This window comes from Leuresthes tenuis, unplaced genomic scaffold, assembly GCF_036924035.1.
Source record: "Leuresthes tenuis unplaced genomic scaffold, fLeuTen1.0.hap1 SCAF_19, whole genome shotgun sequence".
Taxonomy (NCBI): Eukaryota; Metazoa; Chordata; class Actinopteri; order Atheriniformes; family Atherinopsidae; genus Leuresthes; species Leuresthes tenuis.
In genome coordinates this window covers 14,261,749-14,405,927 of record NW_027325373.1, presented here as the reverse complement: position 1 = coordinate 14,405,927, position 144,179 = coordinate 14,261,749, and the positions used below count along the sequence as shown (strand labels likewise).

Genomic DNA, 144,179 nt, shown 5'->3' with positions numbered 1-144,179 from the left:
GAAAAAAGGCAAAACATGAGAGGATGATATCAGGTCAAGAAGATGTCCAGGCATTTCTGAACGTCCCTGTGAGGGCTTAAACGTTTCAGAGGACACAAAGGCTTATAAAAACACACACATTTCAGGAGACAAAACAGCAACCGACCAAATCTACCGGCTGTTTTCTGAAATGATGGATTTAGTTGTGGTCATCTGTGTTTGGTGAAATGTGGCGCATACTGAAACCGAGTTGTTTAAAGTGTTGTTGGCTCGGTTTTCAATTTTCTTCACGTACGTTGTAAAATGGCATGTTTAATAAAATATCGCGCCGTCTGAAATTGAAATTGTGAAATTGAGTTTGTTGATCTGTCTGAAATGTGGTTTCTGTTTTGTGAGTGTATTTTCTGAAATGCCTTTTTCAGTTTTTTTTTTGCTGCCTTTTATTGAAGTTGTGGGGTGTATTTATTTCCATTTTGTTGCGTTTTTCTGCAATTCTTTTGTATTTTTAGTGTTGTGGTTGTGTTTTGCTCAGTTTACTTATCTCAGGACCAGTGCACCAGATCTTGAAAGTGTCACAAATTTGTTCCCTGCAGCACGTGCCTCTAAAGCAACTCGTATCTCAATACCGAAAAAAGGATCACGACTACTTTTGAGTGAAAGGGTTCGCATTCTGACAATTATATTTGTATTCTTTTAGTGGTGCCGAACATCTCATTACATTCAACTCGTGTTCCTGTTCTGCCGACCTTGAACTTTATGGCTTTGCTTCATTTTCATCAGCATTGTTTTGGTCACAGCAGCTGACGGTTTTTGCGAAATTAACTGTAAATGCTTGCAATATACAAGGTATATTGTGGACCATTTATTAGCTAAACAGCCAAATTCTCCACACAAGAGGAGACGAAATAAAACTACAGTAAGGACTGATGTTAAATTTACGTTCATCAACAGACCAGAACAACCAAACATCAAATGAATGCTAATGTTGTGCTGTATTTACTGGGTGTGTACGGTTTATAAATGGAAGTTTTCAAGTGATTTCGCCATTTTAACTGACAAAGGTGAAGCTATTAAGAAGTTACGGCAGGTTTGAATATATATTCTGATGTAGCATCACATGATGAGGTCAAGTCAATGCTACGAATACAATGTGGCACTGGAAAATATGAGCTTATTCTGTAAGCCAAAGCAGTGGTGGCCTTATATGCATATAATATCAGAAATGAATGTGTAACATATCAGCATTTACTTTTCATTAGGGATGGCTGCATATCATCGTCAGGACCACAAAATAATAATAAAGTGCAGGCTTTGACAGAGCTCTTAAATCTGATGAAATGGTTTGCTGGTAATTTGACAGATCAGACAGAAGGAGCTAACGGAGTAAAAGTTGAAAGAAGATGTGGTAGATTTATCTGTGTCTCAGTCAAGGGCTCAACTTTCCCAGAGAAGAGAAGAGTGGATGATGCAAGCTGATGAAAATGATGCAAAAGCTCCAGCCCTGTGGGTAATACCCAGCTAATGTGAGTCACCACCGCTAAAACTTCACAAAAGCACAGGAGAAAGGTCATTTAGAAGACAAGTTGTAACAGATCTGGAGGGAGCAGTGGCACCAAAGCATTTGATAGTTTTTTTATTGTCTAGATAAGCGGATAAATTGACTAAAATATACCTCCCTGTTTTGCCTGTCAACCACTTAAACCTTGCTAATGTATTCTGGTCATGGTGTCATAGTGTGAACTACACCAGGTGCACAAGACTGACCTTATTGACAACAATGAAGATGGTGTACAGGAGCATTAGGTGGTGCTTCTGGAGAGGCAGGTAGTGGCTCTGCTGCAAAGCAAACAGCACTGCCCCTATCAGGGTGATCTTTGTGGGGCTTAACAGAGAAGAAATTAAACAATAAACATCAGGTATGATACCACATTATGATTTAAAAAACAGCATTTAGTTCATGTGGAAACGTTACATAGCCCACATCAAAAAGGAGTTATTCTCTATAAATGAAGACAGTGCTTCTGAACTGCCTGAAACACCTAGTTCACTGGTCAGGCTTTTATCACGCTCAATCATATCCAACCTGTCAGAGAAGAGAGGAGGTTTGGACAGGGGGGACCTTACAGAGGCAGGGAAGTATATCTAATGATAACAAAATCCACTTAACAACTTTAAATTGTACCAAACACAACATGCATATCATATTTGTTTAATCTGTGGATAGGAGCCACTAAAAACACTAACTTATGGCGTTATGTGTGAAGTCCAGGTACAGTGGCAAAGACATCGCTCGAGCAATTTCATCAGAATTCAACAAACTCCTAAATCTCTGATCAAAGTTCTGTTGATGACTTACTAAGACATTTTAAGGAGCTCATTGGTTTCTGGCTTCCACACACCCCGAACAAGCTGCTCAAAATTACTTATGAGACCACCTCCGGCACCTGGGGAGGAATGAAAAGACAGGTCCTTGATGTACACACATAAAAACATAAATGCGCACAGCATGAAAATAACTTAAAACTTCAAATACTTCACGATACTTGACAGCACTCACTAAATGATGTTTACCAAACACAATTCTTGTGACACATGCACATGATCACATACTGACCTCTCGCCCACCCGATGGCAATCATAACCAGCAGACTGTCTTTGTATTTTTTGTGAGCCTGAGTAACCCCTCCGAGGACCTTCCACGTCCTGGTCACTTCCTTCATTCCTGACAGCACCAGCCTGAGGGGCAGCAGGGCTGTGCAACAGTACACCACGTCCATGGGGCAGTAAAACACAAGGTACCTGTAGAGACACATATGGCTCCTATAACTTACGCAAACACACCTCCATATTTCAGCTGCAGAGTGCATGTAAACTGTATCATGTGGCCTGTTAACAAAGCAATAAATGACTGACAGAATTACCACCACAGTGTCTTTCAAGTACCTTCTTCTTCCAGCAGAGGGCAGTGTGCATTTTTGGTGAACGGAGTGTAATTTTATAAGACACCTCTAGAGGGCACTAAAGCCTTCATAGTTGGAGAATGGAGCTCTACAATGACCTCTCTGTTGCATTCAGTGTCACATTTTATGCTTCCCTTACAGTAAAGAAGCCAGGGGGACAAGGATAATGACCTCCTTGTATATTTCACGTCCTCCAAACTCCAGAGCCATTTACCATTTCAGTAATCCCAACACTTGCTGTTTTCCTTTCTTTCCTGTCCTTTTCTCCATCTCTGTATTTGTCAGCAGTGTCATTTACCAGATGATTGAAGCAAGCAGAACACCGGTGCCGTTGGATAAAGGTGCTACTGGTGGCTCCGCCAGCATGATCCCTGACAGCACTGCTCCCCCAAAACAGTAGAGCATGGAGCTGAACCAGCAGGCCAAGGGGCTGACTCTGGACACCTCTAAAGCTCCTGTGCAAGAACAGATATATACGTGTCAGCATGATGGCTGTGGACCTTTGAGAGCCAACCACGATGTAGAATATTATCAGCATTTCCATGAGGTCTTTACATTTTGTGATCCCATGTCTGTAAAAGTCTGGTAACTACAGATAAACACCTTGGCAGATATAACTGTCACTCTGTGGATATCTGTCAAATTAGGCTCGATTTGTTGCAAAACCCAATTCAGCTCGAGCGCAGCTGTTCAGTGAACAGTCAAGTTTAAGACTTTGGCCTCTTCCCTGTCTCATGCAAGCGCCGCCCAGTGTTCTTAGCGGTGTACATATGAACTTGTTTATGGGTCACAAACAGTGCAAACACAGAAAGGGAAGGGTTTGTCGAACAGCTGTAGTATTTACTCTGGGGCTTACAGTTCAAAGTGCAGCACCAAGGAATGACACCGAGTCAGAAACACTGATGTGATAAGTTCACTGGACAGAACAATTCTAACAAGCTCACTGTTATAACTCTGCTTCTGCCCAGTTTAGAAAGAACTCTGCATTCCTGTTTCAGCTTCCATCATTTACACAATAACAACTTTACAAGGATAGTTTGTCTAAAATGGCAATATCTTTTTTTTATTTGTTTGTTTTTTTGATATTCTATATTTAACTAAATGCACATATCTATAAGACTCACTTATTTCACTCTAAGTTAAACCTGCACACACCAAGCTGAGCATAGCTTTAACCTCAAACAGGTAACTCCTAGTTAACCCTGCCCCACCTGCCCCGAGTCACTGCAGCCGCACTCAAGGCCAAAATGGTAATCTGAGGATTACAGACAGATTACAGGCTCCAAGAGGGCAGTCTGTGGAATTTATAGCTCTATCTGCCTCCTCTGCAGACTTGTTTGGACTACAGGTGGAGATTGCTTTTTAACTTTCCTTTGAAAGGCCCCTTCATGAGTAGATAAAATAAAAAAAAGATGTTTTTTGATCAAACCTTTCTTGTAATTGATAATTGTACAATGAAAATAATGAAACGCTGTTTCTTTATCTTTTTATTTAATGCTAATTTTTGAATTCACAAATTGGCAACGAGAGCATGACAGACAGGCTGAGGGTTTTAGAGGGTCGGGGGGGGGCTCACCATTCTGTGAGAGACAGAATCCAATCCAAAAACTGAATACCTGATATGTCCGATACAAATTAACTTAGTCATATTAATGCATCATTAGGCTTGTGCAGAACTTCACAATCTTTTGAAGAGATCCATTTCCTCTGGATCAGGTGTGTTGAAGCAGGGAAGCATCTATAACCTGCAGGTGAGTCTCGCTCGAGGACCGGACGTGGGTATCCCTGACCTACAGCTTCTATTTCTGCGATAACCTCCACTTTAAATGCTAAATGGTGGTGGTTTTGGTCTCACGGCAGTTAAAAGCACAGCAATCACGTGTGCAGCCCACTGCTTACACGGTAAACAGTCATCACCTTCAGCTCCTCAACAAAAACAAACTGCTGTTTGTCAGTCAGTGTCTGAGCCCGACTGCCCAGGCATCAACTGTAGGGGGGGGTCTGGCAACTCAACTGACAGGTTGAGTTGCCAGACCATTTTACCAGATCGTGTCTCCTAGTTTTGCATTGGGCAGAGACACATTAACAAGTCAAATGTGGGTGATCGGGTCAACTGCACTGCAGCAGTATCATGCAGCATTGCCTGTGTTTTCCAATTCCTCTGTTTTGTTTTCTGTATGAAGTGGATAGCAAACACTTCTGGGTCATCTTTGATGAACATTGTGGAAGGCATATGTACCATCCAGGATCTTTACAAAGAAAAGGGGAATTAAGAGAAGTCTTCTGGCTGGGAAACAGATCACCTGATCTAAAATAGGAACGCAGAAAAACGTAAAAAAAAAGTATCTTTTGCTATGTTTTGGTGAAAAGTGATTGAAAATTAACTGCAGCTCATCTTCTAAGCGGTCGTCTTCTCCCTATAAAATCCTCTAGTGTTTGAAACTGTGTTCAAAATCCCTCCACAATGACATAAACACATGAGGAGAACTGGTGAACATTCCCCTGTTTTAAACTTAAAGTAGTTTTCTCCTGCTGAGGTTCATGAAAGTCTCAAGCTGCCTTTCTGGACTCAAATGGGAAGCTCTACAGAGCAGAAGGAGAGAATTTAACACAGGAAAAAGAAGAGACAGTGTGGGTTGAGTAGTTTACAGCATTCTTTTCCTTTTTGGGAAAAGAGGAAGAGAATTTTGGCTCCCTCAGTGCTTCCGTGTCCTTTCTTTTATTCAAGTTTCATTGACATTCAAGTCTTTCTTCTGGGCTCCTCTCAGCAACTTGTTGCCCGTCGAATGTCTTCGAACGCAGCCCTTTCTTTAAGTTAATGAAAACACTCACACATACATTTCCCAGGAGGAGCTCTTGCATAGGAGTCGTATATATTTTTACGCTCCGTATCTTCCTCCAGTCACAGACACATAAATGGACGCCGTAAAGGACAATGGGTTAAAAGGTCACAGCAGCCGGGATGCTTTGCAAGGCAAGTTCAAAAATAGATATACAGCACTGGGACTACAATGAGCTGCATGCGTTTGTGTGTGTGGAAAGTCGACAGCGGGTGCAGTTAAAAGTTCACCTGTCCCCGCAGCTCCAACCCCAGCGATAGACATGGCTCTGTGCCTGCCTCTGGTCTGAGCCGCTACAATGGGCTGTGACTGAGTTTAACACATTTTGCTTTTCCAAGTTATTTCACGTAGCTTGTGTTCCTGTCTGTCAAAGAGAACACACATGACCTCACATCCAGGCGTTTTAAATGGGGGTGCACCTGCTAAAAAGAGTGATTGACTCCCTTCCTATCAGCAGACGCAGGGTGAGCCTCAGTGGATACATTCCAGTCACTGAATCTGGGGACGACTCTGCACACTGCAACAATGGAAAGAGATGACATTTGACTGTCCCGCAGGCTTTAGTCCCCCTTTCTAAGAAAAGAACTCGAGCTTTTACACTGTGGAGGACTAATGGTCTTTCTACTGGCATTATACAAACTTTGATTTTTAATTTAGATCATAAGGATGCTTTTTCTGGGACAAACAAGACGGGATTTTTGGTTAATCAAAAGCCTTATTCGCTCATTTCAGTTGTTTTTTTTTCTTTAAGATAAACTGCTCTTTGTGCAGTAGGGCAGCCAAGAACAAACGGCAACAGTTGGAAAAGCTGCTGGGTGGTCACAGTCTTATCTGAGAGATGTCAGCCGTTGCAACGATTGACACAACCACTAAACTAAAATAAAATAACCGCACAACTCCCTGGAATTAACCTAGAAAACATGCCCCAAACTAGCATTTAGTGCGATGAAATAACATGTTTCTGCATGCACCCCATGTATCATCAACAGTAAATGCAACTCATTGCATCATAACACAGGATATTTAGCTGATAATAGAGTACTTCTGTACTTATCCTTCAGACCATTACTGCAGGACGTTTACTTGTGTCAAAGCTAGTCTATTATCTTTATTACTTTTCCTTCTATAGAGGATCTGACAACTTTATAATGGTTGGATGCATTCATTTATCTTTTCAGATTGGGCTATTGGATACAATCAAATTAAATTAAACAAAATATATAAAAGCAGTAATATATTGTTGTCCAACTCAAAACAATCCATATCAAGTTGTGCACAAGTAGATTCTGAGGTACAATACATTAGTCGGGTGTCTTTACTTTAGTCAACTTTTTAACTGGTTTAGTTGATTATTAAGTCAAGAAGACAGGATTTGACATATGACATAATATCAATCTTTGCTTTTCTTTAATTAATTAATCTAAACACGGGCTGTGACTAAGGATCACTTTTCATCAATCTCAATCAGCAGCAAAATCTTTCAATGTCCAGTTTTGTTCAGCCAAATGTAAAAAAAAATATGCAGTTATTAATAATACACAGTGTAAAAATAAAAAACTGGACAGTTTATCTAGTCTTTGCATAGGCTGGAATATGAGACTGTTTGGCATTTTCTTTTAAAATGTATGTTAAAAAATGCAAACATTTCAAAATTTTTAACAAAACATAACTATCTTAACAAAAGGGGGAAAAGGGAGAATAATAATAATAACGAACTGACAGAGGTTTTAGAGTACGGTGTAGCTTGTTTCAACAAAGTTGTCGTGAAACAGAAGGTTCTAGGTTCCATTTGACATGTAACTTGAGTTTTGTGTGCACTTCCAACTGTGGTTGAGTAACATTTAGGAGGTGAACCTAAGGAGGCATATTTAAGTTTCTATTCAAACTTCACCACCAGAGCAAAGTGAAGCAGTTACTCCCATAAACTAAGAAATCGTGCGTCTGAACTTTCCACTTACCTGGCTGCTCCCTCAGAGCCATGACTGACACGATATAGTGCGCCATGTCAAAGTAAGGAAACATGGACAGGTTTGCTAATCCGTGGGACAGTTCGTCCAAATACAGCAACCCGAATAGATCCATAACCGCGTTCCTGAGACAGTTTGACAACAGTAACTATTCTAGTTCATTCCAGCGAGGACCTGGAGAGACGAAAAGGCACTGGTCCAACTCTGAGCATCAACACAAGCGCTTGGCTTCATACGCTGTCTGTGAAGTCTGACACCAGTCGGTGGCCCGCGGCAGCTGTGTGTTGCTGCTGTCGGGCTGTTTACAGCTGGTTAGCTGACCCCCACGTATCGCCGCACGTCGCTGGGCAACAGATCTGCGATGCTATGGGATGGTCATCATCGGTGTTACTCGCTGTCATCCGCGCATAGCCGGAATTCCTGCTTCTTGTTCCGCCATGCTAGTGATGTGGCAGGAGGAGCTAGAGGAGCTTCGTGATTGGAAGAACAAGATCACTGTGAGCCAATCACGTGTAAGAGGGTGGCTGCACGAGGCCAGGGTTTCTAAATGCAAACAAATCGGTTTATAGAAGCCCTTTTTATAGGGACACTAAAACAAGAACAGTATGTTAAATATCAGTTCAGGTATTTTATTTATCACCTTTATGGGCATATGGACCTGTAAAACACTCTATAGGTAATATCTAAGTCATTCTAAAGTATTCAACAAAAGCAACAAACTATGATCACTTTATCGTGTATCAAAATTGAATTTTTTATGTCAAGTATAGTTTGTAAACTATACTTGACAAACTATAGTTTGTTTTAGTTTTGAGGGACATGTTAGTATCATTTTAAAGCTTTTGTGTCCAATCCTGAATCAAAATGTACAAGCTATGATGAAGCTACACAGAGAAACTATTTGCTTTGTGGTTGAAATGTTTAATCTATTTATTTGCAAAAGAAAAAAAAAAGGTTATGCAATTATTGGCACAACCAATTAGTTCTGTTTTTTGCAAACAAGCTTTCTGGATTTTAGATTGCCCTGCTTTTGTGATGACCTTTAGCTCTGAACTTTCTCTCCAGTCACGGATATTCAGTGAAAACAAAACCCACCCTGCTGTTACGCAGCTGGAGCCCCAGCTCAAAGAGAAGGCACTTTTTATGTGTGTTATGTGCATGGAAAAAGGGTGAGACTCAAGTTTTGTGATTTACTGCAGAGGTTCACACTTTGAAATCATACATTTAAACACACATTAACCCTTTGACATCAAAACACAAAATTCTGAAATTATGATGAGGTGGCCTGTGAGTTACTAAAAACATGGGGCCAGATTGGTGGGTGGAATATAAACCAGAGTCCAGTGTACAATTGGGTTCAAAGTGCATCTAAAATCTTCTTGACTTTGATGTCTTGTAAGTTATGGACTAAATCAGGTTATGTTGCTGTACACTGGACTAACGTCCTGAAGTCTGTGTTGAAATATTAACCATGTGTGAGCATGACACCTGGTGGTGAGTCTTCATACTGGTCTTTTCTTTGTGTCTTGCTTTTTTGAAACATATAATTAAGCAGACGCTAAGAAAATGGATGGATCATTGTCATCATTATAAAGCTGTATGGTGGTGTGGTGATTCGCACCGTCGCAGTAAGAGGATTCCAGGTTTGATTCCCAGCTGGGGCCTTTCTCTGTGGATTATGCATGTTCTCCCCATGTATGCGTGGATTCTCTCCAGGTACTCTGGCTTCCTCCCACTGTCCAAAAACATGCATGTCAGGTTAATTAGTGGTTAAAAATGGTTGTGCGTCTTGATTGTCTCTGTGTGGCCCTGTGATGGACTGGCGACCTGTCCAGAGTGTATTGACAGCTGGGATAGGCTCCAACCCCCTGCAAACCTGAATTGGAATAAGCGAGTGTAGAAAATGGTTAGATGGATAATTAATCACCAGAAACATGAGGATATAAAAATAGGAGGTCTGTTGACTGCAACTTAGTGTTTGCAATATAATCATAAGTTTATGAGTACCACATGAAACCCCACTTTAAAGGCACAAAACTATCCATATAGGACATGTATCTTTTAGAAAACGTCTTTTTAATATATTAGATTTTTTTTGTAATAATGGGACTTAGTTATTAATATAAGATCTATTACAGTATCTCAAAATGTTTTATATCATTTCATGAGTTTATATTTTGTATGATTAACATGACTAATTACAATATCATACAAAGGTATAGGATATCAAGAGCTATTGTGAGCTCCTAACCAGTAGATGGCAGTACTGTACTTTCCATTACAAACCTTTCCATTAATGCCTCTCTGCATAATTTTACAGAAAAATATCCATCCATCACCAGCAACTGTCAAGAGGAAGTAATTTCCTATCTGGGATCTCTTACCAAAAAAGATCAATCTGAATGAACAGACCAGATGCAGGAAACTGTCACCCAGAGAGTCAGTCTGTAGTTGATGTGCTTTATTCACCAAACTTTGGTCTTATCTAAGTGTGGGCCTTGTGAGAAGAGTTGTTAATCACCTTGTTGTCACCTTGGTTTATGAGAGGTATGCAGCCATTTGTTAAAGGTGTTGTGGAAATTCCTGTTCGATGTGATGTTATATCAAGGCTATGATTATCATGGACTCATGAATGTCTTAAGAATACAAAGTTGAAAAAGAAAGTGGCAACATGGCCGGGTGATGATGTAATCACTTATTTAAAACCATCATTCGCAGTGAAACTCCACCCAAGACCACTCCTGTGTTTGTGTTTGGAGCCAGAACGGCCCTGAGATGTGTATCATCTTGTTGAAATGCCAGGATGTCGTCACTGGAAGCTGTAGAATATTTCCAGGGACCACATTTTAAATATGGCTCAGCAATACTGAATGCCACCACCCATAAATATGTTATAGATATGTCAGGTTCAAGACTTCAGTGCTCGTCAATGCTTTCAACAGCCACATGCACACACTCTCCAGCCCTCTGACATCCAAGCGATTCTTATCAGTATTCTCCCAGTGGTGCAGGATTAAACTGTCTCCTCAGCTCCTACAAGACAGGGTCTGCCTCTCATTCCTTGGATTTCTGAGGCCCACCTCAAAGATCCAGAGGCTTAATCTGGTGTTTTCAGAACAACTGGAGTCTTTGTTCAACCAAGCTTGTCACCCATGGGTTACCCCTCAGTTCCCAATCCTAATGCTGCCTTCTCTGAGGAAGTCAGGCATGGGTGAGGCCAGATGAGATTGTGGGGGTGTTTCTAATAGATCTGTACATGTGTTTCCCGGTGCTGGGACAGCTCCTGTCAAACAATTGAAGGTCAAGTAAAACTGGTCACTGGAATTTGAAAAAAAAAAACTTTGTAATTGTGTTGAGATTGTCAGCTAATGTTAGCCATAATGCTTTTGCTTGTGTGTTGGATTTCTGATCAGCATTGTTCCATGTTCCAAAGTCAAAATAATCACTCTGTAAAATGGCAAACTGTCACTGTAATCGTCACTTTTTGGCATGGTTTCTCTTTTACAGTATGCTATCCTTCCCAATTTTAAACCCTTTGCCCATGTCATTCTAGGAAAAGCGTCAGTAACCATTTAATTTCTCCAGTAAAAGTGCAGCAAAAACTGTAAACATGAAACTTCATAACATGGTTTGTGATAATCTCCACAACTCAAAGTGCAAAACATCCTTAGGCAGAGCTGTAACAAAAAGGTATAGATTGACCATCTATCTCTGGGAAAGCTTGACCTGGAGTCAAAATTCACTATAATCTCTGGAGGTTATTCCTATATTATTCTTAAAGTTTTTAAAAGTTTTAAAAATACATGAAGGGTCTCACTTTTTTTTGCCGTACACTTTTTCTGCATCTCTTTAAAAAAGTATTGCTGTGAACTACTGAACAAAAATCTAGACCTGATTCTGTTGATGTCTTCTGATGTTCGTGACAAAACAGATTAAACAGATTAAGCTGTAACATGCACAAGAGATCTGCCTCTACCAAACAAATCTGAATATGTCCTCTGAAAGTCTGTGTCCACTAAACAACACATTGGTATTTATGCAAAACAGCCACGTTACTTTTACAACATTTGTTACAGATATACGCCATAAGGCAATGAAACAAAAAGTGTTTTGGTTTAAAGTTTCACTTTGAAGAGAAAAAAATTAGAGACAGGAGAGCAGAGGCAGAAAGGTATGTCTTGTTATACTGATGTTCTCAAAGTTCAATGGGATGGGATGAGATGGAAAGTGCTAAAATATAAAGATGGAAAACACTAAAATATAAAGATGCAGGGATTCTTAAAATGTGCTGAACAGTCATCTCATAGCAAAAGAGTTTCTGGTCCGAATCCTGGCTCTGCCCTCTTTGTATTATAGAGCTTTGCCCTATAATACAAATGTCTTTGTATTATATGGATGATGTGATTAGAGTCTTTCTCTGGAATAGATGACATCTCCAAGTAAACATATACTGTTTTAAAATGATCAGTGAGCTTCTCTGCATTAAAGCTGCCACCACAGAAGTAAGCTTTGCCAAGGGTCCTGATACAACCCCATATAGTCACAGAGCTGTTCTTAAACAATGAATTCTAGATTTCTTGAATCTTTACACATGATACATTATAGATGGAAAAGCATGCAAATTCCTTCCAAAGTCTCTTTGAGGAATATTTTTTCATTTTTCAGTGATTTCCTCGGGCATTTGTTGACAAACACGAGATCCTCTTCCTCACACAGCTTTCTATACACACTGCTTTTGTATCAAATCATAATTACAACCACTTGTTGCTATCACCCATGGCACCCAATAACATAATTACTTCTTCTTCCATTTACAATAAACCTTCATTACCCGTCCTAAATTGCCCCTGTCCCATTTCTCTTTTTGGAAATGTGTTGCAGTTATGAAATGCAAAAGTGGATGTACATTACAAAATAAGATTAAGCTCATGAGGCAATAGATGGAATATTTTGTATTCTTACTGTTCACAATGGAATAAAGGTCAAAGTACATGTAAGAATCACTCTGTTCTGGATTTTTTTTTTTGGGGGGGGTTCCACAAAGACACTGTGACATAAAAACTTTCACTTGTTATTCCCCAGCAACACATCTTAAAAAAGAAACCAACTGCATTTTGTGGCTAGCTATATACGTCAAAGTGATAACATAAAACCAGCTCTATTGGGTTACAGCTGTTTAAAGAACACAAGTGGGTCATTTATAATAGATATTTGCTTGTGGTTGTTTTCAGTGATGGTTTTCTGTTATGATCAATTTCACAGAGGAATAATTGTGAAAATGACAGCAACAATGTGCTGGCTACGACTGCAAAGTGTCCATTCTGACACCGCGTGATCCTGCTTTATTCATTTTATCAGTGTGATACACTGCTGCACTCACCCCTTAAGTCTTATGATCAGGCTTCCTCGCATGATAAAAAGAAGTTGCACAAAGATTCACTTGTCCTCATCCTTAAAACTGTGTTGATATGAAAACAGAAGTTATGCCTTCACAATGACTGCAATTGTCAAAAGGGGTTTAGGTTCAGTTCCTCCAAGTAATGCAAGCCTTCCATCCTTTGTCCCCCGTCACAACCACCTGCGTGAAATAACCACAATTAGTTTCAATCTGATAGGCAGAAGGGGTATTGATCTGGGTTGCATTGATTTGAAAAACTTAAAGCAACAAGCAAACACTGTCCTGGGGCAATAAATCATACTAGTATAATAGATCATACTTGCATTAAAGAAACACAAGCATTGGGGTTATTTTAAAACTCAATTTGCTTAAAATATCGTGAAATCCACTTGATCAAATGCTACTAAGCTATATTCAAACAGGTGACCTATGTGCCGTTGAACAACATTTGCAAACTCAGCAAATATGTCCTTTCCTAAACAAAAAGTGATCATTTACACAAAATGTCAGCATTGCCCATTTTTATTTCATAGCCTCTCAGAATTATTTTGAGATAACAGTGTGAGTATAGTATAATCCCGTCATTCGTTCAAACCAGATCGTCACTGACTCCTCACAGGTTTATCTCTGACATGTTTTATATCGAGGCAGAGAGCCACTGAACGGAAGGCATGGCTTCTTGAAATGAGTGGTTGGAAAGAAATAGGAACACAAACTATTTTCTCATGACCTAGTAGTCAAAATGAAACTGCAACAAAACAGAAACACAAACATGTGCGTGCAATAATACTGTTTCAGTCGGCACAGTCTGACTGAAGAGAATAGCTGCCTGAAAGAGCATAAATTCAGGTCTGATGGTTATTTGAAACATACATTAGAAGAATGTACACATCTAGTCACCTTACAGGCTATATTTTGATATAATTCCAAAAGGAAAATTAATTACTTTCTGTTTTTCTGTGTATGACTGCTTGGGATTTGGGGCATTAGGGAAACCAGATCTGTTTATTTTGCTGCTTCTACCTAAAAACACATATATAGATATTTTCATGTGCAATATTAATGACTTTATTAATGACTGTGTAACAAGTGAGGTTTTTCTTATAGTTACAAACTCATACAGTAGATACTTATCACCTAATGTAGCACACTCATCAGCAGTGTTTTTGGATGCTTAAAAAAACTCTATGTGCCACATTCCCAACTCTAAACAACAGATTATAAGCAACTATCTAGTTAATACACTGCAGTACTGGTGACAGGAGGACTTTACCAAGGTTACCTCTTATCTCTGATTTGATATACTTGATATTATCTCAAGCAAAGAAAAAGTGAGGAAAGTCCAGTTTTAGGGATCTTGAAATTGTAGTGTGTGGGTGGAAAGGAGATTAAGTGGGACGTCAGCAATAATCCTTACATCGTATCAGTATGTTTTGGTAAAGATGGAACCAAGCTGGATGGCAAGATTTTCAATCTACCAGTCAATCTACAATCCAGCCCTCTCATATGATCACGATCTCTGGGTAGTGCCTAAAAAAAATGAGATTACAGATAAAAGCAATCCAAGTTGTCCATATCAAGTTGCCAGGGCTCCACCTTTAGGATAAGCAGAGGAATAGACGTCTGGAAGGAACTTCCAGCTGTTTTATGTCAAAAGAAACCAGCTGAGGTGGTTCATATCTGCTTAGCAGTGCCTTCCTTTGGTGGTTTTCCAGGCACATCTAACAAGGGCAAAACCGCAAGAAACAGCAATTACTAGCAAAGGAAATGGGATAAAGACGGAGGTTGGAAGGTTAGTAGGGAGGGTGAAGGGCAATGGGAGCATGGAGAAGGAGGATGAAGTGGGAGAGAGTGGTGTTTATAAGGAGATAAAGGCATTCCTTCTCGTCTCTCCTTTGCTTTCTCCTCTCTTCTTGTTTATCTCATTTCTCTTTGATCTTACCTCTCCTTCATAGTTTCTTCAGTCTTTTTTCTTCCTTCTGTCCCTTTTCCCTCTGCTTCTTGACCATCTGGGCCTTCTTTTATTCCTTTTCCATCTTCACCTTCTTGTTGTCACATACTTTTTCAAAATTCTGAGCACCACTGTAGTATGCATCAGGAGCTCCTCGCTGGCCAGCTGCTCCTTCACAGCAGCACGTTCTGAGGCCATCTGCCTGTTTTGATTTTTTTTTTTTGGATTCCAGGGGGACTGTTTTTAGGCTTTTCAGTTGTCTACTTGGACTCTTTAAGTTTTGGTGTTCCTGTGCCTCTCCTAATAGACTGTTCTGGGTTCCTGGTTAAACAGCTTCTTGTTTCAGTGACTTCTTTCTTCAGGGGGCTCTTATCTTCAAGATTTGCTGGGCTCCACTGGCAGTGTGGTGATTCATTTTGGGATCCTTTGCCTCTCCAGATGTACTGTCCTGATTGCCTTTGATCAATGACTAATTCACACATAAAACAATGTGCCCCCCCCCTGCTTTGAGAATTGGATCAATCCTAAATGTTAAGCGCTGGAGGAACTTGAACTTTCTGAAAACGAGTGCTCATACACATTTGACAGAACATTTTGTCATTTGTCCAAAAAGTTTTCTAAATGAATCCCAAAACTTAAAACTGAAGTGTGACCAATGGGACATGGCTGGCAGTGTATCTAATGTGCATAGAAGGTCAGTCAGAAAGTCAGCTTGTTGTTTTCTGCCTCAGAGAACGATATGTATGTGGGACATCGGCTCCCTCTGGGTATGGTTGGAAAAACCTCTCACCCTCGAGACCTTTCCGCAGAGCTTTCAACTGCCAACTACACACTCTCACACAGACACACAATTAAGACACAAAAAGGCACAAAATTCTTTCTGTGGCACCTCCAACTCCATGTGTGTTCTGGGGTGTGTGCCTCTGTGTTAGCCAGACCACACAACTATGCAGGGAGCCTTGTAGCTTGCGTCACTCTGTGGTAGATTAGTAGCCATCTTATAAACAAATTATTTTAGCCTCTGATTACGTGTGTACCAAATGATGGCTTTGCCTAAACAACAGTGGCTCTGCCCAAAGGTTCCCTCTTCGATTTCACAGAGGTCTTATTATACTAAAGATAGTTGCACAGAGTGAACACTGAATCTCAAATGAAGGTATTCCAAAAACAGGGGGTTTACTTTCTATATTTTCAGTTAATTTAGCTTGTGAAGCTTACAGTGAGTACTTTACTTTTTTTTAGAGCTCAACTTTTAGCTTTAGTGTAGCATTTACAAAAACACATTAATGTATTGGCACTCTAACTTAGGCAAAAAAATTCAACAGTCATGCAACACACATTTTGGTTATGATGAATTCCTGATGCAGAATTTCTTAAGACAGCCCCCACCACCATCATTTCCTTCTCTATTTTTCACCGGATGCAGCTGTTGTTTCTGCATATAACCAGGAAGTGAGGAGAGTGAAATGCCTCCATGTGCCACAGCATACAATAAGGACTTTCAATACCTCTAATGTCAACAACACACCAATACATTACACATAGCTACTGACATACATTACACAATCAAAAATATATGCATCATATTGTACAGATGGCATTGTAGTGAAGGGTGAACTTGAAAAGCACTAACCAACCTTCTCTTTTTCATAAATACACACATGTGCATGAAGATTTTCACTTCACCACCAGAATCAATCATATAATTTAAGGAGAGCCAAAACTGGGTGTTGTCTTTTTCTGGTGAAACTATGCCACGCAGAGAGTTAGAGAGAAGGCTGAATAAATACCTTAAAACTATGACTGTTTATTAGTCAGACAGAATTCAGTGAAAAGAGAAGAGTACAGCATAAGAAAAATAAAATTAAGATAACATTTACAAACTCCCACGTGACTGTGTGCATTTCCACACTTTTGAAATTAAAGACTTGTGGAAACAAGAAGACAAGTGGAACAGTGAGAGTAAAAGCAGACATAAAACATTCTCTGACACTAGAGAAGTCAGACATCTGTCATTGACCTTTGACTTGTTCACTATCAGTTAGAGAACTCGATCCAGAGCATTGCACCATGAGAATGTAGGCCATGTTGTTCCCATGACAGAACCTTAAAGTTATCCTAAATCATCTATCCATGGTCAGTTTTCATACAGACTAAAAAGGCTGTCACCATTGCACTGCTGCACAGAACTTCCATGGAGGCATTTAACGAATGAGCTATGTCAAGAATTTGATAAAAAAGAAAAAGTCTAATCTCATAGAAACATGTAAAATGACCCTGACTTCTTAAGAGCACATTACTTTGTTATGTGTGAAACTTTTTTGCTGGTGCCATAGAAGTCCCTCCTTCACAGACTTAGTTACCAGGGTGATGACTCTCACTCACCTCAGGTGGATGCCATGATACTACCATTTCTGTGAAAAAACATCAAAGAATCATTCATCCAAAAGAGTGGAGAAATCAGGTTCTAGTGCCTTTACTCAAGCAACATCAGGCTGCCCAAACCAGATGTTCTTAAATGTTTTTTTTTATTTGTAAACTCTTCCTAGTAATTAACAAAATGAAAGACTCTCTAAAAGTGTAAAAATTACATGTTTAAACCTTACCAAATACTAGCAAAAAAATCAAAACTGAAAACAGCATACCTAAAACGAATTTAAGTAAAAATACATTCAAGTACGAGGCTACGTTCTACCTTTTAGTTCTACTCAGGGTCTCTTGACTGCCTTCCTGCCTCCATAAATGGACTTTTGTGGGCCTTAAGTTTTTTACTGGGAAGCCACAGCAGAAACTGTATGTCTTTGTGATCCATAAGCTTTCATTAAAATAAGGAAATGCACTTAAATAAAACATCCTCTATCTACATATTATTAACAATTACAGTAAACTAAAATTCAATTATATAGAACTTTACTTAGTTGTCATACATCAGGAAATGGGGTCACTAGTTTTTCCTCCTCTTTCTCCTCTTTCTCCTTTTCTCACTATCTGGTCTCTTCATTTGGGCCATAGTCCTGCAATCTGCCACCTTGCTTTAACAGTGTGTCAGACAGCAAATCAATTTAACAGCTAAATCCACTCAGACTGTTAAAGCCTCCACCTGAGCTCTGTTTGCTTTTAAGTGGGAAGGCAAAAGTAGTACTGTGCTTGTGTTTCAGTGTGTGCAGCAATCCACTGTGGGAAAACTGGGAATGTTTTGTCCTGAGAAAAAGGATACGGGGCCTCAGTGTTAAAATCACCGGCAAGTTCTATGTGAAGCACTCAAAAGCTTGCTGTCAAGGGCACTTTGACTTAATTACATCTGCTAAGCTCGGATTGACAAGCAACTGTCTATGATGAAACTGTGACAGGTACTACACCAATAAACATATTCCATGATTTCCTGAAGGTAATGAAAACAATTCAGTAATCAGCATCACTTTAAGTTACACCTTTTAAAAGTAACTTAATTCTCCTTTTTGCATTCCCACTAATTCCCTGCGCTGCTTCATACATTTAGATTAATCAAGCCTGACTTGAGGGGTTGTCGTGCTGAGGAGGAATGCTCCTCTTGATTCTCTTCGTGTTTGAGGATAATTAGTACTGATTACCACCTCTCACTGTGTGTACTCACTGCTCACTGATGAGGAATGGCTTAAACACAAAGATGCTCCCAAACACACTTTGTGTGGTCAAAATCCAGTGCAGATAGAAAGGCTTGTCCATGCAGATACACACTGCAGATACACACTTTATCTGCTGCAGTACATACCTGTAGAGGAGGACACTTGTTTATTTGAGCTGCTATGTTGCTTAAAGACATTCCAAAGAGGCTTTCCCACGCTGAGGGCAGTGCTGGTAGCAAGTGAGGATGGAGGTGTCTGGGTTTGAGGCTAAAGACCTTTCGGCCTTTGTGTTGATAGTTGGTGCATGAACTGCTAAAAATGACATATCTATCTGACATAATACATAACACACATTCCTCTGAAACATGTCCAGACATGTTAGATGAGACCAAGCAAGGCCACACGCATAGATTTGATTGTTTAGAATAGCAAAAAATGGGTTTAGTGCATGCAAGTCCGTGTGTATTCAGATGAGGGGATTTAAATAGTTCATGATTATCACTGTGTTTATCTGTTGTTTCTCAAATCAACACAATGCTGCCAGATAAAAATCCTAAGAACTACATCCCTATGTTTACAATAAGGGCAGCAACAGGCAAGCTTAAAAAAAGGTGCTGGATAATCTGGCTATCATTGGAGACAGAGTTAAAACGGAAGACGAAAACACAAGCTTGGAGTTGCCCTGAACTATGTGGCTCCAAAATAGATCTTATCACAGTGGCTCCTGTTGCAAGACAAGAAGTGATGAAAGACAACAGTTTTCTCTTTCTATTTATGCAAAACACACACATGGATAACACACACGTTCACTGTTAAGGCCCACCACAGCATCACCAAAGCTCCCACTGTCAGTAAGTATCAGAGGAGTTTTTAGTGAAACTAAACTCCCAGGACATCAGAGGGCCAAAGAAGCAGAGTACAGAGAAGGGACCCCCTCCCCTCCCTTTCTTTCTCACCACAGCTGCCAGAGAAGGGCAGATCTGTGCCCCGAGTAACTGATTTACACCCTGCAGGTGTCTTGCATGTTCATGTGCGTACATGCATAAGTCTGTGCACGTGCAATCTTAGAACAAATCAGCCTTTCGGTGTATTTTACCATTTAGTTCAGGTCATGAAGTGAAACACTGAGATGAATGCTTCACACTTCATTAATTGTGCATTGTAAAACGCTTCCTCTAAAAGCCTTTCTGCTGTTTAATGCTGTTCAGATTTAGTATGTGCTTGTAGCCTCTGCACAATGCAAATGATAAATTTCTTTTGACGGCGCACAGCAGTGGACATCAAATGCTGTTCATGGGGCTTTAGAATATATGGCCGTAAAAGAGTATAAATATAAAATCAAGAGGCACTGAGTTTCTGTTTGTGCAGTCCATGACACTGGGCTCCAGAGCTTATAGCAATGGTATCTACATGGTCTTAAATCACAATGTAAGACGATCAATCTATATAAGAGATATATAAAATGCTTTCAGAAATCGTCCTTGCACATGCAAAGATTGTTGTGTCACTTCATCTAAAAAAATAGATGTCAAAACAATAAATCTACCAGGATTCTATCATTTTCTTATTAAATGACGGGAATAAAATAAACAATGTTTGAATAATATTTGCAAAAACTATTGTGTTCACATTTTAAGAGGGATACTTTTTCTCAAAAGCAATGATTTAATTAACAGAACTTTTATTTTATTTTCTTTGCTTTGGTCTTTTTCTGTAATAGATGTTGAAAAAAAGGCAGAAAAATATTTCCACATAAGGATTTTAATGTGGACAAGTTTTTTGCATGTTGTTTGTGCTAGTTACTGTAATAATGCAACCTGGTCTCGCAACAAAACATAAAACATTCACAAAAACCTTAATCAGATGAAAGACAAGATTGTCACTGTAATTATCCTACACCAGATTTTGATTGCATTTCTTTTAAGAGGAAACTAAGTCCATATTCGGAAGTTGGAGCGACTGGGCGATGGAGCTACACATAAGACGGTCAAGCCAAACATCCAAGTTTGTGTTTTATCCAAATCACTCATGTTTTCAGAGACTTTACTTTGAGTCAGATGCTATTTTTTGTCACAATTTTACTCGTGAGAAACTCCTTGGTTAGGGTTAGCCACTGAAAACTAACAGGCTAAGGTTAGGCAATAAAAGCTACATGGTTAAGGTTAGGAAAATATCATGACTTGCATTAAAACACAGTGTAATAACATACTGCGTCAAAGCATCCTTTTGATAGATTACTGGCTGCAGAGTCCCGCCCTTTTGGCTAAAAACACACAAAAAATGGGCTGATTACACTTCTCTGAACACTGCTTTTTTTCGTAGATTACGCTATGTCACACTTATCTGTTGCCATTTACTTGTCGTGAACAGTCTGGTGTATCAAACAAACATGTGTAGACACTTTAAACAAAACTGCTCCTTACTCCCTCAGCACACATACATTGAGGCTGGACCTGTTTGTCTGCATGTCTGCAAAGTTCACAGAAGGCACTGACTGCGTGTTGTGGGTCTGTGAACACATGCTGAAACTCGGAAACTGCAAAAACTGCAGTTGCAATGAAGTGTAACATTCAGATTGAAAAATGTGCTGTTGATATCATTTTATAAATGTATAATTACCTTGCTTACCATATCTAAACTAAACTGGATTGCTTAAAATAATATTTTCAATTTTAATTCAAAATTTCATATGCTAAAATGACTGATGTCAAACCGTCACTTATTTGACAGCCAAATTTTTTTATGAATACTTATTTCTATAAAACAAATAAATATACAGAAAGCAACAGGCAACCTTTTTACTTTTAAATCCAAGAAGAAATGTAGATGACTTTTCTCTCTATTTCTCCACAATGGCATTCCTTCTCTATGTAGTTTGCTTTGACTAGTTTTGATTGTCTTTCTTGGTTCCTTCTGAAAACGGTCCCTTCCTTACTAAAACACCCCCCCTACACTCCTTCTCCTGTTTCATGTTCCTAGCCTGATAGCCTTGATAAAGGGAATACTATTAGAGAAGATGGTGGGGAAATGGATGGGATGATAAGGGAGAGAGGCTGCCGGGTGGGAAATGCGTTGTTGAGGGGGTCAGGTTAGAGCAGACTGCTGAATCAGCTCTTCCCAACACCCATCACACGATCTATTCCAGAGTTTCCCAAGGGAGCATTTCTGTTCTCATGGCTGCTCTCTATATAACAGGAGCATTCATAGGACAGACAGCACTTAGTGACAGAGATCAAATTACTAGGATGGGGCAATGCATGGTAGAAAGGCTGCACAGAACAGCTCACATAACCAACAATAAGTCAAAGCATAAAAAAGTCAAAGTGATTATAAATATAAAGGTGGTGGTAAGAATGCTGTTTTTAGCAGTGCCACTTTGCAGTGCTGCTTCCATCTGTCCCAAAGGAAAAGTATGAAGTCAAATACAATTAAATATCATACGATGTCTTTCCACATCTGTCAAAACAATACTGTTTGTCCTCGGCTCTCTCTTCCTCATATTGACCCCCGAATCAGCCCACTCGGTGCATCTCATGTCCAAACAATAGAAACAACTGTGAAATGGGTCAAGACCATGGATGGATATCACTCAAAAGCCAGCTCATCTGACCATACGACCTAGAAAATTTAGACCAACGTCTCTAATTGACCGACAGGAAGGAACTGGATGAATACAAGGAAGTGAGGTTCACTGAAAAGGCCCAACGACAGCAGTGGCCTTGCTCGCTTGTGGCATGAAATATCAAAAAATATCCTGAGTCTGCCCAAGTCGGGTTGCTGTTGCTAAGCAACACTGATTAGATTCAATCGCTGATAGACTGTTATCTGCTCATGACTGCAAAGTGTGCCCTGTCCTCTGGAGAGGTCACCTCAGATGTTTGTGAAGCTATGATACGCTGATGCGTATCTGAATACTACATCACTGAACTAATGTAGTCTAGCTATTTTAATCCGTAATGTGAGTCAATTATATGGAAGAAATGTGTCATGGTTTATTCAACTGGGAGGCCATTCACATTTAGATGATACTGAAGTGAAGACAATGAGCTGAACACAATTTTGCTATGAAGACATCTTTTTCATAGATTTCCAATAGCTTGATGGTCTAACCGACTGTAATGAGCCATCAATGGCAGATATTATCTTCTGCTAATTAAGTTAGCTATATGTGTGAGTTTAAATTGCAACTATCAGTATTTTCAAGTCACAGCTATGAAATGTAGATTCATCTAAAAACTTTTCAAATGATGGTTGATGAATAATTAATAATGACTAAACAATGTGGTTCAATTGATTTTATGGAGAATTTCAGGGGTCAAACATATCATTTCACACCACTTCTGTGTTTCAGTATTGAAAAAAAATGAACTGAGCTAATTCTTTTACAGCATGGCATTATTTCAAATGCTGGTTGCCTTGAATAGTTATAGCAGTCCTGATAAATAAAAAACAGGTTAAAAATGTGAGACGTTTATTTGTTCTAGGGTAATTCTCTGTGCTTTCCTCACATACTTTCCAGAAAACAACATGTCTTCAGAGAACGAAAATGTCTTTTTCCACCTCCTTGTTAAAATGATGTCCAGAAACTGGTGTGTCTGCTAAATCTAATGCGATATTAGATTACACATGTAAACAAAACCAGGGAGAAGAGTACGGCTGCCATTGTTGACCTGAACTCTGATAGCATCAAGGGCAAGCTTCTAGATTAGCCGATTTTTTAACCATCACACATGTTTTGAGTTTGATGCATTCCTTTATGTTAATAACTATCTTACCCACTGGCTTTGTTTTTGTTTATCTCATCAATCAAAACTTCCTGAATCTTCGCAATACATTTCTCAGACTCAGCTCTCCAACTCAGCTTTAATTGCATTGCCAATGTCTCCATTTCCCTCTTATCTTTTTTTTTTATCTATTCTCTCTTTCTCAGCCTCTCGTTCTTTGAATCAGTTCATTTCTTATTCATTCTTGCTCTCTGTGCTTGAATAAGTACAACAAGGAATGACTTTTCTTTCAGGATATTCTGGCTCTATATGTGGAAAGAGACAGGAGAGAGTAGCCACACATCTCCTACAGATGCTATAAATGAATGATTATAGGTTTGAGATGCATTCATTTCATTTCCCTGTGTCTTGGGGTGGGTACTTTCTCATTCAAAGTGTACTTTCAGACTTTAGATATGTTAGTCTGAAGATCTCTCAAACGTATCGAAACACACTCCGGGCAGTAATTCTATTAACTTCAAGACCGACATTTTTCTGTGCTATAAGGAGCATTGTTCTTTTGTTATTTTTTTAGCAGTGCCTGGAAGCTCCGCCACTGCCGCTTGGATTTGTTTTGGTATAGCCTTAGTAGTCAGAAAAGCATGCATCGGCATAAAACAAGCCTCTGTGCCACAATACAGAAAGAGACAGTGAACAAGACTGCAGCAGTTATTAATCAAACCGCTGATACGAAGAGACAGATGGCAGGATGTGCGTATGTGTCTGAAAGACAGCTGAGGCTGTCATACATGTTTGACGCAGATTTTCCCAGGTGTTACCTCCTGGGTTTCGTTGAGGGAGGCTCACTGTGAGCATTACATTTGTGTTGGTGCAGACCCATCTCGGGGCAAGTCAGTGCTTTCACGAGTGCAAGGGTTTCTCACTCCGGTTTCGGTGTCTGTGTAGTGCTCAAGTAGACATGTCATGTCATGCCTCCATCAAGTCGAGTGCTGGTTCATGCTGTGCCTCAAAGCGGTTAGCATGGAGGGAGACAAAGAGAGTTTTCGTTAAGCTGAAGAGGCTTTCTTGTGTGCATTCCTCTCATGCCGAGACACAGGCAACACCTTGTTTAAACAAAGGAAAGGTATCTTTTTGTTAACTGTATATCTGTTCAGGAAGTTCCACTGAGACAAAAGAGGTCAATAAAAAGTCAAAATAAAAGCAAGAATTAAGCCATGTGAAAAAGAAAACACATTTGAAAATTAAAATGGGGATTCTGACTCTTATACACACTTGACTGGCAGTTTTGTGACTATAGTTTTCGCAGAAATGGACCAAACTAACAAATGTGCAAAGTGGCTGCTGTTTGAAAAGTTTAATCATAAAAACTAAAGCAAATTTGAAAAGCTATTTAAAGCAAACAATTGAGATTCGTGGTTGATTTGCCTTGCTGATTAGTCTAATTTCCCCTCTTCGTCATCACATTCTGGTAAGGCACCGGTCATGAGCAAATACTTGAACAATTGCTGAACTGTGCGACAAAAAAACCATGAGCTTTGACTTTATGACTGTAATGGGACTGAGAGAAGCTTTCACCTGCTGGCTTCACACAGACAGGAAACAGGTCAATGACTGATCTCATTTCACTTCCCCCTGTCAGTTCAACAGCAGGAAGTCTGACCGATAAGCAAGAGTGACCACAGGCATGAAAATGTAGAATATATCAAGAAGCCCACAAGCTACAACAATCATGCATATCCACAGACTTACACACACTGCATGACTAGTCAGGGACTGTGTTCATGATTCAGTAAAATCATTCATTTTCACAGGAATGCTTGTTCTGTTTTCTTATTGTGTGCGGCACTCTAGATTAGTTTATTGTTTCACAATATTATCAGCTGAAAAAAACACTCTCAGCAGAATCTCCATTGTGGCCAAAATGTATCACATCTCCCATAAAATGTTTTCTCATCAAAAAAATGCTTGACAGAGAAAAAGGAAAATCAGCTGAGCAGCAGCCGCTTTGGTGTTTGGAAACAATGATTATCTTTGTCACGGATTCAGATAACCACACAGGATTAATGAGAAGACCCATGAAGCACCAGCAAAACTGCTGCACTGGAAAACCCAGGGCCTAGTTTCAGTGTCTTTGTGCGAACCGGGGAAAAAGGGGGTAGTAGCCTGCAATAATCTTATGCAGCAGGACGGTTTTTCTAAACAATGAGAAACTCACTGTCTGTCTGTTCTGTGGGTCCATTTCCTAATGGAGTTCCATAGTAAAGGATATCCTGCTGGCAGTGATGTTTCCTTAAGGAAAGGAGATGAAAGGTCAGCATGTAATGGATAGTTCAGCACTGGCAGGTCAATATTGTATGTGTGTGCTTATGAGCAGTTTTGGATGTCACTCTGACTGAGTTTGCAAGAAAGTGATCATGAGCTCCACCGTCTCCTTGTGCAGCAATAGGGGGTTGTTCCTATCACAATTAGAGGAAGAAATCATCTTTGCCACTAAAGTAATGCTTGAAAGTCTTTTTTAGTCAAGCACATTCACATTTGGCACTTCTGTCTAATGAAATTTAATGTTAGCTAACATTTAAAGGCACAGGGGGCATTTCACAAAAAACAATGTGTGTAATATATTTCCATAGCTCCATACTGCTTCCAAGATTTTTTATGGTTGACCTGCCAATTTGCTTGCTTGACTGCAGTTATGCGCATAAATGTACATACAAAAGACCATCTCTCAAAAGACCTCTCGTGGTTTAAACAAGCATTTTGTGTCTAATGACTAACGCGAGGATCATCTGTCTTCTGAAGTGCTCTCTTTCTCACACACAAGCCCACCAAACACACACATTTCTCTCAATACCACAAACAGAGCACAGTCAATTACGTGAGATGACTACCAAAGCTTGGGGTTACTGGAAGCTCACAAAAGGCTTTTGTAATTCTGCGTTGAACAGACACACACTGGTTGAATGTATGGGGTGAAAAAAAAATCACCCATGCATGTGTTACTGTGTGGCCGACATTTTTAATGGACGAGTGTGAATCACACATATTGCACCTCCTTTCCACATTTTCACGCTGTGTTACAGCTCAGTTTCTTGACCAATTATTTTGAGGACTGAAGCCTGTGAAAGGATTTGCCTCAAACCCCAAGAGGGTATAGGCTTATCCACTTTCAAAAGTAATTTTGACACTTATGACGTTTCCGTCCTTCATTTGAAAGATAGTAGAGAGAATTTGAATTAAAATACTTTTAAAGAAGGAGTGAGGAAACTATGAGCGAAACATGGAGAGAAGGGAGGAGATTAAGAGGCATCTGGGGAAACTGCAGGGACAAAGACCGAACCCTCACACAGCAAATATAAAGAAGAGAAAAAAAATCATTGTTGAGGCAGAAAAGAATCATTATGAAATTAGACAAAGAAGAGGAAAAGAATAGAAAAACAGTAAGAAAAGAGAGGCAGGACAGAGGAGTGGGCCTGTCATGCAGACAGACAATAGCTGAATGATAGAGTATCCAGATAATAATTCACCATACTGTGTGTTGCTGAAACCCAGAAAAGACTGATGTGAATCATTGGAATTATCCTTTTTACTTAAAATTTGTGGGGATTCTTGTATGTAAAGTATAATTTGGGAATTTAGTCCATTAGTTGCAAATTAGTAGTAATTCTTAATATTTGCCCTATTCCCACCACTGTTAAATATGTATGTTTGTTTGCTTTTTGTGTAAATGCTGCACCTATCTTGTCCATTTGTTGTGGCTGTTTTCTTAATTTGAACATGTTTTGTCTATTTGCAGTACACTGAGCCTTCAGGGTCATGGTGCACTCATAAAATTCATACGTGTATACAAGCACGCGAGAGAACACAAACAGATGCTGACAAGCATACAAATGAAGGCTGTTGTCTCGATACCTTCACACCCCCAACACCAACACCATGCTCCAATCTGCACCAGGCTGTATGAAACTGAATAATTTAACAGGAAGGTGAGTTGCATTTCTCTATCTTTTTTCACACATACACGTGCAAAAAAAGCACACCGACACTTTCAAAACAACACAAACACTTAAAATGAGGATCTTCTTGCTTTTGTCAACCAGACTCCTCCAATTTAACTGGCAAGAGTTTGTCTAAAGTCTCCATATATATGCTTTGTTGTGTAGCTTTTCTCTGTGTGCACTTAATTAACAACACGAAAATAACCATTCAATTCAAACTTCTCCTCTGACCTAAATTGTTTTCATGTTAATCTTGATTACAGTAATAGTAACAGCAAGTATGTGTGTTCCACGCATTTAGATACAGAAACGGATAGTAGAAGAGGTAATAAAAGCAATAAACTTAAATATGTTAATAATTTGGAAAGGAGATTTTTCTGACTGGATTTTCTGATAAGATGAGAGGAACATAGGAGGGCAAATATGTCTCTGGTCAATAGGATTTCAAGAGATGCATATTCCAAACTTTGAACTACATGGGAGCAACACAATCTTGTTGTGCATGGAAGAGAAGTATCTTCAAAACTCTGCTTATGAACTGACTGAAGGACTAAAGATCAATATATGATAGTTGTGTGTGCACAAAATGGGGAATGAAAGAGACTAACGGTATAGCATGCAAAAGTAAGTGTCTTTAAAAGCAAATGACAGGAGAATGTGTGCATTTGTGCAAAAACTAAAGCTTGCAAACAAGCATTTTGGAGACGAGGACCATTTGCAAGTCAGATGGCGGTCATGAACATTCAAACTAGCTTTGCTTTTGTGTATATGTGTGTACTCATACAAGTGAGCCATTAAGAAGCGCATTTCAGTTTCAAAATATAAAATCAAACCTTTATTTCAAATCAGTTACCTCTAAATATCTTCTCTGGGTTGTCTAATTATCACATTATCACCCCCCAAGTAAACTGGAGGGCGACCTTGATGCCAGGCTCGGTGCTCAGTTGTGGAGCACTACAGGATTTAGAAAAGTCTGCGTTGTTCTGCATCAATATTTCTCTTTTGAGTTGTACATTTCTGTTTGAATGTGGGGATATAGACGGTGGAATACGAAGGTGATCAACATGTGATCAACATGTGCAATTTCTTAAATCAGATTATCTTCTATCATTTTAGTATGGGTGCTATGCACTGGATGTTAAATGAGGCCCAAGCTGAATAGACTGCTAACAAAACCAACACAAAGCTCTGTCAAAAGGAAACCAAATCACAACATGCGCCAGACATAGCCTGGGGGGAACACAATTAACAGACAGCATTTTATCATCTGTCTCATCTAACTCTCAGCAAAACAAATAAGCTTATTCTGCAAAATGCAAAACCACTGCCTCAAGCAATCACTCGAGGGGCAGACAAAGGGGTTGTATAAAATCTGAATATTTAGAAAGTTTTTTAAATGCATTCATAATCTTTCACTATATTGTGAAATATATATATCAATAATTGGCCCCACAGCCCTTTGTAACTTTGTGGTTTACAAATTAAATACAAATTAGTTGCATTGGGTTATCTGTTTGAATTTAGCCAAATTAAAATATGCGTCTATTGTGCGATGCAGCAGAACACAACATGACGGCATCTGAGAAATTCATGCCCACAGAGGTATTTAGATCAGTTCTTCATTATCCACAGGTCTGTATAAAAACCTAGTTGTTTCTTTCTGTCCATGCAAGGCTGTAGTACGATCTGAATCAGCCACAGTAAAGACACACCTTGAATAGGAGCCACAGTCTCTGGAATGATTGTAGCATTTTACATTATTAGGTAACAGGACTCTACTAATAATTTGCTTGAGGATGACATGTTGGTTTTTGCCGAGCAGTGCTGATTGTAGTCTATCACGTATATAATCACAACTAACTCTATAGGTATCAGTTTTCAATTTTGGCTTGCATGTAACATTTCTAGTGGGATTTATTCAAATGATAATAATAACTCGCTTATTCAAAGTATGGAGTCAGTTCTTCCTCCTGATTTATATTGCAGTTGCCAAATAAAACTGTGGTTCAAATGAAAGAAGATATAAGAAACAAAATACATTGTCTACCTCTTTGAAGCGCTTAGTGTTTAGTACACATCTTTTGCATGCTATATTTTTGTGCGTGCTTATGGCACACAGTATTAAACGCACAAAAATGTAATGAATGATGTTTTTCCTCTTTCACACACAAACTCCAACATGCTTTTCTAATATGGAGCATCAATACAAAGACATTGATTCTGTAAACCCATGTAAATCCATGATGCAATTAGACCAGGCTGGATGTACTACCAATGTGAAACAAAAAAATACCTGAGGGACATCAGTCATTGCACGTATTTGACCTAACAAGACAATTTGAAACATAAATCAGTGTTAAAAGTTCAATAAAGCACATGAGATGTGCTCATACCTTCTTCTTGATTCGTGGGCCATTTACAGCGAGTTCTTCCATCTATACCCTTGAAGATCAAGTGCCATCAGATTTTCAAGTTTGTGTTCAGAGGAGAATACAATGAAAGGGGTTGTATCCTTGAGGGATATTGCCTCATTGTCTGCCTCCTCTTTGATGGTGGCACTGTCAGTGTGGAATGCAGATTTAATCATCACCACTTGGATTGATTTAGGAAAAAGGAATCACTACACTTTCTATAGTGCCTTGCAGGTGAAGAAAACAGAAAGTCTTTCTTTTTTGTGTTTTCACTGTGGAGTGACACTAATAAATGCGTTATCCCAGAAGGAAAATAGAAAAGAAAATCCACCCTTGGATGGATAGTTTGTTTTACCTTTTGAGAGTTTGGGCAAGAAACTGCACATTCATGAAGGATCCAGCATGGATGTGCCATTAGAGGCTTTTACTTTTGAAAATAAATTTACACATCAGCATAAGGCCTCTTTTCCAAAGAAGATCTTCCAAATTATGATCCCACTCATACTGTATCAATGTATCAATGCATGCTAATGCAGGAGTGTGGTTTGGTCACTGGTCTTCTGAGTGAGAGAATTGTTTTTACTTCTTTCTGCAAGCTCATTTGTATGTTCTTGTCCTCTTGAATAAAAACATCCACTCCATCTTTATAACCACTTTATGCTGGTCAGGGTCACTGGGTGGTGTAGCTGAACCAAGATGATATTTGGCAACAGGCTCTATTCTGGACAGACTGCATGTCTATCACTGGGCTTATACGATGAGAAAGACAACTATGCACATTCATGCAAGCAACCAGTTTGGAACCTTCAACATGCACATATTTGGAGTCTTATACACAATGCCAACAATCAGCTCTCTGAAACATCTGGAGTTTTGTGAAGGTCTGTCCTGTCTTTGGTTCTGTTGGACAGCATCAACCCCCTTTTCAGCATATTTTAAAAAGATGTCAAAGCATTATGTTAATGGAACCTGTAAAAACAATGCAAAAATGGATTATTTTAGGCCCTTCCTAGATGTAGACTCTTTTAACAGCATTGTTAAATTGTGCATTGTACACTCTAATTATACGTCCTGCCAACATAAAGTGTCAATCTGGTTATGATAAGTCATAGTTTTGTATCCGTTTGTCACAGCTGTCTCCTGTGAGAGTTTGTAAAAGTACCCACTGAGAAGCAAGGAGGGTCTTGGCAGAGATCATCAGTTCACAAAATCTATTCACCGAACGCCTATCAAACATAGTGGGTCATGTAATTACAGCTCTGTGAGTAGGTACATCTACCTTTAGCCCCTGAGGTGCAGTATCGTCTTTTAACTAAATTAAACCATGATATGTAACTCCAGTAAGTACATGCAAATACATTCCCTTCCAACTGTGCTATGTGGCCCTTGAACCCACAAAGCTTAAGTCTGATTCTGGTGCTGTGCTGGTGTTGAGCCCTTGCAACATCTGTGGTGTTAGCTTTCAACGTGTCTTTTCACAGAATGAATCCAGTTCTTTTTCATCTCAACAGTCGTCTGTAATTTGAGTAGGTTGACCAAGTTCCCCCAATTCCAGCTTCCAGGGAAGGTGCATCTCTTTATAACACACTGTATTTCCTAAAATAGAGAACAAGACCTTAATTTTGTTGAACTGCTTAGGATACCGGGCCTGTATTCGGTGAGGGCCTTTATTTCTAATTCTCATTTTTCAACAATGCCTTATCCTAACGACTAAAGACAATATCACATCAACAATCAACCAGAAATCTTGATAGCTGTGCAAAACTATCCCATTGTTTTTTTTTTCCTCCCCCACAATTAACCTTGAGAACACTGAATAAGTTGAATTTTTGCTTTTTCGTGAAACACAACCATATCAATACCACACAGCAGCAAAGCTACACAGCTAAAGTTTGGAAAACACAATGATTTATGGCTTATCAAGGCTAATTTACACCGTTTCACCAGGTTTAGCTAGTTGAAAACCAATGTAAAAGGCTACCCTTTACTTTGACTTGTGATGGCAAGGAGTCCTGCCAAAACAAACTGCATATCTTAAACCCATTAATGTGGCTGATATGCATTGCACTGTGCAAATGTAAATTAGAGGGTGGCTACTTTACATATGATCCACTCTGCATCTGTTGAGTGTTCACAGCCAAGGTTTCTGATCTGAGCAGAAATCATCTTTATTACTTTATGATACAGCAAATTGTTTATGACATGATGTCCGGGAAGAAGCCGTACGACTGCATATCTGAGCCATAAAAAGCTAGTCAGCCTCATAACTGTGCTGTATTTGGCTGTAACTGTAAGGTCCTTGAAAAAAAAGCAACATGTATCAACACTTCTGAAGTGTGAGGATGAGATCGACACATGCAAGACTTTGGAATGGTCACCAAAGGTCTGAAAGAAGTCAAACACTGTTTTAGAAGCACCTTAGTGCTTCTGTTCACACTGTTTACAGTGTTAACGATGCAGGAATGCAGGGCGGTCATCCAGCACTGTTTTCCAAAAGTGTTACCAGCAGCAACATTATAGGCTACTTTCAACAACCCTCTCTGTTCAGGCAACATGGACAGCCACTAATAAAATGCGGCCTTGCGTAGAAATAAACCATGAAAATGTTGACGTATTACCCCATCCATGAGGTGTTGAAATAATTACAGAGAATTTAACCCTCTACCACACCCACAACCCCTTTTCTAAATGTCAGTCATCTTCTTTGTCCTCAGATCATCCCTTGTTGCTGGAGGCTTGTGTGATTGCACTGAGCCCATTTTCTGATTCAGCCTTTCCACCGAGTTAGGAAAGCAATCAGAATTGTCCCACAGCAATCCAGTTTATTGCTCCTCTTGCTCCAGCTTATTTTAGATGATGTCAAGTGAAACATTGCTCAGTTGTGCTCTCAGGACAAATCAGACAGAAGTTTTTCTCCATCTTGTATTGTTGTGTCTGCAGGGGGATATCCTCACTGCTGAGGTTTGCACAATAAGAATATCTTATTGTCTCGTCACTCAGGATTTTTTCATCTTCTCTTGACTGCTCCCTCTTGTCCTTCCTGCCCTCCCTACATCTCTGCTCCTCTTAATGACTGTACTTTGCCCTTTTCTGTCCTTTTTTTGCTACCCATGACACATAAACATATAGGATACACGTGCATTGTTTTAGTTTATACTCAAACAGCAGGTCCTAAAGTAGATTACACTGCACTGCTTAAGTTACACCCATTTTAGACTCGACTGCTCTCCCACAGTGTGCATTTCTGCAGAGGCTTTTTGTCAGAGGTCTATATTATTATGTCAAAGTTCACAATTGTTGGATATACTTGTCAGCAAAAAGCAATTGCAACACTTCCATGACAAAAAAAGGGACCAATTTAAAATTCTTCTCCATTTCAACAAGGGCCCTTGGAACAATTTTCATTCAATCTTGTCTACTTGTACGACATAAAATGAAATTAGGCATATAAAAATTATTTACAATAACGTTAAGATGTTATTATTTTGACTTTTTTTAATTCTGTATCTTTTAATACAAGTGCTCACATGTTTTATTCTGTATCTCTAATTTAAACAGAAAACACTACTTTGAGGTCTTTCATAAGTCATTTAAACCCTTTTTTCATGTTGTTTTACACTATTTGGTTTCCCAGTTGAAGGGATTAAATATCAAGACTCTCAGGAAGATCAAGGGTTTGTTGGCTGGTTTAGTAAGTAGAGCACTTGTCTTTCAACTATAACAACTAAAAGGCAGACTGATCTCTGGTGCTGGCCTTTCCATTTGAAATGGTGGTTTTTAAATTAAGAAAACGTTTGATGTATCAAATTATTGCTACACTCTCCACCCTCACCCCTTCTGAGTGGGCATTCAAACCAAAACTGTAAGAAGATAAGTCAGTCCTTATCATATAGATAATGTACTTGCCATGGTTCGGGTTGAAGCTCCTTTTTTTCTTTTTTTTTCTTTTTTTTTCTTTTTTGCAAATTGACATCCATATGGTGAACATTTTCTATACTACCTCTTTGTTTTACAACACATAATGTCCTACACTTAATCACAGCACCCACTTAAAAAGAGTGAATAGCTCTAAAACACCAACTGTAAACACACTGTACAATACACAGATCAGAGCAAGCTTAGTCTCAGACAGTAGCTGGAACTGATGATATTGTTAGTTTCGACGATTTTACAAAAAGATTTGTTGTTGACATTTCTGAGTGAGTAAGCACGTGGCCTGATATACATATGTCATAGAGAGGCCTGGTGATCACATATAATCAAATTATGCATATAATTATACTCTCTGTCTTATTAACAGGAGATAAGTTCTTATAACATGGTAGGTTTTGCCTTTGGAGACTCAAAGTTAACTCAGTCAAGTTACACATTGTAAGAGCAGGCTTTCGGGATGTAGAGTGGGATATAAAGAGGCACTCTTCCTCCTGTTAACAGTCATTAAAGCATCTAAATGATTTTTGTTCTGATATCTTAAAGGAAAATTGTGATGTTTTAAATGTGATGCATAATGATGTTTTAAAAGCGTACGGCTGCTGTAAGTGTGTTTTTTCTTCATTTTGGATACAAAATCTGCCATAGAAAAAGAAGAGATGGAGATGGAAAGGGGAGAGAAAAGAGAGCTACCAAAGAAGAAGATAATTAGTATAGATCCTTCACTCAGATGGCTGAGTAGAAGAGCTGCACAAACTGATGTAATACTGAAATGTGATCCCCTGCTAAATCAAACCCCTTCTGTTTGGATCCAGTTATTAAAGTAAACCAATTACAATACTTCCATACACATTTAGCTGTTTGTTATTTTATTGAATCATAGCATGTAGGCTTTATGAGATGCTATATTGAATATAAAGACAAGCTATAGTTTTGTAACTTGTCAAAAACGTGTTTTTTTTCCCTTGCAATGGACAAATATATTCAGGGTTTTGTAATGTGGAGTAGAAATAAGCCAAAACAAGATTTTGGAGTCTAGTCCCACAGTTTATGCATAAAAACATGATCTTGAAGCTGGGTATGCAGGCTCCCAACAGACTAAAGACAGCCTGGGTAAAAATAGTAGTGAAATCTATAAGTCAGAGCCATGTTATGCATGATTTTTTTTACGAGAGTGGAAGACATAGAGGTTCCAAGCAGGAATACGTTTTTATCAGATTTGGGCATTTTCATCAACCTTTTCTGATTCACACACAAAGAAAAATCTGAAAGCAGACCATAATCACTCTATAACACTTTTGCACTTATACAAAGGATTTTCCGCCACATAATAATGACTCACTCATGCGATCTCTGCTTAATGTATCAACAACACTTGTTTTCAGACAACAAGCAAGAGATGTCTCTCCAGCCTATCGTGAGCTGCCATTTGTTTCTGTTTCTGAGCTATTAACTGACTCTTCGTCTGAGTCTGAGAAGAAGAGAGATTGACTCAAAGACTTGACTGTGACCAAATATTTGTCTCTGGTTAGACCAAAGCCCAAATCCCCAACTGAGCTCCCCTTTGAATAATAGCACAGGAAAAACCAGCACCTGTGGTTGTTCCATCAACAAATGACAAGTAATCAGTTATGTGTGTTGTGATGGGGTTTTAACAGACACACACACAAACTATCACAGAAACTAGACAGGAATTTCTGTCGTCCCCCCCCCACCCCTAACAGGTGCTTATTAGGACAGCAAAGCCCTTCTTTCTTCTTCCTTTTGTGCCTCACTTGGCTCTGAGGTCAAGAGACTGAAAATAAGACAAAATGCCACATGGAGGGGAGAAGAGGTGAAGATTTCATCCAGACCACCCAGTGAACAATCCTCAAAACCTTTTTCTTCCACATAGATAATCTGAAAAGCGGAGCATGCTGCCAAATCATCCCCCCGCTTTGTTCACCAGCTGTTTGTACTACATACCCTGCACAGCTCTGTTTAGGACAAATAAGCAGTGAATGTAGTTTTCTGTTTCATAAATGAACATGGATAAAATCAGGGATTTTCCACATTGCAACGTTTCGTGGGAAGCTTTTTTGAATTCCCAAAAAGATAGAAGGAAATCTGTTTCATTCATGAAGCCTTTGAAACCCGATTAGAGAATGAAAATCTGTTTTGATTTACTTTTCCTCCCACAACCCTTATCTATGAAATGTTTTTTTTCCCCTCTCCTTTTTATATTTTGTGACCAAATGACCATTTGTCTCTCATTCTCTGTCTGGACTCTCCTAGGTTCTGCTGAGTACAGCAGTTTGAAGCAAACTCTGCTGCCATTGTTGTGGCTTTTCTTGCCCTGCTATTAATATGGAAGCTGTTTGATATGTGAAGCCAAGGCACTTTGGGGTTTTTCTTGTGGTTGGTAGTGATGAAGAATGGTATGTTCTTTTTTAATCAAGGCTCAGTGAGATTGTGTGGGAGCAAGGCTAGCATTTCCTACGTGAGTTGATAGGAGTTTGTGGTCATAATTTATTCTGTTGGGTATTTTTTCTCTCCTTATATGAACAGCAAATGTTTGTTCAATGGGTCAGACTTGTCAGCTGCCAATAAAACAGAACTGCATGCCTGTTTTTGCATTTTTAACAAGCATTACAGCTTGTGTGTGGGCTCCCCAATATACCTCCCATGCATCACAGGAATGCTTGTCTTTGGAACTATATGCCACTGCCCTTTACATCACTCATTATGCATGGTTGGATGGTTACTATAACTCATTAATTTTTAGTTTAGCATGGCCCAGCGCATGTGTATGGACAAAAATGTGGGAGCTATTTAGGGTTTATGCAGTGTAAAGAAAATAGATTATGGAGCATACTTAGTATTTGTGGGAAATATTTCTTATTTATGATTAGATAAGATCGATTCAGTCTAATATCTACAGTTAGCTGTCAGTTAGCTCAACTAGGCTCTGTACAAAGGTAAAGTATAACAGATGTGCTTTCATTTCAAGCATTTTAATTAGGGTAAAGGTTAAGAGGAAGTTTAGTTTGCCATGGTGCATGCAGGGTTCACATCAGAGCATTCACATTTTACTCCAGGAAGTGACTAACGCTGAGTAGTGCGATTGGGCTTTCTGCATTTTTATGTGGGCACCATGGTTTCTTGTGCACGTTGGAGGGGGACTGGGAGGCAGTGGGTATTCACTTGGTTTCAGTCTGAAATTTCTCCACTTAAACATAAGACCTTTAGATATTCACTATGGAGCTTCGATGCTAAGATCTTTTTGTCTAAACAATAAAAGATGTTATTTGATCTTATAAAGTAATATGTAATCATACGAGTTATCTTCACTGCCATTGCCAAATAAATGGCCATCCCTTGGGATTGTGTTCACCCTGTGAATGCCCCCTTCTTGTGGTGGTCAATTGTGTTCTACATATTTGTTTACATTTCCAAATTTCTTTTCCAAAAACAGCAGTGGCTCACTGAGTAGAATTTTTATATCATAACTTAGGAAATTGTTGATATTCCCATGGGCCACTTTGTTTTTTCTTTTTATCAATGCTTTACTGACTTTCTGCTTGTTCGCTTAGTTAAGTTTAATGGGATGCTCAGCTGCTAGTGGACATTAGGGTAAGTTTGACCGCAAAGCTGATCCAATCTAGCGTTGTTCTTTCCTTACCGCTTTAATGGAAAACATATTGTGGATGTCATCGTGTGCTCACATGCTTTATTTGAAGACAGCAACAATATTTTTTAGCATGGCTGTGGTATATAACCTGTTGACAGATAAAGTAATGTCTTAAAGTTTTATTCACACTGTATTTCAATCTGATATATTTACATGATGTAGTTTTGTTCTAAAGTTCCTGCCACAAGTAACTGCTAAATTAGCTTTAGATAAGCAGACTACACATGCGGCAACTTGTGCCCAGGGATAACCCAATGCTGACATGCATGGTTTAAGTGCTGAACATAAGTCAAATGAATATGTTCAGCTTTGTTGTAACATTATCAAATTGTTCTACACTACTTGGACGTCTGAAAAGTGCCTGGCCCATCAAGGTTGGTGGGCTACAGTTTTTTTTTTTGTTTGTTAGTTGGATTGCTCATAAAATTGATGGATTTGCATGAAAATTTTACCAGATGTGGGGTAAGGCCCAGCTTGGAATCATTTATCTTTTGATGTTGATATGGATTCAGAACTTTTTTAGTCAGCCTTGTCAAAGAAATACATGCTTGTGCTGCCCTTGAATGATTTATTTAGACCTTTTCTGGACTGCTTTTGCAAGAATGATTCTGTGACTGGAGGTAAATTACGCAGTTAGATTACAATTAAATTACAAATTTCTTCAGGGTGGAAACGTTTGGGATAATAAGTGTCTGCACAACTCAACTAAATATACAATATTAACCTTTTATATTGTCTTGTACTTATTATAAAAAATATATATTATTTCAGCCAACGTTACGGTAGTATTCCCACGTTCTTGTTTGAAAGGTATATTGACTGCGTTCACAGCTGTGTGCATTAGTTTTGCAGGCATACAAAAGCATCAAAGTTTTTAAAAAATAGACATTCATAAGAAATCCTGGAGAATAATAAGTGTAGTCAGTAGCTAATTAAAGTGACTACAGCTCAACTTTTGGGCACCATGAATACTTATGTTATAGCTTCTGGCAATACATGCAGTTGCTGCTGAGTTATTTTAGTATTGACCAAAGTGGTAGACTGCTAAATATGTTGTAACTTCATATTCAGCTGACAAACATGAGAATGTTATTGATCTTTGGATCTATCGTCCAGAAAGAAAAGTAAAACTACATCCAGCAAAACAGTCTTACTTCAATACCATGGACTACTGTGATTGATTATTACAGAGAGTATGAAATAACAGAAATTTCTGCTGTAGTTGCTGTCATTATTCATGTTATATGAAACTGTACTGATTTATGCTCCAGTCTGAGCTTCCTGCAATCAAGGCTTAATCTCACTGCTCACCTTTTCCTCCCTCAACAGACATAATTATTAATCACCACATTTTATTTTAGCATCATAAGTGCTGACGACCTTTATTCAGTGTCTGATAATAGCTATGAGATAGAGCAGGTGCTCTCATCATCCTAATGCTGTGCTGGTAATACGATCTCCAGGGGAGACGGGCTGCAAGCGGGTGGTTTCCCCTGCCATCTCCTAAAATCCCATGAGGCAAAGATGATGCTCATCTGAATTATTAAAACGAACACAAGTCAGAAGACTGATCATCAGGAGAGCTCTCTTTTATTAACACATTTCCTTTGTCTGAAACATTATTACTTTTGCACTGTCACTTTCATTTCCCAAGTATTTTTGTGTGAACCTCTCTTCAGAATTAATTTTCCTCATGCCTGACATACTGTATCTAACATGGTGCATTGAAACACAAAGCATCAGTCTTTTACGTTGCAGACAACATAGCTGGAGTTGGAGCAATGTGGATTATCTTTTAAAATAAAAAAAAAAAAAACTCAAGTCTCCAAGTGTGCAAGATTGTCTGAGAGCATGTATGGTCAAGTCATCAGCAGAATGATTGCTCTGAGTGCCAGATGTGCCCCTAATACATTATAGATGATCAGACGAGCAAACATAAGGTCTGCATATGGTAACCTCTTGAATGTCACTCTGAACCTGTCTCTTAGATCGCAGTTTCATGTAGTTTTAATATGTTTCAATAATGCTTTGAGGCGTCTTGTAATTTGAAATATATTATCTATTGTAAGTTAATAGCTCTAACAGACATTACAACAGACATACATTTGTGGTGGCATGGCACTCATCTGACATATTTTTTCGATCGTGTTTTTAATTAACAGAACAGTTTTTGTTATTTCTCCACCCCTTTTTTCCTCTTTTGCAAGAGTTAATTATCCAGACCAGTTATTGTTAAATACAAAAACAGGAACTTGATAATAATAAAGGGAGGAAACTTGTTTCTCCAAAATATGGTCTGGAAGCACCAAAAACAAGTCATACGTAAAACAGATTCTGACATCTAACTTTTACAACTAAATAAACATGACTGTCTCCTCTTTTGTCTTTTGCCTCACTTAAGTCTTCACCCCTCCCCTCTCTATAAATGGGTAGGCAGTAGGCAGGTGTTTGGGTGCACAGGAGGTTAATGCATCATTCTTCTATCCCCTCTGAGACCACGGTGCGTGTCCACCGCACTGTTTCATGCCATTAAAAAAGAATTGTGATTAATGGACACATAGTGGCATAAAGACACACATCATATCTGTTCCATGAAAGTGAGGGAATATATCTTGTTAGATATCGCTGAGGATACCTTAACAAATAAAAATGCACTGTAAATTCTGTGAGTTAGAGAACTGCTCGCGTTTTGGAATATGATTGAGATAAGGATCACACCATTATCTGACAGTGCGGGAAGGTTAGTTTTGCTCTACCTGAAAGAGCTTTTCAAGACTGTTGTCATTGAAAAACAAAATTTTACCAACGGAGTCGTTTGATATAATTGTTGAGTTTAGATTAAGATCTAAACTTAGATTTGATGAGTTATCTGGATGTTGAGCCATTCAAAATTGCAGCCATTTTTTCCCAGTGTCCACTTGTACTACTGTAACCAAAACTGTCTTCTCCTGCCCCGAAAGCTTTTTCTCCAAAAGACCACTATTGTAAAACAGACATCTTTTTCCAAGACTTTTAACAAGACGCTCCCAGCTGCATAAAAGTTGACCTTTGGGTTTTGGTCTTTGTTTTACATATGCATAGAAACTTTTCAACATTTAAAAAATGTGTTTTGCTTACACAACAAATGCAGTGCAGCCATGGTATGAGCTGGTCCAATGATCTAAATACTAAGGAAAATAGCTTTAATGCTCCTGTTGTCTCCTTTATGTCTTACACAGCATAGGAAACACTGGGCCACAATTTATATTGGGTTTTACTGTCCCACACTTCCTTGTGGCCGCAACACTCAAAGTAATGCTCAGTTTATTTTCACACAGTTTCTCTAATTTGAATTAATGTAGATCAATATCAGGACAGGCAGATGAATGTGAGAAATCAGTGGGAAATTATCTTCCTTCTATGAGTTTTCTGTTCCTTCATATCATTTCATATTACCAACTTGCAGTGGCTTGTTTATGTCGCCCACATGAAACAACATGGTAAAAATATATGGGGCATATCTTTGGGGTAGATGCAGTTTCACCCTGGCAAACCAACATCTTGGCCAAGTGTTGTCAGATTCTAAATGATGCAAGTTTTTCCAAATTCTCCCTACCATCTCACCGTGACCTCATTATGTTTTCCATTCAGATTAAAGAAAATTTTCCAGGAAAAGACATGAGAGGTCGTAAGAGGAAATCAAACAGTTGAAAACTTCCACAGGCACAGAATGCCCCATGTGGCAACAATGTCCTTGGTGCATCCCATAACAGTCCAGGTTGGAGCCTCTCCATGTAACTATCTGATGCATAAGTGATGTAAATATCCACAATATTGCGTCCACTGAAACCGCTATGAAAAAAATGTAGGTTTTGTCTGTGTAAATCGGGGCTGGGGAGGAGTTTATAAAACACTGAGAGCTAAGAGATTATATGACTTTATTCGTATCTTGATGGGTTTTTCTTTTGTTCGTAATCACCATGACAGTCTATTTTATCCTCAAACATTACCTTCAAGCTGAAGGAGTAAAACAATTGCCATGGCATTGTCACAACTTGTAAGTTTAAATCATTTCCGTCCTAACACAAATAAACTTCTCCCGTCACAGCAATGTTCCTTTGGATTAGTGATCAATGAGCAGAGACATGATTTTTTGGGGGGATTTTGAAGAAAGAGCAAGAGATTTTATTTCTAGAGAGGTGATTAATGTCTATCGGTGGATACTGGCTGTCCTTATGGTGAGTTAGTTGGTGTGTTTACAAGAAGTGATACATATTTTTCTGTAGCTGTGCATACATAATGTTGACAATAGTGATGATTGTTGTAGTGATAATATTAATTATTATCATAGAATCTTAATATTGCTACCATAGCAGCTCAACAGGAGCAAGAGGAATCTATGGTTGACTTGAATGTAGATGAGACAGCCTCACAAGAGACAGAGAAGGCTTGTAGACACTCCTCTCTGTGTTTATCAATCATCTCTGGGTAATAAGAAGGAAACAAAACAGATTCCTATCATCTGACACTTAATTAAGAATGAGGAAGGATTTACACTGTCAAAATATTTGTAATGTCATTTGTGCCTTCAGATTTTTTTTCTATTTTGTGGCTCACTGCTGCACAGCACCAAGTCTCCCTCATTTCATTTAGCTCATGTTCATACCACTGAGGCTGCGTTTCTCTCTCGCAAGCAGCAGTGTGGTTTTGCAACGAGGTCAAGTTGAACAGTTCGAAGTCACAGATGTTTTTTAGCCACTGTTGCTGCAAGCATGTTTTTGTGCAACTCTATTACTTTCCTATTCATTTGTTGTGTTTTAAGTGTACTAAATCTGTATCTGAGCCAACAAAAGGTTTCCCGTGCAAAAGTAATTTACCTGGTTTCAACAATGATGTCATTGTCCTCAAGAAAAGGCGTGTAAACAAAGACTTTGTAGCTCATGCAGACATGCCCTTTGTCCCTGGTTCCGGCTCAACACACAAATGTCAGTTTGTGAGGAATCAGCGGTCTGACAAGTTCCCTGCAACCCAGCCTGACTTTGGCTAACCTGTGTGGAATTTCAAGGTTTAGTGATCAAGTTGCATTCTAGAGGTTTGCGATATAAAGTGTTGCTCAGTGGTTGAACTAATCTCAGAGCACACAGCTCCAGTTTCAAGTATATTTGAGAGTCACTGGCAGGTGACTATGTGGCATTTTGAAAAAAAATTCGAGATTAAATGATGGCAGAGATAATTCTTCGTGGCAATCACTGAGAGTTATTGAAGTAGGTTTAGGTTTCCTGTCAAACAGCACAGTTGACCGCATTCATGTTGATGTATAAGTCAACTAGGCATGGCAAAAAAAAAAAAAAACAGGTCATTGTTGAGAGAGAAAAAAAGCCCTCATCTAAACTTAGAACAGTAACTGAAACTCAGAGAACTCTGATACAGGTATAAAGTTGCAGCATAAACACAGCACTAAACCACAACCCCCAAATACAATGAGAAGCAAAGCAATCCAAATATGCCATTTTCGTCCTTTTCCTCAGACAGACAAGTTATTTCTGAAAACACAACAAGCTATTTTTACTTGCTGAGAAACTCAGTGTCTTGTTTAGTGTTTATCTGTCCCACTTTGATGCACACCCTCCTTTTTTGTACTATTTCTCTAGCCCAGGAAGTCTGTGTCCTTTAAACCACAGACTTAACAAAGATTAAGACAGAAGCGAAACACACCCAAAGTCTGACTCTATAACAAGTGGATTTTCCACATGTGCTCTTTTAATTACAATAGCCTGCTTCTGCTCTCATTAAATTTTCCTCTTGTATTTTCATTTCCCTCAGACTAAATTTGTCTTTCTAATAATCACCTGACTTTGTTCATGCTACACCTCATTTCTTAGCCGTTAACCCAACTGAAGCCTTTTGCTAGATCCAGACAACATATTAACACAGATTAACGTCTCAACGTTTCATTGCGGTTTCAGTGCATGTAACTGAAAAGCCAGTTCAATTAAACTTGAGCAACAAATTCACTTGTGTTCTTTGTTCGTCTTTTACGCTGACAGCTGTGGCTGTTGCGAAGAAACAAGTTACAAATTCCATTAAATCAGCTCGTCCAGAATGATAACAGTTTAACTCAGATTTTTGCTATTGAGAAATATATGAGTGCAGCCACCAAGGTGCTGTGTTAGAACAAAAATAAACACCTGTGTACATTTTTGCTATGACTGACCCTTTATGAATTAATTTAGAGTGATGATTGAAGTGTGTTGGTTGGATTTCAAGATGCAAAATGAAAGATATCCTTGGTTATTAACACAATATTAACGCAATGGGATACAGAACGCTGCGAGATTCCTTCCTTGCTTGTCTTAATGCCAAGATAATAAATTTTGAGTAACTATCCAATATGAAGAAAAATAAAACATTCAGAACAAATTGTTACTTTATCAGTATTTAACTGAAACCTCAATCTTGTAGCTCGCCTTGACCAAAGTGATATGATTAAACTTATAAGGCAAAGAGCACCAGTGCAGCTGGCTTGTTGTTTAATTATAAGAGTGAACACAACATTTGTCCAAAAAAATTGACCTGAATACACTCAAAACAAACAGATGACTTCAAGCACAACTCCTCTTTAAATGCAGCTCTCGAGTGTTTACCATCTGACATGATATGAAGACATGCTGACCTCTCGAAGGTCATCAGAGGGTAGAGGGATGAGGCAAGCAGGAGGGGGAGGTGAAGTCTGGAGAAAAACATGCGTCTGGGAACCAAGTGTGATTCACACGCTACTCATCTCTATACCGCTCTGTTCTATACAGAGCCTAAGGCGCTTCACTGAGAGGGGCTTTGTTTGCAGTCTTCTGAGTGTTTGTGAGTGAGAGTTTTTTCTTTAAAAAAAAAAAAAAAAGACTTTACATTTCATTTGTCTCGTTTCAATTTGCTCACTTATCTTTCAAAATCAAATCACTCTGCACTAAGAAAGACGTCAAAGAGAGAGAGCGGCTCAGCCGATGAATCCAGCATGACAAGATAAAGCCGCCCGATTTCAGCTTTCAGTCTGGAACTTGCCTCTGTTTCACAGCGGGAGCGTTTGCAGAAAGTAGTTCACTTCTGACGTTTCGACGCCTGTGACACTAAGTGGGCAAGTGTTACAAGTTGAAGAGGGTCATTAGACACAGATGAGCTAATTAGAAGCACTGGTCCTCAGGTCCCCAACAAAGGCCTTTAACATGATTGTTGAGGGCCTGACATTGATGACAGAGTGATCACAGGGCTCACAACTCAATGCTAACCACCTCATTCACAAGTCTTAATTGTTGTTCCAGGTGAGTCTTTTTTAGCCAACAGAATGTAGATAATCTGGGAACAATAAGAAGCTCACGAAACTTCATTATGATGTTGTGGAAATATTGAACTTTTTGAGAGAAAGAAAAGAAAAGCCTGCTTTGAGGTCACAGACAGGTGATAGAATAGTGGATTGATTTTTCTCCTTGGTGACTTTATTTCCTTATTGTTGTGCCTGTCTGCCTTGTTTTGTCACAAATTCTTTGTTTCATCCCAAGTTTATTGAAAATATGCCCTCTTGCTATCACTAATCATAATACAGATTGAGCAGTGGCCACAGCAGAGTGCCTCAGGACCAGCTCTATTTCTGAGCTCTGTTAAAGGGTCACTGGGTCTGCCCCACATACTGAGCATCACTGTTATATATGAAAGACACAATTCTGATGAGCCATTATTAGAACCAACTTTTACTTTCCATTGTTCGGATAACAAATCCTCAGTAAAATTAAGAAAATTTTGGTTGAGAATTTAAAAGTAGGCTCTTTGTACTGGTGCATTAGTAAGGGACCATTAGAGAGTTGACAGAATGGACGTTGTCAGTCAAAGATAATCAGGATGGCCGCTAAGATTGACAGTGTCCTAATACAGTCAAAACAGAGATCAGTCTTGATAAGTCTTTTGGGAAGTCTGAAGCAGACAGAAGGAGGAGACTTCCTGAGTAAACAGCAGATCATGAAACAATGTTGTTACTTGGAGTATTTCGAAATCAGAGATTAATTATCAGAGATTAATGCCTTACTAGGCAAAGAAATCACAGCTTTTTAAACAATATTTACACTGTATGCTGGAGTATTACAGTTGTATGTTAAGTGTAACATTGAAAGTTTGGGATTTTGCGCTGTAGATTGTAGAAATGTTGTATTGTTAAACCTGACAGCTGAATGAGTTAAAGCACAGCTGGCATGCCAGCATACCTGGCTGCCTTAAACTAAGGTATGCCTGTAAGAACAGTTTGAATAGTGTGCTATTCCACCAAGTGCTATATGCACAGAGGGGAAACAGCTCATCGATCAGCTGGTGAATGGACTGGCACTGTGATCAGCTTATAAAATGATATATGGGCTGAGCTTGACTATGTGAACTAATGCTATGCTTCATTTTCTGTTAATAGTTAAATAAGCATTGCTGGAAGGACCAATCCAAACTTCTGTTTGTATCCAAGAAGATTTATTAGGCTCTAGTGCACAGATTTACTTTGCAACCACACCTGCGCAATTATGACCGGCATGGAGGAGTCATCAGAGAAAAGCTTTCCAACACATGTCCTGATGCATCTTGGAAAAGGTGTTTGCTGATTACAAATGTGTTTGCAAGCTGTGGTGCCTGCCAGAGGGGGTGTTAAATAAAAAAGATGGAAATAAAAAACTAAAGCAAACAAAAGCAGCAACAATCAAAACGTGTCTAATCTTATCTTTTGTGCCGCTTGGTTATTCAAGAAATCATTTCCAGATTTTATCGTTGTGATGTATATTTTGCTACATGATCTTTTGCTTGGCAAATGTTGTGATATATTTCCAGCTATTGAATTACTTTTGGCCCTATACCTGTTTCTGTCACAGCAGAAAGGCATCTGATCAGTCTGGTTTGCATTCTCAAGTTCTCTCTGCTGAGAGGACTAAATCTAGAGCAAATACAATTGAATCTGCATAGCTTAAGTTTTGACTTTCAAATATTGCATTTTACAGAACCCATAACGTGTGTCTCTTCCTTCATAATTTGTGTCTTGGCTGGAAGGTGAGTTTTTTTATGCTCTTTAATCCAAGTAAATGAAATCTTCTAGACTTAATTTCGTGTGTATGTGTGTGTGTGTGAGAGAGAGCTTCTTCTGAGAAAAAGAGGGATTCTTGTCTGTCTTGTTCAAATATTTCAATCTCCTAATGAACCTACAAACTTGCACACAGTATCCTGCTACTATAATTGAGCCCCAGACCTGTAGACAGTTCATGCCCCTGGCAGATGGCTCTAAATGTGTGTTGGCATGTGCACATCTGTGAACACTATGCAAATGTTCATGTTTCTGTTTATGTGTTAACTATTGAAGCGGAGCAGCAGCTCGCTCCTTGAACCAACAGGTAAAGAGTGTGCATTAGGTATTAAACTGAGCAACCGGTCTGTCTGAAATAAAGCTCAGGGACACAAACTGACAACTGCCTTAATGCTCACAGGTCCCCAGTGTTAATTTACTTAAGTGCAGAATTCATTCTGAGATGAATCCACCTTACAATGTGAGTAACTGTCAAAATCCTTCTGGAGCTGCAGACAGGAATCTACAGTTTCAAATGCTTCAGCTCTGTTTCTGATTCATTTGTAGGAGTTAGGTTTATACAGAGTTGTGATTTAAAGGAAAAGTTTGACTTATTTGGAAATGTTCTTTTAACATGAAAGAGAGTTCTATCTAAATTTCACAAACACCCACTCAACACACCCATACTTGGGCTCTTCCTTAAGAAACAAAAATGTAGAGAATGAGAAAGTGTGTTTTTATTGTAAGTTACCTGTTGTGACTTCCTGAATTCCTGTGGTGATAGGAATTCACTGCAGCTGTTTGTTAGGCTCCAAGTACTTTTTATAAGACAGTGACATGCTCACCTCTCCTCACGATAAGAAAACAAAAAGCTCAATGGGAGTCATACTTGGTCCCTTTCATTACATGTTTGAATAAGCATGAAGCGTTTAACCTTTTATCTGAAACACACTGCTATTCTAAATCAGCTACTTACAGTGAAATTGAGCCAAGAGCAGGAAAAATGTGGTTTTGTTTTAAGTTATCTTATGTAAGTTACAATAGCTGTTATTCTTAATGAAAGTTTGAAGAAAAAGTGTGTTTGTTAGACCCCACATACCCACAATGAGTCAAAAGTGTAGGTTACAACAGGCTGAAGACTTAATCCTCATCACTGATGATCTCATGGAGTCCATCCTTTGTTTTATCCACTGGATTCCTCAAAGCTGGAAAAGAGTCTGAGGGGTTCGCATGGCTCTTGTCTCAAGTTTACTTTGCTCTCGTGGTTCTGGAAGCTGACTAATTAACAAGGATTAAATAGTTTTCATAGCAGGATATGCTTCCACATTATATGTGGACAGGAAGGTGACAGAAAAACAATGGAGGAAGAGCACTTAAAATGAATGATTTAAACTGCACAAAGTATATGCTTTATGTAGAATTTCCATTGCCTCATCCTTTGTTTTTCAGTTAATAGTGGTAGTTTGTCCATCATTACATGTGGATGTGTAAATCTTAGGTAACAGTGTAACAGTTTAGTATCTAACATTATAACGAGTAAATTGGGTAAATTAAATTGACATCATGCAATAAGTTCCCTTAAGTTCTCTATCAACAAATGAGCAGAACTGAAATGCTTCAGTGTTGAGCATGTTTCATAATCAGAGAGCAAGCCTGCAGTGACAGGTATAGGAATGCGACGATAAGCAATGGAGAAATCACGTCATCTAACACAGTGTAGGTGCTAGAAAGTATGTGTGAATTTTTTGTTTTTTTGTTTTTTTTTGTAAGCATTTGTGTGTTCATGTAAGGTGTGGTTCTACCTTGCTTTATCTTTGTACTCCAAACTAAACCAACTCCTCTGCATGACTGCCATGGCAACCCAGAGGGGAAAAGGCACTAAATCAGACACCCACCTTTCCCAAACACAAATTTAATTCTGTGGTGCCTGGCTCTCAGAGGCATACAGTTACACGAGGGGGTTACCTTTGAACGTTCAGGTTTTAAGAGGGACGACCTGTAGAGAAGAAAGTAAGTCCTGAGGGAGCTTGTGTGCGTCCTGTCCCTCTTGCTCTGTGTAATGTTTCCAACAAGCAGTAAAAGACTGACTGCAAACAGAGCCTCCTCCTTCCTTTCATCTTTCATCTCAAGCACCTGTTGAAAATGTTCAAATTTCACTTGAACATTTTTTTTCTTTTTTTTTTTAAATTTGAAGTGAATGAAATCGGAGAGAAGCATTGAGTTTCAAATAAAAAGTCTAGTGTCTCCAGTGACTGAATAAGGAGTGTTCGTCACATGTGGGCCAAATGCGAACAAAGACCTTTGGTGTTGTGACAGGAAATCTTTTATGGGGCCTCCTCTGGTAATGGGAAGTGACACTCAGAGAGAAACTTAAGCAGCACAATACCTGGTTTGTAAATCAGCCCAAACAAACAGATTAAGTGGGCAAAAACTTTGAACTTCTCCTTTATGGTGGGAGCTCAAGCAGTGTGAAGGGGCTTCTCATTCAACAGCAATAATGTTCACTCACACTGAATGTTCACACAACTTTTAATTCCCACTGCTGGGTGACAAAAGCTCATGTCATCCCACTGTGCACGGGTAAGGATGGAATTAGATATTCAGAACGTGATTTGATTACTAAGATAACAAGATTAGTTTATTATTTTCAATTGGACCAGAAATGTTGGCCCTACACAGCTGGATCTGGGATGTCTTGCTATCAGGTGAAATTGTTCAAGCTCATCTCTGTTTGTTCACAAGCTGTTGCTGCCAGTTTCTGGGCCTTCATGTAACACGTTGAGGTTAGTAGATGTGAGCTGTGCACAGCATCATCTGTGAAAGATAATGTGTGCACCTGGGTGCTGTGTTTCCATTAACGCCGTGCCGAGCTGAAACTGATCAAAACCTGTGACTACTGCAGAGCATTTGACGCTAGACTTAGCAAGTGTTTGTGGGTTTTTTGACCAGTGTGAAAAGGACTTTGTAGGAGGTAACTCCTCTTTTTTTCTGTCCACGCTGCAGGATCACAGCTCATAGATGCACATTCAGACCTAATGCTTCAAGGGATTCTTTGAGGGTTTTAGGGACTGAGGAGATGCCTGAAGGACAACATACCTTCAAGAGTATTTTTTCCTGGTTTCATCAGAAAGGAAGACTGAAGTGATGTCACAGTTACCTGGCAAAATCAAGTTTCTTTCGATTCTTCCCTCTGCATTTTGTTTTGGATTTTAGAGACTAAAGTTCAGAGCTGTTGTTATTATGGGCAATGTTTTACAGATGTTCAAGTTTTTTTGTAGTAGTGGGTTCGGGTACTGTGTTCATACATTGAAGAAATCACCATGTACTCACATATCTGGACTAATAACCAAACAGAAACATTACAAAAGGTTTTCAACAAGTTGAGAAATCTCCCTATCTGAAAAACAAACTAAAAGGTACCCATAAACAGATTCCTGTGAAGTACGATTAGCCATGGTTTCTGCAGTGTGGCAACAAAAAGGAGGGGGGACTTCCCCTAGTAGTTTTAAAAGCTGTGAAAAGGAGGTTCTTGCAGGGTGAAAGCACCTAACTGTCAGAGATTGCGGGAAACTTTCTATGACATAACTGTATGTTGACTGATTTAGATGGCATGTGACTACAGTGACTGGTTAAACATGTGAATACAGCACCAACATTTTTTGACCATGGGCTGGAAAAAACAAAAACTTGTGGTTATGTTGTTCATGGGGGAGCCCCCAAAGGTAAATACCGTCAGGGAGGACTCCCCAGAATTGTCCCAAAGCACATATGTAGACTTAGAAGAATTTAAAACCCATCACTCCAGTAATGGGTTTCAAATAGGTAAGGATATTACTAATATTATTCCTCTTATCAATACTAACATTAGACTGCCAGCCTTATCTCATTCGTGCCTTCGGTCATAAGAAGTAGTTTTCATACCGCTCTGCATTAAAGCACATTTATCTCCTCACTGAATTTAATTTAAGATGATTGTGCCTTTAATAATTCACTGAAAAAATAGAGCAGATAGGGAGCAGCTGGGCTGCTGGGAAAGCACTGTACACGTGGAAGATGTGGGCGAGGGCAGCCTAAATCCATCTTTCCACGTAGAATTGGTTCAGTCTTTGTTATCATTAGCACAGCACTTTTATTGTCACAGCGATTGTGTTGTAGGAGTCCAGCAACATCAGAAGAGATAAACAACATTCATCATATAGACACATGAAGATGCTTATCATATTTTACTGTCCTGACGTATTATCTGTGACCAGGCCAGTTAACGATAGGCTCCTCTTCTACAGCATCCTTGTACTGCAGCGTGCAGCGAGGTTACCCCTGACACAGTCTCTCTCACGAACAAACTCACTGCAGCCTGCAGCACGCCAACAAACTGCTAATTCATCAGTGTGCGTAGCGTGGCAGAGGCTCTCATTGCCAGCCAGATTAATGTTAACTGGCACTGGGTCCCTTCATAACTCACGGGAGATAGTGTGATAGAAGATGAGCAGCTCAAAATGCTTTATGGGACTTAGTGTACACAGCCTAATAAAACCACCTCATGCCAACAGAAGCAATGACTGTGCATATGTGACATGCAATATGTGCAGGCTAATGGCATCAATTCATCAGCAATATTTAATACAGAATTTATAATAAGTCCAGATGATTTAATGAATATTGAATGGGATGCAAGGAAAAATCTCGACAAATAAATCCAAATTTTCTGACATTATTTAATTCATCTTCTTGACTGAGGGAATGGTTGTATGTAACACTGCAGTATTTGAAATGATCTCACCCCTCTGCTGAGCTTCTCTATGCTGGATGTTCCCACAGCATCTGAGTTTTATATGGCAGCTCTTCCTTTGACTTTGCAGAATGACACCACATAAAGTTACCAAGAAAATTCTCAGCACACGTTAACATCAATAAGAATGGCATACAAGACTTCCCACAACAATTTCTCAAATATTTTTTTGTCTTTTGCATTGTTACCTTCATGAGCCACATCTAATGGCAGAATGCATTTAAAAGTTTCCCAAGCATCATCCCACATGTTTTTGAGATGCACAAGCCATTTGAATCTTCCCATTTACAGAATTATGACGTCCTCTGCTCTGCCAAAAATAGATGTAATGCAACAAATCTTTAATCCTCTTGAGAGGTTTGCAGCTCTTTTCAAATACAACAGGTGGCCTTGTAAAAGATATCACTTTTCCTGGATCGAGTCTCTGCTGTGCCACTTATGCTGATTGTCTCTTCTCTCCATAAATCTTTGTATGACGTTCAGGAAACTGATGGGTTCTGTGTCCAATCAATTCATATGCATTGATGTGACCATGTACAGGAAGTACACCACATCTGTGGGATCTCTGAAAACAATCCAGTATTGAGTTTTTCTGCCTTTTTTGCCACCCCAATGATGAACTAATGAGAAGACAAATAAGACGACACGAAACAGACCTTTTTCCAAAGTTTTTTTAGGTGTTTATATCAAATAACCAGCAGATGACACTTTGTTTTGGTGTTATTTCTCAGTAGACAAAAAAAAAGCCCAGTCAAAAGGTTAATCTCCATGCATGACTGGTTTCATCCAACACTCTGGCTGTGTTTGTCAGTCCCTGAGCTCTGCCTCTCCTTTTGCTGCCAGTGATGAAAACCAGCAGGGGTCCAGCCTGGCTCTGAGGCAGCAGCAGTGTGTTTTTCTATCACTCTGTCACCAATTTGCCATGATGAACAGAAGCAGGAGCAGTCCTGGGAGGGGGAGCAGGAGGGAAGGGGAACCTTGTACACATGCAGTCACCCCACTTCAAAGGGCCCTCTGATCAAGACTGATTGCATGCAGAATAAACCTTCAAATGTCAATGGGCTTTTTAACCAAGAAGTATTAGATTTTCCTTTGGAGTATGCTTTGCAGTTTAGAGTTGCATCTTGTCTGTTGTGACGTGCTAGACAACTCAAAATGATGACAACAAGCAGCATGTGAGTTTTAGTTAAAAAAAAATCAAAATCAAAAAGCAGTGGCCACACTGGCCAGACTGCACGGCTGGTTAAGAGCTCCTCCCACCTCCTTGCGCTCTCCCCACGCTGCTGCAGAGGACTTCTGCTCTGCTCCAGCAGCACTCCACCTCTGCACAGAGCAGCAGCAACAGCAGTACGCCTGCCAGCAGCCAAACCCAGCCTGCAACAACAGACTCCGGTGTCTGGAACCTGTCGCCTGTGGAATACGCGAGGACAGACGGGCATCAAAGCAACAGTCACGATACAATTGTGTCGATTATCTCCGTTCATATTTTTTTCTTTTTGGGATAAAGCTTTTGTGTTGCCACGGAGGAGAAAGTCCAAGCAGGTAAGCAGGCAGTAGATAACCTTGGCCGAACGATTGCATTGTAGCAGACGTCTTTTCTGCTTTATTTCCCTCTCATACACCTGATAATAAATCAGAAAATAAAGTCAGTCATGCAGGTGGAACCAATTTTGTCAGCGTTATACGTCTAACGAATTTGTTTAGGTAATGCAGATCACAGATGATATATTTCCGCAAATTACCTCCGATTACAAAGGCAAATATGTTTTTTTTCTGCGACAATAACTCGCTTGAATGAAATCTGGAAACACTCAAGACAAAATGTTGAACCAAAGGTTCGTCTATCCCATCTAGAAACGGGGGCTCAAGCCAAAACATGTGGGGGTGTTGGGTTTAAGTCTAATGAACACCCAAACAGATGCTTTTTAAACATGCGAATAAACTCCTCTGAGCTGGAAGTTTTGCGAGAAGTTTTCGCGGAACCCCCCCTCCCAAAAAAAAAACTATAACGCAAATAACAGGTTGTGCCCCCTTAATGAATGAACGGGCTGTGTGCGCGAGCAGGCGTGACAAATGCAGCTCGTAAAAAAGAATTCAAAGTGAGTGACTGCACACTGATGTGGCCTGCTTATCGGACTGTAACGTGGACTGGGTCGTCCAATTATTGTGATCATGAATGACTGGACTGTTTCTCAGCGGAAATGGCATCCAATTAAGTTTTTCTTTAACGTGGCTCAGCAGTTCCCTTAAAAAAAAAAAAGAAGTGCGTGGATCACAGCGACTTTCAGATGACCTAAACTTTATGAAGGTTGGAGTGTGTTACCTCTTAAGATGGGGATCACAATGCGTCTGCCGCTTGCTTGTTTACGTTAATCTAACCTTTTACCCTAATCTCATCTTTTGGTCACTCTATCAGTGGGGCGGTTAAATCATCTGCTACATGGCTTGTTAATTTAGGGTAAGAAATGTAGAACTTTGGTTTCAAGCAGTGGAAATAATATAGAGAACCCTGGTTTAAGGTAGTGTTTTTATTTCCCAATAAAACCACACGTGTTTTGAGACCTCTAGTGGTCACCTGGTTAATGCGATATAAGGAGTGGGGCTGGTCATTTCCAGGTTCATACAGTTCGAGAAGTGGCCCAAAACTGTAAATTCCACACCAGACCAACATCCACCCTCCGCTCCTGATTTCTGGTGGAATTTTAGGTTGTTCTGCCCTGTGTGTGTGTGTTGCTGTTTTACGAGAGGAAGTGAGAAATATTGGACCTTGAGCTTGAGAAGGAGTGGGGAATGTAGGCGAGGGGGTCTATCTCTGTTCAAACAAGCAGGGCTGAACAAAAGCTAGAGTACAGTTTGAAGTGTGTCTCTGTCTTTTCTGGCAAATGCAGATGGTCCTAAAATATGGCATTTTTCGGAAGTCCTCTCACTCTTCTTAAGGACTGGCAGAAGTCTGCTCTCAGAGGCAGTACTATCCCAATAATCTACGTGTCTCTCTCATCATCTTTTCATGACTCATGCACAATGCCACAAGGTGTTAGGCAAGGCTCAGCTTCCTCTGTTGTCGCAGGAACGGTTAAACAAACAATGAGCTAGTGGGTGCTTTCCTGTTCCAACTAAGTCAGACAGAACAAAGAAAAATGTAAACATACATTATCTTTGCCAATAGGAAAACTCCTTATGTCCACTAAAGGATTAGTCGATCGCAAGATTGTGTTACTGGTGCCATTAATTATCAGGGTCAAATCACGCAAACAAGTCTCAAATGCATATTATTTCATGTAATTTATATTTTGTAAGCGAATCCCAAGTCACGGAGCCTAAATGCACCATTGAAATTAAGTACATGAACTGTTTTTGTCTTTACTTCACCTCTTCCAGTTTTTATCCAGATAGTCAGTATAAATAATGAGGTAATTCTTGTGCATGTCATTGCAGCACCTTGTTGAGAGGCAATTAACGCTGTGTAAAGACCATTAAGGGGACCACTAGTTGCAAGGAAGCAAATTATCTCTGAAATGCTGTCGATCACCTTGCTGTCAGTCCAGTTAAACAGGGCAGAGAGTCACAGGAAGTGTGTTTGTGGAGCTCAGTTTTGTTTGTGAGGGGTAGGAGGACACACATGTGGAGGGGGAGATTTGGGTGCATGTTTGTGTGCAAAAAGGGGGAGGGGAGGTTGTCGTGGGTGTGAGATTCACCCCAGTGAGACTTGCGCCTTTAGACATTCCTGACATTCCGACCTCCGGGATGCTTGAGGCTCCTCCGTCTTCTTCTAGCTCGTCGGGGGCTGCAGAGGACTCTTTTGAGGGCTTTTATGTTGCTGGGATCACACCAGCCAGCCTTTTGGTTGAGCAGATACCACATGCCCTCTAATTTAGGAGGCCATGGGAACATGTAGCACAGCATATATTAGGTCTTCTAGAATTACATCCATGGACAACACTTAAATCCTCATCTCGAGGCCTTCGGTGAGCTTGGGAAACACTTGTCACCCTCAACTTATTTCTCAATGTCTTTATGTAGTGTAGGGTATTTTAAGAATTTTATTTATTAATTGTTAAAATCTCAGATTTATAAAACAAGAATATTTATTTTCCATTTGACACCTGTTCTCTCACTTAACATGAAAATGATCCAGTCTGTCAGATTGCTGTATCACTAGGCTAAATTAGCTGTCTCTCAAGCAGTTTGAGAAAAGTCATTGTTTATATGTAACTCAGTTTTATTTGCTCTCTAAGACGCATGATTTTGGTACAGCGTTGACTTACTGACTTGATACTATTAACGCACCTCCCTCTTCTCTCTCTGTCCTCTTGTTATCGCCGTATTGTGATGTTCTGTGGATCAGCCATGAGATTTCATCCTCCATCTACCAGATACCTTCGCAGCCACCACTGACAAAACACTCTTTAGTAAACCGAAGATGTCAGCGTGCAGTGACTTTGCAGAACACGTGTGGAAACCTGGCTCCTGTAAGAACTGCTTCCACCCGCTCAGCGCGCACAAGACTGTCGGCGTCCCAGATGGCAGCAAGCCAGCAGCTTTTTTGAAGGGTGATGAAGAAGCTGGAATAACTTCACCCTACAGCAAGCCGACCATCGCTGTCAAACCCACCATGATGAGTCTCGACACCAGCGAGCCAAAAGACGTCAACATGAACGTAGAGCAGGTGAGTTTCTAGAATGTTGCTTTTTTGTTGAACCTTGTGTCATGATTTTTCCTAATGGGAGCTTGTTTTTTTGTAGCAGGATACCACAAAGAGCCCAGCTGACCGGATGGCCCTGAAGAAGCTCCTGAACCTGCCACCGCTTTACATTGATGACAATGGCTGTAACAAGGCCCATAAAGATGTTGTTCTTCGGAGTCCTGATGCCAATATCGACTACAACAACTGCATCTCGTTGTCCCCCAGTATCCTGCCCAAAGACTCCATGATCATTAGTAATATCTTTGTCAGCCAAGAGGAAGGAAGGGGTTCTCAGGGGTTAAAGAAAAATTCCAATGAAGACTCTCACAGGCAGCAAAATAGTACAGCCGTGACCAAGAGCACTTACAATGGAGGTGTTGTGACTGCCAGGACAAATCATGTGTCCCGTGAGGGATCTGTGGAGATACCCTTGTCAGTGGATATTGTTCCCTCTAGTCCTGCCAAAGTTCATAGCAATGGTGTAAGCAGTGGTGGTGGCACCAGTGTTATCACAAAGACATTCAGCACTTCTACCACTTCTTACACAACAGCCTCAAGTGTGGATACTACAAACCACACCAGCAAAAATGCCCTCCACTCTGTTCCCATCTTGTCTAAACAGAGCAGCTCATCAGACTCCTCTTCTTATCGTAGCAGTACGGATTCACTTACTGGGCCCGAAGACTCGTTAGGAAGACGAGGCGGGTCGGGTAGTCCACAAGGCTCACCAGCCATAGGTAGCCCGCAGTCAATTCCCAATTTTCCTGATGGTAGGGTGGTCTCAGAACCCATTTACGCTGAGAGCACCAAAAAAAAGCGGAGGCCAGAAGGAAATGGACTTCAGTCCCATCCCGAGTCCCCAAACCAGACTCGGCAGTCCCATTGCTCTGAGCTTGAACAGTCCAAAGAAAGCCAGCGGGCCACCATTACTGTAGTGGCTGCTCACACGGAGGAAAACAACAGAATTTTCTATCTGAGCAGCCCAGATTCAGCCATCAGCACTCAGTGTCACTTCAGCCCTACAGCACATAAAGACCCCAGCAACCCAGCCTTCCGTTGGCCCAGCCCCACCTGCAGCACATCCTCTCTGGGCACAGAGTCTTCCCATCCCCCCACCCAGCACACCAAACCCCAATCTAGTCCACCTATTCCACCGAAAAGGAGCATCCGCTCTCCAAAACTGGGCACCTCTAGTCTCTCATCCATATCTTCTCCAGTTCCTCTTCCTGAACTTCCCAAACTGGGCACCTCCAGCCTCTCACCGTCCATTTCATCTCCCATCCAGCTCCCCGAACTCCCCATGCTTTTCCTTGTCCCTGCGAATGAGGGCCACTTCAAGGTCCCTGCTGAAAATCAGAGTGCAGCATCTGATCCGTGGCATAAGCCCAGTCTCCGTAGTTGTAGTTGGAACTGCCGCATTGAGGAAGAAGAGGAAGAGGAAGAGAGAGGGCGAACAGGGATGGAGAAAAAGCAGCAGCTAGTTGCCAGCCCAGAGGCAACCTCTCTGGTGACAGGAATGGTCAATAGTGCCGCTGTCTGGAAGGAGGCCAGGGACTGGAAGCCCCACAGCAGCCCCCCTCCAATGACAGAGCCAGGCACGGCCCCCCCAGCTGCCCCGAACAATGGTGCCTGTCAGGGGGGAACTAAGGGCACCAGCACAGAGGAGGAGGGCAAGCATAACAGGAGCATGCCAGCCAAGCAACCGCTGCATGGTGGCTCATCAGAGCTGCTGGCAGCAGGAAAGGGAGCTGCCAACAATGACTCCAATCCACCACCTCCCCCTCCTAAACTCTACAGGTAAGGATAACAAAGAACTTCTTGTCTGGAATTTACACTTTGTTATTAACCCTCAAACAGGATAGAACACTAACATAGCGTCTCAGGGGGTCCATATTTAGCAAGACTCAAAGAAATCTTCATTTTAAGTTAATCATGTTGTAATCAACTGTCTTGGCAAAGATGAAAAGCCAAGTAGAAGTTAACAGAGGCCATCTGAGGCTGTACTGCTGCTTGCCCATTATCACTAATAAACACAAGTCATAAAGATATTAATTTTGCAGTTTTAAACTTATGCTATTTTTTAAATAGTTCAGAGCAACTGAAAATAATGATAGATGCAAAATCCTCTCTGTTGATGTTATGACCAGATAATTGGCTTTTAATATCTAAAATTCTTACTGAAGAGAGCAACATAATTACCCTTTATGCTTGTGAAAGAAACTCTAGTGGACACACAAACACATATTAGACACTAGCAGACATTTGAGACCATTTTGTTCTATTCTGTACCTTTGACTAGCATGAGCTTTAATAGTCAGTACCTTAGCCACAACACTGTGGGGGGTGGTATATATGGTGTATATGTGACAGTGGTGCTGCTTACTGAATAGGTTATAGTGCATTGCCTCTGATTGGACATTACTGCAGCCATCTCCACGCGAATCTTAGTGTCTTCTCCTTTCAGTGCATCGTTATTCAGCCATGAATCAGCTTCCATTCTAACGCCTTGTGATCATTCATACTGTTGGGCATAATCTTCAATGCATGCCTTGTTCTATTCATGCTGGCACTGTGAGTTCTTCAGTTCTAATTATCACACAAAATGGATCTGGTAGATGGTCCACTACTCTGTCACATAGCTTTAGATTAGTTCTGTTTGCTGTGCAGTAGACACAATTGTTTAAAAATTAAAAATAAAAAAAGTCTTAATTACTGCTATTTACTGATGTGCCCAGACACCCCCTTAAGCAAATTGGTGAACATATTTCCCTTGTCGCCATACTCTACAGATTCTTGTAGTCTGACCGTTTCTGCTGAAATGAACATCCTGTTTATTTTTGCAACTTGTTATGTGTATTTAATCTCGCCTTTACTGAGTCTCCATGAGGCTAAGAATACGTTCTACTGTGTGAGTCAGCTACCTAAAGCAGAAAAAGGGAAGCGTGTTGGAGTTATTACAACATCAAATGATCCCCTGAAAATAAACTTTGGTTTTTCTGGGACGGCGGGATGAGTTGTAACTCACCACTGCAACTTCCTCAAAACAAACAGATGTTTTATCGAGCGACAGTACACTCAGCAAAAGCTTACTGGAGTACATCTAACTGTCAAATTGCTGATCACGTTTCAAGGGCCCTTATGTTTGTGGTAATTCTAGTACGGACCCATCTCTCATGCTATGTGTTGCCAGCATTCTGGGCTGATAAAAATACCTTGTTGAGACACATGTGGGAACATGCCTTTAGCCACCCAGCGACAGATTTGGCTTTCTGGATTTATCAGTGGGTTTACTGTGTTTAATCAACAAGTGTCCCTAGACACCAGGCGTCCACAGGAGACAAAATACTGCCGGGAATCTAAATATTGTCAGTGAAGCTGTCAAAGCTTTTTATTTAGATATGATTGGCAGAAATTGGACTCTTATTTGCTTGGGGAATGGAAAAACATTTGTCACAATAAGGCTCAGTACGTGCCCCCCCCCAAACACCCACCCTTCTTTGAAGCAGCATTTTGATTCTCTGAATCATTTAAAACCACATATGGTTTAAAAACTATGCTTCCCAGAGACACATTTTTGTTCTTTTATTCACCGTTGCAGGTCAACCACCACAGCATGTGGTAGATCAACCTCAGTGAATACGTCTACATGTTCCTACATCATGCACAAATGTGTGTTCAAGCACTCTTTTTAACACGGAAGGCGTGCCAACAGTGAAGTGAACAGATTGTTGCCCCTGGCAACTCCCAAACTGTCCCATCTTGGCAATCACTTGCCACCAATAGAAGTAGAATTTATAGATCAGCCACGTGGATTCAAGTCCACAGAGTTTGACTTGGGTTTGAACTGCTTTTTGCTCTATAAACCAGTGTTCCAAGATGGTCTGCCCCTCCCTCCGCAAAGCTTTCCTGATCCGTTTTCTGCAGCAGAGCAGATAGCATCTTGTTGCTGCCTGACAGACTTCAAGCTACTCTAAAGTGAATTGGTAGTTGCTTCAGTGAATGCTAAATATGAAAAAACAAGAGCTTTAATGCCCTGCATCTAATGGATTCTGTTGCCTGCTGAGACACTTTAAATACACACATGACTCGTGTGGAACCAGGGTTGTGTTACTACACATGGCAGGGCTGTAGAAAGCCACAGGTCTGATCCAGGACTATTTTGTGTGCCCATTTGCCCGACAAGGACTTCTGCTTCTGCAGTATGAGGTAGGCACCTAACTGCTACTTTCACATAAGTGGCTTGAGTTGGACACAGATATTGACACATAGTTTTATGAGTTGTCTATTGAAGGGAAACGATGATAGTCTTGTAAGAGAGTGTGCTTTTTGTTTTTTGGGGTTTTTTTCAGGTTAGCAGAGGCCTCTGCGTTTTCACACTTTTATCAGGCTCTAAGTAGCTACAACACACCTGTACCTTAACATATCTTGAAATTTATAGTATTGTTTTTCCATCTTGCTTCAGTTATTTCCTATTTTAGCTCTTTATAACTGAAATGGTGGTAAGATGAACATTATGATCAGTAAAATAGATGCTGGACTTGTATAAATTGAATATAAATGTAAGTGGGCTGCAGTATAGAAAATGGGATGGTTGTTGGAGGGGTAGATCACGAAGCACGCCTGGAGCCATTTGCAAAAGATAACGAGGATTTGTGTCAAACATTAATGGATCTTTGGTTTATATGACTGCATAACCATGGTAACTGTCCTACAGTCAGGGGAAAGAAACAATGGGTGTCTTTCTTCTCTACACTGTATTGTAATGTATAGGGGTTGCACAACAAGAAGGATAAAATGTAATCCAGCTCAGCAGACATGCGATTAATTCTACCCTCTGTCAGTGTTTATATGAAAAGAACACAAGAGTCTACATCATATCTAATGTGATGGCACCACAAGCACATTTCACTCAGTTCCTCTACATTCACTGCATTTTTTTCAGGTGTGCATCTCAACCATCTGTACATCACAGGCAGAGTAATAGCCGAGCCAGCCTGATTTTCTACTTAACTTGCTGAAACAAACACTGAATTCTGATTTTGCATCAGCTATTATGCTTAATGCTGTATTACTAGCTTAGGATATAACTAAAAAAGATTGTTAAGTCTTAATAACACAAGTAATCCAATGTGTACTTTTGCATGGGCGCATGTGAACTTTTGTACACCCAAAAGATGTGGGCTTCTCAGGTCGCATCATTTTATAAATAAACATACACCACAGAAAAAAACAGTCTAAATAAGTAGGTGAAACCAGTTGTGGGATGCACAACAACAGCTCTACTACAATTTTAGTTTGTGACTCTGTTGCTCTGCTATTCTTAACCAGTTAGATGTAACTCCTGTCTCTTTTTAAAGCTTGCCCAGTTCCTGCAGTTCTACTTTATTAGTACAACACCAGGGTAGAGCATGTGTAAACAGATGGAGGGTGTTACTTACTGTAACTTGACTGTTTATATTCTAAATCTCGGCTGCTGTCGTGGCCTGTCTGACAAGTTTACCAGGGAGCTCGTGGTATCACATGTTGTGAAAGAAGGTGATTACTTCCCTGGGGAAATATGCTGACAGGATGTTTAGGCTAAAACTGGGCATTCCAAGCACAGGAAGAACAGACCTAATTGTCAATTAATTGTGACTTTAACTGACACATTAATCAAACTATACTGATCTGTCTTTTCATGCCTTTCCTTAGAAAACTCATCGATCTCTGCACATCCTCCACAGCACATAAGCAATGACAATTTTTTTTTTTTCATTAAGGAAAATCTCTTGTTTTAGATACAAATCTGTGAGATTTAGAGCGAGACAGGCTCGCACACATGCACAGAGACTCATAATCCCTGCACCCATTACAATTTTTCCCATGTCTCAGCACTTCCACTGCCTTTCATCGTGGCTCTTTTGTCTGTGAAATGATCGTGGATCCTTTAGCTAGCTGCCCACCGTGAATACCTAACCCTTTGTCTTCGCGCACGCTCCTCTTCTTCTCTCCTCTCGTCTGTTTGTTTGCTGATTTATGTTGGAATTAAAGTTAAGGGCTCGTGGACAAATGGATAGAGGAGTCATTTAGTGATGGAAGAGAGGAATGAGAGATGAAGGGAAAGAGTGGGACCTTGCTTCCCTGGGCCATTAACGTGTATAATGAGACTGGTGAATGGCTGTCACTCAGCCTAATTGGTCACCTTGATTGAAATGCTACTCATGAACAGTTTTCATTGACATTACAAGAGACCATCATGGCAGCCAGGATGCTAAAGACAAGAAAGGCAAAGCTTCCTCCTTGCATATGAAAAGTAATAACAACCCTTGTTCCATATTCACATAGGAAAATGGTATTTTATACTCCAACAACAAATGAAAGTCCTGCTTTACACCATTTTTTTCAGTGGTTTTAAGGTTGTGACTGCCCTTACCCACTTACAAAAAAGAGGTAAATGCAGCTTTACGGAATTATAGGAAATGTGCAGAACGCCAACGTGCTATGCTTTGTTTGGATACTTGTGGTCAAAATTCAGCAGAAGTTACACTGTCCCATTGTAGGTTGAGATATGACTGGTCGCCTTATCAAGTTTACCAGTTTTCAAAGTGCATTGTATTGTTATTGAAAGGGCTTGTTTGTTGCAGCAATAAATCAGCTCTGAATAAAGAAGTGCATCATTCTAACAAGGAAGTGAAACCACTCCTGACAGTGCTTCGTCATCATTTGAGATTAAACAATATACTCTTTCCCCTGGAATTATCAGTAGCACAATGCAGATCGAATAAGCAAGAGGAAGTGAATCAGTTCCACATTTAAAAAACAGATGCACCGAAAGATACGTATGTCTGCAGCAAACCAACAGAGCAGCTACCTCAGGACGCGGGAGGGGGAGCGCATTTCATTTTCATTAATTTACCCATGATTTCTTTTTTTCCTTTACAGAGTGAGTACGAAGATTAGTGGCAGCAACATGGAGCTGGACCGCTGCAGCCAACGAGGGTCAGTAGAGAGCCCTACATCATCCTTACAGGGCCTGGGCAGCGCCAGCCTACCGGCTGCCTCCACTGACAGCTTGACCGCTGACAATGGTAAGTTCCTCACTGAATTTAGTCCAGTTAAGGGGATTTATTCCAACAGAAACATGCGCCGCGAGTCCACTGCAGTATCTGCCACCTATAAGCCTCGTGAAAGTTGGTTGTCTTGCTCTTTGTTAAGATTTAAATGGAAAAAGAAGTCTCTTCATTTGGAATGAGACTGAGCAACAAGCGAGCGCTGCAAGGTTAGTCTGTCAGCTTATCTCTTTTGTTCCTCTTTCATGGAGTGCTCACACAATTTGTTTTGACTGGGTTTTCTTTTCATAACAGACTTAGGGATTGCTACACTCTTAAAACTTGATTCAAGATTCCTACACTTTACAAACCTGAGACGTGGCTCAGAATGAGGGGCATCTCTGCTTGGCATATCAGCTTTAAACCGCGGTGGTGCTCAGATGCTTGTAATGTCTGCAATTTCCTGGGCAATGTTGTTTGAAGAGATAATTATGGACTCTGATAACGAGGGAAAAAGGGCTTGGCTACATCCTTTGGAGTACTTTTTCTCCCCCTTAGTCTCCTCCTTACTGTAAAAGCAGTTATTGAAGACTGCATCGCACAATTATCCCAGTGTCTGTCTCTTTTAGTGTAATGTCAAATTCCAGCTTTAAGTCTTTAATTGATAAATGGATCATAATTGGATGGAAGATGTTTTGAGTGTTGACTTGAACTCAAGATTGTGGATATTTCCAGCTCTTTTTTGGAAACAAGGTATGTTTTGTGGCTGAGCAGTGACAGAATGTGTATAGTGAATGTATCAGATGCATAGATGTCACTCAGGAAAGTGTGAATCTTTAGATACTGTTAGGTTAACAGATATTAACCTGCAAGGACTCTGAGATATGAAGGAAATACTGTGTGAATTTTATGTTTAACATGTTTTTATGTTATTCCATTTTTTTTTTTTTGTCAGGCAAAATTGAGTTTTTATTTTCATCTTTTTAATGCAAATCAGAATGCTAAAAGAAAATTTGAAATTTCACAAACAATACAGACCCAAATCCGAGTTGATCTGCTCATGGAGCTTTTCCTTCCTTCTTAGGTTCTCGGGATGCTACACGGATGTCTTGTTCGTCGCCATTTCCCAGAACTCCAGTGGCCTCAGCCCCAGGGTCTCCTCATCCGCCCTCCTTTAACAGCTCAAGTAACCAGCCACCTCCTCTACCAGAGAAGAAAATAGTCAACCGGACTGTGTCAGCTCCAGATAGCGCAAATGGAAAACCCTTCGTCCGAGCCTACCCACGTCTCCCGTTCACTGGCTCAGAGAACAACGTTTGTCGTTCTGTCGATGCCAGCTCCCGCTCCAGTTTACCATCCAGCCCTGTTGATCCGCGACCTGTTTTCTCATCCAACGAGTCCCTGGAGCGCTGTCACTCCCCGCTGGGCCGACCGTCAAGGTCCCGCACGCTGGATGAGCCGCACAAAATTCAGGGGCGCCTGGGTGTGCACTGCCGAAGTAGCATCACTAGCTCTTCTTCGCCCCAGCTCAGCGCGCCTTTGTCAGCTTCGGAGCCGGGCTCAGCACTGAATCTCGGCTCAAGCCTGCAGCTCCAGACCCTTCTGAGTAACATTGACAGTAGAGAAGGAGTGTACTCCAAACTGGGCGGCCTGTATGCAGAGTCTCTGCGGCGATTGGCTTTAAAATGCGAGGATCACTTCACCCGCTCCCAGAAGAACCCACTTAGGTTTGAAGAGAGCAACTGGTCTCTGTTCAGGCTCACATCTAACAAACCGAGCTGCAACGCAGGAGATGCTGTGTACTACTCTGCTGCCTGCGCCTCAGACCCCAGCAACTCCTACGCTGTGAAGGTAATCCCATAATACTGAGCAAACAAAATGGCAACTGTTTACCACCAGATGTTTACTTGAATAAAGAGATATCAGGACATAATTTTTCTTTTATCTAATCAGCGAAGACTTATTATTTTCTACACAGCAGTTTAGTTGGTCATGTGACTAAGAGTTTCAGGTCTTTTGTCCTTGCATTTGCTGGGATGGTTTCACAGTGAAAGCCACTGTGCTGTTGGAACATGTCAACTTTAAACCAGCAGTGGTTGGAAATATTTAGTTAGTTAGTCAGACAGTAGTTAAATGCAGCTTTGGGGCTAAGTTTAAAGGGGAACTCCAGTATTTTTAAACCTAGACCTTATTTATGGCCTGAAATACGTTTATCTACTCACCAAGAACAGTTTGGCGAAAGTCGGCGTCTTTCGGAAGATATTTAGATAACTCACGATCCATATAATGGAGTGAACGGAGCCATAGACGATGTAGCCTCTAAATAAGGCATTATCTGTCTTTATTTCACCAATACTTTAAGCCTAATGAATAAACAAACGTGTACTATAGCTCTGTTAGCTCATAGGTGCTGTTATGTGGCTACTTGCAGCTATAGGAGAGCTAATGGAGGGATCATCCACATGTAAAAAAATTACGTTGCTACTGCTGGCACCAGGTGTGCCTTCATGACGTTGTGGCTGGTCATGCACTTCTCACTTTTTGTAACCTGGCCCGCAGTGCGCAGCTGGACGTTTACGGAAGCGATGAGGTGGAGGCACGTGTTTGTAAATGCTAAGTCAGTCCATCTCTAAAGGCATCGTGTAGTGTTTACTTAGTAGTGAAAACTGGAGCTTTTAGTGCTAACGTACAAGAAAACAATGCTGTGTTGATGTCAGCTTTTGCACGAGATGACTGTGCAAAACCGCAGTTCAACGTAGAGTTAAGAGAGTAAACGCAAAGTGTGAGGAGGAAATTAATTAGGAAATTGTCCTGCAGAATGACAGATTTCCGATTTATAAATGTAAAGAGCGTTAACTTTTATAGATCTTAAGAATCATTCATTTTTAAGAAAAACAACCATGTCCAACTTTTCTGTGTCCTTGCTGTTTGATTGAATGTTGAATTTCCTGTTTCTGATGTTTAAATCTAGTAACCCTGTGGTACAGATGTCAACAGGTCTAACACTGTTAACCGTTGTGCATCCTGGCTTTGTTGAAGCTTTGCACTTGTGATGTTTTGGGAACAGTTCGCCTCATGGCTATTATTGCCTTTTTAAGAGTTTGAACGTTTCAAAGTAGAATGAGGATGTAAAAAATCAGACAGTTTCTGATAGGATGGTCCCTTTACAGCACAAACCTTCAAGGCATTTAGTGTAAACAATGAGGGAGTAGGGTGTGGATACAGTCTCACTGATCCTTGTGCTGAAATTATTACTGCTGTACAAAGCAGCAGCTGTTTGTATTTTATGTGTTATGCCACAGTCTGGCTGCCCACAGTCTTGCTTAATAATTTTTGGCCAAATTAATCTTTACATTCCTGGAAGGATTTACAGTCAGACAGCTCCTCGTTGTTAAAGCCAACACACACACACAAGCAGTGTAGTATGAAAGCATTCTATATTAATGATGATGTCACTGATTTCACTGAAATGAGACGAGGAACTGGACTGTTGTTGACTTTGGAACTTAACTAACGAGTGTCTGATTTTCTGCATGCCTCTCCAGATCTGCAAGAGTCCGTCCATCGAGGCCAAGCAGGGTCATCTGTATGGTCTGTCAGTGCAGCAGAGCATCCCTTCTCACTTTAACCTCCAGCAGGATTGTGGCCATTTTCTTGCCTGTGTACCTCAAAGCATGCTGCCTTCAGATGAAGTCTCTCTACCTAACGCAACTGCTCCTTCTCTGCCTCAGCCCTCAGCATCTGTGCAGGGTCAACAGACAGACCGAGAGCGAGTGGTGGTCATCACTTCTGAGATTCCTCAGCAGACGGCAGCCGACTTTGTTCGGGAGTGGGAAGGGTTTCATAAGATCCAGCCGGAGATCTACGAGCGCCGCGTATGCTTTCTCTTACTGCAGCTCTGCAACGGCCTGGAGCACTTGAAGGAGCATGGGGTTACGCACCGTGACCTGTGCCTAGAAAACCTGTTGTTAGTGCCACATCAGCGCCGGCCATCCCATTTAACTCAGCAGACCACCACTGACAGCAGCAGTTGCAATGGTGCCAGCATTGGAGACGTTCAGCGCCACCTTCCCCGGCTCCTCATCAGTAACTTTGCCAAGGCCAAGCGTCGCTCCTCTGAGGACGCTACCTCAATCAGCGGGGACCCTCGCATCAAACGTGACCACGCCAGACTGGCGCCCGAGATTGTCTCGGCAGCTCAGTACCGTAAATTTGACGAGTTCCAGACAGGCATCTTGATCTATGAGCTCCTCCACCAGCCCAACCCATTTGAGATGAGTCCAGCACTGAAGGAACAAGACTACCGCTGTGAGGACCTGCCTCCCGTCCCCTCTGTCTCCCTTTACTCTTTGGGCCTCCAGAGGCTGGCCCAGCTCCTCCTCCAACCGGACCCCATCAAACGCATTCATATCCAGGAGGCCAAGCGCATACTGCAGAGCCTGCTTTGGGGCCCCAGGAAGGACCTGATGGAGCAGCAGTGGGAGAGACGCAGACGAGGGGGAGGCTTTGTTGACGGATCGCGACATGAGGGCCTCCTCAACTGGCTAGACGTGAAAAGGGCCCTGCTGATGATGAAGTTCGCCGAGCGCTCCCTGGAGCCAGAGAGGAACGCAGAGCTGGAGGACTGGCTGTGCTGTCAGTACTTTTCCTCAGCTCACCCTCTGTCTCTCTGCCACACTGCTGAACTGCTTTACTCACTGAAGTGACAGCTCACTTTGAGGTTTCAAAGCTTGTGTCAGCAGAGCTAAAGTCGCGTGTGAACTTGTGAATGTGCGTATGTGAAAGACCAATAATGTCAAAGTTAATGTCTAGACACTACGGATTGGTCCAGATATTGTGTGATCCTCTCAAAGAACTGTGAACCTGTTGGTGTTACTTCATGGTGCATGAGAGCTGTGAATCAGACTAGCCATCTACCCTTTGCCGTTCTGCTTCAAACAGGAAAAAAAAAAGTGAAAAACTCTCAACTGTACATTCAAAAGTTCCATAAATATGGAGAAAACATAAAGGCTAGAATCATTTTGTACCAGTGACGCTGAGGAAGACCGGAGCGTTCATAATCACATAATATACTTACCAAAGTTCCCTGTTTCACACTGTCTTGTATTTATTAAATAACAGTGGAGACATTTTACACACCGAGGTAGAATAATAATTCATAACCTGAATCTGTGTCTGCCAGTAATGTTGTGTCTAATTGTGCAGCTAACATTTTCTGTATTACAGCATATGGTTAATTGCTTGATAATGAAAAATATGTGGTCACCTACAGATTTAATCTTGTTTTGCACCTTCTCTCTCTTATGTTGAGTCATGGGCACATAGTGCTGCACTGTGTAACCAACACAAGCTTCTTTCATGTCTGTGGATACTGCTTTACTAGTCAGAACGATCAAAGCGATTTTCCTCAAGTATTACCCGGCAAAACAATTGGCAGCAATAGATCGCCTCTACTGAACGGAGGATGCCCCGTTTTTTCGCTGCCCCGCTTAATTTTGTCACATATTTAAATGTTCAGTCGTTCGTCTCAGTGCCTTTTGTTCCTTGTATGTGTTACAGTGACTCAAACCAAATGTAAATATTACTGATGACTCGTTCTTTGTGAAACTGGCCTTTCACAGAATGTTCCAGTACCAACCTTGTACAGTGATTTGTAGATGATTTTTAAGAAATGAAAATAAACTATTTAAAAAATAAAAAAAATAAAAAGAGCCCAAGCAGGTCTTCAAAAGCCATGATGATGAGGAGCAGTTCAAAAGTATTTATGATGTCATTTCTTTCCCTGTAGCAGTCACTGGAATTTCTGTTTCTTTTTTTTTCAGTAGCAGAGAAAGCTTCACTTTACCAAATTTTTTTTTATCTCCAACAGAGAAATTTCCTAATACAGACTAGTGTTGCAAGAAACAAACCGCCTGCATGCCGGTTTCTGTCCATGACTGACTGTTATTAACGAGGAGAAGGAAAACATGGCCTGAACTAATGCATAGTTGATTTGAATTATTTTGTGTGCCTCTGCTTTTTTTTGCATCTATCAATAAACTGTGCATATATTTTCTCACAGTATCTGGAGTTTTGAACATTTTTTTCTTATATGTTCATGTTAATGATTAGACTAATAATGTTTTGGTTGTAGATGGTCCGAACACTGCCTGTGACTTGTTAAATGCTCATTCATCCCGATGGTAACATTTCAGCCTTTACAAGAATGGGAACATATTCACACAAATGATTATATTTTCTAGTCGTTCCTAAGGACTCAAAGGCCTAAACTGAGTAAAACTGGGATGTCTTGTGACTGAGGAACAAGAAGAAGCATGATCCATGTAAAGCAACCTGTTCTTTGTTTCTTAGAGCCCTGGTTAAAGTTATTAACAACCTAGAATCTCAAGTGCAAGGTTTATAGTATCTTCAGAAAGTCACTACACAAATGTAACAACACCTGTAGATCAGTGAAACAATACAAAGTGTAACTGTAGACAATTAATGGCACATTGTACTTCCGTGGCAACAGTTAACAGTCTGTAGATTGTTGTTTGTGTAGTATTGAGAAGCTTGTTGCTTTTGTCTTTAAGAAGTTTCTGTCACTTTCCCACAACTATGTGTTCAAACTCTTTTTTTTCTTTCTTATTTAGCAAAGGCAGAATTCAGCTCTGAAAAGCGCAGAACTAATGAGGAGAGGAAGCCTGAAATCTCCAGTCAGCCAAAGCGGAAGCCTTTGCTGTTGTGAAAGACATGCAGTACATTGTACCAGTCAACAACAGGTTGGTCGTGTTGTGGAATCTCAATTTGAGTTTGGAGCCTCCGGCCAAAACAGACCCGAGACTTCTCCCCCACCCTAATCTTTCACGCATGCAGCCCCAGCCCCTCCAGCCTCCAACCTCAATGCAGCTTTCTGCTTCACATCACTCCTTAAAAACCACCGACTGCTCCCCTGTCATAGGTGGAACTATGTTGCTATGGTGCTTTGACCAATGGAATGGCATTTCCAGGAACGCAGTCAGCCTCTGTCTCCCTCACACACACACACACTTACCGAGTGTTCAGCAAGAATCCAAATAACCCCCTGGTAACAAGGCAAAGGCCTCGTCTTTGTTTATCCTGTGAACACTGCTCGGGAGATTGTACACTTTATTTGAGAAAATAATTTCACCAAACTGTCTTTGGCTCAGAATCAAGGAAAACAAAAACAAACATGTCCCACTTGGTACAAGTTGATTATGCTAACGATGAAACAGCGTTGAAGGGTATTATTTCAGTAATTTAATTTGCTTTAGATATTCAGCAAGTGATTGAGTATTGAATGTTTTTTTTTCTTGTTCCCATAGAGGAATGGGCAAAATGAGACGATGACACAGATTTTATCGATATTTTCAATACCCAAAAACAAACCTTGCATCTGTATTGGTAGTAGCAACTCAAATGATTAGATTCTTTGAATTATGAACCCCATATTCAGAAAAAAATTAGAAAACAAAACAAAAACCTAAATTCTGAAAGTTGTTGATTAAGCTGAACCATCATTTAACTGACACAAACCTACAAAGAAAAAATGTAATAGCCTCCACTGACCGACCTGAAATCTGTCTCAATTCTCTCTGGATACAGTCAATTTTGACTGCCAAGTACACTGTCCATTAAACCGTGTTGTTATATGGCTTCCATCGTGTGTAACACAATTTCAGATTGCAGAAGTGAACTGTGTTGAGTGAAAATCATTTTCCAGGATACCTCCCAGCCCATGTGGCTATAGTGATCACATTTGTTTGATGTTTTTCCATGCAGAGCTAGAGGGTCTCCAACAGTGGCTTCCAGTGTTGGCCTCAGTGCACTGAGATTTCCCAGACTCTCCGGAACTTTTCACAAAAGTTTTGGAAGTAGTCCAAAGTAAAGTTCTTTGGGAGTGCAATGCGCCGGTTGGTTTAAAGGCAAAGGAACAAATCCCTTAAGTAGAAGAAACACCTTACATACAGTGAAACATGGTGAAGGTCCTATCATACTGTGGGGCAGCACAGCTGCCTCTGGTACCGGATGACTACACTGAATGTATCAACAGAATAATGAAAGACGATTTCTGAGGCACATTAGAGAGAAATGTGTCACCCAGTGTCAGAAAACTAGGTTTTAGGGGAAAGTCTTTGGTCTTACTGCAGGGGAGAGACTGGACACACACATCCAACAGCGCAGAAGAATGTTTGAAAAGACTGACCAGTTTAAACTGGCCAGCAATGAGTCCTGACCTAAACCCCATTCCAAGCCTCTTGAAAGAACTGAACTGGTGCTGTGTACTATTCTGGCTGTATTCGATATTTTGCATCCATCTATAAAAGGCATCTATACCATGCTAATGCCAACGCTTGTTCAGAAATTGTAACAATTCAAAACCACACACATTACATCACGTGCTTATGCAATCTAAAATTAAACATATGCCCTTTTCTCAACTTTGCTGTGCACATCTGAAAGGCTTGCAGAATGTCACATTTTCAGTGATAGCATTTTTGTTTTTTCTTTTAATTTTGAATTGATAGTGACCTGATATGCTCTCTCTCATGTCTCCTTCAAAATACTATGGGTGGTGCTCTCATCTCACCCATATTTGTTTTTATCTTGCTCAGTGTGAATGGCTTATGCCTATGAGTGGCTGGTTCACAGGAAAAATTCCATTCACTGTCAAAGGCCAGAAAGAAAGACTGATTTGAGAGAGCGCCTGCTTCATTAGCACACAATGGAAGTATGCTTCCTTAACATTAGGCTGAAGTGATCAATGGTCAGTGGAGAGAGAGGAACACGTCACGTCCTGCTCGTAAGTCCTTTTTCTTGACAACTTAGCCGAAACTCAGAAACGGGAGGCCAGTTTTGTCACAGTACACACTTTGGTAGGTAAAGTTCCAGTTTCAGGATCCTGTTAGCATGCATGTTGACTCACTGTCCTTGTTCAGATGGTTGAAATATAGAAAGCCATCACTAATTCTGGAAGTAGCACTTCCTTCTATCTGCTGTAAAAAAAAAAAAAAAGGCCAATTACGAAAGTGAATAGGAACAATAACCAATGTGGTAGTCTTACTCTCTAATAAAGACAAAGACGCTTCAGTCACCCAGCATCCTGTGGGCCATCTTTCCCCAAACAAGTAGATGACGCACACAGCGGCAGCTTCCTTCGGATGTTTCCTTCTGAGCAGCTGAAGGGCTAGAAGCCTTCACCGTATCCACAGCAACACAGACTTAAAACGTTGCTGGAATGAAACCTCACTGATGAACTTGACCTCTTCTGCTTCACCCTCCACCAGCCTTTAAGCTGCCATCATGTAAAAAAAAACAAACTGGAATGTGATCTGTCCCACTTGCACTTCCTTCGCCACGCTGCAACAATAAGGTCCATGAATCTTTCATTTAAACAGAAGGCAGCCTCACTGCTGGCAAATGTAATCCCTATAGCAGTACCAAAATGGTACAAAATGTGGTGTGAAGGAGAAATGAAATACACTAAAGATCACAGCTTCATGAAGGAGCAATTTGTACCCTCCAGTGCTAAATATTTTGAGGTAACAGGTGTGGCTCATTTTAAAAATTAAGCAAATGAATGAGGGCCTTTCCTGTTTAAAAAGCTGTGAACACATAAATTCATAAGGAAATAAAGTTTCCAACAAATCTGTACAGAGCTCATGATCAGTTTTATGGTACTTTAAGTAATAGCTGAGATCTGCAGTATTTTATATTATTCTGACATCTAGTGGCCAATATTGGTACTACATTCAGTTTGTTTTTCTTCATAAAAACAGAATCGCAGGCAGTTTGATTGTGTTCGATTAAATTTAATTAACCCATTGAGTATTATTTCACCAAAGGCAAAAATAATAATAAAAAAAAACATTTAAATCCTGAGCTACTGAAGCTATGAATTCACATGCACAATAGTCGTGAACTGCCCAACTTTATTTTTAGATCAAAACAAAGCGCAGTATTAAAACATTCGACACTTTAATTACATCATCCGCCTACTGTCTAAAAAGTGTGGAAAAAAAAGATGCAATCAAGCACTTCTGGTTCAACGTCATGCTCAGATTTTAAGTTAGTCCAACTTGGTTGATCATGAGAAAGAATTCACCTTTTCAATGATTTGCCATCACTGTCAAAAAGTTGAGTTTCGTCATGCCAAAGCCTAAACAGACATAGGTGAAAAAGAAATTCATTGAACTTCCAATTTGTGAAGCTAAAAAACGCATTCAATCATTCATTTAGGTTTGTCAACAGAGTGTTTCAGATGACTTTAGTATGCAGCCTGCAATGCAGTGGGAGCACCAGGTCCTCAGGCAGGACACAGGTGAGATCAGCCCGGGAAGGGGAAGGGAAAGGAGAGAGAGCAAATAAAGGGAAATCTTTCAGGGGTCTTCAAGGAGGGTCGGGGAGAGGAAAAGGTATCAGTTACAGGGTAAAGACGGGGTTGGGGAGGGCTGATTTCGAGGCTTTGTGTTCATTTCGTCTTGGGTTTGGCCTCCAGAGGTAGGCCAATATCCTTCCCACGCAGCTTCAGGCCTGGCCAGAAGATCAACATGTGGTTTACACAAGTGTGACAAAACCTTTTATTTCATTTCGTTAAAAAAGGTAGCAAACAGTATTCTTACCAATTACTCTCTCAATTTTGCCCATCACCTGGTTGTTGGGTATTGCTCTTCCACACTCATAGTCAGCAATCACTTGAGGCTTCTCGTTAACTTTCTGAAGGAAGAGTTTGCAACACATTGGAGATCGGTTAAAACTTATGTTTTAAAAAGAAGAAATAAATCCCTTAAGCATCTAAAAAGTTCCAACAGCTGAGCATGAAACCATATGGAGGCTGAATTATTCACCTTTGAAATAACAGGAATTTAAGAAAGAAAGAAAGAAAGAAAACCCCACAATAGAAACATTCCAGATAGAAGATCTGATTTCACCACAATTTTCAAAACTATTCCCACAGTTTATTGATTAGCCTGCTATCGTCCATAATCAATATTACCTTTCTGCCAGAGGGAAAAGTCCAATAGCATTTTTAGTACTGTGTTGTATACAACAACATGAGGTGTGTCAACTCACAGTGGCTAGGTCTTTCTGGGTCAGGCCGTTGGCCTGTCTGCCTTGCTGGATGACCTTGCCCACCTCCAGCGGAACCCTCTCATGGTGAAGCTCCTCCGTCTCTCTGTCCAGTTTGGCTGTATTTTTTGTCACAAGATGCTGCTTGTTCTGCCCCGCAGACCCTGCAAGACAAGCAGTGAAAAACCAAAGTCACGACTCATCCGGGGTGTGGCACATACCGCTTAAACACAACACAGGCTTTTAGGCTTGTGTAGTGTTGCTTGTGTGGTGCAAAGAGCAATCTAAAAAGTGCATTGAGATACTGTTAGGTTGTTCGAAAAGTAAACTGTGGTTTTCCAATTATTAATAAAAAAAAAAAAAAGCATAAGTTTACATTTTTTTGTTGTCTCAAGATCCTCCCCACGTCTCTGAGCAGCAGTGATCGCCTGGAGAAGACATGGGACATCATAAAGGATCAAAAACAAATTCCAGTTTTATTAGCGTTTATGACGAGGCTTACGTTGATACCCTATTCCGATTTTAGCTCATTTCCCCACAACATAGTTAATAAGTACCTAATCTGCCTACCCAAGAATGGAAACGCAGTTAAAGTGAAATGATAGCATGGTTACCAATATAGCCTGAACTCTCAGCTTCACCTTTACGACAGGCTGATCAGTTATCTTTCAGCTTTGTTAATAGTTTGTTTTCCAACTGTGGCACACTTTAATCCAACAGAAAAACATTAAGTTTCATTACTGTACAGGATGATGACAAAATGTATGCCAAAAAAGCCCATACATAACTTACCATACATAACAATCTTTATAATTATTTGAGTTAACCACGATTGTCTTTGCATCACTGCTTTGAATGATTTCCACTCCCTTCTACAAAAAGAAGACGGATAAAACCAAAGGGAAAATAACATTTTCTCCTCCATTGCACCATGTCTGCCCCCGTCAGCCAACCGCTCTGCTTTCAGTATATGAAATCAACAAAAAGGAATAAAATAAACAAAAAGATTTACCTGATAATAACTCGTTTAACATTTCACGAGTGTGACGACTTCGAACCACATCAAAGCCAGTCCTTGTCCAGGAAGACAACTTACACGAATTTCAGTGTTCATTTGAGACTGAAAAGGTTTTCTCAGTGCAGTGGGATACGGTTTCTATTACTTCAACTTCAGAACTTAAAATCATTAAATCATCTTGAGTATTCGGAATGACTTTCATGTCCCACACTGCCATGCTATTCCAAAAATATATTAGCAACACGTTTCCGGACATGCTCCACCACAGAGTCACTTTAACGTCTTATTTTTGGTTAGAACCATTCATAGCTTCTAACAGTTTACTACCTCGTGTTTGATTTAGTGAGGAGACATTGCCAAAGTGACGTCTTAGAAACACGTTTTCAGTTTCAATCTTTGGACGCAGCTACTCGGCTAACTGAACATGTTAGCTAAGCTACAGTACTGCTACGAGCTGTTTGCGGAAACAAACAGTCCTTAAAAGGCGATACAAATGCTTCACACACCAATTTCAATCATTCGGTGAAGTTAGCTACCTTTCCATCGTTATGAACGGTTAGCTCACAGAAACAAACGGTCGCATCTTTTGTCATTAAAACCTAAACCACGACGTAGAGGCAAGGTTTGCTCGACAGGTATCCGAGCCACAGTTGTAAACAAGAGCTGTTCTTTCATATAGAATTAGCAGTGACATTATAATGGGCTGTTGGCTAAAACGTGAAGCTCGATTCAAGCAAATTTTAAAGGTCCCATAGCAGTGCAACTTGGTGCAAATCAAACCAACGAATTCATGTGCTCATACCAACCTGCTTGGATTTGGCCTGAGCAGCAGTGGGCCCCTTTTTCCTCAAGACAGTTACCGTATCCCAGTCGCTTTCTGCCATGTTTTTAAGGGTTCACACAATACCCGTAATGTTTAGTATCTATACAATATAACTTTGACTCAATATGTTGGGTGCGAATCTTTCACAGAAGGTATTGCCACTTTATCGAGTCAGCTCCTTCCAGAATTATCACCCACGCGTTCTGCCAAAGCTTTATTTATAACCGTCTAGTTGACAGTGACATACTTTTCGCTTCAGCAGCGCCCTCTGCTGGGTGGGCTCTAAAGATTCCCGTCACGTGACATGGCTGAACTACGATTTCAGACTTAAAACATACATTACATCAGAGAGTGGGGGGACTATGTAATTGTTACAAAACAACAAGTTTGCTGCATCGTTAAGCTGCTTTTGAAAACAAGGAACAAATAACATCTAGGCTTGACAAATTAAACGACCATTTATTTTTTCTAATGGTAATAATTTCACACAATGACAAGATTTATTTCTTGTAGGCATTACTATGCATCAACAACTGACATATGATACAGGTTTCATGGTCACCAATTACAGGACATTTCAGAGGCAGCGTCACTATTGCGTCGTGTACGAATGGGGGACCAGCAATATTCAGACACGGCATCATCTGCTTGGTGGGGACGGCCCCAGCGGAAGCTGTGTCTGGAGCCCTGTCTTGCTGCCCATGTGCGAGGTTTTGGATTCATCTGAAAACATTTTTAAAAAAAAATCAGTTGTAAGACCAGTGCACCCCACACGGTTCTATGTATACATGGGTAATATGCACAGATAAAGGGTTATTAAAGGTGCACATCATCTCAACAACACAAAGACCGAAAAGGGAAAACAAAGAAAAGAAAATAACTATAACCCACCTGAATGAAAACATTTGTGTTCACATGAAGAGTCTCCACTCGCTCAGTCAGGTGATTCAACCACTCCACGTGGTCACTGATTGACTGGCTTAGATCACTGTTGCTCTGTATTAGAATAGCATCATGCCAAACACAGCAGACCTTAATATAAATTAATTTCAGTCGTTTATTTGTATTATTATTGTAGAAGATGGTTCTAACTTTTATACCCCAGACAAATTGCCCTTCAATTCAACGGCAGCCAGGCGAATATGCTCCAGTTTGTCAAGTTGCTCTTTCAGCCGGTCGTCAAGCTCCTGCATCATCATCAGGCCTTCATCTGGCCTGACAACACGTTTGGTGGCCATCCTTGGTGACACGCGCAGATCTGCTTTTTTTTTTATTAGAAAGAAAAAACACACATCAGCTAATGGCATTACATCCGTAACAACAAACTGACATTGACCAAGAACATGCGGACAATAGTTCAGTTCAGCCCAATAGTCCTTCAACAAAACATTTGCTCAGATTTAGGCACATCTTCAGGGATACAATCTAACTTTTTTTTTGCTTGTTTACTTCCGGAGAATTTCCACTGACTTCTAAACAACCAGAAACACAGCTCTCCTTTTCACATAATTTTAAAAAAGTACATTTCTCTCGTGACTTGAACACGAAAAACATCGGATAACTAAACGACAAACCCTATTGTACTTAACAGCAGAAATACTGGTTTCCACTGATAGACTGTAGTTTACCAATGAAACTTTCTTTTGTGCGCAGTAATCTTAACTTTTGGTGACATATGAAACTGACGTGATAGCAACACAATGACAAAGAAACTTGGAATCAACGGGCTCCTTTTTCATTCAGTAAAATCATCATTCTTTTTTTTCTCCCCGTCTTTCAGGTCACGTGACAACTAAAGTCAAGCAAAGGTGACGCACATTTCTCGTTTTGTCGGGAATGACCTATTTAAAGGAATGGAAGCAACTCATATGAAGCACATTTTGTGTTCCGACAAGTTTGTTCACGTTTCATGCTGTGAGTGAATCAGAAAACGTATTTTGAAAAGGCTTCGCGACCAGTGTAGTGGTGACAAAGGGTAAAGAAAAAAGGAATATCCATCAGAGTCCACAGATGAAACTTTGAAATAAATTAGCAAAAAGTAAGATGGTAAAATGGCTGCCATGTTTTCTGCTTTAATAAATCTAGTAATCTTAATCCTAGTGAATACGCAACTACGTACATTCTTGATGAATAAACGTTTAAGTGTTTTTCCTGGTCGACATTGTACATAGGTTAAAGACGTAAGAGTTGTTCACTGTGTTCCTGCGGTGAAAACAAAAATAACGTCTTTTTTTCTAACGCTTAATGACGCTTTTTTTCCCCAAGGGGTATTGTGTGGACGTTTGCGTGCAACAAGGCAGCAAATGCACCCGAAGAGACCCCCCCTCCCCTCGTTTAGGTTGGGCAAACGAGGCTGACGCTGGCGAAGAAAACTAACGTAAACAAAAGCGAAGTTACCTGATCAATCTGACGTAAGAGGTGCTCGAAATGCTCGAGGGTAGCCGCAAATGTATCATGCGGTGAACGACGCGACTTCCTCAAGGTCTGTAATCCCGAAAGAAAAAAAAAAAAAAAAAAAACTTTCCTCGTCCAGACTCGCCTCTTTGTCCTGCAAAAATGCGAGGAATGAGGGCTTTGACGTCACACCGCCTGGGTTTCACAGGTGCGTTATTATTCTGTTATTACAGTAACTTTAACAAGAAAATGAGACAAATGAGCAAACCAACATGAAACTAACCACTTCAAGCTCGTCCATTCTTAAATCAAATGTCTATATGAAAACGTGTGCTCTCATAATATGTCGGATAAATAAATTAAGGTGTTGTGATGAAGCCTTAAATAGTTTTAACTTTGATACAGGCAACCCTGAAATTAAAGTGCAGTATCCAATAGCAACCTCCCTTCCACTCGATCTCCAAAGGTGTAAACTCAGCTGAACTAAACATTACTTAGATTTCTGTCATCATTTCCCTCTCATAGTTATACCATCTTCATGGAGTCTCTTAAGTTTGTCTTTAAATTTGCACAAATATCCAAATTTCACAACATCAAACGCACCACACCGCCACTGTAAGCCTGAAGAAATGTGCGCTGTTCTCTCAACCCTGTGGTGTTTGGGGTGTTCTTTACAAGATCAACAAAGGCGGGGAACGGTTGCTTCCAAAAGTTGTTTCATGGAGTGACCATTCATAGCAGACCAGATGCGCTTTGATTAAAAACTGATTAAATGTGTAAACTTTCTTTTAATAGTGCTTGTTTGACAACAAGGTACACAAAAAGTGCAGCTTTTATAAGGAGAGAAGAAGAAGAAAAAAACACTCTGCATTTGAAAACACTTTTAGTGATTTCTGAGGCAGTGACTGATTATATGAACACAACATATTGATGATAAAACGTTTCAACTTCCATTAACTCCTCAGCAGTTCCTTCAGCAAACTGCTTGCACACAGGACAAGAACGATGACATTTCCAAGCTGGCAGTACTCAGATGTTTGGGGGGGGGGGGGGGGGGGGGGGGGGGGGGGATGCTGGTGTGTGTGGACTCAAGTTGATAAGCTCCTTCATTCAATGTTAAGAACACACTTATTTTTAACACCCAAGCCTCAAAATCCAACGATGGTAAAGAGGTACACTGTTAAGACTGACGTAAAGCTCAAGTTTCCAGCTCAGATTTCCTGCTTTCGCACCCCCCAAAAGAAAAAAAAGTGAAAGCATTATTTTTTAATACCAACAAGAGAATATAGAATCAACAGTACATTTAAGAAATCACAACTGCTTTATTTCTTTTCTTCCAATGAGCTCTTTTTTTTTTCCTTTTTTTCTTTTTTGTTAAATCAAGGGACAGTAATGACCAAATACCTGAAGGGATAAAAGGTCAGGTAGGATAAACAGAATGCTGGATCAGATGTAGAAAGCACTGGTCCTCTGACAAAGATGAAATATGCACCTTAACAAGTAAAAAAAAAAAAAAAAAGAAAATAAGCAGGGACACATTTTGGTGCAGATACACTGATGAGAAGCATCAAGATCTCCTACAGTAAAGGATAAGAGGCCGAAACACTCCCAAGCCCAACAGACCTACCAACACGTGAAAGCAGTCCATTCGGAGAGCAAAGTGACCTTTTCCACATCAAATCCTTTAAAGCGCCACAATATTTCAAATGAAATGTAGGTTTGAGCCTCTCCTCACCGACGAGGCTCTTACTGTACAGTTAAGTATGCATATACACGTATACCAGTGAAACACTGTCATAAAGAGAAACATTTTGTAGTGTCATGGAGCATTTTATAGTAAGCGGTAACATCGAAACATCTAACCAGTTCTGACATTGGTAATGTGACTTTCAAAAGAAGTGTCCATCAACAGAGAAGGATGACTCCCAACAGATTCACATTGTCAAACAGAACACTTTGAAAGTCCGTTCAAGTCCACTGAAATGGATGCGCTCGCACAAAACTGTGATAATCAACCCCTAAAACAGAGAAACAGATTTATTTGGACCCTGATTGTAAGTTCGGCTGCATGTATTGCTCGTGCCACTTCAGAGACCAGATGTTGAATAATCCGAAACTCCTTCAGTTCTTACCAGCATTGTTTTAGCGGGATTTCAATTCAATTCGAGTGTCCTCCAAGGAGCTTTGAAAATAAAATACCAGGTTGAGGGATGTCGAAAAGAAAGAAAAAATGAAGATCACTTACATAACATGTCCATTAACAATTTTGATTCATTACAACCCAAGCGAAGCATAAAGAAAGCAAACACTTCATTGAGATATTTGAGGGTCTTTTACAGCAACTGTGAATGTGCCCCTCCCCCAAACTCCTGTGAACTTTATAATGAGCCCAAAACTGTTACCAGCTTGGGTTGATGAAAATCCAAACGGGTGATGTCAGCATAATGAACGCTGAGCTCAGATATAGTCTTTGTGAGATGATGCTAGCTTCTAAATAAGGAGTCCTGCCACTTTACACACGTTCAGCACATCACACGCTGCGTCAATGCCAGTGAAGTTCCCATGGAAGCAACATGATTCTGGTAAAATGTTCGTCATTTCTGTTGAATTTACAAGTCGAAGAAAGTGAGCAGCAGAATGTAAAATTCAAACGACAGTTTTGGGGGGGGGGGGAGAAGAAAAAAAAAAGTTTCTACCACTCAAAGTTGTTTTTCCCAACAGTTCTCGGGCTGTGGTAGCAGTTTCTGGGGTGATGCACTTGACCTTTTTCATGTGGACATGCAGGGATGTTCAAAAACTAGAGTAAGGTTTTTTTTTCCTTTTCTTTTTTTCTCGTTTTTTTTTTTTTTTTTTTTTTTTTTTTTTTTTTACTTTCTGGGTTAATAAAATAAGTCCTTCACCAGTGATTTGAATGGGTGGTCATGACTATAACCTTTATTTACCGGCAAAAATACCAAAGAAAATGACAGAAGTGCCCCACTGCATTTCAAATTTGTTAAAAATAAAAACAGAGTTTGCTTCATAGTAAGTTATATCAGGTGTTTTGTATGGTCTTGAGGGCTAGAGTCCATATACAGGGAGTAAATACAGTTTGGCAAAACAGTATGAAAAATTAACCATCTGGGTTTAGCCGCTCTCCTTTCCCCCACACAAACACAAATATCATTTCTCTTAACCAAACTCCCCTTAAAAGTGACTAATAATAAATTAAAGAGGACCATGAAGAGATCTGTCTAAAAGACGGTCTGTGTGTATGCATATATATCTTTTTATATATTTATATATCTCTATACGCGTGTGAAAGAAGTGTCCAGTTCTTGAAGTCCAAGAAGGGTAATTCATTATGATATCTGCATGTGTATGTCCCTTGCCTTAGTGCCTTGGGATAAGGTGGAAGGCTCAGACATTGGTCAAGGAGCTTTGTGTTGGCAGGCTTGGTGGTGATGAGGATTTTAAGGTCCATTGTTATGCCTTCCCCTCTTCTACTTTGACAGCCTGGGCTTTGATGGCTCCAGTGCGTGCTGGTTTGGTTTGACCGGCGGAGGGTAAGGGCTCCTGGAGTTTGCTGGTCATTCCCCCGGATGGCGATTTGCCCTCCCCCACTGCCTTGCGCACTTCTCGTAATGCTTTACTCTGCACAAAGAAAAGGCAGACTTACTAAGGCCTACAACAGTGCCTGAAAAGATATACGTTTACTCAATGATAAGTGCTTGGACTGTCCAAAGCTGATTTTCAGCTGTTATTAGTCGATTCAGTCATTTCTCCTTATGTTTTTAAATCTTTTCAGAAGATGAGAGGTATTTGCAAAGACTTCTTACTGTAATGGTCCAGTTGACCTTTCAAAATTTACATGCCATAGAAAATAGCAATCTATAGACACTTAAATGCAAACGTACCCAGACCAAAAAGCCAATTTTCTCTTATTCAATTTCAATCAAACACAAAATCATTTAAATCAAACTGTTTATCAGCATTAGACAATCCAGAAATGTTAATGGGGAAAAAATGTAAGTATTGATATAAACACACTACAGTTTACTCTGTCAACAAATTGTTATCAGTAGCAACACTATAAATCTATACTTTATACTTTGCCAAATAAGCCGTGCATCACTAAGAAATGTATGCAATATTTCTTCAACAACTAGTACTACACATCTGAGGTAAAAGACAGACAGAAATACACACATTATTTCAAATAGAGAAAAAGAAAGTAGATTAAATCAAATTACCTATATTTACAGTGGGTGGCTCACCTTCATGCCATCCTCTGGCCCTTTGACTGGGGGCTCAGGGACCGAAGGAGGGGTAGAGTGGGAGGGGTCGCGGCCGGGATTAGGGTAAGGGGGAGAGCGGATGATGACAGGCTTGTTGACCTGCATGATAGGTCTCTGGATAGGGTTGGGGAAAGTGGTGGTGGGGGGGCGCATGTGCATTACCATGTTGCCTTGAGCAGTTGGGACCTGTTGGTCATGGGAGAGGTAGGACGGGGGGTGGGGGGAGGGGATGAAGGGGTGGGAAATAAATTAAATATGAATAATCAGCATGCTAGTATTGAATTTCTTACTGCAGTTTCACACTTGGTCCATGTTCTTCAGTTTTATTTTTTAATCTTATTCTATCAGTTTGTGTACTGTATTCCAGCTACAGACCAATAAGCAATGGGAACACGGGTCATTAAGCAGTCATGTTAATAAACGGTAATACTTAAAGGTCAACTCTGGATTACCATTTTGAAATGGACTAGAATGCAATTCTGACAGCACACATTTACTTCAAAATTTTAACAGCCAAAAGTGTTGACCCGAGTTTAAAAAAATGTCCCGATTAATAAAAACATCTCAACATATGTAAGAAATGACTCACCTGCTGAGTAAAATGTGTAGGCAGAGGTCCAACAGGCCCCCCTGGACCAGATGGCTTCCCACTGGGGCTTGCAGAGCCAGGCCTATGGCTGCAAAGGCATGAGCAAAAATTAACTTAGTTTTCATCTCAAATAAGCATAGATACAATCGAGTGCATTGTGTGCTGTTAAATTCTACTACATGAACAAATCTCCACCCACCTATAGGACCCGGATAAGCTGTGGCAATGACTGGGCTTCTCAGAGAACTGGAAACCTTTCATTTCCATCTGTGAGCCCTGAAAATGGGGCAATAAAAAAAATACACAGACAATTGTGGGTTGTTTATTACAATTAGAAATGGATGTAAGAGGATATAACCTGCAAAACAGCACTCCAAAATTGAGATATCGTAAATTGGGTATACAGCTGGGCTAACATGGTTATCACAGATAGGTTAATAACATGAGTTTGGTAAGGCTCACCTCTCTGCTGCCAGTCATGACAGTTGGCTGGGAGCCTGGAGGCATCATACGACGTGGAGCTCCCACTGACAGGTTCTGTCCTTGTTGAAGCTGGATGGACTGTGGGAGAATGAGATGTTGCTGAGCTGAACCATAGCGCAGCTGAGAGCCAGGCAGGGGCATAGTAACCTGATGAAATAAAATATTACATCGTGAGAGTGTATCTCAACAATCCTCCAAAACCATGACCTGAAATGAATGGTGCGCACAATTTAAAATCCTTCTGAAATCTCAGACGCATCAAGAAGAAAACTGTATCTTGAGCTACAATTAAACTGAGCTTCACCTGAATGAGCTGCGAGTCCATTAATTGTGAAGAACCCAAACCAGGTCCCTGGTTCATCTGGCTATCATAGACTAGCTGCTGGCTGCCATTCATAGGCTGGTAATGTGAGCCTGACTGTTGTTTCACCATGTCTGAAGGCTGCATGCCAGGGAAAGCAGAGTAGGGGCCCTTCAGAGGGGCCCCTCCAGACAGCACCATGGGGCTGGGCTGTGACAAGTTGGGGTGCATGTAAACCTGGGACCTGAAAGGGGTAATACATATGGGTGAATGAAGGAAGATATGTACATGTAACCATATGCAGGAAACAAACAATCATGAATTTGTGATATGCACTGATTTGACCATCGGAAATTCCTTGAAACTTTTTTTAGCTGCCAGTACCTGAAGGGGGGCATGGAGTTGAACATCTCTTGGGACTGAGAGACAGGTAGACCTCCCCGAAGCCCCAACTGAGCCTGAGCCTGGAGAGATGTGTGCGTATGTAACGAGATGGGAATCTGCTGGGCTGCAGCTGCCTGAAAAGACAAGAACATGTCACATTACAACAAGCTGATGCACAAACAAGCGTATGTAGGTGTGTGGGCTCATTTTCTACCTGTGTATAGGTCTGTTGCTGGGTCATGGTAGGAGGAACAAGGCGAGGCTGGCTTGGAAAGACATGACCATCCAGATACAAAGGGGGAATAGGATTACCTACATTAGGGACAGCAACAAAAAAGCTTATTGTTTAGTTTTCCAAGACTGAGCATTTAATCAAACAGGGAAGGAAGAGTGTAATTCTACCTTGCATGGACATGGATGGGGCCACAGATGCAACAGGCATTGGAGGCATAGAAACTCCAAAAGAACTATAACTGACACCAGTGGATGAGCCAGAGCTGCAGGGAGCCTGAGCACCTGAAACACCTCCACCAGGGGAGCCTTGCTCAGGGAGGGACTGTGAATTCTCCCACGCTTTGCGCGCCGATTCCATCTAGGAAAGAAAAATATGGACCTCATTTTCACATTTAGACAACACAAAAATTACTTCTGTGCAAAAAAAGGGGTTTCATAAACAAACAAGCCATGTCTACAAAGGATCTCAATTCAAATACCTTTAGAGTGAGATCAGCGCTAGGGAAGGAGATGGTGCTGAGGTTAATGCCTGGCTGCAGGTGGTTGGAACGCAGAATGGGGATGCTCTGATTTAGGGATGTCTGTGTCGGGAAGACATTTATTTATCTTTTAAAAACAATTAATCAGTTTCACAACAACAAGAAAAAAGTTTTTCATTTAAAAAAAAAAAACGGAATCATTATGTCTTTACATTACCGATAGTTTTGTTCCTCTACAAGATGCCACAAAAGTTCGGTTTACGTCACTCACGTTGGTGTTAAGTGCATCCTGAAGCTTAACGGGATTAGACACGGGCACTGGAGTAGAGCCTGGTGGTAGGCTGAAATCAGAGTCTTTGGCACTGACACCAAACTCGATAGGCGGCACAGGCAATACAGTGTCCACATGGAGGTCCACACCATTGACTGGTGTGATGGGGCCACCTTCCAGCCTGTCCACTCCTTCTGAGCCCTTTCTGTGCTTCAGAGAGCGTTCATTTCCGATTGGCCCGGGTTTGTGCTGTTCTTTACTCTGTTCTGGGCCAGCATCGGAGTCCTGAGCATGATGAGGAAAAGGTGCAAATTTCTTGAGTTTCTCAAAGTAATCCAGTAAGTCTTGAAGTAATCGTCAAACAATCAAGCATAGAACAAAAATATTGCATCAAGTTTAATAACTCTATTAAAGCAAAATAAAACAAAGTCCAATGAGCTTTGAACTACCTCGGAGTTAGGTTCGCTTCCAGTGTAAGACAAGGGTTTAGTCCAGGAGTCTCCCGCTGAAGTCTGCACTGAAAGAGCTACAAAAGATACATGAATGCTGTGAGTGTTATTTTTACACATTTTATCTCAAGGCTTAAAGTTGCACTTTCATTTAAAAAAAAAAAAAAATATGCCCACTGCCTCTCTATTTCAAGTTACAAGCATCTTACAAGGTTTCTGCTTAACAGTACCAAAAGTATCAAGTGTAAGCAGTAATTCTGATATTACCTGAGCTGTTGGTCTCCCAGATTTCAGTTCCAAGGTTGTTGGTAGAAGAAATTGCTTCCTCAGGCTGTTCCATGCTCATGCTTCCCTGTTTTTTAGCAAAGCGCGGTGGTATCTTGGATGTGATTGTCCTGTTTTTCACTGGGACCTAATAAAGGTGCAGTAAAAGATTAGTGCATATGCAAAGAGTGTTGAAATACAACAGAATGCTTTTACTCGGGCACAATTTAGAGCTACTTATATTTCCATGGCTTTTTCTACTTCAATTTCACCACATTTCAAAACAAGATAGCATCTTCATATCCACAGCATCTATTCTTAAACAGATATAGAGAAACATTTCAGTGTGATTTGTTATTTCTATTATCACCTTCATATGGGTGAAAAGCAAACAGCAAAGAGGAAGCAAGCTGTCAAACTACAAAGGTGGGATGGCTGCCTGTAATACCTGCTTAGCACAGATAAGCTTGGGATTTAACTAATCCTGTCAGAACAACACCATTAATTAGCGGTCACACCTGACAGTGAGGTTCATGAAAATAGTCAGAAACTAACAGATAGTAAACACCTTTAGCTGTATGTGGCTAAAATTGCTATATATTCTATTGTTTTCTATTCTTTATTCTATGTGTTCAATTCCAGAAGTGATTAAGAGAATAAAATGGAAGTTATTAAAGTCAACTGATAGAAAGAAGCCTAATAAAGACTAAACATTCAGATTGAACGTGTTTAACTTACAGCAGCTACCTGTTCTTTCCTCCTTCTCTCATCTTCTTGTGGGCGTCTTTGCTTTTTGGACAAAGCATCCTGGTATCCATCTGGATTTGGACCCGGTCCCCCTGTGTCTCCTTCAACTAAAAAAGCAAATGTGCCATCAGTGAGAAAATCTGTAGATGTTAAAAGAGATTGGTGTTAAGTTTTATCTTAACTTTTATCACTACGAACATAAAGTTATACGATATGCATGTTTGTTTTCCCCAAAATTGCTGTCACCAAAAAGTTGTTAGAACTGTAATATGATCAAGCAAAGTATACACTGCTGATATAAATTATGGTAACCAGCTAAAAATGTTGTGTGTAGAGTAACTGACAGAGGGGCAGTTCCCAGGGCTGTTCATTTATGTGTTTTTTTGTTTAAAAAAGGGAAAGACTCTTTCTCAGCCTAAAAATATGACTTTGAAGGACTCATGCTACCAAGAAAGCAATCTTGACTCTGAGAAACTATGTTAATGTATGAGGCAGTAGCACAACATGCACCTTTAATGTGTCTTTTTACTTAAATTGGATCAACAAGTCCACCGTAAAACTAAAAGACTGCAGCATAGACGTCTACCAACAGCTATTCGTGTTCAATTTTTAAATAAACAAAATAGTCAATTTAAAAAATACAAGTTGGACTCACTTGGGTAGCTGCTGAGCTCATACTGGGAAAGAGGCTCATCAAGGTTTGTCTTGACAGCTCCTGATTTGAGCTCCTTGTCTGATTTCTTCCCTGAAGTGTCATTGGGCTCCATGTCCTCTGGTGGTGGCTCTATGCTGTAGACTGGGCCAGACTCATCTTGACTCCTGCTGGGAACAGAATGGAGCAAAAGAAAGATGTTTTAATTGAGCACATTTGTTTTCAGTTTGCAGAACTGAAAGTATTAGGCACGTGTTAATGCAACCTACTGTTACATTGTTCTATTCTTCAGCTTACCTCTTACAAGAAGTCCCTCCATTCTGCCAACTATCACTCCTGTTAGACGAGGAGGTAGGGGGATTATCTGGTGTGCGCACCATCTTTCCCGCTTCCAGCAGTGATGGTTCTCCTTTCCTATTCTGCCGCTCCACCAGAGGTCTCTGACTGGAAAAGCTTCTCTTGGAAAGTTCCCTCTTCTCACCAGTGCCAGGCTCACTGTGGCCAGAGTCTGAGGGAATGTCGCCATGTCCCTGTGCAGCCATATCCCCACCACTTCGCTTCTCCCTCCAGTCACCAAAGTCACTATTATCTGATCCTGTGTCCCATTCCTCCGTCTGAGCATGCTGGGTCGAACGCCCAGAGTAGTGGCCACTGGGCCAGTTGTCATCCCCACTGCTTTTGGCGCGACCCGTCCAGGGATTAGCAAAATCTCCATTTATGTACTCATCACTCGTCCACTGATTTGAACCAGGTTCGCGCTCTTGTTGTAGACGACGAAAACGGGGGGGTTTGTCTTGACGTGGAGGGCGTCGTCTCCTTAATATCTGTCTATCAGGGTTGTCGTTCTCAAAGTAGTATTCTCCTTCACGGTCCTCAGTGCCATTTTCCGCGAAGGAGCCACTAAATTTCGGAGTGTACTTAAGAGCATCACGCTCAACCAGGGGTCTGCGGGAGTAAGTAGTCTCAGCTCCAGGGCCATAACCATTTTCTTGCATGGAGCCACTGTTGCTGCTAAACTGGGGTCCACGGCCCCTCCATGTAGAAATGTCCCTGGCTCCTCCAAAGTTTCGGCTGTAGCTACCACCGGTGTTGAGCCTGGGAGGCAGAACACGACCTCCAAAGCCCCTGCCAGCCTTGGTCTTTTCTCTAGCATCTGAAGCAGTCTGGTCATCTGTGTAGACCTTGTTAGATCTCCAAGAGTCTCTGTCAGCCTTACGGACTTCTCCAGACTCTGTGTAACCTTCTCCATTCTCAGATCCCTTTTGACGTCGCCTCTTGGGAAGTTCCTCATACTCGGAGGCTTCACTCAAGGTCTCACTGACATTTCGTCGGCGGGGTTTGCCTCTCTGGAACTCCTCAGTCTTTACAAGCTCCCTGGGTAGTGCTCGACCTCTACCTGCCCGCTGGGCACCACTGCTGTTATTGTTATTATATGCACCTCTAAGATTATCTCCACTTCGGCCACCACGGGTTCCACCCCGAGAGCTAAATTCCCTAAAGCTCCGACTGCGGCCTCTACCTGTACCCCTGACTGCACCAAAGGCCTGTTCTTCATCAATGAAGATCCAGTTATTGCGCCGTGGTGCCTGGGATTCTCGGTTTTCCATGCTATCTCTAGGTGACTGGCTCTTGGCACTGCCCCAGGTGCTTTCCTTAGGAAAGTCATCAATATGGGTGCTTAGAGGTCTGTCAGTTTTGCTAGGAGCTGGGGACTGACGCTGCCTCTCTTCAGGCTGTTTCTCAACAATAGGAGAGGCTGAACGCCTATTGCTGGGAGGCTGGTTATCTTTCTTCAAGTCGTAAACATTAGTTAGGACTTCTTTCTCTAAGCGGTAGGGGACGGGTTTCTCCTCAGGTTCAGATTTAGGCTTTTCATTCTCTTTGTCTTCTACTTTGAGAGCTTTAAGAACTGGTTTCTTGATGGGACCAGTTCTACGAGTCAAGGTCCGTCCACTTGTCTCAGATGGCTGACTAACACTGCTGCTGGAACTGGAACTGGCCTCAGACCACTGGTTCTGGGAATTGAGCCCCCCATCTTGTTTCTGGCTTCCATCTCTTTTCCAGTTGTCCTTGTCCAAAGTCTCATTGTAAGATTCAGGGCCATCTTTCAGATGCTTGTCTCTTGAGTCTTGTTTTGTGTAATCATACTCTGAAAGATTTTGACAAAGGTTGTGTGCAGTGGTGAGCAGGCCTTGGTCATGGTGTTCTTTGTCTGAGCCCCGGTTCTGGTAAGCGTGATGGTGGAGGTCATCTTGAGTGTGTGCCAAGCACTCATTGGCGCCATCTTCATAAGAGTCCTGTTGAGAAGGGGCCATATCACCTCTGTGGAGATTAGGAGAAACAAAAAGAAGAAGAATGCTAAAAACACCTGCTGTTAAACACCTTTAACACTTTACACAGTTCCATCCTGTCCTGGTATTAATCTCTTATATAGAAAAATGTCAACATATCTTTTTATTCCTCAACTATGGCAACATTCAGGGGAATCTAAAGAAATTAATGACTCAAGCCCTCTTTCTTTGTGTTACCTATTCACTTAAAGTCATCTTGTCCCCTGAAACAGTTACTGGGGGAGCAGTTAAAATATTCCCCTATGGAATTGGACACCCAATATGTCATCAGTAGTCACAGACTTCTTTTTTTGCTAAAAGATTCAACGTAATCATGCACTGCTGTGATCTCCCTTCTACTATTGTTATACCAAAATTAGAATGAAAATACTAACCAAAACATACTGATAGTTTTGATGACACTTGCTAGTTATGATGTACAATATTAATGATTTCCATTCGTGTTGGTTTAATATGTGCAAGAAACACACATAATATGATCACTTTATTGCACTGGGTGCTGACAGTGGGGAGATTTTTTTAAATACAACCCCATTTGGAGAATGCCTTTGGGAAAAAAAAAAAAAAAAAAAAAGTCAGAAATTCACCCAACCCCTCTAACCCAGAATGAATCAAGACAGACACCCTTCACATCTATGCGCAAAATCGAGACATATCGGTAAGTGATAGGGTCAAGAGATGAAATGGGATTGGGCCTTAGATTCTGCTAAGCATGACAGTTTTCAGGAACTTATCAGGATACCTTGTGCCTCAATTTAACAACTGTAAAGTTTACAACATTTTACCAACACAATAACTGACCTGTCTCCAGGCTGGCTATTATCTGAAGTTTCGTGCTGTCTCTGGTAAGGTGGAGTGAAGCTGCGCAGGGGGTAGCCATCTTGGTTCCACACAGGGTAAGGCTCTGTGGATGGGGCTCGTCTCTCTTGGTGAAGGCTGGAATGGCCTGGTCCATCATCTGAACCAGGACTGTTCAAGTGGTCTGGATGCATGAACGGTTTTACCATTCCTAAATCAAATCAACCACAAGGGTTAAATTTCAAACTTTTTCTGTATTGGAAAAATCTCAGGATATCTGAGCTGTCTGCTCAGGCAACTAATACAAAATGGACTTGCAGAACATTTGTACATGCAACCCAAAGCAAGTTTCAGATCCAATTGCATGTATTCTCTGTTTAAACTTCAGTAACCTGTAGCTCAGTTATGTGACGAGATTCCACAATATTGCGGTGTTGCTAAGGCTCGAATCTCTGTACAGACATGGCTTTAGTGTGTACCTGAAGAGTGAACAGAAGCAGGGTAGTAGTCCACAGGGGATCGTCCTTGGGTCATGCGGGGATCCATAAAAGGCGGCATCATCATCCAGCGGGGATCAAACCCAAGGACATGTGGGGGATAATACCCCCGCTGGGCATGGCTTGAGCTTGATGAAGTAGGATGGCCAGACTGTTGCCAATGCTGCAACTTGAGCACTTGTTCCTAAACAGAGGATATAACACTTTAAATGTTGGGAGAAATCCATCCAAAGCCCTTTCACTGTGTAAAAGTTCAACAGATTTTGGCAGTCAAAGATGTTTTTGCTTCAAACTTTATGGTTCAGAGGATGCTTGGTTGTATGTCAGTTTGAAATAATCTAGGATTATCTGCAACAATCAAAAAGAAATTGATTCACATGGTTCAAAGGTTTTCACATTATGCTGAAATCCCTGATTACTTGAGCTCCTGAAAAAAAAAAGCCCAACTCAGAACAAAGCCACTAATACATTAGTCTGAGATTAAGACTTAACAGGTAGAAAACAGCATGAGCTCGTTCTCACCTGCTGTTGCTGGTGGTGCTGTGGCTGTTTCTGAAAGCGGGGTGGGATTGGTTTAGAAGGATGACGTCCATTATAGTCTCCTGGGGGGGAGGAGGGCTCCTGGCCATCATCCTCACTACTGCGGTGGGTGGAGAAGCCAGGGTCCTCCTGGTAACTATGGCCAAGGGGGTGGTCTGGCAGACACTCACTTCCCTCTGGAAATCATTTGAATTTGTTCATTTCTTCGTATTTCAAGTATAATACATAGGTTTTCGTGTAACAGTATACTTACACATGCACATCTTTTTGTCATACCTTTAGTGCTGTACTGCCAGTTATCATGATGACCTTTACTCTGTTCCCTGTTTGGGGACATTGAGAGTTTTTTGCCTTCTACCTCCTTCGGCCCGTCCTCTGTCCTTGATGTCGGCCTTTCAGTCTTCCCAAACTTCTCATCCAACTTTTTGAGTTTTTCAGCACAAGCTGCCAGCCGTTCTTCGCGCGCACGTCTCTCTTCCTCCTCTCGCCGTCTGCGGGCTCTCTCAACAGCCTCCGATAGCTCAGGCGACACATATTTAGCCCGAGCTGGCGCCTGACTCTGCGACTGCCGTTGATCGTCGTGCTCAGCCAGTGGCTCGCTGTGGTTTTTCTGCTGGACCTAGAGTTTTTACGGAGGGAGTTTAAAGGGGAGAGCTGCTGTTTAATGCAGGTTCATGAGTTCAAAGCAGGCAGCAAACTAAGTCCTAAACCATTTAGACCACTGGCTTATTATTTAACTAATGCCAATAGTTACTTTTAAATCATTTTTATGAGATGTTGTATTTGTCTATGGGGAAAAAAAAGGTTAAAAACTGAAGGATAACAAAAAAAACTTACTTTTCCAGGCAGGACTCAAACACACACACATAAATATATATGTGTATATACATTTCCCTACACTGACTGATTATTAAGAGATAAGCCTTAAATATGATTTTCTTTTAGAATAAACACAATATTGTAACTTAATTGTTCATGTACAGTTTATTTTAGATGTCTGGTTAAACAAATTTCTCATAAAATCATAAATGACCACAGAAGAATTTGTAATTCCGTTATGCTCACTCGTCACACGAGTTTTACTTTTGCAACTGAAAAGCAAAGGTTTGGCAAATAAAAAGTAGTCAGACACATATTGCTATGGTTACTGCAAGGTCATCTCCGTCAGTGACAACCTCACTTAAAGGGTGCTTCAGGCACATTGCTATTCATGTGCTGTATAGGTTTGCATGCACCAGTCTTGGAGGAATTTAAAATGTGTTTTAACTGTGGAAAGCAACATAATAAGTTAATCTTCTATAAATAGTCAAAAAGAGGATTATAGTAGGAAAACATTGCAGTTTGTATTGTTACCTGACTGTCCGTAGAGAGATATCTGCTGTTGGGCTTCCTGGGAGGCTCATGGTGGTGATGTTGGTAGGGATAATTTTCCTCTGGGCCCTCCTGGGGGTAAGACGCCTCCCCTGAACTAAGGGAGGAATGGCAGTCCCGCTGGAGCTCCCTCTCCCACTCAGTCCTAAAAGAAAGGAATAAGCCAGAATGCCTTAATATGATAACAGTGAGTCAGTGAATGATAGGAGCAATGAGCAATGAAGAAAAAGCTCTTACCACATCTTGTTTTTATCACTTGAGTGATCTTCTTCATCATCACTGAACTTGAGCTTCTCGCTATAATCAACTTCCTCGTGAAGCCCTAGTAGAGAAGGAAAAAAACAAAACAAAAAAAAAACAGGAGTGAAAATGGGTACTGCTTTCACATGAATGTTGACAGCAGCGACTGCAAAGAACAAGACTTTTATTGTACATTATGCATATCAGCAGTTAGCTGAACAGTCCGCCCCTTTAGCAGCAACTGGTCTTGACATTAAACGCCACAGCCCACGCAAAGTTAAAAACTATTCAAATTTACTTTGTTTGAAACATGGGCCTAAACTTATCGATGAGACTGAGGGTAACAGACTGCTTCTGGTCTTCAGGACAGACGGGACAACTCATCTTATTTATCTACTGTAGCTCTTACAGTTACAGTTAGGTTGAACTTCTTCAGATGTATGTTTTCCTCACTTTAAAAGGCTTTACTAATTTAAAACTTACAACTGTTTGTCTTTCTGATCAGCATGCACCATTTTTAGTTAGTATACACATTGTTATGGCAAGGAATAAGCAGAAGTTGCAGAGGAAACTTTGTGGAGAAAAATCTAACAAACAGTTGACCCTCGTGTCTTCTTCTGGTCACAATTGGAAAAAAAAAAGTCTGAATCCAATAAAAATAAAAAACAAATAAATAAATACTGACCAGCCCATCCATCCTCGCAGTCATTGTCAAGGTCATCTAGATCTTTCAAATCTTCTGGATTAATAATGGCTGGCCGCTGAGTCCTGTCACCAGGCCTGCGGATAGGCTGAGAAGAGAGCCGAGGAGGAGCACGGACAAAGCGGTTCTCTCTTCTTGCATCACCACTGTAATCAATGATGGAACGACAAATCAACAACAGCTGAATGTTATCGATCGCTGCTTAATTATGAGCATCTGCAAAGACATTCAGAATGTACTTACTTGACAAGTTCAGGTTTAGAGTAGTTTTGCCTAAAAGTGGGTTTGCTATCAAATCGAGCTGGGGCTGCTACGGTGGTGGGAACATTGTCTGTACCCGTAGCTTCACGAGTGTCTTTAGAGCACATCTGAAAACAGCAGGATCACACAGGTCATTCATATCAAAGGTTACAACGTTTTTTTGCTTTTCCCCTAGTGACCAGTAAAGTCATGAACCAGTAAGTACTTACAAATGCAGGCAACATGTCATGGTAGACAGCAGTTGAAGTGTGGTGAAGCTGGTACTGCAGGGCAGTAGGGACGGTTGTTCTGCGCACAGGCTGGGCGGGTCGGAGGGAAGGCTCCTTTGGGTCGAGGCCTGGTGACTGAGCTGTTACTACAGTAGAGGACGTGGTGCCGGTGGCAGAGGAGGGGTGAGATGAGGCTGGAGGAGTGCCAGACTCACCCAGGGCAGTGAGCTTACCTTCAGCATCTGCTGGGAGGCTGAGGGTCAGGGATGGGGGCTGAAGGTTCCTGCCACCACCTTCCCTCCAGCTCGTCACATCTTAAAGAAGCAAAAGGGAAGCTTTTATTTTGAAAAGCAGCTATGGTATAGGACCCATTTCAAACTGATAATCATTCAGTCACTGAAATAAAGAAATGAAAACTAATTACACAATTTCAAACAACCATCAAAAACAAAACCAGAGCTTTCCTAGAGAATTCTCTGCCAAGACACTTAAATACTGGGATGGCTAAATCTTGTTAACAAATACACACACAATGATCACATTCTTCTACCTCCAGAGTTACAAAAAAATGGAAAGAACCGGCCTGTTCTCTGTAGTCTGGGAATTTCTGAGCTTCAGTTTGTTAGCAACATATTCCAACACCATTGTTAGCTTTCAGATTGTAAAAAACAGAACTTACTCTGGGGGCGGAGGCTTGGTCCGGGCCCATACGACGGATCGAAGCCGCTTCTTTCCTTGCCAACCCTGTCCTGTTCTCCAGCTGCCTTCAGCGTGGGAAATTCCTCGTGAGAGAAGGGCTGAAGTCGGTTTGAGGCCCTTGAACCTGACGTCATGGAAAGAGGTGGTTAATGCAATCTGCCAAAACAGTTGTTTCAGTCAAAGCAACTTTTTTTTTTTTTGTCAAACTTCATAAGTAGCTAAGTTTGGGCAGCACAACTAGTGGTGGATCCCCCTCTTTTAATTGTGGCAGCTGGCAAAGTCAGTGGACCAACACTGTTGGTAAGGGATTTTAAACAATACTCTGATAACGAATGATAACATTTGATGAGATGACTCACCATCTTGCTCTACTGCCTTTCCATTTAGCTGGGCCCATTGCTTTGGTCCACCTGTGTTTGCGTTCTGTGGAAAATAAAATTGGTATGAAAGTCGCAGTCCAACACAGCTGTGGTGTCATTCGAGACAAAGATTGAGTATCAAGTCCACATATAGACTCCTATCCTGGAATGGGAGTAATCTTGCACTAATTAAGGCATTTTTCAAGACAAGTTTCTGGACACAAGTTAAAACACAGCTGCTCCACTAGTAAGAAACAGCTACAGGTTTGACACAAGCACAAGCATACATACACACCTCCTGACTGGCTACTGGTGAGGGCTTCTGAAGATTGGAGACAGATTTCGGTAAAGCCAGCTGTGGCTGCAACTCCGGCAGCTGTGTTATTGATGCAATAGAACTACAAAAGAGGAGAAAAATGCACTGTGACTGATTCAACGCAGACAAACAAAAATCCACAACACTCTTGTTTTGACGATGTGGGCCTGGCGAACAGCTGACAGCTACCAAGTTCAAAGCTCTACTTTGGCCTCATGCTGCGTTCTGAAAGGAATGTTGACGTCAACGCTGTTTTCTCAGGATGCAAATATTGATTTCACCCGGCGCAGTTATCTTGTTTACATAGAGTGATTCGCAGAGTGTTTTGCTCGTATTCACATTTCAAATGTGCAAAAGATTATACAAAATTAAATATCAATAAGTTTCTTCCGTACTTCTTTTGATCGGGTTGTTCCTGCTTGTTCGCCCATCCTGTACCGTCTTTGGGCACTATAATCACGTTGGGATCGTTTCCTTTGTTTTCAGACTTCAAGCTCGGCAGGTGAGCAGGTGGGGGCATGCGCCGGGCTGCGGCCACTTTGCCAAGACTCTGCAAGCCATGTCGTGGAACTACTGAGAGACAAAAAAAGAAAAAAAGACAGTCAGATAAAGGCAGGGGGCTCAAATTAATAAAAGACACAAACGAGACAACAGATGAACAGAAAATAATGAGAGATGATCACAACCAAATCAACCTTACCTGTGTTTTTCTGAGTTTCTATTGATTTTCCCTTGTACTTGTCAAATAGGCTGAGTGAGGAATACTTGCTTTTCCCATCCTTGGACTTGGTTATTTGCCCCAAACGATCGGACATTGCGATGTAATGTCATCGAGTATGAAAATTTTTCTTTGCGCCTCTTCCCAGTGCCTTCTGATTCTAAAACAAAGGGGATACAAAGTGTAAGTAAAGACACTACTATGGGAAAAGTGACTTCATCAGAGTGAGGCATTTAGTTTCCAGATGTAAAAACTGACTTTGTCACACTGTTCAAAACCAGCTGAAAACAGCTCCACCAGACCTGCTGGTACAGTTTCCGCACAACACTTTTTCCAAGGGCCAAGAATCCCAATTAAAGCCAAGTCTTATACATACTCAGTCTAAGGCTGGATTTCTGAGGTCTGTGACAGCTATAATTTATTAACTATTTGAAAGATTTCTGCCCTGGTACATTTCTGTTGCTAAAGACATTATGGTGATAGGAGTTCATTTTCAGGTTTCCAGCAGTCATATACAGAGCTGTGCAGGCTCTCCGCTGCTATGTGCGTGCATTGAATGGTTTTAGGTAGCAGAAAAGGTGTATTCTACGTAGTACCAGTACAGTGCCTGCATCCAAAATTTGCAGCAGTACATTTAAACAATGATTTGGCCTTCAAAAGCTCCGGCTAGTTAAAATTATCAAAGAAAACATTTTCAGGGCTAACTTACAATGAAAGACAATCAGTAAGATGAACTAGAGAACATGTATTTAACTTAAAGAAAATGTCCCCAACCTGCCATCACCAAAGCTATCAAGGACCTTAAACTCAAGATTTTATGGAAAGCATTACCCAGATACTGTGTAAAATGTTTAACCGATGTATATATCTCAAGTGACTTTCTACAATTCAGTACCTTAAAAAGTAAATTCTAACATTGAGGCCAATAGATTCATTAACTGTGTTTCCAGAGCATCCCAATCACAAGTATTTTCATATGTTTCGACTATGGTTTTTGAAAGCTCGCCATTACAACACGTGAAACTATAGCATGAAAGTAATGTTAGCAGGTAAACGCAAACCTTTGCTCCTTTTGCTGCACTCTGGGTTGTTCGACTGGGCATAGCTCCCCTTTTCTCTGACTAAATACACATACTGTTACTGAACAGTGAGTGATACGGAGCCCCTGAAACTTACAGCACTTACCGACAGACAGAGACTCAAAGGATCAATTTACAAGTCTGCACAGTGATTGGGAGCTTACTTAGTTCCACAGTCCAGCCAAAATAATCAAATAACTTTCAAAGGTAGTCATACTAATGAGAAACTTAAGTCCACACCAGCATGGAGGATAAAAGTAATTTATGAAACTCGAGTCCTATAAGTACATGTTTAGACCCAAGCGCACTCAGGGTAAACATGCTGCTACTAGAAATGGGAACAGATTTAATACCAATACCAATTTTGGTGTAAAAGCATATAAGATGGTCTTTTTCATAACCTCTTCTTTTTTTTTTATTGGGTTGGAAAACTTCTCCAGCAATATTTTCCACCATCAAATGAGGCTTTTCAGCACCTTTAGGGATGGACAATCACATGCAATTGGCAGAGCGTCCAAGAAAGACGTGCTCTCTCGCTCTCTCAGGGGATTCCTGTCTTTGGCTAGATTTTCAAAAGCCAAAAACCAAGTGAATTAAAAACCAGACCAAGAATATGCTGAAAATCTTTCTCTAAAGAAACATCTATGCTAAACGCTTAAAAATCACATCACAGTCTCATCATCATTTCAAAGCAAGCTTAAAAGCTTATTCATCTGATAAACATAAAATACACATCTAAATACAGTGTTATTGGTACCTTCAACAATCTTGTATACAAAACAGCAATATGCTAACCTGCATCCAATAGAATGCAACAACATACAGCAAATACCACTCTAATAACCGAAAAAAACAAGGGTATTGCATTCGCAAAATGATGAAACGGTAATGATGCCTGGTACAAAAGAAATGAATCAATTCATGTCTCCAGAGGACTCCTTGATTATTTATGACCAAGATGACAATTTTAAAGCAATTTCCTATTCATATTCATATACACTTGATCTGGTAAGACAAATGGTGATCCCACTGAGCCAGGGGAATCCATTCTCACCAACAGTGACAGTTATAAAAGCAATCAATTAAGTGACATACACAAACAACAAAAAATTTAATTAAACGACACACGGTCAGCTATGTCCTGAAAGTATTATCATTTTCAAATTGTTAATGTTAATTCTCAATTAAACAGAGCCTTATCAGTGTACAAACACATACCACAATAAACCAATCAGTTGTTGGCTAATTTAACTCTTAAAAAGCTCAACACATAACGGAAAATTGTACATTTTAAGAAAAGCATCCGCCAATCCTTAACACCACAAGCTACTTGTTTTAAGATCCACGTTCGCATCCAAGTTCGGGACTTATATCGAAAAATATCTGTGTATAATGTGTGTTAAAAGGCCACAGTCTTTTGTATTTACTAAGTTACGGAAAATAACCAAAATTATAAATTCAAATAAGTCTAATGGGTGAGCTAACGCAGTGACAGCTAACGCATCCAATCTCCAGATTTTAATTCACACTTCAAAGCCCCTTAACACAAAAATCAATCGACGTGACTTTTAACCATGAATATTATGCAATTTAAATTTTACAGCAACATAACAATTAGAAACTCTTGACCCCTTAGTAGCTCCTATAACGTAGCTAGCATTGATGCTAATTCCTGCACATAAAAATGACAGTCACTTTGGAGCACGGAAGCAAAAATAGCCCTTTTAATCTTGAGAAACCTAGCAAGAGGTGGTCTCAGTTAGTTTTTAGAAAAATGGAGATATATGAACTAGGGTTCAACAAAAGCGATTGGGGAAAACCCTGGACGTAGTAACTAAACAACACTGGCTAATATGCTAACTGGTGGCTAATCCGAAATCGCTATGTAAACATCGAATGCTAACGATTACATGTCGTGTGGAGCCGTACATAATTACAGACGCGTCGTTTACACAACTTTAAAATAGGCAAACTGATGTATTTTTGTTTGCTGGGGTGTGCAAGCTGAAATAAACACGCAAATGTAATTATTTCGTGTTAGCTAACTGCCTCCGCTAGTCGCAGCTTGGTGGAAAACTAGCGAAACGACAATCCCGTTAAACTTCCAGTACACAATTACAAAAACAACCTCTACAGTCCAGGGGTTTGTCAGTGCATTTAAATTTACTGTTACCTTCCAAAACACTTCTCTTTTACTGAAACCAGTAAACACTTAAACCCATGTCATCATTTTCAACCTTGCTTGGCTTTCTGAACGGGCTGAATACAGCGATGGGAATGTAGGACAAGGCGATTAAAAATGGCTGCTGCCCAGAACAAAGCAACAATAAAACTGGGCAGCGGAAAAGATAACCAAAAACAGAAGATTTGACACATCCTCGCACTCATAACTCACCGGATTCAACAACTTAAGTATGTCTTCTGATCAATTACAGTGATATAATTCCACAAAATGTTGCCAATTCAGAGGATGGATTGCGATTGTAAAGCCCAATCTTCATAGGTTGAAACGATCGCGGGGTTGTTGCTGGGGTCTTACCCGGCCTGAGAATGAGCAGGGCAGTGTGTAGGCTGGATCTGCTCGACTCAGAGCGTCATACGTCAGCAAAGCACGTAGCCGAGCAAGCGCAACCATCGCCCCCTAGTGGTTGATTTTCACTAAACACTTGGATTCTCCAGGACAGTTCATTACTCATTTATGACTGTGTTTGAAAAACTGTTAAAATCTCAATGCAATAAATCTAAAAAAATACAAACTTAAATGAATAGCATATTGGAGCTATATATGGGTAATGATATTTGATCAAACACGGGGGACACAGCTGATATGCTTTATAATGGAACTAACTTTTATGTGATTCTCCAATACTCAAGAGCTTCATTGCACAAACTAACCAAAGTCAGTAAACATTATTCACTTGATACTGTATCAATTTATTGTTTTCTTTGGACAGTAATATTATTACTGTGTTTGGGCCATCCATGAAACTCTGCTGGACTGGTTTTGTCTGGTAATGAAACGTGTAACCACCTCCTACAAAATAAATGATGTAACTTTCTGCAGTTGTAAGAATATAAGTGTTCTGAAATGTTCGCAGGTTTAACACTAAAGGTAAAACTTATCGCTTTTTCATTGTTTTTCTGGTTGCAAAGGTTAAAAAATGTTTTTTCTCAAAAGTGTATTAATGGCACAATCATTGACAGATTCCTACAGTTACATTTAATGTCAATCTTTGAGAGAGAGAGAGAGAGTCTAAGGTTATACAGTAACAATAGTTTAAACTTCCAATAAAGAGATTTTCTAAATTATCTCTTATTATCAAAATATGACCAAAACAACCCCAATGTGTCATAAATTTGGACAAAAAATTACCGGCTACTCAGATGAAGCTGCCAATCATCCCTGTAGGATGATACAAACATCTGTAAGACACACAGTTGAAGACACTAAACAATCACAAATTACATCTGCTGATTTGTTGTTCCTAGCTGGGCCATGCAACATCATATAAGCCGCTGATGATGTTTACCTTCTGAGCTGAGACTGACTGATGGCATGACACCGTTTCTGCTGTCTGACTCACGAAGATATTCCATTAGTCAGCGGAGATGTGGAGTTTTCCTGACATTGCTCTTTCATTACTTTTTGGGAAGTTTTTTCAGACAATGTTCATGGTTGTCTGCAATCACATTGTAGTCTAAAAACAATTGTCCAATTAGATAGTCCATTGATGTATGAAACAGAAAGCGCTGCACAATACAGAGGTATTCACACAAAATCTGGCTATGAGGCATTTTCTGACAGGGTTTTGCACTGGATCAAATCTATTTTAGAATGTAACTGCAGTGAAACAATCAGAAAATAACATTTTTTGCTATTTTATTCTGATATTTTTTAACTTTCTATATTTATTATTCATAAATGACTCTGTGTACTTACAGCAGCTTAATTGTTCCTTACTTCATTTGTCGACCCTGTACTGATCTCTGTCACACACGCAATCATGGTGCAAGAACCTCCGCCCCCTTCTCCCAGTTTTGGAAAAAGCTTTTTATTTTACTCATATTGCAAATTTATTTCCTACCACAGTGAAAAATGAATTATCAAAATATAAAGATGCAACAAGAAACTACTCAAGACAGAGCAGTGCAGCAGCAGTGGATTTTTCAGAAAGAATTTTTCAGGGATGTGAGAAATGTCCACAAATCTATTGTACTGTGATTTAACCGCATGCAACAGAGAGCACAGTGTCAGCTGTAGTTATATTGATACAGTAAATTGAAGCAGCAACTGTGAGAACAAAGCTGTGAGTCTAACATTTAAAACATTGCCTTTGACCATAGTTTGGTTATTTCACAGCAGCTATGCTCCACAGCAGAGAAAAAAGTGCCCACATCTTATTACAACTCTACAGGGTGTGCCACACTGTCAGAATTAATGCCATACAGTATAGCATGAGAAGAATACCTTGACTGTTCATATTTCACATCACTGACACTAACTATTCCTTAAAAACCTGCCCTCTGCTTTCACTCACAGAGATTATGGGTTAGGGTCACGATCTGTGTTTGTTTTTCTGTTTAGTCTCTAGTTTCCTGTTAGTTTATCCTTGCCATTTCCTCAGCTTTTCTTTCAGCTCCACTCCCTTCACCTGTGTTAATTATCCCCAGCTGTACTTTCTCACTTATTTAGTTTTTTACTGACAATGTATGGCCATATGTGATATTGCTTTTTGTCTTTTTCAGTGTGGGTGTCTTGGACCTCTGCAGAATGATTATGGACAGCTGTCCAGTCACAAACCTTCTTCAAGGCACAGACAAACCATCACATATAAATGAAAAATATTGCATAACATTATATGATATACTTCCACTGAGTAATATATAATGCAAACAACAACTGCAGACCACACCATCTGTATCATGCCAGTGAGTTTAGAGATCATGTAATTCTATCAATAAATACGCAATAAATGCATATTCCTGTTGGATGAACACGATGATCGAATCCTCTGAGTTCATCTGCAAAAAATAAAATTCCCACATTAGATAACCTGTTATTTCTTTAGGTTTTATTAAAATTGTTATTTGTGTTTTTTTATGATCATTACATGTGGTAAACCTCACTTTAAAGTTATAATTAACATGCAATGAGGGGCTCTTCATTGTGGCAAAACAGATGTTCCTTACATGACTCACAACCCATAGAACCATGTAAATAACAGAATGTTAGATTTTTTATCTGATTACATGATTTCCCCATTTTATTGTCCCTCTTCTGCTTTTTTTCAAAAATAAAAATCCTTTGCTTCATATCAATGTCTCTCTGCTACAAACCAGCTGGTAGAGAATATTTTTTACTTTTTTCATAGCTACGGGTATCAAGCTAACGTAAATGTTACATCTCATGGCTGAAAAGTTTGAGTTTCATAGATCTATTTACCTGAAAACCTGCTAGTTAGATGCAGTTATCGTCTAATAATCTCCTGGATCCCTTAACTGTGTTTCCATGACCATTTTATTTGTATTCCATATATTTCAAGATCAAAAGAAGAGGGTCCTGTTCAGCCGTGCCTGACAAAATTCCACAGAACACAGCATGAAACAAGGAAGAGGTCATTCAATGCGATGTATGTGTGGAGTCAGTATAAAAGGGGTACTGAGAGGAACACAACCATGTTAAATTCTGTGAACATAAATCGACAAAAGAACAGTGGAAGAAAATCAACAATATGTCAAAACAAAAGCAAATGTGCTTCTTTTGACTGCAACCCAAAATATAGCACAGAGGAGTCTGAGGACTCTCAGAATAAAGGAAACTTTTTGGCCATATCAGATGAAATGGTCGAAGCAACACCAATTTATTGAAAAAAAAGGCTGGGTTCATGTGGCAATGCACCAAATCCAAAATTATATTCTTCAGGGCTGAAATGGTTCAGAATGAAATCATAAAAGAAGTCAAAGTAAATGAAGTGTTCCGTGTTATTGCAGATGAAACACAAGACTTGCAAAAAAAGGAAGAAATGTCTTTGGTTGTACGGTATTATTACAATGGTGCCATCCATAAAAGCTTCCTATGCTTCCAGGCAGCTGAGAGCCTTGATGCAGCAGGTCTCAGTAAAATGATTGTCAGTTGTCTCGAGAGACATGGTCTGGACAACAGATTTAACCTTGGGTATGATGTTGCTCCCGTCATGAGCGGGAAACATTCTGGTGTTTGTGCAAGAATTCAAAGCGATGCCAGATTTGCATTTTGACGTTCACTGTAATGTGCATTGCTTGAATTTAGTTCTTGCTGATGCTACAAAAGCAGTACTGAGGTTGCTGACTTTTTTGCACTTCTGCAGCAGCTTTGTATCGGGCTCTTTTGTGCATCTGAAGTGGCTTGCAGTTCAGAAAGAGCTCTATCCACAGCAACAGCAGTCCAGGGAGCTACAGGCACTTACAGACAAAAGGTGGACATGCAGACACACAGCATGCCGTAATCTCAGAGACAGTCTTCCAGCAGTTCTGAGACTGTTGCAGGATCTTGCACTTGAAAGACATGGTGAAATACCTGTGGATGCGAGGGGTCTTGTTTCTCAGATAGATTTACAGTTCATAGGACTTTCGGTTACCTTTTGTAAAGTGCTTGGTGATGCCAAATGTCTTTCTGATATGCTCCAGTCCAGCACTCTTGATCTAGCAAGGGCTGTGGCTCTAGTAGGTGCCCTTACAGACACTTTCCAGGACTACAGAAATGAGAGTTCCTTTGGTGGAAAGAGGTTGAGGAGCTTGCTAAACAGTGCAAAATTAGTGTGCAAAACACAGAATAAAAGACATCCTAGAATGAGCTGAAGATTTCTTGACTCACTGGTGATAAGCACTATAGGACATGGAAACTCTGATGATGAGGGTTTCCCCAGATCACTCTTGTATGATGGACTGTCTCATAACTGAGCTGAAGAGGCATTTTTCAGAGAAAGGTTGTGAGATCATGCAAGGTGTGCAGTCTCTGAACCCAACAAGTGCAACTTTCTTAAATGAGGAGCCTCTTTGCCTTTGCACAGACCTTTGAATCAAATCCAGGTGATCTCAAACATGAGGGTCACCAAACCAAGCAACTTCTTGATAGGAGAGCGAAAAGTGGATTAGACAGACCATCTGCTTTGCTTGATTTTTCTTATTGTGTTTCTTGAGGAATTCAGACTTTGCAAGATTGCTGTTGTTACTCCTGTCCGCACTACTTCCTGTGAGAGAAGCTTCTCTGCTTTAAAACTGATTAAGACTCACCTCAGGACAACAATGGCTGACAGGCTAAGTCACGGTGGAACTCTCAGGAGGGCCATCAGCATGGATGAGTTTGTGAAACATTTTGCTGCTTCTCAACACAACCGAAGGATTATGCTTTTCTGACCTGTATAAGGAAGTTTGACACTGAGCTCGTGTCTATGATCAGAACTAAGCTCTTCATTATGTTCTACTCAGACCAAAGATAGTTTGGCAGTCAGACAGTACTTCTGCACTATGTTCTTCGTGGGAAAATGGTGTCAAATTGTTTGTTGATGAATTGATACTTTTTTTTTTGAGTAACTGTGTGTGTGTGTGCATTTTCATTCATGTAAAAATGTTTGTTTGTTGAAAAATTGTTACTAAGTTGTGTTTTACATTTTGTATATTGGTAATAAACTGCTAATTACATACACAAATCTCATCTCCCTTGTGCTTAATAAGTACTTAAATATATTTCAACATTTAGAGACTCCGATTGCAATTGACTGTTTGAGAAACAAGTATAAGAAGATGTATGACGTTTATTCTATAACAAATAATGCTAAAAAAATATGTAAAGAAAGCAGTGCAACCATGAGCATAGTGAGCAGCTGGATTGGCCTGCTTAATGCATGAAGCAAAGTAGAACAATGATGCCCGTACACCTAAAGACTCCTGCACTGACACAGCAAGACCAGCAAGAGTAAAAAGGAACGTGACAGCCCCTTAAAACTCTAATATTTGTGACTATTCATCCATTTCCTGGAGCGCCCTACTGCAGATTCCTCCAGGGGGCGCACTCTTCTAACCATTTCCTGTTTTATTAAATCTGCAAGCATCTCCCAAAGACTCAACAGCTTCAACTCAACCAGAAAGCTTCTATTAGCTTGTAATACCTTCACGGCTGATTACTCACAAAGCAGTCCATTATATTTGTGATACTTTTCCAAGTGCGCATAAAAGCACAACGAAATCCTCTGATAATCACCAAAATGCCTTTGATTCTAACATGTACAAAGCATACACAGAGGTGAGACACCTGAAACATTGTGGTGTCTAATTTTAGCCCAACTTTTTTAATACACAACTCAGACCGAAGACACAACAGCTGGAATTGTGGGGTCTGTTAACTGCACGGATTCTGCTGAAACAGTCCAACGGCACTATCAGCTTTTCTTCACAGGGATATTTTGGGAACGTGCTATGCAAGTGTGGAGGCCTTGATTTTAGGGCAAAAAGTCAAACAATTCTTTCACGGGACAAGGTGTGATCTTTTGCTACTTGTAGGAAACAAATCATCCAGTTTGAACTCAGCTGAGAGTGTGAAATTCTCTCTTGTAGTCAGTTAGTGCTGACTACTGTGGATGAATTACTGGCACTGTCTTCTACTGTCTTGTTCTGTTTCAGTGTGCATACAGGTTCTGTTCATTTGTTATAATTTAAGCTTGTTAGTTGACCCTTTGCTGGTGGTGACATTGACAAGCACGGTGAACCATCGTTTGGAGACCATATACATACCACAATCTTTAAAATTCCTTTTAGAGATGGACCTTCTTTCGCTTACATAAAGATTCCTGCTGCAAAATATTTGTCAGGGGCTCGTCTCTGTCTCTGCTGCTTCGTCATATCTCTTTATTTGCATTTGGTTCAAATGTTTCTCACCCACTTGCCAACTTAATTTGACAGATAACCGTGCAAGTCAAACTGGGGAACTTTGACAGCTGAAACTTCAGCAAGCAGAGCATCTTTGAAGCAGTTTCATTTCCTCCTGTTAGACGCACTTCGGAGCACACATCCAACATTTGTGTTGCTTCCTGTTAGGTTTTCTGTGGTAAACGGGTGTAACAGGAAATTAGCATTGAAAACTGTAGCCTACATTCTCTAAGATAGAGATAGTTGTTGTACCAGAACATGAATGTTTACTTCTTGGATCATTATTCTGCCAAAGAAATAATTTGGTAGAAAATATACTTGCACAGGAAAAAAAAAAAAGACACGTGGGGGATCATCAGATTTAGACTAAAACCGTCTGTTGATAACAAATCACTCAAGCTTTATGTCAAGTGAACTTTGCATGCTGCCTGGAGCACTTGTGAGGTGTAATGCTGTTCCATTATTTTCCTGTCCAATGGGTTTGATGGATAAACATAACTCGATTCAAACGTTTTAGGACAGAGAAGAAAAAAAGCAGTGCCGAATGTGCGCTTACTCTGGAATATTTCCACATATAAAAATAAACCGTGTCCATGACCGTGTCTAAACCATCATCACTTGGGGTCTCAACAGACCACACTTCTTCATTCTTTTGCTGACTCTGTTGAGGACCGTGTGATGCCTTGCAGCCCATGTGATGTTCAGAAGCAATCAAAACAACTTGCAGTGCAAAGCAGCCTTAAGAATAAACAGCTGAGCTTCATATTGCTTTCGACTGATTATAAAAACACAGATTCTGTTGAATGGTGCTTTCTTTTTAATGCTTGGCACACAGATTTATGACAAGGTATTAGCAAAGTCTTGCATCATATGTAGATGTGTAGATGGACAGCAATGTCTGTTTGACTGTTAAAGGCATCCTTGTGCCATACCTAAAAATAATAACACAGAGACAGTCAACTGTCTACCTGGTTTTATTTATGCAATGGTGCAACAAAGTAAAAACATCATGTACATACAGATCCCTGTACAAAACAAAACCAACTCATGTACACTAAACAGTACCTACCTGCACCAAACCAGTGCATGGAAACGTTTTGCCACCAAAAAAAAAAGAGGAAAGAAAGTCTGCATGTTCCATCCCAACGTATAACTTCCAAACTGATTGTTCAAACATGTTTTGCTTTGTGTGCCAATGTGCACACACACTCCATATAAACACATCCTTCCACAGTTTAGTGAGGTGACGAAACATTAAGATTTGTAAGGCAAACTTACAGACTGATGAGGTAAAAGAAAAATCTGCAGAAATGGCACATTGAAGGGACTTAAATTGACCCCATAAAAAATGTTAAGCCCTGTGCAAGTTTATGGTGCATAAACTGCATCATGAAATAAGGTCACGGCGTTAACTAATATACATTTAAAGGAACAGAAATTTGATAAAAATAGAATAAACAAATATCCCAGCTGTGTGAAGTAGGCAGACTTGACACAGCTGTGATATGCAGACTAATGAAGCACACTATCCAAACAACTCTATATGTCATTACGTTACCATGTTTCAGTATCTTGCCAGCCCAAAAAAAACAAACAAGAAATTAGAAAAAAAATTATTTAAAAAAGAGGCTGAATGAAACTGCAAGATCTAAAGAGAAATATGTTGAATTATAGATGAATGGAACCACATTTTTCTTTTACAAGAGGTCAGAAACTAATTACTCATGTACTTTCAACAGGTATCCCTGTTTGTCTTGAGTTACTAACTGAAACCAAGCTGCAGTAGATTTATGTAACAGTGGGATTTTATTAAGCTGCATGAAGTTGTAAGGGTCCTGGGGTCTGCTCATCTTGTGTATTGCATGCAATTTAGCATCATTAGAGTTACTTTGTTCACAGCCTGACTCTTGTGAAAGTAACTTCACAACACCCACCAAAGTCTGTAGTATCATAAGATTGGAGTATCAAATCAGCCTAGCAAAGCCACATATCAAAAGCTTAGAAAAGGGGGCTCCAGCTGAGCGTGCTTATGGAAATAAGAGTCTGGCAAGTGCTCGATGAGAGCCACACCGACTCCATCAAGCTGAAGTGGAGCATACCCAGTGCGAAGCCACATAACATATCTGTTAGGTGATGTTTTCCCAAGACCACCCGCGACATGCCCACCAGTAACGCCCACAGCACCAGAAGAATGCGAAGCGGCACAGCCAGAACTAGGTGAGACAGCAGGAACTTGGAGACCATGGCGGCCCGACTGGCATGTGCAGCAGGAAAGGAGTACACATCCATGGCGACGCAGTCAAAGAAGCCTGGCGTCATCTCCCAGGGTCCTCTCCGCTTCACCAGTCTCTGGACTCCGGCCACTGTCATGACGTCAACAATGAGGGCTATCATATGAATCACAAAGAAAAAAATGATTCGGTATATGTAACAATGTAATGTAACAGTACAGCCAAAGCAACGTAGAAATAAACAATGACTCATTAAAGTCCTAATATAGAACACAAGTATATATTGCATTACTATTCAAATATGCAAAGACTGTGAAATTCAAAATAATGGCATTGCTGAAAAAGACCCACTGTGAGAGAAATTGATTCATATTCTCCTCAGATAAATCTACCAAACAGGTTTGTATTCAGTTCTGGATTCTCCCCAAATACATTTTATGTACACTTTTAGAGGGAAAAAAACACAAAACTGGGCCCGATGAAGATGTTGTTATTTAAAAAAGTGTGAGAACAGTTCGTCCATCAAAAAAAAACACACAAAAAAAAAAATCAGGCTACCTATGCTTTTTTGGTAGGTGTAAAATCCTATAACAGAAGTGTTTACAACAGAAGTCAGTACACAAAAATATGCCCCCATAGATTTATTTTTGTTTTGTTTATTTATGTACTTTAGCTTTCCATTAATGTAAGGATTCCCTGGATGCATCTTAGGAAAAAAATGTTTTGAATATTTCCAAATGAGATGTGATGAACTGGAAATATACAGCAGAATAAAACTGAAACAACATAAGTAATATTGTGATTTGAATTTATGTGCCTGAAGACAGCTGCAGAAAATAGATATCTTAGTCACCAGGGGTAACCAGTAAGGCATACAATACTGAGTAGAATTTGCTCCACATACCAGACATTTGTAGAGGGCTTTTTTAACCCCATGGCACTCCCAAAAATATCCCTGCCGTGGCCATCTTTGACTGCACTTCAAGTCAACCATTTTGACATACTGGTTATACTGCTCTACTTAATACTTCATCTGATCTCATGTGGTCCTCTAATTACTGTCACTATAGATCTCAGGTTCTTGATTTACAGACTGTACTGATTTGCAGAATGCACACTGCACCCAGCACAGCACGATAACTTATCTGGGGCCTGACATCAGTAAGTGTCAGCGTCCACCTCATGATCACAATAAAACAATTTTGAAACGGTAGGCACTGATGCACCAAAAACACAAGATACTCAACGGTAGTTATATGTATATGAAGCTAAACTAAACAGCTATTCAAAAAGTAAGCTATTAGTGACATTTAAATCAAAAATGAAAATGCATCAGAACTGAATGGGCAATAAAGCACAACCCCTCACGTAAACAGAACTACACCTACTACAAATGTATGATGTTAGCCATTTTATAGCTGTTACCTGTATTTCTTCTGAAACTTTATATGCAGCTGCAAAATGAGAGAAATACACAAACGTGTTAAGAGTTCAGATCACACCAAAGCCAGGCCTCACTGCCACTGATAAAGAGTAACATCCTCTGCACATAGGATGTGCTTTCTGACATGTTTTGTACTGTTTCAGTCATTGAGTAATTGTGCTTTCAAACCACTATATGGGGAATACTTCTGCTCTGCACGGCCCCATGTCGTCACAACAGTGGACTGAGGTAAACACACTCTCACAGATCAGTCGTGGCCGATTGCTCTCCCGTTAGATGAAAGCAGAGCACGCGTTCAGTCAGCATCAAATATTAATTCTCCTCCGACTGTTTAGTATGTATGAGGATTTTTGTCCTCAGTATAATACAAATGATTCCACACCAGCAAGTAATGAACAAGCATTTGAGGCCACACAATATCCCAAAAACAATGCGACAGTGTCCCAAATCCAAAGATTTACAGGCTTCCAATCAGTGCCCAACATGGCTGCAGCCAGTAGATTTGAATTACTTTTCTGTGAATAATCTGTATTTTGTGTTGAGATTGTGTGTCTGTACGTGTGTGTGTGTGTGTGTCTGTACATGTGCCACTGCCTGTGCCTTTGAGAAAATACATAGGTGTCCCAAATAATTCTGAACAATGTGAGTCCTTTCTTTGCTGCAGGGTCAATGTCTTGTTGTGCCTGTACCATGAGGGTAATTATTAGATACTGAATACTGTGAAAAACAAAACTGATCTGATGTTCCCACAGGACAATATCTTTTTTTTATGACTCCTTCAGGTTCTGAGTAACTGTTGCTTAATGTCATCCAAAGGAAATTACCGTAAAAACGCAGCTTATGTGAGTCTCCATCTGAAGCTGTGCATGTCTTTCAGATTGCGTTGCTCTGTAGCACAGCATGCAAAATAAATGTGTAGTTCAGTATTTACCCCGCGAAACTAGATTTAAAATTTTTCCTCACACAATCTTAAACATTCACCTTCATGGGATCAGATTCTTTTGTAGAAATATTTTTCAAATATAAAGTTTAACGTTGACTTTACAGAGAAAAGCTGATAAATGCGAATTAATCTATCCTGGTTTTTTTTAGCCTAAGATAGTACAAAAACAACTCTGGTTTAAAAAACTAGATGTTTACCACTGTGTTGCATCACCTCTCAAATTCCTCTCACATAACGTATGGAAATAAACACAAAACTTTCTTTTTCGTGACAACTGGCACGCGGTCTGCCTTTAGGCTTCTTTCGTATCACCCTTTTTCGAGTCTTTTGCAGAGAGGCATGACTCATCACCCGATATACCAGAAAAAGCCAATCTGTGTGCGATACATGTGTTTAAAGGCAAGCTGTGGTGTTTTTGTAACCCTGTCGTTTTTTTATTGCCCAAACATGACCAAATAGTGACTCAAAACAACAGCTTAAAATAAAAGTAAGAGTAGAAAGGATAGCAGGAGGCTTAAGTGTGGGGAGCTCATGTCTCCTGGTTGACAGTCATGTGTGTTTCCAACAAAAAAGCCTTTTAGCCCTTTGGACTTTTTCACTGTGACTAAAGCTAATAATCACTCATTTTAGACAGCTTCATAAAATACAGTGAAACTTTATTCCTGTATGTGGTTAATTTCTTTCAAAATGCATTAAAAAAAACTCTCAGACTACTGTGCCCCCTGGCCTTGCATTGTCCTAATTTGCTTCATTGGCTGTACCTGTGAAGGTGTGGATATAAGACATGATAGGCTTGTAGAAGATGCTCGCTGCTGTATGGCTCCCTCCAGACTTTTAACTTGCATTAGTGTATTTTCTTCTTAACAATAAAGCCACTTTTTAAAACTAGTGCCAAAGTTCAGCAAGCTGCAGCAGAGGATAATTCGTGATGAAGTCTGGGCAGCATTAGTTTTCTGTTTTGAAGAGTTTGGGACTGGGGACACTGATTGGTGTAGTTCTGAAAGTGAGATTTGTCTGGACCAGGACCAGGACTTTTCTACTATGGAGCCATGCTGTTGTAATATGTGCAGGATGTGGTTTGGCACTGTCTTGCTGAAATGAGCAAGGCATTCTCTGAAAAAAAAATCTAATGTGGATGGCAGCACTAATGGTGCCTTCACAGATTTACTCATTCTGTGTATAGTAAGACGCCCCAAAACCACCACAGATGTTAGCTTTTGAGCTATGTGTTGACGTAGCTCAAAGGACACGGGTTCTATGATTTCCAAAAAGACCAAAGACATATTTTATTTTGAATGGTGGGGGTCTAACTTGCCATTGTCGTTTCAGCAACAAACTACATTCACACCCCACAGTTACTGAGCTGAGTTACTGAGCTGATAAAGTGATTTCCAACGACAAAGTTTTGTTTAAACTTTTGCTGCCTAAGAGCCTGAAGCTCAAAACCACTGATGTCTTGTCTTGTCCATTGCAAACAAGAGATTTCTCTGAATTTTCTTTTATTATGGTTGTGAAAATAAGAATTGTTATTTCTAAAAATCTGAAAAACTTGCCAGTGGAGTCTTTCTCAGAGTTATGAACCTCTCCCCGTCTTTACTTATGAAAGACTCAGCCTCTCAGAGATGCTTTTGTTACATTGCGTCATTGATTGCTGAAACTTTTCCTCGCTTTTATATACCTATGCCAAACTTCTCTGAGATGTGTTGCTGTCAGCAAATTCAGGATAAGCATGTGTTTTTCAAAAATCCATTAAAAATTCTCTGTTTCTGTGTTTGATATATTATAAAATGTGAATATCTCTGCATCCTGTTTTGATTCACCTTTTACCCAGTTAGCTTAGATTTGGGATTTTTCATTAAAAGCTCCACATTATCTTTACTTGGACTGTACTTGACTGTCTTAGCTTAAATCAAATAGTTGCCAATGCTTTATAAAGAACTGTTTCAAACGTAATGATTTTGTCCCCTGTTCTATAAGCACTAACACAACACACCATGGAACACTCCATGTCTCATGGGGATTTAAAATGTGTGGCTCAGGCGCTGTGCAGTATCTTCACTGATTTCAAATGAGGGCAGAAAAGGATGCGTTGTTTGACAAAATGTGAATGCGAATCAGATTCATTCAGTAAAGGCTCATGGGAGCGGATCAGTCGTATGACGTCTGAAAGGCGCATTTCGGGGTGCTGAACTGTGGTTTATTGTTTGGTAGTTGGTGAGTGATGTGGCATTTACCAAGCAGCAGGTTGACTAGGACCTCTTGTCCTGCCAGAGTGTTACTCCGCGTGAGACACACGATAGTGCCAATGATCCACGTGATGCCGTGCCCAGTGAGCGCCAACAGGGCGACCATGGAACGGCAGCCTCCCCAGGAGGACGAAGAGTAGGCGCACACCCCCATGCGTTTGGACAGACAGATGTCAATGGCGAGGAGGGAGTTCATTGCTATTCCCTTGAAGGAAGGGTTCAGCTGCATACAGTCTTCCTCTGGTATTTTGTTGGACTCTCTTCTGTCCTTGCTGCCGCTGTCGGTAGGTTCTTCACTCTGCTGGCTTGTTTGCTGCTTGATTTGACCGAGTCGTTTTGATCTGCCCCGGGTCTCCGTGGGGCCGCTGGCCCCGCCACCGCGGAGCGGCGGTTGGTTGAGGGACATGAACTCGGGTCTGCTCAGGACGCTGTTTCTCTCCCGAGCCCTGGATCTCACACTGTAAGTCGAGGGCATGCTTGGATAGGGCCAAGTTCTCCTTTGAGAGTACAATAACCGATTGTCAATCTCTGGAAGATAATTCAAGTGGTACAAGTCCACCACGATAGTGAAATGTCCCAGAATAAACCCCCAACACCAGTCCCCCCCTCTCCCCCTCCCTCCTCCCCCTCCTGTGGCCTTAATAGATATATTTAGTGCCTCCGGAATGTGCGATGTCCATGCTGTTTATACCACGCAGGCAGCCAGGGTGTATTGAATGGCATCTGCTTCCAGTCGGTCCCGTGCAAACCGATCTGCAGCGTGAGGATGAAATAACAACGTGATCATTACGCCACAACAACACAGCAAACAGGTGCCTCCCTGCATATACTGCGAGAAAACAAACAAAACAACACAGTATATAACGTGCACGAAATGCGCAGGACATACTGTTGTGATCTTACCAAGCAAAGGATGAATCAGATCCTTACAGAACGTCTCTAGCTTGTCCCCGCAGCCTCCATCTCACCTCTGACATCCAGAGAACGAGGCAGAGGGGTTTTTAGATGCAGCAAAACCTGAAAAGCTGAACAATGAGCCGAAAGCATCAACAAAGGATGGAGACAAGGCAGCCCTGTGAGTGCAGCATCTGCGCTTCCGTGCGGATTTGACGTAGTTCACGCACAGTCACAATTCAGTTTCTGCACTGCGCCCTGCTGTGGAGCGGAGTTCTCCAAGGTGCTTAAAAAGACAGCGAGCTCAATTCGTGGCAGCGGCAACTAGCTATTGCACTTCCGGTGGCAACCTGAGCTGCCACAGCTTTGCAGAGGCAGCTGCCACAGGGGGTTTCAGAGTGTCCCACGGAGGTGCAGAGGGTGCCACAGAGGAACCAGAGGGTGCCATGGGGGTGCCAGAGGATGCCACCGTCTTTCTAATTCATTCGTTTTTATTTTCTGGGTATTGACCGTCTGTAATGCTTTGTATATATGTGTGGGTTACGACTGGTATGAGAAAACACACTGTGAGTGTGTGGAGTTAGAGAGTGAGAGAGTGATAGAGCAGACGGTCAAGCAAATTATCATTTTTAGTGTGTTGTTGTTTTTGGCGTGGTCACGGCCAACAGTAACCATTCATGCTTTATAATAAACCAATTGTTTGTGGAATAGCTCTTCGTCATCCTTTCAGCAGTCCTGCCAGACGCTATACTGAATATAACGCTATATAAGACATAGTTTCCATCTCAAGTAAATGCAGTGAGTTTTTATTATGGGTATAACACCGTTTATTAAAGAACAACCAATAACTGCATCATAATTTTTTAAGTAATTGTGGATTCTCAAAGTGTCACCACAGCTGAAAGCACACAAACGTAACCAGATAGCCTATGTCAACAACAGCAACAAAAAAGGCGTTGGTTGTGTCGGGGGAAGTATTTATTCACCTAAATATGTTCAGTTAAACATATATTCAGTTAAACGGCGTTAACGTGAATATGGAAACACAACAACAAAGAAAACCGCTGCAGTATTTCAGAAAAACAGAGCAGGCAACACAACTGCAGTGCCAAAAACACCAGTCTACAATGAGTAACACAATGAAAAAAGGAAAATACCACTTTTTTTTTGCGTTTTCAATTTTGTGGCATATTTTGTTGTGTTGTCAGTTCTACTATTGTGTTCATTTTATTTGTTTTATTTCTTAAAATGTTGTTTTCTGCATGTTTTCGATATGGTTGCCTGTCTTGCTTTAGCTCTTTTTATGGTGTTGTCGGTTTTGCTTTTGTCATTTCCATAAAAATGCATATGTATTTTTTACTATATCAGAAATAATTTCAATTGTTAAAGGGGAACTCCGGTATTTTTAAACCTAGACCTTATTTCTGGCATGAAATACATTTATCTACTCACTGAGAACAGTTTGGCGAAAGTCGGTGTCCTTCGGAAGATATTTAGATAATTTACGATCCATATAATGGAGTGAACGGGGCAAAAACGATGCAGCCTCTAAATAAGGCATTGTCTGTCTTTATTTATTACAACAGTAAACAATAGCAACCGAGGTGGAGCAGCTGTATTTGCAATTGGAGCGCATCAATATTCAAGAACAAATGCTTCTATTGCAAATGTTGAAGCGCCTGCGACAGAGAAGACATTTGCGGATTTGGTCTGTACGGCCACTAAACCGCTCAAGGCTGGGAATGGGTGAATTTACAATGCTGGTTCACCCACTGAGGGACCTGGATGAACAAATCGGACCAATCAGTGAAGTATAAACTACGCTTAAAACGTAGTTTACGCTTTTCCGTTTTTTCGACGACATAGCTACGTCAGCTAAGATGTAGCTAAGACAGAGGGAACTCCTTCAGTGTGTCGTTATCCAATCCGTTCCACTCGTTCATATAGAGAACGCCCACATCACTGAAAATCCAGTCCACATTTTCCCTGTGGAAATATATATATATATATTAATGATTGCAAATGTGAGTGAGATAGTAGAGAGAAGAGAGTATCTCAGGCAAATTGTTACAGTCACTTCTATGTTAGGGAGACAGGGACTCCCTTTTCGTGGCCATGATGAAGGTAGAGACTGCACAAACAGAGGGAATTTTCTTGCATGAAGCTTTTGAAGGAATTTGATCCTCAATCCATCCATCCATCCATTTTCTATAGCTGCTTAATCCGTCGGTTGGGTCACGGGGGGGTCTGGAGCCTATCCCAGCGGTCATCAGGCGAGAGGCAAGGTACACCCTGGATAGGTGGAATTTGATCCTTTTTCTCATAAACATGATCCCCCATCAAATGCTCAGTATATCTCACCAACATCCCAGAATAAGATGATTGACTGTTGTGCCCAGGAAGTTACTCGTGTCATTTTGTCTGAAATGACAAAGTCCAAAATCTATGCCATCATGGCAGATGAGGCAAGGGATGAAAAATCAGAGCAGTTGGCTGTTTGTCTCAGGTATGTGTCAGAGGGGACAGTGAAAGAACGTTTCCTACCACTTGCAGAGATAAAATCATTTGATGCCCAGTCCATTGCAAATGAGTTGCAGCAGCAGATTCAAAATAATGGTCTCGCAGAGCTTAAATGTGTAGCACAAACATGTTGGTGCAGCTGTCATGAGTGGGTGCACTGGAGGTGTACAAGCACATTTTAGAAGGCTCCATCCTGAAGCTATCCATGTGCATTGTTATGCTCATGAACTTAACCTGGTGTTGTACCATAGTTGAAAGGCCATCCCAGAGGCTGTGGAGCTTTTTAGCTTGTTGGAGTGTGTGTACCCTTTCTTCATCACCTCCCTAGCGAATCATCATGAGTTCATGGAGGCTCAGGCAAGGCTTGGATTGACAACAAATGAGCTTGTGCAACTTTCAAACACTCGCTGGGCATGTCAGTTTGCGATCGATCAGCGCAGTTCTTGAGGCATTGTCTGCTATTTTGGAGTGCCTTTCTGCCATTGGATAAGTTGTCAGCAGTCTATGCGCTACTGATGTCGCAGTCACTTCTATCTGTAACCGAAAGACTCCACAAGCTCCTTCTGAAGTTTTGTGCTTGTGCGCCACATTCCCTGACATCCTGCATCTCCTGGGGGTTAAGCCCCCACTTATAACCTTGTGCCTCCCCAAGAGATGCTTATAAAGCTGCTTCCCAGGCTGCTCAAAGAGTCCAATGCGTAGAGGGGTGAACCTGTCGCCGCTGCTACGACGGGACGAGGACGGGGAGCTGACAGCTTGTGCAGGAATTTAGGCTGAGCTGCATCCCATCTCAAAGAGGAATGCAATTATCGACTCACTCGAAATAAGTGACAGCTGGCATTTCTCCTGAATTTTATTTTTTATTACAGACAGTTTAAAAATAAATAAATAAATAAATAGAAAAAGATGTTCCTGCGAAACAGCATTGAGAATGCTGATAAGATGAATGGGGATAGCTAATCATGCTAAAAAAGCTAAAAATAGTGACATTTCAGCAGAACGTTAGTTGACAACAGTAACCTGTCATTTTACTAGTTGTAGCTTTAGCTAACCTAAATATTTACAAGCCTCTAAGCCTTGACATAACTTACCTGCTGTCTTTTAACCACTTAGAAAACTTTTCTTTCATCCCTTCAAACTCTCTCTCCTTCTCCCTCCTCCGTTTTCTATTTTGAGCCCCAGAAAGCTTTCTCTTCTGTTTCTCCATCTTTAGCACCCCGTCATCAAATGACAAGATTCAAAAGAAAACACTTGCGCACGCGCTGGAGCACGAATGTTTTGTGAGGGGGGTTGAAAGATGGCGGAGGCGCCTAATCAGTAACGTGCCTCTGTCATTGATATTATGTTTATGTTTATGTATTTAGTAAGTTTAATTTAGTAAGTTTAATGTATTTATGTAAGTCGCTTTTATCCAACTTATAAATGAAGATATAACAAGCTATATAAAAGCTAACAATAAACTACATAGAGGGAACCCACTAGTCAGACTATGTCAGAGGTGACAGAGTAGAGATAGGGTGCAGGCATAGAAGGAAGTTCAGAAAGATAAAGTGCAAAGATAGAGGGGGTAGGTAAGTGCAAGGTAAGTGCTAGGATAGGAGGTGCTCTCTGAAGAGCTGGGTTTTCAAGAGTTTCTTGAAGATAGACAGGGTTCTGGTAGCGCTCGGTAGGTCATTCCACCATCGTGGGACGACACATGAAAATAGTTTGGATTGTCTTAGGCGTGGTGTAGGCACTGCTAGACGACAATCCTGGGACGAACGGAGGGACCGAGTTGTGACATAAGCCTTTGCAAGAGCATTCAAGTAGATGGGAGCCGTTCCATTAAGCACTTTGTAGCTAACATCAGTGACTTGAATTTGATGCGGGCGGCTAAGGGCAGCCAGTGGAGTTCAATGAACAGAGGGGTGACGTGTGTTCTTTTAGGCTGATCGAAGACCAGACGCGCCGCCGCGTTCTGGACCATCTGCAGAGGTTTCACAGCACAGGCTGGGAGACCAGTTAGGAGAGCATTGCAGTAGTCAAGGCGGGAGATGACCATGGCCTGCACCAGGAGTTGGGTGGCATGTTGAGTTAGGTATGGTCTGACCTTTCTTATGTTTAGTAATGCAAAGCGGCACGAACGAGCAACCGAGGTAACGTGATCTTTGAAGGTTAGTTGGTCATCAATCATGACACCAAAGTTTCTAGCAACCTTTGATGGAGCAAGAGATAGGGATTCGGTTTGGATGCAGATTATCACTTATACATGCACAAAAGCTGCTAAATAACGAAAATGCCTACTCAAAATTATTTCTCCCCCCATCACTTTTTGCACCACTGCATAAACAGTTCAGGGATCAGCTTTGGATGATACTAAGAATTACACAAAAGGGAATCTGACGCCAAGATGTATTTAACTCACAATTATCCCCAATATTTCCTGTACCTGTCTTCCTCTACTTTGATATTATTACATCAAAGATGCATGGCTTTTTTCCCACGAGACTGTCTGCTCTTTACATAAACACGTTTTGTGCTGGTAAATTACATCTGTGACTCTCTTGCTGTTTCCATGCGTCTTTCTTCTCCTCCTCCAGAACTCTGGACGTTGTTGTGGACTTTGTTGCAATTTAATGCAATGGGCTGCATCCAGAGTATTGTGTGGGAGCACAAGAGTTTCCAAGAGAGTATCAACGTGTAGAAGGTGAAAGGTGAAATTGACCACAAGACCTGCGCTACCGGACGCCGCACTTCCGAGCCCATGCCCGAATCCTTGTTCCGCCTGTGGCGGCTAAAGAGACCTGGACTATCGGCTGGATCCAAGCGTGTAACCACATGGAGTTCTACAATACATACGGGGACAAAGGAATGTGAGTGCTCGAGCTATTTTTGTATTTGTTCAAGTTTAGATGACGTGTTGGATCAGGCTCATGTCCAAATACTTAAGTTTATACTTTATTAACTTTGCCAGAATCAGATAATCTGTAATTAAAGACAAGGCTGGGTTATAGTTTGTAGTTATCCATTGTATGTAAAGTGTATATTGCAGTCAGTCAGTTGTGGTCATGGCTCCTAATAACTCAGTAACTATTCAGATTACTCTACAATTCCAAAGGCATATATTTTGTCCTGTTGTTTTATATTTCCCTCTTTCTTTCTGAAAGACATGCTATTCTTTCATGAATATTAGCAAATGATCAATTAATTTCAGCATTAATTAATCTGCAAGTAGGATTTTTCTCGCTGATTCAATCTATGAAGTGTCAAAAAATGGAGAAAAAATCTCAGCTTCACAGAGCTGCAGTCATCCGATTTAAGAATATGATTTGATCTAAAATTCCCAAACTGAAGCTTTATAATGTGAATTACTTCTTTTTTTGTATTTTATGAGATGAATCATTCAACAAATAGCTTCTATATATTTTACTGTACAACTTTTTGAGACACAAGTAATCGTTAATTTGGACTGAGTTTGATTAAAACATGAGATCACTTGTAACACATTAGATACTTATTGCCAAACTCTTCAAGCAGACGGAAAAGGGTGACCAGAAGATTCGGAGCCAAATGCCAGAAGAGCACTTTTGAATTGTGAAAGTGTCTGAGTTCCTGTTTTCGTATTGCAAAGAATGCTAAAATTACTTTTCAGAGGAAATATCACAGAGTTGTGAAATTTGTCCATGGTTGCTTCTCATTTCTTGCATTAATACATATTATAAACATTATGTCTTCCAGAGTCTACATCAAATAACGAGATTCATAGCAAAGTAAATTAAATGGGTTGAAGTCTATGAGAGTCTTTCACTATTTCATCAGTATTTCAGCTCTCGCTTGTGGCTGCAAAACCTGACAGATACAAGACTAGGACATTGTGATGGAAAGTAATCGCTGTGACCTTTCAGATCCATCCACATGTCAATACAGTTATTTTGCATCAGTGGTTATTAACAAAACAAAGATGTACAAATTCACCTTTAAAATGTAGCTTTAGTGAGCGCTAGTAGCTCTCTCTGAGCAGTTCTTTATCCCTTCCTGTTCCTGTTTCCTCACTGTCAGACATGTTATTTATTGTATGCACTGGGCCACCACACATTGATCTGAAATATGCTTTATCTGTGAACACCGCAGAAGACGGTGTTTAGTGCTGCACGACTAAGATTAGAGACGCAGTCCTCTCCTCACACCCCCACCCCTGAATTAGGCCTCTACTTCACTGTGTCTTAGAAAAGGTCGGATCTATATGTGTATGCGTTTGTGTGTGAGAGAGAAAGACAGTGAAAAAGTTAGAGCTCTGACAGTTCAGCAGCCTTATCAGTGTCTTTTGTAAACTGCATTTTTGTCTACAGTCTCTTGTGTTGAAAATTTCCACCTGAGTTTGGCTGGATGTGCATTTTTGTCAAGTTTGTCTTTGTGAGTGATTGTTTAAGTACTGTAAAACAATCAAAAACATCCAGATAATCGATATTTATCTACTTTCCACAATGTTGCACTGATTGGCGACCAGTGAGGACTGAAATTTGCAACATCTCTACACTGAATGCATAAAAAAGTACCAAAAATACACTAATTCTACATCTTGCCATGTCATTTTAACTCCTGGGTGAAAATGAACAAGAAAGGTAAGAAATCACAAGTGGAGGGAGGAGCAGTAAAGTGAAAGGACTGTGGGAAATATTGTGCAGGGTGAGTGTTACACTCAGTTAAAATCCTTACAAGGTCTCAGTGTTTCATGGTGTCACATGTCAAGCTTCAACACCTGTGTATTGAGACATTTAGACTTCCTTGGGTAGCAACTCAAAAGCTGCATCTAAGTAGGGAAACAGTAACTGTAAACATGGTCCGTATACAGTGTGTGAGCCTTTATTGTGAAATTTCTACAGTTTGCGCTCACGACCAAGGTCAGGACCAGCTATTTCACATTCTGTTGTGAGACTGAGTCGGTATCCAGTTCCAGTCAACAGTTTGAACTAACCACTCAATTCATTTTGAAGGTGCCAAAGAGCTGCTACCGTGGTGTTCAACATTAAAATCTTTAAACATTTACTCCCATCAAAGGCAAATGATGTGAGAACCTCAGAAAAATATCAAGTTCAAACATTCCTCATGTGCAGTTTTTTTCACAAATGTTTTTAAAGCCACTCTTAGGATGCAGGAGGTGAGTATGTCCAGCTGAGAATCTCATGCTAAGTAGATTCTTTGATGGCCATAACGCTTCAGCACGCTGTAATTGGGCAGAACAGCTGAGGATGGTAATATAGATGATTCCTGAGTTGGCCTTGGATGTTTTCAGAATCCTGCACAAATTCATCACTCTCGTTTGCACCCTGGGGCTACACAGAGGCACAGTTTTGTAGCATTGGACAGTGTTTGTCTTTCATAACAGACATGCAAGCATACTGAAGTGAAACAAGGCAAGGAAAACACATTCTTGAAATTCAACACTTATCATAAATGTTAATGTCATGCACACTTGTTTGGCAGTCCTGCCACAAACACAGACACATACCCACAGGCGGGGAAGCTTAGTGATGCAGTGACTGATTTATAGATTCCAGTCTTTATCGTCTGCAGTGGGACGGCCGTGGCTCAGTGGTGAGAGTGGGCCGTCCAATAACCTGAAGGTTGGCGGTCCCCACTCTTACTGCTCAAAGATTGGTGGATTGACAGCTGGAGGGGTGGCAGTTCACCTCCTTGTCATGGCTGAGGTGCCCTTGAGCAAGGCACTGTACCCCCATGCTCCCCGGGCAGTGTGATTGGCTGCCCACCACTCCAGTGTATGGCATCTGTCTCTATGAGTGTGTGACCCTGTGCATGTGTGTGTCAACAGGTGCCAACCTGGATGGGTTAAAAGCGGATGACAAATTTTGTGTGTATGTATGACGATAAATCTTATCTATAATCTTAGAATGGATACACCAGGTTTTAAGGAAATGCAGGATGTAGCGCACGAGCACAAAACTTCACAAACAGCTAACAAAGACTGAGAAATTATTCATTATTATTATTTTATATTTTTTAATGCAGTACAACAACAAACAGGTTTGCACAGTAACAGTTTGTTTACTGCACAAACAAGAAAACAAATGGCTACAATTTCGAGTTAGTTGGTGAATGGAAGCCTCAAAGCTTATCTTGAAAGGTCCTTTAGTGCACTGCGTCGACTGCATTCCTGGCTGTGTCAAACAATGGATAAAAAAAAACTTCACAGTCTTGCAGTCATGTCAATTGAAAAAGACGAGCTTAAGCATCTGAGTCACAACAGACTGATAGACCGATTTGCCACCCTGAAAAACAGACAGCATTCTTTGATCTATTTTTCTTGTTTATGCAGTAAACATACTGTTCCTGTGCAAACCTATGTTTGTTGTTGTACTGAAATAAACACCAGACTGAAATAATAATAATAATAATGAAAAATTTCTTAGTCTTTGTGAGCTGTTTGTGAAGTTTTGTGCTCATGCTCTACATCCAGCATCTCCTGGAGGCTAAGGCCCCCTGTCCTTAAAACCTCATTACGCCCCTGAATATAATCACTGATTTCAAATGAGGGCAGAAAAGGATGCAATGTTTGACAAAATGTGAATGCGAATCACATTCATTCAGCAAAGGCTCGTGGGTGTGGATCGCTCGTATATGACTCGTAAAAGGTGCATTTAGGGGTGCTGAACTGTGGTTTATTGTTTGGTAGTTGGTGAGTGATGTGGCATTTACCAAGCAGCAGGTTGACTAGGACCTCTTGTCCTGCCAGAGTGTTACTCTGCGTGAGACACACGATCGCGCCAATGATCCACGTGATGCCGTGCCCTGTGAGCGCTGACACGGCGACCATGGAACGGCAGCCTCCCCAGGAGGACGAAGAGGTGCACATCCCCATGCGTTTGGACAGACAGATGTCAATGGCGAGGAGGGGGTTTATTGCTCTTCCCTTGAAGGAAGGGTTCAGCTGCATTCAGCTGCATCCTCTGGCATTTTGTTGGACTCTCTTCTGTCCTTGCTGCCGCTGTCGGTAGGTTCTTCACTCTGCTGACATGTTTGCTGCTTGATTTGACTGAGTTGTTTTGATCTACCCCGGGTCTCCGTGGGAGACGTGAGGGACATGAACTCGGGTCTGCTCAGGACGCTATCTCTGTCCCGCGCCCTGGATCTCACACTTTAAGTCGAGGGCATGCTTGGATAGGGCCAAGTTCTCCTTTGAGGGCACAACAACCGATTGCCAATCTCTGGAAAATAATTCAAGTGGCAGCCTACAAGTCCAGTGAAATGTCCTAGAATAAACCCCCAACACCAATCACCCCCCCCGTGGCCTTAAGAGATATATTTAGTGCCTCCGGAATGTGCGATGTCCATGCTGTTTATACCACGCAGGCAGGCAGGGTGTATTGAATGGCATCTGCTTCCAGTCGGTCCCGTGCAAACCGATCTGCAGCGTGAAGATGAAATAACAACGTGATCATTACGCCACTACAACACAGCAAACAGGTGCCTCCCTGCATATACTGCGAGAAAACAAAAAAACAAAACAACAACGAAATGCGCAGGACATACTATTGTGATCTTACCAAGCAAAGGATGAATCAGATCCTTACAGATTGTCTCTAGATCATCCCCGCAGCCTCCATCTCACCTCTGACATCCAGAGAACAAGTAGGAGGGGGTCCTAGATGCAACAAAAACCCGAGAAAGTGAACAATGAGCCGAAAGCATCAACAAAGGATGGAGACAAGGCAGCCCTGTGAGTGCAGCATCTGTGCTTCTGTGCAGATTTGACGTAGTTCACGCACAGTCACAATTCAGTTTCTGCACTGCGCCCTGCTGTGGAGCGGAGTTCTCCAAGGTGCTTAAAAAGACAGCACTGGCGAGCGCTGTGGTCACACAGAGGAAGGATTCTCAAAGTGTCACCAAAGTTGAGAACACACAAACATAACCAGCTACGTCGACAAATAAAAAAGGCATTGTGTGGGGGAAGTATCAATTCATCTAAAGACGTCGTGTTCAATTAAATAGGCTCTGAGCTGCTACAGGCTTGGACAAAACACATCGGAATTCCAGAAAACATACAAACAGAAAAAAAAACAGAATAACTGCGTTTCACGTGAACGTGTAAACACAACTAAACAAAATGGCGCAGAATTTCAGAAAACACAACAGAGCAGGCAACACAGCTGCAATGACAAAAAACACCAGGGTACAATGAGTAACACAATGAAAAAAGGAAAATACCAAATTTTAGAAAAAAAAAACAAAAAAAAAAAACACAACCCAATAGGCTAAACACAAATAAAATGTTTTACAAAGTTGTGTTTTTGAATATGATGATGTTGGTTTTTTCTGACGTCTTTGTTTTGTTTTGTGTTTTCTTTGTTTTTTTTCGTGTGTGAAATGTTGCGTTTTCAATTTTGTGGCATATTTTGTTGTGTTGTCAGTTTTGCTGTTTTGTTCATTTCATTTGTTTTATTTCTTGAAATGTTGTTTTCTGAAACACTGTCTTGTTTGTTGCCTGTCTTGCTTTCGCTCTTGGTATTGTCGATTTCGCTTTTGTTGTTTCCATAAAAATACATATGTATTTTTTTTTTTTTTTTTTAACATATTAGGCTTGTCAGAAATAACTTTAATCGTTAAGTATTTTAAACACGTGTGTAAAGAGATTAGTCAATGCAAAAAATGTTGTTGAATGCCATCTTCAACATCAGACCAAAGTTTTTAGTCTTAGACATGGTGTGAGAGTTAGAAGCTTAAAAATGACTTTTTTTTCATAACCAACTTTTAAAATGTATTGGAAGTGTATAGGTATCAGAGAGACTTATGCTGTAGCTTGTGCTAGCAGGGCTTATGCTAGTAGTTTCTTTTGTCTCATGGAGTTCTCAAAATTAGCAAAAGTTTGTTACGTCCTATAGAATGCCTACATCTCCCAGCGTGCTTGCAGGTCAGGCCGGAAGTGTCGTCATGGAGATGCTTATAAAGCTGCTTCCCAGGCCGCTCAAATAGACCAATGCATGGAGGGGTGAACCTGTCGCTGCTGCTACGATGGGACGAGGACGGAGAGCTGACAGCTTGTGCAGGAATTTAGGCTGAGCTGCATCCCATCTCAAAAAGGACTGAAACTGTCGACTCGCTCGAAGTATGTGACAGCTGGCATTTCTCCCCAGTGAGGCGTTTTATTTTTATTTCGGACAGTTTTTAAAAAAAAAAAAAAAAATGTATATTATGTTCTAAATTCAAGAATGCACCCGGCGAAATGGGCGCAGAAGTTGACCCGGCGGTGTCCTTTGGATGTTGCGGTGCTCCGTCTCAAACTCGCCTAGTGCTTGTGGAAATGCCACCTCTCTCGATGGGACGGTGATATCAGCTGCAGCTCCTGGGCAAGAAATAACGGGAGCGAGTGTGGAGGGGCTAACGGAATTACCTCTCTGACCGAGGAACTGTGAGAGCAGCCGCTGGCTCGGAATTTCTCCGGGATTTCACCCCGCCGAAGACTCTGGAGACTTTCCAGTTTATTGTTTCATAGGTAGACTTCTTTTTTGCATGTTATTTTCATCAGCTTAAAATAGAGCACAACTCATGTAATTACACTGCACGATCCTTTAATCCGCACACGTAGGCTATATAACGCTCTTAAATCGTTAAATCACACTTTTTATTCCGCGGAATGGAGGCTATTTAGATCAATGGACATTTACAGGCTTGTCCACATCTTCACCTCTGAGCTGCCACCAGTCGTTTATAGCATGCCCATCACGACATTTCTTTTTTGTCACCAGCTGGACACAGCGCGTCAGCCACTGGTCCATAAACAGTTCAGGGATCAGCTTTGGATGACACTAGGAATTGCACAAAAGGGAATCTGACGCCAAGATGTAACATTAGTACTTTTGTTAATTATTTAACTCATAATTATCCCCAAGCTCACCTTTCATGTGGATGCCACATGTGGTCAATAGCCTATGCCAAACCCTTCCGTTTAATTTCTTCCAATAGAGCACATTTAGAAGACACAGACTTAGTAACTCGAATGAAATGAAAGCATTAGTGGACTCATCACCAAATTCGGGTTATAATACCTAAGCTGGGTTGGTGTGGGTGTGTTTGCTCGCCGGAACGCAAGCGTTCTGCCAATATTTCCTGTACCTGTCTTCCTCTACTTTGACATTATTGCATCAAAGATGCATGGCTTTTTTTTCCCCCACGAGACTGTCTGCTCTTTACATAAACACGTTTTGTGCTGGTAAACTATTTTTTGGGGGGTGGGGGAGCATGATGTGGATCCATCTGTGACTCTCTTGCTGTTTCCATGCGTCTTTCTTCTCCTCCTCCAGAACTCTGGACGTTGTTGTGGACTTTGTTGCAATTTAATGCAATGGGCTGCATCCAGAGTATTAGGTGTAAGCCCAAGAGTGTCCGAGACAGTATCATCGTCCTGGAGCTGAACACTTCCATCGACTCCAACCCCACCAGCATCGACGAGGCATCCAGCGTGGTCCTGCGCTACCGGACGCCGCACTTCCGAGCCCATGCCCGAATCCTTGTTCCGCCTGTGGCGGCTAAAGAGACCTGGACTATCGGCTGGATCCAAGCGTGTAACCACATGGAGTTCTACAATACATACGGGGACAAAGGAATGTGAGTGCTTGAGCTATTTTTGTATTTGTTCAAGTTTAGATGACGTGTTGGATCAGGCTCATGTCCAAATACTTAAGTTTATACTTTATTAACTTTGCCAGAATCAGATCATCTATAATTAAAGACAAGGCTGGGTTATAGTTTGTAGTTATCCATTGTATGTAAAGTGTATATTGCAGTCAGTCAGTTGTGGTCATGGCTCCTAATAACTCAGTAACTATTCAGATTACTCTATAATTCCAAAGGCATATATTTTGTTCTGTTGTTTTATATTTCCCTCTTTCTTTCTGAAAGACATGTTATTCTTTCATGAATATTAGCAAATGATCAATTAATTTCAGCATTAATTAATCTGCAAGTAGGATTTTTCTCACTGATTCAATCTATGAAGTGTCAAAAAATGGAGAAAAAGTCTCAGCTTCACAGAGCTATGATTTTATCTAAAATTCCCAAACTGGAGCTTTATAATGTGTATTACTTCTTTTTTAGGTATTTTATGAGATGAATCATTCCACAAATAGCTTCTATATATTTTACTGTCCAACTTTTTGAGACACAAGTAGTCGTTATTTTGAACTGAGTCTGATTAAACTCTTTAAGCAGGCGGAAAAGAGTGACCAGAAGATTCGGAGCCAAATGCCAGAAGAGCACTTTTGAATTGTGAAAGTGTCTGAGTTCCTGTTTTCGTATTGCAAAGAATGCTAAAATTACTTTTCAGAGGAAATATCACAGAGTTGTGAAATTTGTCCATGGTTGCTTCTCATTTCTTGCATTAATACATATTATAAACATTATGTCTTCCAGAGTCTACAGCAAATAACGAGAAGTAAATTAAATGGGTTGAAGTCTGTGAGATTCTTTCACTAATTCATCAGTATTTCAGCTTATCTCGCTTGTGGCTGCAAAACCTGACAGATACAAGACTAGGACATTGTGATGGAAAGTAATAGCTGTGACCTTTCAGATCCATCCACATGTCAATACAGTTATTTTGCATCAGTGGTTATTAACAAAACAAACATGTACAAATTCACCTTTAAAATTTAGCTTTAGTGAGCGCTAGTAGCTCTCTCTGAGCAGTTCTTTATCCCTTCCTGTTCCTGTTTCCTCACTGTCAGACATGTTATTTATTGTATGCACTGGGCCACCACACATTGATCTGAAATATGCTTTATCTGTGAACACCGCAGAAGACGGTGTTTAGTGCTGCACGACTAAGATTAGAGACGCAGTCCTCTCCTCATACCCCCACCCCTGTATGCCAGAGCATGTTTTGTTCAGCTGTATTATGAATTAGGCCTCTACTTCTGTGTCTTTGTAAAGGTCAAATCTATATGTGGGTGCGTTTGTGTGTGAGAGAGAAATCCTTGCGAGTGATTGTTTAAGTACTGTAAAACAATCAAAAACATCCAGATAATCGATATTTATCTATTTTCCACAATGTTGCACTGATCGGCGACCAGTGAGGACTGAAATTTGCAACATCTCTACACTGAATGCATAAAAATACACTAATTCTACATCTTGCCATGTCATTTTAACTCCTGGGTGAAAATGAACAAGAAAGGTAAGAAATCACAAGTGGAGGGAGGAGCAGTAAAGTGAAAGGACTGTGGGAAATATTGTGCAGGGTGAGTGTTACACTCAGTTAAATTCCTTACAAGGTGTCAGTGTTTCATGCTGTCACATGTCAAGCTTCAACACCTGTGTATTGAGACATTTAGACTTCCTACTCAAAAGCTGCTTCTAAGTAGGGAAATAGTAACTGTAAACATGGTCCGTATACAGTGTGTGAGCCTTTATTGTGAAATTTCTACATTTTGCGCTCAGGACCAAGGTCAGGACCAGCTATTTAGTTCCAGTCAAGAGTTTGGACTAACCAGTCAATTCATTTTGAAGGTGCCAAAGAGCTGCTACTGTGAACACATCAACATTAAAATCTTTAAACATTTACTCCCATCAAAGGCAAATGATGTGAGAACCTCAGAAAAATATCAAGTTCAAACATTCCTCACGTGCAGTTTTTCACAAATGTTTTTAAAGCCACTCTTAGGATGCAGGAGATGAGTATGTCCAGCTGAGAATCTCATGCTAAGTAGATTCTTTGATGGTCATAACGCTTCAGCACGCTGTAATTGGGCAGAACAGCTGAGGATGGTAATATAGATGATTCCTGAGTTGGGCTTGGATGATGTTTTCAGAATTCTGCACACATTCATCACTCTCCTTTGCACCCTGGGGCTACACAGAGGCACAGTTCTGTAGCATTGGACAGTGTTTGTCTTTTGTAGCAGGCATGCAAATATGCAAGCATATTGGAGTGAAACAAGGCAAGGAAAACATATTCTTGAAATTCAACACTTATCATAAATGCTAATGTAATGCACACTTGTTTGGCAGTCCTGTCACAAACACAGACACATACCCACAGGCGGGGAAGCTTTGCGATGCAGTGACTGATTTATAGATTCCAGTCTTTATCGTCTGCGGTATGACAGACAGTATTTTTTCAATGTCTTTGTTGCTTCAAGTGTTCACTTGAAACATGTGCAATAACCTTGCAGCAAAGCTGCAGAAACAGGAAAGAAGCCATTTTTAGCTCTGCTACTGTTCAGCTTTGATGAGACTCTTATGGTAGTTATGCAAACTCTCAGAAAATACTCAGTTTGGGGGCTTAAGTTATAAGGTTATATGATTTATTCAAAAAAGACAAAAAAAAAAAACTACCAGAGAGCTTTCAATTTTGATCTGTAGGGCACAGGATTTATGGTCAGTAGGCATAGGTAACAGGAAATTGTTTTTCATATCATTTCACAGGGCCTTTTTTTTCATGGCTGAGTGAGATGTAACTGAAAGTACTCGGCCTTCAACAGTCCATTGTTTTTCACCTTTTTCACATATGAATGCATGCAACGTGCAAAACCTGACATGCTCAGGAGTCACAAAGTGAGACAGTTGAGTAGCTTTTTTATTTCAAAAGAGGTGAACTGTTTTTATCATGCCTGCGGTTCTGTCAAGAACACTCCCACCACTTACTGCAGACCTTTACTGTGACAAAGCAGGCGGTGAAAACGGTAACAGGAAGTGAGCCACGTCTCTGCAGCGCCTACCCCTCTCATGTTTAAGGTTGCCAAGTGGGTAGGTGACACATATTTTCACCTTTGTGCCGTCAACTCTGCTTCCTCTCCTCATAAACAAAATGAAAGACAAGCTGGTGATTTTCAGCAGATCAAAAATCACATTCACTTATTTGTTGCATCGTCATCACAAAATGATCACGTGATCTCCATATCCGGATATTAAAGTGTTCTCATGCACAAACCGGTATGTGTACAGGCACTTACAAGGGTCAGCTATTATCATGCTAAACATGCTAATCTAACCCCCTGGATGAGTTCATAAATCACAGTTTGAGTCCTGGGCAGGCAGGCAGTAAGTCATGTGGTCGGAGATCACATCGTTATCTCCTCTGTTTTGTAGATCTCTATTTCAAGGAGCAAAAGGTAATCTTTTTCCCGCTGTGGGCAGAAAATCGATGCGGGACCAGGTCACTTAAATTGTTCAGTTGCTGTGCTCGTCAAAATAATTTATCATGGTGTTATATTTTAACTCAAGAGGAGGAAAATTGAAACAGCCCAACTGTCAGGCTTCTTAGATCCACAGAGATACTCTAGAAAAAGCAGTATCAGGATTTAAATTCTCTATTTTCTATACAGAAGGTGATGAACAGGACAGGTTTTTAGATTAAGGATCTTATGGTTTTAGTTTGTTATGCCTCAAATAAAACATCTGGACAATCCTAGTTAATTGCAACTTTGCTATTTTTTTTTTGTAGTTGTTGGGTCAAGAAATCCAACATATTTGTAAAAGAAAATATATTTTTAACTATCATTTCCAAACATCTATCTTAGTTGAATAATTTTTCTAGTTTGCCTTTGTCTGATACACAAAATCTTCTTGTATAATGAAACATCATTTCATATTGTTTCCCATCTGCTCACATTCAAGGGTTTAAATAAAACCCATTGTCCCATTTTTCCCCCATCACTTTGTGATAAATTTGGTTTTTGCGTAATTCAAAGAAATATTGACCCAAACTGCAAGACTTGATCAGAAAATTCAGACTCTACGAAAGGCTGGAACTGTGTCTGACGTAAAGCTGGCTGCTATCCCCTTTGATGCTGTCATGTTTTGCTGTGATGCAGCACTCCCGATGCTAAATCATAATCTGTAACTTCGTTCAACTTCTAGGTCGAGTTGGGAGCTTCCTGACCTACGTGACGGCAAGATCCAGGCCATCAGTGACTCAGACGGCGTCAACTACCCATGGTACGGCAACACGACAGAGACCTGCACCGTGGTAGGGCCCACCAAGAAGGACAGCAAATTCACTGTTAGTATGAATGACAATTTCTACCCCAGCGTGACCTGGGGAGTGCCGGTCAGCGACAGCAACGTGCCTCAGCTTAGCAGCATCCACCGTGACCAGAGCTTCACAACCTGGCTGGTGGCCATCAATCAGGCCACCTCAGAGACACTCGTTCTGCAGACGATTCGTTGGAGGATGCGTCTTCACATCCAAGTGGACCCAGAGAAGCCGCTGGGTAAGAGGGCTGTTCTAAAGGAACCCGTGGCCCAGGAACAGCCTCAGATACTGGGCAAGAATGAGCCCATCTCCCCTAACGCCATGGTCAAGCCCAACGCCAATGATGCCCAGGTGCTGATGTGGCGGCCAAAGAATGGTGACCCTGTGGTGGTCATCCCACCCAAATACTGACCTGTTCCAAAGACCAGTCTGGCCTTGGATACCTAAACAGCATCATCTCTTATTTGTTTTCTCTCTTTTTTTTAAAAAACTTTTCCTCTTCACCAGCTCTTTGATATTTATTTACCCCTACTCTGCCTATACGTTCTTCTCTCATCTTTTGAAGAGACTGACTGAAATATACAACAGGCTAATTAACCAGCACTGAGGAAACGACCAGCTGTTGCTTTAAGGTGGGAGCTTGAGCATACTTTTGGAATAAACTGGAGAGAACTAACTGCAACCATTCTACCTTCACACATGGGTCGGGTCTCACTGTGCTAAATTGCAAAAATGAAATAGAACACATTTCGGCTATTTGAGCCAAGTGATGGTAGGATTTCAGAGCCTGGAAGGCTTTTAACATGTGCGGTGCATGACCAAGTCTGCACACATGCTGCGCAAATTTTGTGTACAGTCGTGTTTTTATTTACGCGCTGGAAGAGAGTGCATTTAACTGTGTTTGATGTTGTTGTCATTTACAAGACAAATTGCAATGGGCGACATAGTAGATTTAGTACTTTTTAAGAACATGCAAGACATTCAGTCCATGCTGCCTTAAGTTTACACTGCTTTCCACTGCAAACAATTTAGCCTTAAACGAAGTGCAATGCAGTATTTGGTCATTTGTCCCATTTCTTCCAGACCTTTGGTGCCGGCTTGTGTGGGTTTAGGACAGGAACGATAACACGGAAGAAGACCCAGGTCTAAAATCAAGGCTTTTATATTTAGTTGCAATGAGCTTGCGAGTCTATTGTCTAACAGGCGTGATCAGTATTATTTGTAGTAGCAGTTAAACATCCAAATTAACGAGCGGTGTTGCGTTTCAGGTGCATTATGCAACAGAGGAGATGCTCCGTGTGGAGAAGTGAAGCAAACACTCACCCGTAGCACTTAGTACAATAAAGTAAACATGCAATAATGTCTTGAGATAAATCTACTGAAAAGCACTCCACAGCTGACCTCATTCAAGTCACTTTATTTTGTTGATAGGCTGTTGTAGAATTGTCTACATCTCTCCATCTCAGGGCCCCTTTTTACTTCCTTCCTCTCTCTCTTTCATCCATCCTGTCTTGTTGCCACAGTGAGAAACTGTTTGCATTGCTCACACTGAACAATCAATACTTCTATTAATAAGCCGTAACATAAAGGGATACATTTTAATAACCAGCTTGCAAAGACATTAGTGTGGCTGATTTTTTTCTTGACTTTTTATTCATTATTGTTGCCTTGTTTTAAAATAACAGCATCCATTTTATATGGAATTTAAACTCCAAAGATCTCTTCCTGATAGTAACACTTATCTATATTTTGTCCCTTCTCCTCCACCATCTCTAATCTTTATCTACAACAGCATTCCCTCTCCCCTGCCTCCACCTCTCCTTTTCTCTTACTCTTTATCCGCTGCTGGGGCTGAAAAGCCGAGCAGGAAGCATGCGAGTTTAATGCTGACTGCTCGGTTGGCATATAGATGACCCACTTCTCTTGACTGCCAGTTGCAGCTCTCGCTGCATGTGGGGCTCGTCTTCTTTTATTTTTCCGCCAGTAAATGTAACGCAGGCACACACGCATGAGCAAAACAAGTTCGGTCAGCTAAATATCAACGGCCAGCAACGTGATATCCATTCATCTGGAAAAGTTAGAGGGGAAACTAAAACCCATCTTGAAAGCAGACAAGAAGCTGAACAAAATATTGTTTGTGTGCACAGTATTTCCCTTTTAGATGCTACAAACATTTTGCTTGCCCCAGCCCTGTGTGTTTGAATTCCAGTTTCTACTTGTGTAGAAAAACAAAGATCAGTTGACTCCTATCTCCCTATGATGAATTGAGGAACCCGTTGGCTTTAGTCTAGTGTCTGAGGCAGATTCGTTTTTTTTTTTTCCAGTGAAGCCATCGGACATCTGCATAACAGCTAAGATTTCGTCACTTGAAGGAAGCTCAATTTAAAAGAAAAACAAAAAAGGATCATTGTCATTGAACAGGGTTTCGAGATTCTGTGTCGACTTCTGTATCTCTTGCTGTCTACATGGGATCAAACCCAGTCAAAAGTGTCTGGTCACTACTGTTCAACCAACAAATGCAAACCAGACGGCTGCCAAAAATGTTCCCCAAACACAGATTCTATGTATTCAAATATAGATATCTGTAGAGATTACCCTTAGATTGATTCGTCAGACTTGGTTCAGGTCCTTTTTAGAGGAAAAAAAAAAACTTGCTTTGACCACCACCTTCAAGGAATGGTTTGACACTTGGGAAAATGTTTTTCTACAATACCTTGTTGAAAGCTCGAAGATTGATACCTCTTGCTATTAGTATGCTAAATCTGAAGCTACAGTTAGGTTAGCTTAGCATGAAGCATGGAAAGAGAAGAAATAACTACTCCAGTGCTGTCCAAAAGTAACACAATTCACATACCAGCACCTCTGAGATTTTCTAATTAAAGCACTTATCTCATCGGCCCAACATGTACATAAATAGAGATGCAAAACGGCAGAAGTTTGTGTAACTTCGTTTAGTATGACGCTGTGACTTTATTTTCAAAAAAATGCTTAAAGGTTTCTTCAAGCTTGACCAAAAAGGATTCCCGTAACTGAAAATGTACAAACGTACGGTACGATAACGATCTCTCAGAGCACAGTAGAGTAAAGCAGTACAAGTCAAATATCATTAGCAGAACCAGAGCTCACTGATCAGATCTCTCCATGGCATGAGCTAAATAACTACTACATTCTAAGCCGATACATGGTAGACTCCTATGCTTGGCCTCTGTACCATGCTGAGTCACAGGGCCTTGCGATAAAGGGTGAAGGAGAAGGCACCTTAGAGGCTACTGGGGAACTGAAGTCATAATTAGATCTGCTGTGACACACTTTCTGATATTCCAGATGAACGGAACTGTGCCGAGCCAGGCTAGTTAGTGTCATGGCAGAGGATTAAGTGAGGTCAAACTGCAGAGCTGAAAGGCTGTCATGATCCTTAAGGGTGCAGCAAGCATGTGGGGGGAATGAATACAAAGACGACAAACAGAATCTACGAGGATGTTGCTGCTGGCTGAAAATATCACAGAAATTTTCCAAGAGTGACTTGAATGTCAGCCACAAGTTGTTTCAAATTGTGGTTTGCACTAAAGACTACAGAAAGCTGCTGCTTTGTGTTATGAACTCAGTGACTTTTCATTCAACATACATACTGTTGCATTGGGCCACTTTTGATGTATGGGCTGCTTTGTAAGATCCTGCAGTGACCAATGGATGCTGTGGATAGTACTCGAGCCGGTCCTCATGTATGTAATTTAACTTTGACACACTTTGTGTGTTTAGATCCCACTAATGGGATTTACCGTACACAGGACGGGGAATTTCACTGATGTGCTTTGGTTGTTGTCATTGAGTCATGACTCTTCCTCTCGCTCTCTCTCTCTCTCACAAACACACACACAGACACGATGTAGGAAGGTTATGTCCTTGTCAGACAACAGGGGCCGAGCTTGCCCCAAACATACAAAAAAATACCCTGAGGGGAAAGTAGCAGGCCTGGCATGGTATCTGATTGTCACAGCAGTGTCACATTGGCAGCGTGTACTCGTGTATCAGGCCTACACGTGGACCATCTGAACACATGGCAGAAAGCTACGAAGCCATACGCACAACACACACCTGTTTGCTCAGGGGCGGGTCGTGATTTGCGGTTTGTGGTTTAACATTGTAATATTCAAAATGGCAAACCGGAGTGTTAAAGTCACTGAGTGTGTGCTTGTCAACTATCAAAAGGATTTAATATTACTTTGTAGGCAAACGACACCAAGTGTCTTCTGTGTGTCCCAATCTGTTATAAACATTATATGTGTGATAATCAGGTGTAATTTATGTTCACATCTGTAAACATCAGAGATGCTTCCTTAACTAAGCCACAGAAAAGCAAAATTTTAAAAAAAATCGTAAAATTGTTTGTATTATTTTTGTTGTACGGATGGCAAATCGTGCCAATATTGAAGAATGCCAAAACTATGCAGTGAGACACTGTGGGAGGCACGTGAAGTCGAAAAACCTCTCGGCACTTACTGGCTGGCCTGTCTTCTGCTGTTTTTTTTAATTGAATTAATCTTTGCTCTTCCAGAGAAACATTACAGATGTAGCCACGCTAGTAGGGCTGTGCCAAGTAAGAGGATGTCTCCTCTCCTAAACCCACTTCGTTACAGTTCTTCAGAGGGCTGCTACCTTTGCTTTACATTTTTATGTAGTCATTTTCTTCCCCATGAGACATTGGTCTCCTGGCTTCATTTTCTCGCTTTTATTTTTGGTTTTATCCCAAGAAAAAAAACAAAACTCCATATGTCTGTTCACTTTTGTTGTTCTTTTTATGTCTGGAAAAACAATTCAGTCTTTCAAATATAACCCCAAAATGTAGCACATAAGTTGACGTGAGCTACTGAGTGTGTTTCTCATTTTGTTTGGTTGGTTTTCTGGAAACTCAGCACTGAAATTGTTCAAACAGAATGTGTACTTTTGTTCAGCTTTGACTTTTACATGAATACTTGAAAACGTGTTGGTTCTGACAAATATTTAAAACTGTGAAAATGCACAACACTGGGGAAACAACCCCTGAAAAAAAAATGTATATAAAAGGTCTTTTTCCATAAATGAATAAAGGGTACAAATGATAACTGTTGTCTTTCCTTTTTCTTTTCAGTTTCCATGTGGATATTTCGGAAAATATTTGACCAATTTTCTGTGTGCAACTCATCTTTATCACCACTTCAAATAAACTATTCTGAATGGATAACATCAGCTTGACATTCTATTCTGAGCTCCTTTTTTAAAGCTCTTCTTTCACATGCTTATATTTATATATATATATATATATATATATATATATTTTTTTTTTTTGTAACGTCTGGTGTGATGCAACCATTCCTTTTATCCAAGCCCATTTTCTCTCACAGAAGACCAATCTTCAGAAACAGTAGGTTGCTATCATCCGATTCACGGAAGGTGTGGCGCACAGTGAGGGTCAGATTAGTCTCAGCCATTACACAGAAAAACACAGCTCTGCAACTTTAAATTATGTTTACAGCCATTTTCCACATTTGGTCCCTGTCAGTTGTCAAATTTGGACCCTGGTAATTGATCTCTCATTTCACAATTCACCATAGGCGTAAGAACCACTGCGCAGTTGTTCCACCCCAAAATAATTTTATATCTGTCAGGTTTCCGATGATCTGTGTTTATTTAATCTGCATAAATTAAGCAGTGAAATTTCCTGTGAGGCAGTACAAAAGCACACTGTCTTATAGGCCAAATTGGAAATCATCATAAAAGCCTAGATGCACACAGACAAATCCTGAGGCTACACAACACAAAGGAGAGCACATGACGCTCCGCACGCCTCGGCCTTGATGGCAATGTTGGAGAGGAATGTGAGACAAGACACAGTACAGAAAAGACATATAATAGTAAGAAAGTAGATGTAAAGACAAAAAGGCAAGGAACTCTATGCTATGTCAAAGTTCATTTAACCAGAATTATCTAGTGAAAAAACATTTCCTTTGTCAGAACTTCACATCTGGATTGTGGACCAAATGCACAACACACTCCAGTGCCATGATCAAATTATTATTATTTTTTTTAAATGATTAACTTTTGTTATTATTTTTTTACACGAAAGAGGGAACTCTGTCATTGACAAACAAACTTTTGCATTTAAGATGAAAAAAAAAAAAAACTTCAGTTAGTGATGTTTCCAGTGCAGTAAGACACTCATTCGAGTTGAGGCTGGCAGTATCAAAGATTAGGTTTGCCTGTTGGACATAATCTGGTCCTGATCATGTAGTTTTATCCATAAAAAAGCTTGGGGATTTCTAAGAACAACAGCTGAGCACTACAGTCATTCAAAAAAGAAACGGTGCATTCGTCACAGACTCTTTCCAGCAGCGGATTAGTTCACATTTGACGTGAAAGTGAGCATTTGTAGCCTGGTAATGGACTTTGAATAAACCCCTGTACCTAAAGTTGCTGTTATGAAATAAAAATGTGCAACTATGAAGCACACTGATGAACTTTTACTTGAAAAATAAAAAAAAACAACTGCGATTGAAGCTACAGGGGAATGAGCTCCAAAGCTCATTTAAATAAAACTGAAAATCTATGAGTATGAGCCTGATTTCAAACAATCGTCTTCTTCAAATTAGATGAACGGGTTATCACAAAGGATCAATTCTGAGTTCCAGTTCTAAGTGACTTTGGACTTTGTACCCTCCCTCAAACAAGTGGCCAGTTAGTCAAAGTAACCCTAAAGTATGGATCTGAATCAAGTCATTAACATGCAAGAGGGTAAAGCAGCTTCTGTACTGCACTTCCACTGCAAGTCTGTCGGGAGTCTTCCAATAATGCAAAGTGCTCTGTTGGATTCTTTCATTTTCTGGTCATAACTGGTTATACAACAGTACCTCATTAAGTTTATAGTGAAGAGCTGAAAATTAAGGAAATATATCTACATACCAAACCAAAGGCTGCATATGATATATATATATATATATATATATATATATATATATATATATATATATATATATATATATATATATATATATATATATTATAAGCCCGTGTTTATGCATGGACAGTATGAAAGGTTCAGTCCAGTCGACTCAGTTCCAAATGTGTAACCTCTAAAGTCTTTGCTATCCCAGTCACATTCCTGAACTGCACATTCATGGCTATATTTACATGGCTGCAGTGTCTCCCTGCAAACATCCACCTGTCCCTATTTGTTATAACTAATAATCACTGCACCACTATTGAGCCAGACTTTACTATTAATACTGCCATGACACCAGTGTTAAAAGTTTCAAAAGCTCTCTATTATTCTCTGTGATCTCTAAAACAATACTGGGGCTTATTAGTCACTGATCGACATAAAAAAAGAAAGAAATAGAAATTAAAAAGTACTTTTCAATTCTACTGCTGTGAGCAGGACTAAAGTTAAACTTTAGCATTTTGAATTTACTCACACTAAATAGCATCTACTTAACTTCCACTGTCACACGTCTTGCAAACATGGAAATACAGTGTTAAAGAAACACATTTCTGATGCATTTTTGTTATTTTGTGAATTAAGAAAATAAAGACCACAACATTCAACATCAAACACGTTCAACTGAGTCCTGAGGGAAAGTAGGGCCTTGGTAGGACAGGTGACAGACAAGCAAGTGACCACCATGAAGAGATCCAGAGCTCATTCGTGGAGAACATCGCAGAAAGAAAACCATAAGCACTGGCAATCATATGTTGACTGGCCAGATGAATAAGAGGGACATGACAGCCGACTGGGCGTTTGTCAAAAAAGCACCTGAATGACTCTACGACCTTTAGAAGCAAATAGTCTGATTGGATGAACAAAGATTGTGCGATTTGACCAAAATCGAAACAGAATTTGTAGAGGAAAACGAGGCACTAAACATCACAACATTCATTTCAAGTAAAAACAGCGACAGAAGTTGTGCCTCTATCCAGAGCGCACAGAATCTAAGCTTAGAAACGTGGCAAGAAAACACAGTGGATGAGCAGATGATAGACAAGAACTGACAACCTGTGTAGCTCAAGAATTCTGCCTTTAGCTTTGGGCAAAAGGTTGGACATACAGCATATTTAAGATATATTTAGACACAACAGGCTGTGACTAAACTTGGGGATGTTTGTTCGGACATATCAATACTGTCATATAATTCTTTCAGTCGCAAATAATATTTACAGAAAGAAGAATAAACTGCCGTAAAAAAATGTGAAAATGTGATGTCAAAAAAGGCGAGGCACTGTGCACCATACCACATAGCCACCTGTTTAAATGGTGGGACTCCCAGTCGGCACAAACAGGAGCAATCGGCAGAGAGAGGACAACTAAAGATTTGCCTTCTGTCTCAGGATGCAGGATCCCTTCTGGTAATGGTCTCGCATCACCAAACAATTGTGCAAATGGAGAATTACTCTGAAAACTCTTGGTTCTTTTTCAGTTTTCTAAGGGTTGTTATGAACAGACCAAAATGCCTCTGACTGTAATCAGGTAGACCACGTTGGTAGAGTCAGACACACGGGTTTTTGAAAAGTCATTTGAGTTTTACACAGTTTAAGTCTTTCTCATCAGCTATTTCACACAGAATACTGGATGAAATAGCGTTTTTGCAAAAATGTCAGATGCTCATTTTAGATAAATGTGTTTCTCTGGCAGGAAGAAGTAAAAAAAAAAACAAAAAAAAAAAACACTGACGACTCTGATTGAAACCACAGAAGCAACTTAGCTGAACATCTCCAGTGTGCAATTGGAGATGAACATTTCTATAAACAATATGAAACCCGGGGGCAGACTTCTGCAAATCAAATTTAAAGGGCTCAAAGACTTCTCAGTGCCTGTAGGTGCCATCCAGATAATATTATGTAACTTTTATTGAAATGAAATGCTGCATCAAAGCAGGTAAAAATCACTCTTAAGCTTGAGCCTGGCACTCTCATTACAACTCCCCGCAGTTACGTAAAAGAGTGATGTTTAAACAACACGTACATCTGGACGGTCGGACTAAGCCTCGAATAAGGACAAAAACTGATTAGCATACAGCAAAATCTCATTTTCCGTCTCAATCAGTGATAGCCATTAAGCACTAAATATCCCACATGCTGGGGCAGGGGTACTCATAGGCAACCTTTAACTGCCATCTGTGCACTTACAGCACGTGATGGAGTTGGATCCCACACCTCCCACACTCTGCCAAGGCTTTTGTAATAAACTCAGACATCACAGGCAGCTCCTGAGGGGAAGCATCTAGGACCTTTACGTAAGTATGAGCGCAACGACTTTGTGAGACGTTAAACTGAACACCTCATCTGACCCAAGACTATAATTAACTCATATGAATATGCATGTCTTTACATTAAATTAAATGTTGTGTGCAGGCCTCCGTCCTTTAACAGTAACTTTATTTGAATCTCCACAGCTGCACAACTTAAAGGAGCTTAAGAGGAGATAGAGAGACCCAATAAGGTGAGAGCTGGATTAAAATAGCTATTTCTAGCTGAACTCATCACAGGATGATTTTTTAAAATAATTTTCTTTAATCAATGTATTTCGGCTGCAATTTGCACCTAATTGTCTTTTGCATGTTTAATAAGCTCTACAGCAATGTTTTATGAAACAGACCATTACCTACCTACCTTTTCACACCAGAACAGCTAAGAACCTTTAAGACTTTGCTTAAAAACCCTTCCCTACTCACTGACTTTTAGACATAATTGACATATTCTTTTCAGGCACACGAGTATGCGGATGTCAGCGAGTGTTACACACAAAATAACAACACATTTCACGCACACTATACCACTTGGCGGAGGCAACACGAGCAGCGGGCTCTAGAGTTAGCGTTTCGGGGAGCACTGGGCAAAAAGAACAGCGTCTAAAAAGCTCCTTCCATTTGTGTCGAGTTCTTCACGGCTCATAAAAACAGCTTAGGACATTGTTCACTGTTGAAGACAAAGTAAAGCAAAGAGGATTTAGTTATTTCCATCCAGTTGGAAATGAAAACACATCTGCTGACACCAGCAGTGTTTGACATGCATCTATTTACAAGATGCTTGCTTCGTGAAAAGTGAAAAAGGCCTCGATTCAGCAGTAGGAGCATCGACTATTGAAAGTGTTTACAGAGCGTCGAGAGCTCAAACTGAATTACTCTCAGGGGGATACTGATGAAATAATGCAATAACCAAGTCCTCTGCTGCAAAACTGATTCTAAAAACTAAATAAAAAAACCACTGCCACTAGATGTTTGACTAACAGGTATCTTTAGGAGGAAATTGGATTAAAAGTATCACATACCTGAAATGGGAGCACAAGGACTTGTTACCATTACAGTTGTCTTACTTTTTTAAATCATTAAATGCCTTTTAGCCCTTATCCAGAAACTTTGGCAGCTCTGGTGATTCCAAAATCCTTCCCCCTGACATCAGTGGTAATGCCTGACATCCACGATAATGTCTATTAGATAAGACTTTAAGCCCATTCACAGTAATCCATTCACATGCAAAGTAGCCAAGTGCTGAAATTGCTGCTGCATGCACCTGCTTTTGTTGGGTCACGTGTAAACGACTTCCTCTGCAGAGGTAGGGTGCACTTTGTTTGCAGACGAAATGGCGTTTGACAGAAATTAAATCGTTCGGTATAAAGCCTCTTTGAAGTATCAAGATAAGCAACCGGCATAATCCCTGAGCGAATTAAAGACACAAGGAAGGTGAGTGATGAACTGGAGCTGAGGCAGGCAGGTAATTAAAAGTTGAGGTTAAGGATGGACTTAATGGCTCGGATGTTATCATATACTGTTCCAAGCTCAAAGCTGTTCTCGGCATTTAAGGATGAATTCTAAAACAGAGTGGCTGTGTTCTCTTAACACGCTGCTTTATAATAACAATTATACAATGCAGTAGTGTGAGACAGCAGTGAACGAGGGGATAAACACATAGCTGGAGGTGACAAGTGGGACGCAAATAGAGCTCATATGGGCAGACTTTAGGCTAAGTACATAGAGCCTTTACACTTGAAAGCTGGCATGCGACACTACATTTGAGAAAAAAAAAATAATACATTCATATTCTCCAAGATATTACAAGATTATAGTAAATGGATGCAAGTGATGTCACTTGATTTGGACTTTTAACAACATCTACTTACTGGTTTATTTCGGTATAGTTAAAATATCTACCTTGACCAAAATATATCTATTGATTTTTGTTCCGTTTTCATTCCACAGATTATGGGAATAATATGGGACCCATTTAGTAGCAATTCATCAATCACACCGCAGTTTGTTAAATGCACATCAGGCTGTATCGAAGAGGTCTCAGTAGTGACTTGGACCATAAACTCCTCAGGAAAATGTTGAGGTTTTAAATCATTTTAAGAAATAGGATCATTTTCTCATGTACTTTGATTCAATCTTTCATACAATCCATTAGACCATTTGATTTTGATTTGCAGCCAGTACTATGTGTTGACTTTGTTTGGCCATGACAAAGAAAAGTAACAAAGCTCCTTGCATTTCTTTTTCTGGGCCTTTTTTTTTTCCTTCTCAAGTATTAAAAAGTGACACCATGCTGGCAAACTGAAATCAGAAGCAAGGTGTCCGCTTATTTGTTAGTGGATTATTGGATTTGGAAAATGACCCATTAGGGTTAACTGCTCCAGACGCTGGCATTCACCATCACTCCGCATAGCATCCAGCGCACAGCAGTAGGACCTGATTGGTACAATATGTACTGTGTAAGAGATGCTTGAGTCAATGCAATGAGTAGCATTCACCGGAGTGAGCACACCATTCATAAAAATGCCTTCAGGCTCAGAAGATGCGCACGCAGTGGTACATACAGTGATGACGAATATGTCAGCAGAGGATGCACTCAAGAGATGCTAATCATCCCTGCATGGGGGTGGGGCTGGGAGAAAACAGAATGAGGGTTGGGGGAGGGGCAGGTGGGTGTTTGGTTTGGACAAAGCTATTTTTAATCTGGACTCTATGAAGACAGCTGGCAACCTCCAGAGTATCTGAGAGACTTTCTCTGGACTTTAAAAAAAAAATAAATAAATGTATATATATATATATATATATATATATATATATATATTTTATCTATGGGATCTTGGAGAAGTACTACAGCTTCTGCATATATCCGTTGGATCTGTGGTAAAATGCAAAAAAAAAATATGAACAATACGGAAAACCACTCTGCTTTTAATGAGGCCAGTTGTGGAGTGGGTGCTGAAAATCTCATAAGCTCATCCGCTTTAGCTGAAAGCATTACAGACTTTGGGCTCTGTAACTGCCCGTGCACCTCTATAAATGTGTCCAAGTGCACTTCCTTACCCAAGTCATGGAATAAATCTGCTTTGGAACACACGTCGTAGGCTAAGTAATGCTGCCACTACGTCTCTTTAATAAAGAAAATATTTCGGCCGGTTGACACAGCAACTTACTCTTAACCTGTGGACGCCTCGTTAA

The 144,179-nt window shown here is 40.6% G+C and overlaps 7 protein-coding genes across 14 annotated transcripts in view; 2 read left to right on the top strand and 5 right to left on the bottom strand.

Moving 5' to 3' along the window:
- tmem38b (transmembrane protein 38B) overlaps window positions 1-8,192 on the bottom strand; it is a 9,129-nt gene extending 937 nt beyond the window's left edge. Inside the window, exons 1-5 of the mRNA XM_072371697.1 lie at window positions 7,738-8,192; window positions 3,238-3,394; window positions 2,594-2,778; window positions 2,336-2,423; window positions 1,744-1,861 (exon numbers count right to left, since the gene is read on the bottom strand). Of these exons, the coding sequence (XP_072227798.1) occupies window positions 1,744-1,861; window positions 2,336-2,423; window positions 2,594-2,778; window positions 3,238-3,394; window positions 7,738-7,861 (672 nt within the window). The 5' untranslated portion in view covers window positions 7,862-8,192. The remainder of the gene's footprint in view (window positions 1-1,743; window positions 1,862-2,335; window positions 2,424-2,593; window positions 2,779-3,237; window positions 3,395-7,737) is intronic.
- Window positions 8,193-52,578: 44,386 nt separating this feature from the next.
- LOC140276700 (inactive tyrosine-protein kinase PRAG1-like) lies at window positions 52,579-69,049 on the top strand. Its single transcript, XM_072371500.1, has 6 exons — window positions 52,579-52,816; window positions 55,620-55,940; window positions 56,020-57,755; window positions 62,880-63,025; window positions 64,071-64,837; window positions 66,532-69,049. Exons 2-6 carry the CDS (start codon window positions 55,695-55,697, stop codon window positions 67,690-67,692), a joined length of 4,056 nt encoding a protein of 1,351 aa, XP_072227601.1. The 5' UTR covers window positions 52,579-52,816; window positions 55,620-55,694; the 3' UTR covers window positions 67,693-69,049.
- A 3,852-nt stretch (window positions 69,050-72,901) lies between these two features.
- edf1 (endothelial differentiation-related factor 1) lies at window positions 72,902-78,403 on the bottom strand. 2 transcript variants are annotated; one of them, XM_072371618.1, is made up of 8 exons: window positions 78,295-78,403; window positions 76,998-77,155; window positions 76,789-76,893; window positions 75,881-76,620; window positions 74,433-74,484; window positions 74,060-74,220; window positions 73,609-73,702; window positions 72,902-73,519 (listed from the first exon to the last, which is right to left on the bottom strand). In XM_072371618.1, exons 4-8 carry the CDS (start codon window positions 75,956-75,958, stop codon window positions 73,458-73,460), a joined length of 447 nt encoding a protein of 148 aa, XP_072227719.1. In that variant the 5' UTR covers window positions 75,959-76,620; window positions 76,789-76,893; window positions 76,998-77,155; window positions 78,295-78,403; the 3' UTR covers window positions 72,902-73,457. The 2 variants fall into 2 exon arrangements, with proteins under 2 accessions (XP_072227719.1, XP_072227718.1); XM_072371617.1 differs by having other exon boundaries at window positions 76,998-77,158; window positions 78,295-78,402.
- Window positions 78,404-79,544: 1,141 nt separating this feature from the next.
- On the bottom strand, window positions 79,545-100,126 carry prrc2b (proline-rich coiled-coil 2B). 6 transcript variants are annotated; one of them, XM_072371834.1, is made up of 31 exons: window positions 99,958-100,126; window positions 96,466-96,643; window positions 96,161-96,338; window positions 95,745-95,847; window positions 95,450-95,513; window positions 95,071-95,214; window positions 94,392-94,705; window positions 94,165-94,289; window positions 93,904-94,067; window positions 93,216-93,300; window positions 92,961-93,123; window positions 91,884-92,226; window positions 91,590-91,783; window positions 91,050-91,251; window positions 90,574-90,781; window positions 87,719-89,743; window positions 87,425-87,591; window positions 86,761-86,876; window positions 86,026-86,170; window positions 85,759-85,835; window positions 85,256-85,594; window positions 85,039-85,140; window positions 84,728-84,917; window positions 84,540-84,637; window positions 84,326-84,459; window positions 83,945-84,185; window positions 83,620-83,787; window positions 83,357-83,433; window positions 83,158-83,245; window positions 82,548-82,754; window positions 79,545-81,924 (listed from the first exon to the last, which is right to left on the bottom strand). In XM_072371834.1, the coding sequence occupies exons 2-31, from the start codon at window positions 96,578-96,580 to the stop codon at window positions 81,757-81,759; spliced, it is 6,744 nt and encodes a 2,247-aa protein (XP_072227935.1). In that variant the 5' UTR covers window positions 96,581-96,643; window positions 99,958-100,126; the 3' UTR covers window positions 79,545-81,756. The 6 variants fall into 6 exon arrangements, with proteins under 6 accessions (XP_072227935.1, XP_072227939.1, XP_072227938.1 ...); XM_072371838.1 differs by having other exon boundaries at window positions 85,310-85,594; XM_072371837.1 differs by having other exon boundaries at window positions 86,770-86,876.
- A 7,298-nt stretch (window positions 100,127-107,424) lies between these two features.
- LOC140277357 (inactive phospholipid phosphatase 7-like) lies at window positions 107,425-113,918 on the bottom strand. The gene is made up of 2 exons (XM_072372340.1): window positions 113,319-113,918; window positions 107,425-108,853 (listed from the first exon to the last, which is right to left on the bottom strand). The coding sequence occupies exons 1-2, from the start codon at window positions 113,803-113,805 to the stop codon at window positions 108,465-108,467; spliced, it is 876 nt and encodes a 291-aa protein (XP_072228441.1). The 5' UTR covers window positions 113,806-113,918; the 3' UTR covers window positions 107,425-108,464.
- Window positions 113,919-119,270: 5,352 nt separating this feature from the next.
- LOC140277520 (inactive phospholipid phosphatase 7) lies at window positions 119,271-123,893 on the bottom strand. Its single transcript, XM_072372587.1, is given in 4 exon segments — window positions 119,271-119,369; window positions 119,466-119,569; window positions 123,438-123,675; window positions 123,678-123,893. Coding segments are annotated over 4 exon segments (657 nt in total).
- Window positions 123,894-125,693: 1,800 nt separating this feature from the next.
- On the top strand, window positions 125,694-132,433 carry fam78ab (family with sequence similarity 78 member Ab). 2 transcript variants are annotated; one of them, XM_072371426.1, is made up of 3 exons: window positions 125,694-126,231; window positions 127,040-127,343; window positions 131,595-132,433. In XM_072371426.1, the coding sequence occupies exons 2-3, from the start codon at window positions 127,081-127,083 to the stop codon at window positions 132,118-132,120; spliced, it is 789 nt and encodes a 262-aa protein (XP_072227527.1). In that variant the 5' UTR covers window positions 125,694-126,231; window positions 127,040-127,080; the 3' UTR covers window positions 132,121-132,433. The 2 variants fall into 2 exon arrangements, with proteins under 2 accessions (XP_072227527.1, XP_072227526.1); XM_072371425.1 differs by having other exon boundaries at window positions 125,694-127,343.
- Window positions 132,434-144,179: the final 11,746 nt, after the last annotated feature.

Coding starts and splice junctions, on each gene's coding strand:
- LOC140276700 (XM_072371500.1), top strand. CDS start 55,695: ATGTCAGCGTGCAGTGACTTTGCAGAACACGTGTGGAAACCTGGCTCC. Junction 55,941..56,019: donor TCAACATGAACGTAGAGCAG/GTGAGTTTCTAG, acceptor TTTTTGTAGCAG/GATACCACAAAGAGCCCAGC. Junction 64,838..66,531: donor GCAACTCCTACGCTGTGAAG/GTAATCCCATAA, acceptor ATGCCTCTCCAG/ATCTGCAAGAGTCCGTCCAT.
- edf1 (XM_072371618.1), bottom strand. CDS start 75,958: ATGGCAGAAAGCGACTGGGATACGGTAACTGTCTTGAGGAAAAAGGGG. Junction 74,485..75,880: donor CTCAGGCCAAATCCAAGCAG/GTTGGTATGAGC, acceptor TGTCTTCTCCAG/GCGATCACTGCTGCTCAGAG. Junction 73,520..73,608: donor CAAAATTGAGAGAGTAATTG/GTAAGAATACTG, acceptor TCTTCTGGCCAG/GCCTGAAGCTGCGTGGGAAG.
- prrc2b (XM_072371834.1), bottom strand. CDS start 96,580: ATGTCCGATCGTTTGGGGCAAATAACCAAGTCCAAGGATGGGAAAAGC. Junction 93,124..93,215: donor AGTGATAAAAACAAGATGTG/GTAAGAGCTTTT, acceptor CCTTTCTTTTAG/GACTGAGTGGGAGAGGGAGC. Junction 84,186..84,325: donor AACTCCATGCCCCCCTTCAG/GTACTGGCAGCT, acceptor TACCCCTTTCAG/GTCCCAGGTTTACATGCACC.
- LOC140277357 (XM_072372340.1), bottom strand. CDS start 113,805: ATGCCCTCGACTTACAGTGTGAGATCCAGGGCTCGGGAGAGAAACAGC. Junction 108,854..113,318: donor CCTAGTCAACCTGCTGCTTG/GTAAATGCCACA, acceptor TTCATATGATAG/CCCTCATTGTTGACGTCATG.
- fam78ab (XM_072371425.1), top strand. CDS start 127,015: ATGCGTCTTTCTTCTCCTCCTCCAGAACTCTGGACGTTGTTGTGGACT. Junction 127,344..131,594: donor ACATACGGGGACAAAGGAAT/GTGAGTGCTTGA, acceptor TTCAACTTCTAG/GTCGAGTTGGGAGCTTCCTG.